General features: G+C 29.1%; 12 protein-coding genes across 16 annotated transcripts in view; 6 read left to right on the top strand and 6 right to left on the bottom strand.

Moving 5' to 3' along the window:
• The window catches only part of LOC113384971, a 75,869-nt gene extending 54,109 nt beyond the window's left edge, over positions 1–21,760 (top strand). Inside the window, exons 7-8 of the transcript XR_003367956.1 lie at positions 21,141–21,225; positions 21,663–21,760. The gene's annotated coding sequence lies outside the window, so the exon portion shown is untranslated. The remainder of the gene's footprint in view (positions 1–21,140; positions 21,226–21,662) is intronic.
• LOC113384973 (neuronal membrane glycoprotein M6-b-like) lies at positions 21,021–24,035 on the bottom strand. Of its 3 annotated transcripts, XM_026622754.1 has the most exons (7): positions 23,169–23,463; positions 22,847–23,006; positions 22,569–22,728; positions 22,187–22,334; positions 21,969–22,117; positions 21,655–21,851; positions 21,021–21,223 (listed from the first exon to the last, which is right to left on the bottom strand). In XM_026622754.1, the coding sequence occupies exons 1-6, from the start codon at positions 23,359–23,361 to the stop codon at positions 21,717–21,719; spliced, it is 945 nt and encodes a 314-aa protein (XP_026478539.1). In that variant the 5' UTR covers positions 23,362–23,463; the 3' UTR covers positions 21,021–21,223; positions 21,655–21,716. The 3 variants fall into 3 exon arrangements, with proteins under 3 accessions (XP_026478539.1, XP_026478542.1, XP_026478540.1); XM_026622757.1 differs by lacking the exons at positions 21,021–21,223; positions 23,169–23,463 and adding an exon at positions 23,877–24,035 and having other exon boundaries at positions 21,711–21,851; XM_026622755.1 differs by lacking the exon at positions 21,021–21,223 and having other exon boundaries at positions 21,711–21,851; positions 23,196–23,361.
• An 877-nt stretch (positions 24,036–24,912) lies between these two features.
• LOC113385620 lies at positions 24,913–26,125 on the top strand. Its single transcript, XM_026623468.1, has 3 exons — positions 24,913–25,095; positions 25,161–26,049; positions 26,108–26,125. The coding sequence occupies exons 1-3, from the start codon at positions 24,920–24,922 to the stop codon at positions 26,123–26,125; spliced, it is 1,083 nt and encodes a 360-aa protein (XP_026479253.1). The 5' UTR covers positions 24,913–24,919.
• On the top strand, positions 26,118–42,510 carry LOC113385418. 2 transcript variants are annotated; one of them, XM_026623266.1, is made up of 13 exons: positions 26,118–26,245; positions 27,193–27,588; positions 27,833–28,251; positions 28,380–28,583; positions 30,126–30,287; positions 30,383–30,568; positions 30,898–31,159; positions 31,674–31,846; positions 34,005–34,436; positions 34,718–34,951; positions 37,517–37,714; positions 37,883–39,482; positions 42,417–42,510. In XM_026623266.1, exons 1-13 carry the CDS (start codon positions 26,164–26,166, stop codon positions 42,419–42,421), a joined length of 4,353 nt encoding a protein of 1,450 aa, XP_026479051.1. In that variant the 5' UTR covers positions 26,118–26,163; the 3' UTR covers positions 42,422–42,510. The 2 variants fall into 2 exon arrangements, with proteins under 2 accessions (XP_026479051.1, XP_026479049.1); XM_026623264.1 differs by lacking the exon at positions 42,417–42,510 and having other exon boundaries at positions 37,883–39,553.
• Positions 42,511–58,728: 16,218 nt separating this feature from the next.
• Positions 58,729–64,251, top strand: LOC113384433 (general transcription factor IIH subunit 1). The gene is made up of 10 exons (XM_026622149.1): positions 58,729–58,884; positions 60,030–60,253; positions 60,497–60,698; positions 60,771–60,907; positions 61,149–61,350; positions 61,444–61,745; positions 62,232–62,431; positions 62,501–62,756; positions 63,205–63,380; positions 63,747–64,251. Exons 2-10 carry the CDS (start codon positions 60,100–60,102, stop codon positions 63,873–63,875), a joined length of 1,758 nt encoding a protein of 585 aa, XP_026477934.1. The 5' UTR covers positions 58,729–58,884; positions 60,030–60,099; the 3' UTR covers positions 63,876–64,251.
• LOC113384434 (signal peptidase complex subunit 1) lies at positions 64,228–64,900 on the bottom strand. The gene is made up of 3 exons (XM_026622150.1): positions 64,741–64,900; positions 64,520–64,666; positions 64,228–64,460 (listed from the first exon to the last, which is right to left on the bottom strand). Exons 1-3 carry the CDS (start codon positions 64,771–64,773, stop codon positions 64,359–64,361), a joined length of 282 nt encoding a protein of 93 aa, XP_026477935.1. The 5' UTR covers positions 64,774–64,900; the 3' UTR covers positions 64,228–64,358.
• A 251-nt stretch (positions 64,901–65,151) lies between these two features.
• LOC113384491 (histone-lysine N-methyltransferase eggless) lies at positions 65,152–94,986 on the top strand. The gene is made up of 24 exons (XM_026622206.1): positions 65,152–65,741; positions 65,818–65,932; positions 71,878–72,021; positions 72,087–72,225; positions 74,849–74,888; positions 75,325–75,477; positions 79,049–79,219; positions 80,477–80,609; positions 80,907–81,006; positions 81,632–81,831; positions 81,988–82,095; positions 82,168–82,244; positions 82,640–82,873; positions 84,275–84,411; positions 86,978–87,176; positions 87,428–87,595; positions 88,983–89,125; positions 89,799–89,976; positions 90,066–90,206; positions 91,743–91,855; positions 92,000–92,235; positions 93,715–93,787; positions 93,866–93,950; positions 94,490–94,986. The coding sequence occupies exons 1-24, from the start codon at positions 65,376–65,378 to the stop codon at positions 94,694–94,696; spliced, it is 3,660 nt and encodes a 1,219-aa protein (XP_026477991.1). The 5' UTR covers positions 65,152–65,375; the 3' UTR covers positions 94,697–94,986.
• A 789-nt stretch (positions 94,987–95,775) lies between these two features.
• LOC113384906 (60S ribosomal protein L31) lies at positions 95,776–96,926 on the bottom strand. Of its 2 annotated transcripts, none has more exons than XM_026622681.1 (3): positions 96,837–96,926; positions 96,385–96,617; positions 95,776–95,965 (listed from the first exon to the last, which is right to left on the bottom strand). In XM_026622681.1, the coding sequence occupies exons 2-3, from the start codon at positions 96,606–96,608 to the stop codon at positions 95,815–95,817; spliced, it is 375 nt and encodes a 124-aa protein (XP_026478466.1). In that variant the 5' UTR covers positions 96,609–96,617; positions 96,837–96,926; the 3' UTR covers positions 95,776–95,814. The 2 variants fall into 2 exon arrangements, with proteins under 2 accessions (XP_026478466.1, XP_026478465.1); XM_026622680.1 differs by having other exon boundaries at positions 96,781–96,863.
• Positions 96,927–99,263: 2,337 nt separating this feature from the next.
• LOC113384596 (uroporphyrinogen decarboxylase) lies at positions 99,264–102,769 on the bottom strand. The gene is made up of 7 exons (XM_026622337.1): positions 102,626–102,769; positions 102,469–102,559; positions 102,215–102,408; positions 101,788–101,946; positions 100,454–100,753; positions 99,647–99,814; positions 99,264–99,501 (listed from the first exon to the last, which is right to left on the bottom strand). Exons 1-7 carry the CDS (start codon positions 102,704–102,706, stop codon positions 99,358–99,360), a joined length of 1,137 nt encoding a protein of 378 aa, XP_026478122.1. The 5' UTR covers positions 102,707–102,769; the 3' UTR covers positions 99,264–99,357.
• A 304-nt stretch (positions 102,770–103,073) lies between these two features.
• On the top strand, positions 103,074–104,388 carry LOC113385621 (coiled-coil domain-containing protein 130 homolog). The gene has a single exon (XM_026623469.1). It carries the CDS (start codon positions 103,411–103,413, stop codon positions 104,386–104,388), a length of 978 nt encoding a protein of 325 aa, XP_026479254.1. The 5' UTR covers positions 103,074–103,410.
• A 911-nt stretch (positions 104,389–105,299) lies between these two features.
• Positions 105,300–108,341, bottom strand: LOC113385622 (putative uncharacterized protein DDB_G0282133). The gene is made up of 2 exons (XM_026623470.1): positions 107,640–108,341; positions 105,300–107,531 (listed from the first exon to the last, which is right to left on the bottom strand). Exons 1-2 carry the CDS (start codon positions 108,339–108,341, stop codon positions 105,300–105,302), a joined length of 2,934 nt encoding a protein of 977 aa, XP_026479255.1.
• Positions 108,342–119,000: 10,659 nt separating this feature from the next.
• Positions 119,001–119,471, bottom strand: LOC113385623. Its single transcript, XM_026623471.1, has one exon. The coding sequence runs from the start codon at positions 119,469–119,471 to the stop codon at positions 119,001–119,003; it is 471 nt and encodes a 156-aa protein (XP_026479256.1).
• Positions 119,472–132,642: the final 13,171 nt, after the last annotated feature.

Raw genomic sequence — 132,642 nt, forward strand, 5'->3', positions numbered from 1 at the left:
TGTCGACAATTACGGCTACACGGATCAACTAATTTTTCGATTCACATTAATGGGGAGGCATCCTGATTAATTTTTAGTTAAGGCAGGTTCAGTCGTTTCGAAGATACGGGGCAAAAAGTGCCAAAAATCGTAATTCAGTTGTTTGAATTACGAAGAACTAATTATATTTTGGAAAAAAAGGTCTAGCGGTTTCGCAGTTCCAATAAAAAAGATAAAAAAAGGTCATTTCGCGGTAAAAAATGATTATTAGATATATGCACATCAAATCATTTTATAGAGATTTTAATAATAAATACAGAATTTGTTAATATTTTTATGAGTTCCGTACCAATATTTAACCGTCCGACAGCGACGCGGCGCTTTCGCGCTTCGATAATTCGTCTCTAAAACAGCTACACTGCGCGATTGCTTAAAAAAAATGTCTAAATATTTCAAATAATTTCAAATTATATAAGAATCTAGATTTTTAAGTTTTCGCATAATGTTAAAGCTTTTTTTTATAGAAAAATTATAGTGCGGGAAGTTCCAGCAATTTATCTTAATTTCTCCTATAACACTTTTATTAACATGTCAGGCTCCACTTTGATGAAATATAACACCAGCGTTAAGCGGAGTACTATATTGCGTATATGAAAAACAAATTTTTCTAATCGCAGAAGTATTTCTCATGAAAATCCAATTGTCTAATTTTATGTATACTTGACTTTTACATTGTTCTGATTTTTTCATGACACAAAAATCAAAAACGTAACCTGTAATCAAGCTCTATTGATATCCACATTCACTTGAAATTAAAGATCTTAATGCATTTCTTAAATATTAATTAATCACTATTAGAAAATGGGAAAATAATGGTTGTTTTCTGATTAAAAAAAATTATCAAATAATAAATAGGGTATTTTTTTTTAATTTTGGCTGCTAAGAAAAGGACAGATTGAAGATGAGAAGTTAGCACAAAAAAAATCTATTGTTTTTCGATGCAGATAAATCAATATTGTTAATAATTGTATTCACAATGCAGTAATTTGACAAAAACAATTTTGTTGAATAGCACATACAGTAAGTAATAATGTTGCTTCAGCAACAATTAAAAATGTGAAATCTAGTAATATTTTTAAGTTACCCTTTCTTGAACAATGAATTTTTAACAAAATTATCTAAAAAACCACAAGAAGTAATAACATTATATATATATATATAAAATTCACAACGATGACGTGATATATTGCGTATCATTTTCAAATGAAAGAAGGGCAAACGTATCAAATCTCTTAATCGCAACAATCGGTCCTGGTGCTGTGGCTGGACGTCGTGCAGCAATTGTCCTCATACATGTCCAAGACGCAGGAGTCGACATACATGTATTGGAAGTTGAACACGCGCAGCATGGTAAACAGTCCCTGAAAAGATAAATATTTTCAAATATTTGAATTTAAGGGAACCTTCAAGTATAAAAAAGATCAAGTACTGAATAATATTATTTAGTATTAATAAATATTCATAGAACCATATCGATTGATTGAAAATGGCACTCACAAGTAGAACTATGATCAAGATGTTGGCTGCTATGGCAATCTCAAACAGCATTTTAGCACTTGCGACTAGCTCAGGAGTATACTCTTCATGGTAAACTACACAGAGAATAGTTTATATATATATATATATATATATATATATATGTCGAATTTCGAACAAAGTGTCCAAAAGTAATAAGAGAAAAGTTTTTTAAAAACTATTTTTTTTTATTTACTGTAGACGTTTCGAAACTAGGTACGTTCTATCTTTAGGAAATCTATCAAGAAACATGATCTTGATTACATTTACACAAACAATATACTTAAGAAAAAAAAATCGTAGATTTTTATCTTTTAGAGATTACAAAACATAAATATTTTTTTACTACCATATAAATTACAATATGTCCCCAAAAGACAGTAGGTGAATAAATGAAAAACATAAAAGGTTACCCAGTAGCAAAACCTTTTAGGTATGAACAGTAACTAATTATGAGCAAAATATTTATTAGTATAGCACTAACCAGTGGGATGAATGGCATCATGCCTTAAGGCAAATTGCTGGTACTTCCCGTACCAAAAATTATTGTTTTTTTAAAAACGATTCACATTTTTGAAAAAAATTTACTTCGAAAAAATTAGATTTTTGAGAAACCAAGACAAAAAATTATTCTTTTTTGAAAAAAAAAAATTATTGAAAAAAAAATTGTTTTCTTTATTTTGAGATATTTTGGAAATTCTGAACTTTTTTTCAAAGCAATCGTACTGCTTTAGCTGCATAGAGACGAAATGTCAAAGCGCGTAAGCGCCGCGTCGCTGTCTAACGGATGAACATTGGTACGGAACCCATAGGAATGTAAACATAATTTATACTTATTGTTAAAATCTCTATAAAATATCTGAAAATTTGATGTGCATATGTCTAATGATAATTTTTGACCGCCAAATGGCATTTTTTTTGCCTTTTTAATTAGATCTCCGAAACCGCTAGACCTGCCTATATGAAAATTTGATCAATTCTTCATCTTGTTAACACAAGTAAAACGTTTTTTGAATAATTAAAATGGGACGCTCCGTTCTCTGAATGTGAATCGAATGTTTTTTGAATAATGTAAATCCGTTGATCGGTGTTCCCGAAATCGTCGACGAAAATTTGTATCCGCACATACACACGCACACACACATACATCCATTTTTTCTAAGGTATGCCAAAATGTTCAGAAACCTTTGAAACGTAAAGATATATAAAAATTTTCATTTGAATTATTGTTTCATCAAATCATTCGAATCGAAAGCTCTGTTTTTGCAAAAACTGTAATTTTTAGCTCTTTTGTACTATATTTTTTACAAAGGTACACCTTATTTTTACCAATCTTTTATCAATAGGAATCGAATGTTTTTTGAATCTTCCAAATCGGTTGAGCGATGCTCCCGTAAACGTCGACGAAAAAATGTATCCACACGTGCATACATACTACATACTCACACATCCATTTTGTTTAAGGTATTCTATAACGTTCAGAAACTTCTGAAATCTCAAGATATGCAACAAATTTTATTTTTGGATTTTGGACGATTATCCTAAGTGACATTAAAAACCTAGCGATAAATTAGCTGGTTTTTCCACTAAACATAGTTAGATAGTTGTTTATTTGTTATTTGTTATTTGTTTGATATAGCTTGTTTGGTTTTCACAGTATAATTACTAAAACTCTTATCGAGTCTTTGTGCCTCGCCTTATACTACTAAAAAAAATATTCAAAATAGCGTTCATATTTTTATGAACCAAATTCATAATAACAATTCTTGTTATTCTATAATCATAATTGTGCAATAAATAATTATTTATGATGTTGATTCTCGTAAAAAATAAATTTCTTCACAGTCTTTTGTTTTTCATTTACTACGCAACCTAGCAAAACTTAAGATTTTAATTTGGCAAACTCCGTATTAAAATTGAGTTTTTATAATAGCAACTTGACAATATCGAAGGAATTATAGTTTGCATTTAGGTAGTTAAATATTTCTAAATGGCACTCACATTCTTCAGCAGGTTCTGGCGTAGTTTCTCCACCTTCTCCGTTTTCGCCCTCAGGTTCAGGTTCGCCTTCAGGATCCTGTCGTATAACACGTCTTCCTTCTCCAAGTGATTTCACAAGAGTTGCAAAATCCTCGGTTGTTTCTGCTACAAGAAAACATAATGCATTGATCAAATATTTAACCAGAACGTATTGCTATTGGAAAATAACTGAAACCGTCGAATTTTTCAGCTAAATCGTAAAGAAAAAATCATAAATAACAGAATAATAATAAACGTTCATATAATCAACCTAATCAATAAGAATCGAGATTCAGCTAGAGTAAAAAGTTCAACTGTTATTTCGAAAATAAAATTTTCGCTAACACTAATAAATTAATACCTTTTTCAATTGATGTCTTTCAAATATATTTCTAACATATGTAATCGTATAAAATAATTTGACACGATTCGATTCTAAAAATTATTTAAGTGTGGACGTAAACTCTAACTAGTTAGTATGTATTGGTATTTTACCTTGAGGCAAGTTACATGAACTTCCCGATATGTGTAAACAATCGACTTAATCAATAAAAAATAAATTATTTTATGAGTGATTAAAAGTATTCCGAGTGGATTTATTACACATAATTGAAAACGAACGAACGCGTTAATTCGGAGTATTTTCTAAAACCAAATTTTCAAAAATCAAAATTGAACCAATTTCCATAGGACTTTAATAGTTTAGTATGTTCATTAAGACCAAGTACTCCATCGTTGTGCCAAGTAAATCATCTAATTTTAACAAACGCAAAAAATCTACTCATTTTCTCAAACTTCGATGAATTTTAAAAATTAAACTACTTGTCGTAAGGCCGTAATATTTCAGTAAGTTCTATAAGACCATGATATATATATCGCCAAAAAAAGTTCCATAAAAATTGGCTTAATTTTTTTTTTCAACAGTTAATTACAAAAAAACGGCTCTGTAGATTTTCACCTAAAACTAATCAGTTTAATTCTCAACTTATGTCTTTCGAACAGTTTTTGAGTTTTTAAAATCGATTCGGTAGTATGAGCTTAAATGTGGACAAAAGGTTTAATACTTATACCCAACTTACAAAAATGTTGACGTAAAATTTTACCCTTTTCTGCAAATCATAAAGAAGCGGCTTGGCTGATTGTCGCGCAAAACTGACCAACGATAGTCCAGATAAATCGAATGGCTTTTAAATTTTGGAAATAGTTTTTAGAAACATCGACGAAACTTAAAAACTCACAAAGAAGTATAATATTAGAGCAAGAATTATAGCATTCTAGTTTCTCCACCCATGAAGTAATGCCTAACGGCGGTTTCCTAATAAAGTTTAGTCGGTATTACGCTCAGGCATAAACGCATTTTCTTCGCTATACAAAAAAAACATAGGTACACAAAATTTTCTAAACTTTGGGACCAATGTTATGGCAAGACCATGTTACGCTTCAACTTGCATAGTACTGCAACATAAACTGCATCGTCACTTGTATGTTATGAAGCAGGGTCAGAAAGACCCCGTTATCTAAGATCGTTTTTTTGTCTGACAACCTGATAAAAACGCCTGACCGCACAGCAACCACATGGCTTTTGCAATATTTAGAACGATTTTGTATGTAAAGTTCTACATAACACAGTCTTGCCAAAACATTGGTCTAATATGCTGCTGAATCGGTCCCTTAGTCTCATTCGATTCAGAATGACTTGGATCAAATTAGCAAATCGAACAAACTTTTCTTTCGGAAAGTTAATTACAGACGTTGATTGAATCCAGCATTTTAAAGAAATATTAATTTAGAATATACTCATTCTTTTTGCATAGTATACAATTCTATCAAACAAAATTTTAATTTTCAAATTTTTTTTTAATGTTGGTGAGTCGGATGCTTTGTTATCAAGTACAATGTGATAAGTATTAGTTATACACTTCTCAAATAAAACTAAGAACTAATAGCAATTCTTTTACCATTAACATCATTAGTGTTCACTTCGTCATTGATGTTCTGAAGATTAACTGATGATGAATCATATTCTCGAGGCGAATTAGCTAAAAGTACAGAAAACCTAGTGAATAAAAATTTTGATTGTATATATATATATATATATATGTATTTATGTATAAGGAACTGTGCAGGTCCGACATTTTTGGCATTTAATATAAAATTGTACAATCAAAATTTCGGTATGCGTTTATTATCACTATCCACTAATTTTCAATTTTATATATCTTAATTTGCATCAATATTATTGGTTCTTAATACTATTTAACAATTGTTGTGATTTCTCATTAGTTCAAATAGATATCATGATTAATGTAAATTTTTTTTTTTAAAACCTGGGGTTGATTGCCCCGGTAGATTCTACAACTAGTTCCAAACACAGTTAAGTGCTCTGCTACAGAGGTTTTTTAATTAACTTACACTTCTCATAGTTTTCAGACCTTAATATAATATTTAAGTATACTTTATTTAATAGTTTTTTACGTTGTATTGTTTTAGGATATAATATATAATATAAAAAATTAGTCGTTTCTAATAGAATTTTTTTTTTACATTTTTGTGCCTTTGTAATTGCTATTACGGATTACTTATTTAGTTACTTACTGACAATTAGGATACCCCTTTCCGTATTAATGCACTCGTCGGAAGGTATATCTGCAGACCGATCATCTATAATGATAATATATATATATATATATATATATATATATATATAGTAAAGTAAAGAAAACCCATTATTTTTGCAATAGTGGGTTTTGATTATCTGTATTTAGCATTGTATAAGCTCGAAAGAGTTCTACTAGGCGGCATTAGTAAGATGAAAGCAAAAATTATTTTATACTGAAAAAAAAAAACCGTAACGAACAGTTTTGCTGGTAAAAAATTTGCTTTAAGAGAAGCTTGTGAATGTCGACTGTTTAAATTTTTATCTCGAGGGACGAGGGTTTCTATGATAGAAGCATAATGATATTACCTTTAAAATGGCAACAAGTTCTCGAATAAAAGGGCGTATAATTGACATAAATCGGATCATTCTAACTATGGTAATTAAACCCCTTCAATTTTTGCAAAAATAATGGATTTCTTTTTATTTTATCTAATATATTGGGGTTTCTAACATAACAATTCCAACGACAAATATGCATAATACTAAAACATACTTTAAATCAAAAATATAATATTTCATTTATAAAATATAATAATAATAGTACACCACTCACCTAAACAAAATGCAGCTTCATTTTTTTTGAAAATGTCTATATCCGGTACAAAATGCAAAAAATGAGAAATATTTTTATTTAATTGGCCACCTAGAAATATTTGATACATGAATAAACATATAGAAATATTTTACATGTTATTTCAAATACGAAACTAAAAAAGCATTTTTAATAAAAACGCGAGTAAAAAATTGATGTAGATATTTACAGTATTTATTATTTTTATTTATTTTATTTATTTATTAAAAACACAGATAAAGTTTCTGAAATACTCATAATAACAGTAATAGAAAACAGTCTCAAGCTATATATTATATCTGCAGCAGGATGAAACTTTTTTATACTAACAAAGAGGTTTTTCATAGTTTTTCACAATTATATTTTATTTTTGAGTCATATAATATAATTTTATACCATTTATCAGCCATCCAATCAAATAACAAAACAGAAAAAAAAACTAAAATAATTTTGAAAATAAATTCGTTTCGAGTGTCAATGTGACTTGTGCTCAGTGGAACATAACTAGAACTAAAAAAACAACAAGAAAAATCACACATAAACAAAGCTAACATAAAAGTATTTAGTGTGAAAATGAAATAAAATATAGAAACTTACCACACAAGTTAAATAAAAACATAATCAGTGAAAATATTACTTCAGAACAATTGTTGTGAGTTCTTCCACCGAGGAAGAGTCTAATTTGGATTCGAAAAGTAGGGATCTATACAATTATTTTAGGAAACATATTTTAGTTTTCTTTTTATTTTATTATTTGAATGAATGCCCATCAGAAAGTATTATCAGTATGTAATAAACATATTATCTCTACTAATATATTTTTAATGAGAATTTTAATTGTTTGTTTTTTCAATCTTAATTTATTTAAAAATAATTTTTTCTCCTTATTTAGATAAATATATAAATAATATATACAATCTTTTATAATATCCGTTTCAATTTTTATAGAGGTAAAAATGTTAATATTTAATTTTTTTTTTCTTTAATTGCGCTTTGTGGCACATATAGGTGAAAGTCTCGTAACGCCGGACTGCACCAAGCATCGGACACTCTATTTAACGCGTATTATTTAAGCGAGTATAAATCTTTTCATTTCAAAATACAAGTGAAAAAGGCACACATGTACAGGATCACGCGCCAACTTCGCCTCTGACTCACACTGCCATGGCGGGAGCAATCGTTTGCTGTTTTAAGCAAAAAATCACGGCGTCACCTAAATATCAATGAAAGCAATTCTATCATATTTATGCATTTACATTTAAGTGATATGCAAAAATAAAAGTTGCACTTGATTGTTATCCGTAAAATGGTAGAATATCATTAGATCTTTTAATCAATTTTAGTAGGTGCCACCAAATGAACGAAAATGTCTGTCCCTTAGAACCGGACACTAAGTCGTCCCTTAGTGCCGGACAGTAAACATATTAATATTTCTTGTGTGAATTTACGTAATTTATTCCAATTATTTAATTTTGTTCTGTATTAGTGCTAACAGTTACTACATACCCCCATTTTTCGTATTTCCTAGTCAAAGAATGAAAAGTTTATGGTTAATGCATTAGCTGAGAGCATCGGTGTGGCCCAGCCAAAAGGGTGGTTGAAAAGTTACTTTTTTTGCAATAGAGTGTGGAGATGGCTACACACGTGATCAATTCAGGTTATTTTGAAATGTCCGGTACTAGGTGCCACTGTTCAAAATCATATTTTTTTATACCAAAGTTTGATTGATAGTATTAATTATTTTTTAGCAAAAATTGCGGTTTTATTAATTTAGTTTGATTTCTTACTTTGTTATCTACCATAAATCATAATTTAATAAACATTTCGTAAAATATTTTTTGATTTATTTATAAATAACCTTAGGTGTTCGCCACTAAGAGACTTCCCCTTAAATCATTTATATGTAGCACAGAATAATTCTATATGTTGCTATATGTTATATGATATAATATATAGCAACATATATAATTCTTGGCAGCAATATGATCTATTTAAAAGTATATCTAGGTAAAATAATTATGCATATAATGACTTTTATCGAAGTGGTCCATATTATTTTATTTTTAATTGTGGGCGTGTGTACGAGGTAATATCTGTCGGGTCAGCAAGTATATATGTACATATATCAATATATCATTTTCTCAATACTCACTTTGATATGTGTAATTTGCATCTGTGCGATTTTTCTCAAACTTCGGCCGGTAATACTGCAAAACATAATCCCGAATTTCTCTAGTGATGCGATTTGCAGTGCGGACATTTTCCGGATATTTACTGTCTAAAAAAATGTATTTCAATTTAATTAAAAATTAACTATTGGTGTATCACTTTTTATTGAAACAAGGACAATTCATCAGAACTATTTTACTTGAAATTAAAAAAAAAATAGTAGAAGGAAAGAAAATATTTTTTGCTAAATATACTATATAAATATTTTTTACTAAATAATTTTAGCAATATTCAAATAATTCCAATATATAATTTGAATTTATGGAAATATGTTTAGCAATATTTATCGATATGTTATATATATATATATATATATATATATATACCATTTTTAATTGATATTACGCCCGATCATTAGATGCAGTTAAATACGTATCAATTACCAATTCAAATTTATTTACTATATATCTAAATATATATATATATATATATATATATATACATATATATATACATATATATAATATTTAAGAGCTCAAAAAAAAAATAAAAACTACTGAAATTTAAAATGTTTTAATAATTTTTCAACAATTTTATCATTCCAACTTTTCTTACTCCTTTTTTTCAGACATTAAAAGAACATCATTACTGAAGTCACTGTTTTTTTATTTTCTACCCTTCATTTCGTGTTAACGATTTCGAATTTTGTAAATTTGACCACAAATTCGTAATCTAATCAGCGCATTTGAAAACCCTCAGGGTAAAAATTTGTAGCATATAGCAGCATTTTTTCAGATAAAGATTTGGGTGGCCCAATTCTCACTACATTTTCGGGAAGCACGGTAAATACATTTTTTATGCCATTCAAAAAGAGAAATACCTCCAAACATAATTGCGAGGATTTGCTGTGAAAAAAGTTGCATTTTAGAATTCCCTTGCAACTGATAAAAAAATTTAAAAAAACTTTTATTTTTAAACATTTTACAACCAAAAAACGTGGCCCACTCCTGTCCACCGCACCCTCATGCTACTTTTCTAAAATTTACCTGCTATGTATCTGAATTGAATAAACTAAATAATATAGTTTCGAATATAAATAATCTAAATTATATTTTTAGAAGAATTTTTTTATCCGAAATTACCTTGTTCATGGTACTGATACGGGCCATTGTTTCCGCCTTTATATGAAATGTCCATCGGAAATCTTGCACCGTATTCATTACTCATATGGAAAGGATCTAAAAAATACTATTGGTTAATTTTTCACATACATACTAACACTACTAATAAACCTTTCAAATAAATATATTATTTACTGTAATTGTTAGATTACTGAATTATACCACACATTAAGTGTCGAAATGTTTAATAGAATAAAGAATTTTTCTATTTTAACCTTTTTTAATTCAACGATTGGGCTGCAAAATATTTAAAATATGCACCTGATATTAGATTTATTTTAAATACTTATTTTATCTACTATTAACAATTTTAAGATTATGAAAACATTTGAATAGGGAAGATATGATTTAAAAAAAATTACTTAATAACAAAAAAAAAATATAATTATATAATTTATCGTATGATTAATATAAAAACTACTCACCAAATGCTCTTCTTTTTGCTGAAAAAGAGTAAAGTCAATTAAACAATCAGTTTTACACATTTTACACATATACACATTAGTTTTTAAATTTCTTATGAACGCATCTAATCATATAGTGGAAGTATGGACAAAATGGTACATATCAGTGGTTGGGGAACCGGGGTAATTTACCCCAATTGGGATAAATTTTGTAAGTAAAAAGTATATATTTTAAATTAATATTTACTGTATTTACTACGTAGTTGTTCGTATGGAAGTAATATTGATTCGCCATGGGGTAATATCAACTTAGAGAAAAAAAAGGGGTAGTGATTAAAAAGTTTCCCAACCGGTATATTTGGACAAAATGATACAGTGACCCTATTTAAAAATTGGCTAGTTTTGATAACGTTTTTACGACTGTATAACATCACAATCACAACACCTGACAGTTGTACGTCATTGTCAATGTCTTGAAGCAGTTATCAGTTCAAATATATGTCGCGCCTTCAAAAGTTTATTTTGAGGGTCGTTTTCTTATGTTTTTGGGGCCTTATTTATTGTTATCTGTAAATATTTCAAGTCGATAAACAGATGCCAGTACTATCGATTTTCATCAATTAATTATAATTACCAAGTATTTGATGAAATTTTGATTAATTTGTCTTTTAGACTGCAGGGTAGCTTATTCGAGGCCAATAGAAAAGAAAATTGAAACCTGTCAAAGATCGGCTTCTAACTTGGCTTCTAACATTAATCACGTGATCAATTTTTTAAGGATTTTTGGACCCTCCCTCCCCCTTGGTAATACGTCGTGATATTCAAAATTACCACATCCCCTCCTCCTTGGTGATACATTGTGATATTCAAAATTACCACCCCCTCTCCCATCAAACATTACATGTATTTTTAGTTACGAGAAAAAATGATAAATTGGTTGGATTTTTTTTAAATTAGGTAAGAAATAAATACACGTGATATCTTACTGGACCCTTACCTCTCCCACTGATATTTCGTGATTTTTGTTAAACATATCTTGAAATCATTCGAATAATAAGTGTATATATATATATATATATATATATATATATATACTAGCAAACCCGACAAACTCCGTTTCGCCACCAGATGGTTTCGTGAGAAATATGAAGAAATTTTTTGTTTGTTTTATATTTGAAAAGGAAAAATTTGGTTATATTACACAACAGTAATGAATTTACTTCAATTAAATGAAGTGTTTTTTAGCTAAACTTCTCTAAGTAAATCAAAGTGAATCCGTAAATTATCCGTTTCATTGAAGTGCTCTTTGGTAAACCACATTTTTTGTTTTTTGGTTTGACGTTAACACAAACAAAGCGAATGGTTTCCAAACTCGTGAACAGGCAACGTATAACTGCCCATGTGAAAAACAATGATTTTCTAAATAATCTATTTGAAATTTATCCCGCAAACACTAAGCGATTGGCTTTGCGACTTGTCATTGCGAACGCAAGGCGAACTGGAAATTGCAATCGTTTGAAGTCAAACGGAAGACAAGTCGGAACCATTGGTATGTCACCAAATTGCCAGCAATTTTTATTGAATGGTGAAATTCAGTGCGTGTACATCATTATTCTTTGCGGCAAGAATTGCTCGTTGACTTAACCAAGCATAATTCTGATAATTCTCACTAATGTCATTACTCGAATTTTTAATTACAGTGCGTGAAGTTCCAGCAATTTGCATTAAGGCACGATGCCATGCACCACTAATTTTCTTAGCTATAAACCTGCGGAACCCGAGACCTTTCCAGCGAATGCAAAATTGTCGAAATCGGTTCGTGCGTTCTGGAGTTATATCGTCCGGAAGGAAGATCCGACTTATTTTTATATATATGTAGATATAATATATATATATATATATATATATATATATATATATCTCGCACTTTCTGATCTCAATGTAAGTTACCCCCACTTCTGATTTGCTAACTTGGTTCGTCTTTAATCACTCGATTATTATCTCTAAATACACTCTACAATATTCATCTCTGTATATCACTATTTCTTCCACAATATATAATCTACTCACACATATTACATTATTCTTTTGTTATTCTATACGTATGTCGTACTATTTATGTCAACAATTATGTTTTAATGAGCAATTTTACATGAGAAAAATTAATTAGTTATTCCAAATCTGCTGATGAATATTTCTGACAAAATACTAGATCAAGGTTGTGTACAGTGTTATTCCGTAAAAAATGCACCCATTAAATTTATATTTTGCATTGGTTGAATAATGTATTTATTTTTTTTGTAAAATTCCTTTAAAATTAAAGTAAGACATTGGACCTGTTTGCCTTCTGGCCGTTCCAATTTACCCCGCCAATGGGGTAAAAAGGATCAGGTTACAATTTTTGAAAAACAGCAAAAAAAACTAATTTTTACGTTGATGTACTCCCTTGGAGTTTTACTGAACATAGTCATATGGTTGTTTGTTTGATATGTATTATTTGTTGTGATATAATTGGTTTGATTTTCACAATATAATTGCTCAAAGTCAAATTGGGCCTTTGTGCCCCGCCCTATCCTCTATAATTCCCGCAAATGCAATGGCCAAAATAAATAGCTCTCGCGTATGACCTAAATAATTAATATTTAAACTTGGAAAGTTTGAACGTAACAAAAAGATGAACAATTTTGATGCGTTGACAAGATAAAATGCAGTTGATAAATAAACAAGTGTTTAAAACTGACACTGGTATAAGAAAATAGAACAAAGAGCTTTGGTTGTGCATAATATATATTAAAGTCCTCACCGTCACCAGCGGGTTCGCCGCCGTCAGTCGGCGCGCCATCGTCGTCGCCCCCTTCTTCGAGGGCGGCGTCCTCTTTAGCGAGCTGAAGATAGGTTATGAGCCAACCGGCAGCCAAGCCGCACAATACCAACAAGAACAGTATTTGTGTAAGCACGTTCAAAACAATCAGCTAGAAATTAGAATAATGTTAAACAATTGTTATGCCGTTTTCTTGAGTTAATACATAATATTAGGTATCAATGTGTGCATTGTGCATTGTGCCATGTGTGCGTATGTATGTGCGTATACAATTTTTAACCCGGAACACGGGCAGTTTTTGGCAAAGTCGGCAGATCCAGCCGTTTAGAAGATACAGGGCAAAAAGTGCCAAAAATGGTGATCAGTTTTTGAGAGAACGAAGCGTCTGATTTGAATAATTCAGAAAACATTTCACCACTTGTATTGATAAAATAAAAAACTGATTAAATATTTTGTCTCTAAACCAACTTTGCAGCGCGATTGCTTTAAAAACAAATACCTAAATTTTCAAAGAAAAAAATTCAGAAAGTCAATTTTTTTTCAAAAATTACAAAATTCGCAAAAATCTAATTTTTTCGTTTTCAGGAAATTCTAAAGTATTTAAGAATTTTAAATTACGGTACGGGAAGTTCCAGCAATTGACCTTAAGTCATGATGCCATGCACCACCACTAGTTCAAATAGATATTACAAATTCTATAACTTTCATTATTGGTATTTTATAGACAAAATATAAAAGCTATAAAAGACAAAATAAATTAGACGATATGTTTTGTATGTTTAAATTTAATATACATATACATAAACAAAATTTCAGATCTCATCTGGCAATATAGGACCTGAACTTATATATATATATTGAAGAATTATATAAATGCAATGAAATTTTGTATTTTCAACATTTTTAAAAAATAACCTTGTTTGAAACTTTGCAATTTAAAAAAAATCTGTAAATTTTGGAATTGTTTGACCTTCTTAATCGAAATCTGATCACTTTTTCTCGTTGGCAACACAAGCAAAATGTTTTGTCATTCTAGTCGACTGCTCTGTACTCTCAAAAACCGCTTTTTTTGCACTTTTTGCACTATGTCAAAAACTAATCAGAACATCAGGCCATCAATACGAATGAAATTTTTGAATAATTCAAATCGGAAGATCCGTGCTCTCGCAATCGTGGACGAAAAGTTGTATCCAAGGATGCATACACACACACATATATGTACAACGTTCATTTTTGTAAGATATGCTAAAAGTTTCAAGTGGCCTTGAAAAGTAAATTTTCATTTTATTACTATTTCTATAACTTTCCCTGCAGAAAGTTAATAACAAGAAAACTGTAAAGTTGTTTGCTTTAGTTAATATATAACATTATTAAGAAACAGTTTTTGTTGTGTCTTTTACTCCTTATATATAGCGAGACATTTCGTTAACTTGAAAGTCAATTTGTAAGAAAAATAACTTGAAGTTGTGAATATTATGGCTTCATCGTGTTCTCTATGATTTTAGTGAAAATATTTTTTTTTTCATAAAACGACCCGCAAGTTTTTATTTGTAACAATATTAGCATACTTTCAACTGCCATTAAATACTAACAAGAAAAAAAAAAAGGGGGTCTGATGCTTCTTGGGAAACAAATAAGTACACAAAACCCATGTGTCGATTATGTGCACACAGATGCATTCTTATCTTCTAGATTTGAGAAATAAGTTTAATTAAATAATAACAATAAAAATATACGAATAATAAAATTATTATACATGTAATATTGCGGACATTTTTCGATTGATTTTGCAAAATTTCTTGTATTGAATAGTAAAGTTAATAACGTAGAAATTTTCTCCCATCTCAATATAATTTCTGAATCCTAATGTTATTTGACTTTACAATTCATTGGCATACAATGCTTTTCTTTCAATTAAAAAAAAATTATAGATAAAATAATTCACAAGGGAAAGAAACCGTGATGACAGAGTCTTGGAAAAATATTAGAAACACACGGTGGAGACGCCGATCGAAAGTTTAGAACTGCATTTTCAATTGTAGACATATTGTTCCTATTGAAGTTTTAGTTTATTATTACTTTTAATTAGCAAAATCTTGAAAAATTTTGTGATTATATTTAAAAACTTGTAAAAGGCGCTTCATATCTTACCAGAAAAGAAGGACCAGCTCTAACTAAATAGGAATTGCATTCCGAGTCACCAAACACACTGTAGCATAGATTATAAATTGTCAAAGCCAATAAACAGAAGCACAGAAGCACTACAAATATTTTAAATACCCCAACTCTGAAAAAAATTCAAATATAGCTGCTGGTAATTTTTAAACAAAATTCTAATACAGGTGTAGTTTAATCCTTCAGCTTAGGTGCAAAAATATATCTATGCACATTATTGAAATCTTACAAAAAATCTTATTTAATTATCATAAATCTTGTTATTATGTGGTGTAGTTTGCAAACTTTGAAACTAAGCTGTGGAGAAGTTTATCACATATAAATGTCATTTTTATAAACTAAGTATTATAAATGTAATTTTTTATTAAAATATGAATAGAATGACTCACTTGGGGTATTCAACACCTAGGTACTCTTGAATTACTTCCACAATTTCAAGAGCTCTATACATAGTGAAAAAAAATACAATTCCACAGCAGAGAAGTAGAAAAGCTATCAAAAAAGATAGAACGGGAAAAACACCACATATCTTCTTATCTGAAAAGTATACAATCAAAATATATCACTATTTGTTTGTTAAAAATTATTTTAAATTTGGAATTTTAAATACTACTCTTCACGTTTATACATATTAAACTATTTTAGTTTTTTCTATAAGAACCAGTTTCATTTATAAATTGTTGTTCTTTAATTCTTATTCATTTTGAAATTTTTTCTTAATTTTTTAGATCTTTTGAAAACTAATCATCATGAATCCTTGTCTAATTTTATTACAAGGCGTTTTTGAGAAATTGTCTGAAGTTTAAATTTTGGCTCACTTATTCAGAATGACTTCAAACGTCGAGAAAACACAATATTAGTAAATCGGATTTACTACAAACAATGAATAATATATATATGTGTATTCATATATATTGTAGCTTCATGCTGGTAATTTTATAATACTTGAAAAGGATTAACTTCACGAAACGTGTAAATAATCTACTTTATCGACAAGAATTAGAATCAGCTATTTAGATAAAATATTCAAATTTTTACGTTCATTAAAAACGAAGTAAAATAGATTTTTTTGAAACATACTTATAGATAAATAAATAAAATTATAAATTTGTAATTGTATAAGTTAAATTAATTTCTTCAATATATTTTTCACCCATTTTAGGGTTATTCAACAAAAAAATAATTAGAAATATAATATTAAATTATAATATAAATATATAATACTTATAAATACATAATAAATTAATTGTAAAGAAATGACGCGGCCAATCTTGACCAAATCAAATCAACGCAATTCTCAACTATTTTTCGAGCTTTCGACATATTTTAAAATTTAAATTTGAAAATTGATTCAAGATTGTGAGCTAAACCCGAATGAAAAATTTTACACTTTTCTGCCAATTACAAAGAAACGGCTTGGCCGATCGCGCAAGTAGATCAATAAGTCTATCGAATTTTTGATCAAATCAAATGCATTGAATGGCTTTTAAATTTTGGAAATCTTTTTAGTCATTTTGGAGAAAACGTCGAAAAAAGAAAAAAAAAATCGACTTCCATATACACACATCTACTTTTAACGAATTTTGTCTCATTCGATTCAGAATGACTCGAATCGTCGAGAAAACATAAAATTGGCAAATAGATTTTTTCGCGAAAACAAACTTCCTTGGGAAAATTAATAAAATATTTGTTAATATACTTTGTTGTTACGTATTCATAAACAAAATATTACATTGAACCCGATTGACTTTTATTGTTTTTTTATTATTAGTCGACAAACTTAAATATAAATGTCAAATAGAGTTACTGTAAAACGCGTTCATCCTTACATGTTTTTATAATTAAGAAAATAAATTAAAAACTCACCTATCATGATTATTTATGTATAACAATACGAATAAAAGTCAATATACTTTTGCTAATTGCAATATCTTTACTTTCAACTTTATTCATGAGCGAATAATATACTTTGTTTATTCATTTCATGAGCATTTACATACTATCAATTGTTTTATATTGATTACTTGATCGGTCGATATTATTTTTTGTCTTGTGACATGCTTTTTTTAAATATGTTTCATTGGTTATTTACTTCTATGAAAGTTTTTATGGAGCTGTTACCAATCTTAGACAACATTTTCAATATGAAATATTCATATTTCCAATATAATATCAGATGGATAAAATTAACCAGTTGTCAGTAGCATTTTGCCTTAGGGCAAGTTGCATGAATATTTGCATTTGCATTTTACTTTGAATTTTTCCGAGTTTTCTATTCAAATCTTATAGGTTTATTGGTATAAACATATGGATTCAACCATTTAGGTAAAATATTCAACTTTTTATTTCCAAAATAATATTTTTGATTTTACTAAAAATTAAAATTAATCAATGCGTATACTTATAGTATCCGTAATTGTATAAAATAAATTAATTTGTTTAATAAATTTCGTTTCTTATATTTTTGTTCTAAAAATGTTTTATTCGAGTGTGGGCATCAACTGCAATCAGTAGATATCTACGAAAGACAAAACGTGCGTGTTTACTCGGCATAGGTTCTAATCAGAATCGTGTAAGCGCACGGCGAAATTCAGAATTTTGATGATTTTTTATAATTTAACGGCTTATTGTAGAGTCATAATCTTTTAGTATGTTCTTTCAGACTACAAAATCTATAGTTATCTGAAGTTTTATCAAAATTGTCAAAAAAATCAACATTAAATTACAAAAAACTCTACCAAAAGCTAATCAGCGCGACTCTCAAGTAATATCTATCGAAAAGTTTTTGGTATTTTTATAATCGATTCAAGATTGTGATCTAAAACGTGTACAAAAAATTTTACACTTTTCTGACAATTACAAAGAAATGGCATGACCGATCGTCGCACTGACAAACTTCTAGCTTGATAAGAATCGAGCTACATCGAATGGCTTTTGAATTTTTGAAATCGGTCCAGCCGTTTGAGAAAACGTTGACGAAATATCAAAAGCTCATATCACATACACTTACATGCTTTTTCCAAATTTGGTCTCATTCGATTCACAATGACTTTTATTTACTAAATTTTATACCTAGAAATCAATAAGATTCAAATATTTAATTAACTTCGGAAGAACTCAAAGTAAATATTTATTAGAAAACTTTTTCATTTATAGTAGGATTTAAAAAAAACATTGATATTTCATTTAATTGATGCACTAATATGCAATTAAATGCTCTTGTACAATCTTAAAAATTACAAAAAAAAACTATTAAAATATGCATTTTTTATATATTTTATTTTTGTAAATTCGTAATTCAATTAGTTCGTAATTAATTTAATTTATTTCGTAAGAACACCATCTACACATTTTTTTAATTTAAACAAAGTAAAACTATATTGCAAAAAAAACTTGTCGCGAATTAGGATCGAAATAATGGAATCGAATAAAAGGAATGCATTATTTTAAAAAAGAAAAGAAGTATAAAGTAGAAAAAACAACTCTAGATAATGACACGTCAAATACATACAATTTTAATGTACTTATAAATTGCATCAATATTCAAGTACTTTAAATTGCATCAATATGCATCGAATTTCGGCCAATTGGCAAAGATGATACTAATTCAACAAGTCTTAAAATAAACGTACTATTATAAATAAAACGAATTATTTATAAAATTCGTTTGATATTTTTCAATAGAAACATAATAAATGAGCTATTATAATAATACAAAAAGTGCATTAAATACTATCTTAAAGCTATTAATAACCAAATCAGTTTTCATATATAATCATACTATTTTCTTATAATTAACAAGTCATTGAATGTTAAATAACTTAATACTTTTTATTGTCTTCATTCTTTAAATTAAAATTCAATACTAAGTTGTCTTGTGCTCTTCATAATGAAGTATGTTTCTTATACTTATCTTAACTCTTCAAAAAAATTTTGCTAATGAATTTTTTAAGACAATGCTTGGCAATATGAAATTAATGATGAAATATCATCATCTTCATCATTCTTTAAACAAATCAATTATGAATAAAAATTTTGTTTAACATAAATGAAGCATTTATATCAAAGGATCACTTTTCACTCACACTTATTATAAATATTTATAACTTGGAAGAAACCGCTTACAATTTCAGTTTTCAAAATTGTGCACACTCATTTAATATAATACATCTATAATTATATTATTTATCCATATTACCATTTTATATAAAATTCAGTACAAACATATAAAGCCTGTACATGATTGAGCATTAGTTACAAAATAGCGCTAAATATAATAATTGTATTATGAAGTAATATTTCTATATCAATATATTAAATAAATGTGGAGGGTTCTAACAGTCTATAAAAATGTATTGCACAAAATAAAATAAATATAATATATAATAATGTATAATTTTAAGTAACTTGCTAAAGTATTTCATAGCAAACCAGAATATTATCTTGCATGTTTGGATATGATTTTTATTTTATCAAAATTTAATAATTATTAAAATTTAACGTAATTTTGATTACAAATATGTAAATGAATTATAAAATCTTATTTTTATAATTTCATGTGAAAAAAAATCCCACAATTTTTTGGCATAGATAAATTTCTAAAAATGTATAAGAAAGTTGTTCTATTTGTTGAATATCTCATCATATTTATGTGCAATATAAATATAGGACCTATAAATATAAGCCATATATATATATATATATATATATATATATATATATATATATATATATATATATATATGAGCCTTCAAATAAATAGTTGCCAGAACTAAGACTTTAATGATAATTTTTATGGTGTTTAAAACTAAAACATGGGTATAATTTGTTCCCAATTTTGAACATACATTTGTATTAGCTCTCTTCAATAAAAAAGCATATATGAAAAATATTCATACATATATATTTACAAAGCAACAAGTTAGTAGCTAGATATTATTTTACTAGATGCAAGGGAGATCTCGTCGATTGTTAATGCTAGGAGGAATGACATGATATGATAAATATGTATATGTTTACAAATTTGTATATACACAATTTTAGTTTGTTTTAAATGTTTTCGAAAATTAAATATAATTGTGTTAAAACAACATAAATATCAAAATAGGAATTATTTCAGTACTCATGGAAGAGTATAAGCTGCACTTCTCAAAAATATATTACTACTATTTATTTTCACTAATAAATATAATATTAAATTACATTTCAAAACAAACTACAATTTTTTTCATTATGTATCTGAAAATAATAAAAATGACAATTCATACTACTTGGACGGCATTTCAGGTGAATTTATCATCTCTAATGATACTGATAAATGGAATGTTTGTTTGATTTGTATTAGTTGCGTATTATTAATAAAATCATCTTATATAATAAAGATTCACCTAATTCATAACTAATATAAAGAACTTCTCAATAGTCAAAAATAATAAGTTAATAAAAAATGATCTTTGATTTAGCAATTCTCTAATTTATGTCTTCAATAAAGTCATAAACATATAAAAATAAAAAAATATACTCCAGGTATTGTTATGTCTTACTAATAATTAGAATACTTCTTATCATAACGTACTTCTATTGACAGTGCTGAGAGTTGCAGTCTTTTCATATGTAGCAAAAATGATAAAATTCATGCAGTATTATCAACTCCAGCTATTTGATGGACATCTGTGAGTAAATAATATGGAAACTTATTTTAATTATAATCATCAATTATTGCTTCAAAACTATAAGACAAATCCTTCGATAAAATTTGTAAAAAATTATATAAATTAATTTGATTGGAATATCATTGGAAAGTCAAGAAAGAATTTCTGTTTTGAATCCAATTAGATTAATAAATTTTGAAAATATATTGTTTAATTAAACTTAAGAGCACCTCCGTAATTAATTTTAATTGTACATAAAAACTGAGAAAAAAAATAAGAAAAAAACTTTCTCTTCCAATTATGAATTTTTTGTAAAGAATTCAGAGTTAAAGTAAAAAACATGTTTTAGCATTATATTATTTATGTAAGAGTTAGCAATATTTTGATTAATATTGTCTTTGTTGTAATTGTCCATAAATTGTAAAATTAAAAACCTAAAAATATTATTACCAAATTAGGTTGATAACATCAAGTCAAAACAAGCGACTGGTAAAGATCTCCCTTGACGTATCCTAGAATCTGTCTTTGGAGGCAGCTGTGCTCAAGTAATCTGGGTCATTTAAACAATGCAATTCCTGGAGTTCTTGAAACTTTTCATGATCTCGAATATGTGCATAGTTAGCAGACAAGCACATTAAATAATGTATCTATTAGAAAAGTAAGAAAATTATAGTTATTTGATATTTTACGATTAATTAACTTATGTATATTTTTTTATATATATTATAATAATTTCATGTTATTAACATTGTTTCTCAACTTACCAGGCTTAAAATAACAAGCATACAAGCTGCTGTCGCTAATATAAACATCATTTCTGCCTTCTCTACAGAATCTTTGCAAAATAATTTAATTTCAGTTGGACCACATACTTTCATATCCTCTACCCTAGTTCCATTCGGGAACATAAAATCTAAACAGGTAATTATAGTTAATAAAATATTCATTTCTTATTAGTGGAACCAAATTTGATATGACTTACCAAACTGTGTTAAATCAATGCATTCTCTTATTTGTGTTGAATAATTATAACACATATGCCAGAACATAGTGAAGATAAAGGTGACTATAACTAGGAAACCAAACATAAGTATCCAAGCTAATTGTAATATATAGGTTACTCCCATAAACTGCAATCAAATTTAAATTACTAAAGTGCATAGAAAAAGAAAATCGATCAATTTTAATTACAATAAAATATTTGAATCTCTCACAATAAAGTAATTTGATAAATCTGGTATGTACGTTACAAGACTTAATCATTTAATGGCATTTTTTTAAATAGTATTTTGAATATTTTTTATGATGTTAAACTATAATTATTAATATATAATGTAATATATGAAATCATTAAATAATCTTACCACAGCACAAGATATCCTGCCACCAACTCTTGAGCCCCATGCTCTGTAAACTTTGTGCCTTGTAGCACCCGTTGCCAAAAATCCAACAAATAATATAATAAAACCTAAAGCTGCCATAGAAGCACCTAATACTACGAATACCATCTGTACTGCTTCCAGCCTAAAAAATGTAAGTAAACTTATTTAAAATTTAGAAAGGAAATACCACATTTGTAATATAGAGACATATTTTCAGATACTAATGGCAATTCAGCTATTAATAGTGACATTTTACAAACCACATAAGTCTTTGATGAAATACTTGATCAGCCATTAATACTGCTAAAGTCGCCCCACGATACATTGTGCCACAAAAGACTCCCACACCTAAAAGGCACATTACTGTGGCTATCAGAGTAGCATATGGGATTCTGGTAAGACATGCTTGGCAACAGGAACCTGTAAAATTTGCAAAAATAAGCAAAAAGTTTTTTCAAGCAATAACACGATATAAATATATTAAGTTTAAGAGGAATCATTTGTTACTATGAGCATTTAAGTCGATAAGTTCTGTGCAGTGTATAACGAACTATTTTTTACATATATATCTAGTTAACATACCAGGATTTTTCCTGCCTCCTAACTGACCTCTCCTTAGAGAGCCGTCTGAATATCTATCCAAGGAAAGATCACTATTTCTTAATCTATACACTTTATTTTCACGAGTCCGGGGTGAGCCTGACTCATCATCAAAATTTGTTTCTAATAAAATTTCTTCTTGTACAGTCAATGGACTACGTCGTCTAGATTCCATATTAATTAATGAAAAAACTTATAGAGCAATAATTTTTAATAGAAAAAATATTTTGAAACATTTGTCTATGCAATATCCAAGGTAGTAATTAGACAAATCCAAATTAGACTTTCATTTAGCTTTTATTGGTGACTCATTTTAGTTGATTGCACTTAATTGAACTAATTGTGATTGTCAACACAATTGGTATAAACTGGTATAAACTTTCTAAATGAAAATAAGGAACATTCTATATAAAAAATTTCTCTGAATACTTAAAATAATAATCATCTTTTATTTATATAACCGATTCAAATTTCTTGACATTTCTAATAAATTAAAATTATCATTCACAAATTTCACACGAAAACAAACATGGGAACACTATAACGGAATCTAATGTGAATATCGACGTCTCTCTCTTGCTTCAAAATCTCAGTGACGTTAGAAAGAGAAGGCGTAAATCACCACACCTGTTTTTCAATCCAGGTAGATATTTATAATGATTTATAATCGAATCTTATCTTATCACTTACCCATTATGAATAAAGAGCGCTAAAGTTTGAATATTTATACTCGAATTAAACGTCAAAAATACTTTTTAACACAAATTTGACACATAAGCAAAACATCAAATGAGACGCATAAAAAACACATTAAATTTTCATTTTTACAATTCACAATATAAATATTGTATATTTGATTGATATTTTATATAATTTTAATTTGAAACTCGCTTTTTTCGTTTTGTTTACTATACTTTTGCTTTCACTAGGGCGCAACTATTGGAAAGGTCAGCAAGTTTCATTTACCTACGTTAGGAGTTGCACGATGTGATCTTTTGAAACTTGTCTTTTCATAAATATAAGTTTACAAGTATTACTGTCCATTTACTGTCTTTTCTGTTAAAAGTGCAAAAAACATTACATGTCCATATATTTTAAAAGACAAAGTACACATACTTTTCATGTACTTTAATATATAAACTTTTACATTCGGAGTTAACTATAAAATTATCCTTTCTTTTTATCAAATATACATCAAGTATACATTATTTTTGATATACTACAATTTTGATTGATAAGAATTTGCTTAACTATAAATATTTAAATTAGGACTCTTAGGAGCATTTAATTCTGTAATTTATTGTTATTTGTGTCTTTTATGTAACATATAAATATAAATTTTAGTGTTCCATATGGAACTACATGCACTACATGCATAGATAAAAGAAGAGTATGAGTGTGTAATGATTTTGATAAATTATTATACGAATGAAATTCAGCTATTCTATAATAATTAATTTTATAAATTCATGAGAAACTATATTCAAGAAAACTTCCATGTTTTCCAATGCTACTGAAATTACACGTTAAATACAATTTTGCGACTTTCTGTCGCGTGGTCGGTGAATCGTTTATATACGTCACATCTGGCAATACAATCGTTTATATACATCACATCTGGCAATACTATATCATATGACAATGTTGTTTATGAGCTGCTTTGACAGAAAGCAATTTACACATTATAATTTATATATGTATATATAATTTTAATATGTTGAAGCAATGGAGTTATGGCAATTAACTTGATGACAAATGATACTTATTCTCTTCCTCCACAAGTAATAGGAAATGTGAGAGGTGTATTAATTTTTAAAATAAGTGAAATCGTTTTGTTCAGGGCACCGACTGCTGTTTTGGTGCAATTGCAATGGTGGGGTGAAAGTAATAAAAATATTCAAAATTTAGGGTACAAATCGTTTTGAAGATAAAATTTATTGTAAAGACATTTAATAATTTTTCTTTTTGTTTCAGACCTATTAAAGTACATAAACAAGAAAGTAAAAAACCTATATGCCCTATAAATTTCGTATACAATATATGCACAAGCTTAAATTTGTTTTATTCGTACCTAGCCCAATGTGAATTGGTAAAGGTTGAACTCGTCACAGCTATATCAAATTTGAAATTAGGAAGTGCCCAAGTACAAATACCTCATGATTTATGTCAAACCAAACTAGCACAAAATCAAGCCGCAAGTGTTTGCAATATAACAAATGATGATGGAATCATAGTTGGAGAGTTACACATTAATTTTCAAATTAATTTCAAAGATGACATTACACCCCCAAATTCCAGTAGAATAACTGAATATGAACCCATAACCTCTAGAAGATCTAAATTACAAGAATTTCCTACAATCAATAATGATACAAGGCATATAGAAAAATGTTCAGGTTTGCCCAAAAAATACAGCAAAAGATCTAATGATGATGACATAGCTTCAAATAATTCAATAGACATAGCAATCTCTAGTCGAGAAAATGTATTAAAGTTTTTGCATGGAGAAGATATGAGTGTTGATTTACAAAAACAAGCATTGAAAGATATAAGAAATTTATCACCAGCAAGTAGCTTGATTGCATTGGCTGATGCTGAGCATTGTTTAACTAAGAATAGTTCATGGACTCAATGCCCAACAAATATTAGTTCTAAACTTGACAGTATTTCATATAACACACAAAAGGACAGCAGTATTTCAAAATATATTGAAGAAATTTCTAAAATAACTAAACTTCGAAAACAAAATGCAATGGAGTCAAACACAATTCCTAAATTGGATAAAATTATTCCTGAGGCTAATATTATGAAACCTAAAATTGCAGTTGTTGATAGATTAATTAATCATGTTGATAGTGTGCGAGTAACAGTTCAAACTTTGACTTTAACGAGAGCAGGCTTACGCATTGTTCTTGGTTTAGAAAATTTGCCGCTGGTAACTATATCTTCTCAAGTAACATTTTTTGTGGAATATGCTATGCCTTCTCTGGGAAAGCAGCAGGATAATGCATCAAATATTAGTCGCATAAGAATCTGTGCAAAAAGTAAAGATGGTCAAGGTAATGAAATTCAAGTGATAATACTTAATATATTGATTGAAAAATTGTAAATGTTCATATTTATTGTTTAAACAAAAAATCATGCTTTAATATCAATTACTACATTAAGTAAGGTGGCCATATTTTCCGGATTGGCCGGGACAGTCCTGATTGTCTCGGTTTTAGGTGTTTTGTGACCCGGATTGTCCTGGATTTTAATAAATAGTTTGATTGCTTTTATTTTTTAAATATATTTTAACTAGAAAATTTGAACCGAAAATATGTCCATATGAGTTATTAGCTCACCAAACAACCCCCCCCCCCCCCCCGCGCTCTCACACACATTCTAGTCCGGCCTGGATTTCATGCAAAAAAAATGGTACATTAAGCTTTATCTGGCGGTGCTTACCACCACCACCGAAAACTTACATCAGTTATAGTTTTGTCATATGAGAAAAAGACTTTGTAGTTCAAAATTATTTTTTTATAATTATTCTTTACTTGTTAATTGGTTTTATTTGAAGCTCAGAAAAATTATAAAACATATCATTTTTCTCAACTCTTATTTTTAAACATTTGGTTTAAACTTTTTGTTGTAAATAAGTAAATACTAATTTTTATTCACAATTTTAACAGTTATTTCCTATATTCAAATAAGCACAAAAATTGACATCTTTGACTAATAAGTTTTTGTGAATAACATTTTATGTGAGGCGCCGCCAGATCAATTGCTAAAACTGCTCTTTAAATGTTTTAATGATTAGACAACCTTTAGCTGTCTAACTTCCAACAGTAATGAAGAGTTTAAACTTCATTTAATAAATCATTATTTATTAAATTATTATTCATTTAAATCATCATTTATTAAATGATGAACAATATTTAAATTATTTTATTTAACATAACATTCATAAAATAAATAAATATAATCATCAATAATATTTACATTATTGACATTTTTATTTTAGATGTTCCATTCAATCGGCAATCTGTCCATAAAGTACCTCTGTCTGCAATAATGTCTAATGTCCCTAATCCAGCAATAGTGTTTAATGTTTATTATCGTAAAGTATCACAAAGACAGGCCAAACATCTTGGACAATGCCGAATTACTCTCAACGAAATTGTATCCTCGCCTAAATTACACAGCACTAGAAAGTGTCCAATAATTACAAGTCAAAATGAAAAACTTGATAAGGATGTGAATATGAAAAGCAGTGGTAGCAGCCATAAGTTGCCAGAGAAAACTGATAGTGAAAATGTCTTTTCTGATGTAATTGGATTTGGAGGTATTTTGGCTGGACATTTAACTGTTAAAGTTGAACTGGGGTCTGGATTATTACATTTTGGAAAACACTTTTTAGGTACTTATACTGCATTTACCATTGCCCTTAATTATTACGTATTCATGTGATTCACAAATCTTGTCATCTCTGTTGCTAGAACTATGTTCAAAGTTGTTTATTAAAACTTATAGTTACTTATGTTTAATGATTGTTATTTATAAAAAGTATAACCTACATGTACCATATCATTGTTACCTAATGACTCTTTTAACCAAGATTGAAGATTTTTTCACATATGCATTGCAATATTATATTATTATAGAATCATTTGCTGCAAATCAAGAAAACATAAGCATTCCGAGTACATTAACAAACAGTGAATGTAATGAAGAAGAGATAGCATCAACAACATTCAATGGTCAATTTCTAGACAATCAAAACCGTACTTTGGACTGTATTAACCATCGTAATTGTGCAATGTTCAAGCAACAACAAGCCCTGCCTCAAGAACGTTGCACAGTTTGTCGAGATTTTTATACTAATAAACCTTTCCTGCAAAAAACGCAACAGCAAGTATATGATGCACATATTATGAAGCCCATTAGAAAATATAATGAAAATAAAGTTACTTACCAAGAACTGAAAAGGCCAACTATTAAGAAAACTATTGTTAAACAATCACAAAATACTAAAGTTGCAGGATGTTATTTAGATCAAACAATATTGAAGGAGCAACAGAAGGTATTTATTTATATTTAATTTTTTTAGGTTTATCTATGAGGTTAACTTTTATAATTATATTTTTTGCTAATAAATAGTTCTTTAAAATTATGCTTTGATTATTATTTTAATATTTGTAATTTTTTCAGGGAAATGAGATTTTAACAGATTCTGATGATGGAAAATTTGTAAATACAGACTTAAGAGGCGGGAAGGACATTGTTTGTGAAAAAGATCAAAATGAGAAGAAGAATATTTTAACTAGAAAGTCTTTTATTAAAAGATCTTCTTATTTTAGAAAAGATCGAGGAAAAGTTGCCGATGCTGATGTGGAATCAAGGAATGAAGAAGATGTGAGATTTAATATCCTTATTGTAATCAATGTGGATTTATCCTATTCAATTTGATTTATGTATTTATATATATATATATATATATATATATATATATATATATATTAGGGTGGTCCTTAAAATGGTCATTTTCGAATTTCCTTGCTCCCAGGGGCTCAAATGGTTCCAAATTGATGAACAATTCTCTGAAAGTTTTAGCTCTTAATAACGTTTAGATAGAGCACAATTCAATCAAAGTTTTGTATGGAAATAGCATGGAAAAATTTTCAAAAATTTTAAAAATGTTTTTTAGATGTAATTTAGCACACAAATGAATGAATAAAACTCATTCATTTGTCGCTAAGTTATACCTAAAACATTTTTTTTAATTTTCAAAATTTTTTTCATGCTCTTTCCATACGAAGTTTGATTGAATTGCGCTCTATCTAAACGTTATTAAGAGCTAAAACTTTCAGAGAATTGTTCATCAATTTGGAACCATTTGAGCCCCTGGGAGCAAGGAAATTCAAAAATGACCATATTAAGGATCACCCTAATATATATATATATATATATATATATATATATATATATATATATATATATACTAGGGTGGTCCTTAAAATGGTCATTTTCGAATTTCCTTGCTCCCAGGGGCTCAAATGGTTCCAAATTGATAAAAAACAATTCTCTGAAAGTTTTAGCTCTTAATATTAACGTTTAGATAGAGCGCAATTCAATCAAAGTTCGTATGGAAAGAGCATGAAAAAATTTTCGAAAATTAAAAAAAAATGTTTTAGGTATAACTTAGCGACAAATGAATGAGTTTTATTTATTCATTTGTTCGCTAAGTTACATCTAAAAAACATTTTTAAAATTTTTGAAAAATTTTTCATGCTATTTCCACACAAAACTTAGATTGAATTGCGCTCTATCTAAAAGTTAATATTAAGAGCTAAAACTTTCAGAGAATTGTTTTTTATCTATTTGGAACCATTTGAGCCCCTGGGAGCAGGGAAATTCGGAAATGACCATTTTAAGGACCACCCTAATATATACAGTAAAAACACATTTATCTGGCACTCAGTTATACGAATTTGCGATTTTCTGGACTATCAATCTCGATTGATATATATGTACATACCAGCAAGTCGATTTTATTTTATATAAACCATTAAACTTATTACCTACTTATTTCATGATTACCAAATGCAAATTACCTAATGCATTTTGTAAACAAATTATTCATACATACGTACCAATACAACTATTTTATTTCATGATTAATGCTTAGTTTAATTGGAAGAAAATATGTATGTACGTACGTAAGTGTTGATTTCTTAATAAACATTGATTTTTGTTAATATCTATCTATGTATTTGTTATTTTTAGTAAACACATAACAAAATTCTTCATACATTTGGTTATCCTGATTTTTTATTACCTGAATGCCTATTGAATTAGTCCGGTTAATCTATTTTCTACTGTATATATAGATATGTTTCTATTAGAGCAATATAAAAAGGTTAAATTAAATAATGCATCTATTTTGTTTTTTTTTAGTCTACATTACTACATGGTTTGCTGTTTGTCAATGAAGCACGAGGTTTAGAACCTCAATTATTACCACAATCTTATTGTCTTGTAAATCGTGGCCTGTGTCCTGGAACTGGTGGTTCAAGTAAAAACATAATGTGTGATGGAAAATATTTTCAATATTTAGAGGTAAAACTGCGTTTATAGCTTCATTTATATTGCTTTTTATGTTTCTTTTTTTCTCAATTTTTTCTTATAATATTTTGGAATACTTTTTTTTGTAGACTTTTCCATTACTTTGTAATAAAGCATTAATGGAAAGATGTCACAGTGGACATCTGATTATAGAAATTTGGTTGAAAGGACCAGGCCCCGCACAAAAATTGGTGGGAGTAGCTAGCCTGCCTTTACATGCATTCTTTGTGGCGTACCATGATGCTAATATGGTACGATATTTGGAGAAAGTCAAGGTACTATTTTAGATGCTTTTTATTATTAATTGTTATTACATAGACTTTGTTATTTATGAAAGAAAAGTTATTTTTTAACCCAAAAGAGCAGATGTTTTTAATTGAAGGAGTATTTTTGTGATTATGATATTTGCCTCTTTTATTTTACGAGTGCTTGCATAACCTTAAAAATGCAAAAGATCTTTTAAAGATAGTTATTATTCATTCTGTTTTCAATAGATTGCGTTGATCAGTTGGGCTGTAGTTGCATAGTTGACAAATAAAAATTTAATTTTTCGATTTGGAAAAAGATTATAGACTCAGTGTAACTTTATATTATTGTTTTTCAGTTACCTGTTATTTCTGTGGATGGATGGATACCCCTACTATCACCAATATCTGGTACGGTTTCTGGAGAAATTCAAGCTTTATTAGCCATTGGTACAGAAAAGCAACTAGAAGAATTAAGAACGTCTAGAAATTTAAAACCAGATATTGTTCAAATGTTAGATGATCCTCTAAATTCGCCTCATCAAAAGCATCATTCGAAATCTAACAAAAAATCTTCTAAGCATGAGAAGAAACATTCTAAAGTTTTAAGTTGCACTATAGGTAATTGATTCTACAGATTCTTCAATGCTTATTCTTTTTTTAATAAAATGCATTTTTTTACTGTATAAAATTTCAGTTAAATTTATTAAGAAAACAGAATTACTCTCAATTGAAATCAAATATATGAATTTTTTAATGTATATTATTAGTGGAAATAAGTTTGGTACAATATCTTTTGGTTTAGGAAAATGAATATTTATATAGCCCATACATATTATAAGATTCACACATTTAAATTTGTTTTTGCTATCTTAATTTTCATTTTTCAATTATCAAATAAATCTACAAATTAAATTTATATGTAAAATTCATAATATATAATAGTTATTTACATTACTGTCAAAATCAACTAAATGATTTAGATCATACTTTTAGTTTTCTTAGACTTTTGTCAATAATAGTTAGTGGTATTCGAGCCTTCAATTTTTATAGTACATAGCATCAAAGCTTTAATTTAATTGTTATATAATTTTATACTATCATTATTTAATATATTTGACTTTCATCTTCGCAGGTGTAAACACGTCACCTATAGTAGTTAGGCAGTTTGCTACTAGTATATCTGACATTAACTCCGAGTTTCCTCAATCATCATCTACAAATGAGGAAGTAAATCAAAAAAATTATAATACAGTATATACCCAAACAACAACTGATGCTAATATGCCAACTGTTCTAGAGGAATCAGTGAGTAAATTTCTTTTTTGTTACTAAAAATAAAATTGAATAACAGATATTTTTATGATACCCATTAAAAATAAAATAATTGAATGGCTTTATTGACTGCTTAAAGTTTGTTACCATTTCTCAAAATGAGCAGAGAAGGATCTGTAATAATTACTTATTTTGCATTTTATCAAAATATTTGTTTTTGAAACAACTATTTTTGTTTAGCCGTTTTGCAACTTCATGTAAGTCAAAATTGTGATCGTTTTTTAACTTCCCGAAGGATAAGTTTATGTTTTCATCAAAAAATCCGATTCGCTAATTTTATTTTTTGTTGTTTCAAGCCATTCTAAATCAAATGAGATTAAATTTGGGAAAAGTATGTGTGTGTGTATGTGAACAGATTTTTTGCCGTAAATGGACGATTTCTCAAAAACGGCTGGATCGATTTCAAAATTTTAAAAGCCATTTGATGTATCTCGATGAGGACAAGGTTTTATTAATTTTGTCGCGAGGATCAGCCAAGCTGTTCCTTTGTAAATAGCAGAAAAGTGAAAAAAATTTCGTCCACGTTTTAGCCCGCAATTTTGAATCGATTTGAAAATTCAAAAACCGTTCGGAAGATATTGGTTGGGATGTTGGAAATCGTCATGATTAGTTTTTCGTAAAGATCGGCCGTGCCGTTTTCTTGTAATAAAGAATTAAAAAAAATTGTCGACGATTTTTATGATTTTTTTGTTTTTGACGATAATACCATTGTCTTATAGAATTTTAAAAATTCGTCAAAGTTTGCAAAAAATAGTATCGTTTTTTTGGCGTTTGTCAAAATTAGAACTTTCATCGACGTTTGCTTAAAAACGCCTGAACCAAAAATTTAAAAGTTATTCGATGTATTTCGATGTGGATTATATTTTATCAGTTTTGTGCGACGATCGGCTGAGCCGTTTCTTTGTAAATAGCAGAAACGTGAAAAAAATTTCGTTCCCGTTTTAGCTCTCAATTCTGAATCGATTTTAAAAAATCAACAACTGTTCGAAAGATATTGATTGGGAATGATACTGATTAGTTTTAGCTAAAAATCTACCGGGATATTTTCTTGAAATTTACTGTTGAAAAAAAAATTGCCGATTTTTATGAAATCTTTTTTGGCAATAAATATTTGACAATAGATATCATGGTCTTATAAAATATACTAAAATGTTACGGCCCTACGACAAATAGTTTTTGAAATTTCATCAAAGTTTGAGAAATATTATAGTATTAAAGTTACTTTCGTGATGCGATGAGTCAAACATTATCAATTCATTAAAATTTAAAATACCTTTAAGATACAATTTTAGAGCGTACAATGTATCGTGTCTGTGCAATATAATTAATATTTTAATTACATTATTAATATTACACACTAATTACAAATATTAATATTTACAGTTAATTTTAATGTGTTTGAAAATTCTATTCGAAATCGCAATGTTTAGATTTAATTGAAAGCGATAACTTTTGCTTAATATATGCACACAGTATTTTCTAAATGCGCGGTCGATTATTCAATATTTTAATTCATTTTCATATTTAACCCTTTCCACTCGCGAATTCCGAGATTTATATGAATTTTGCCGCCGGAGTGACGGCATCCGAGTCGAAAGGGTTAAATCACTTTTTGTAGGACTATAATATTTTAGTAAGTTAGTTTCATCAAAATCGTCGAAAAAAAAATTTAACGGCCATATTAAAAAAGGCTTGACCTGATTTTCAAGTGATATCTTTCGAATAATTCTTGAATTTTCAAAATTGATTCGGGTTTTCCGTAAACTCTAGAGAACTAAAACAAGTACATAGCAAACGGCTTTTCAACTTTTGAGTTTGATTTAACCGTTTCTGAGAATCATCAAAAAAGTTTAATAAAAATCGTTAAAAAACATCGGCTCACATGCACACACATTTTTGTAAATAAGACATTAAAGTCTTGATTAACAAAAATAAATTGTAACAAAAAAAAAAAAAAACATGCACTCACATACACTTACTTTTTCTAAATTTGAGCTCATTTGATTCAGAATGACATGAAACGTTTCCTTCGGGAAATTAAAAATTTTGCTAACAATAAAATTTTTATTGAGTTCATTATATTATTAATGTTGCTAATGATGATTTGTACTTATCAGTTACATTTTTTTAGGAATCTATAACTGACACCAAAAGTTCTAATGCTATACCATTGAGGAAGCCTAATTCCTTTGGCAATCTATCAACTTTTGTTTCACAACTAATGCAAAATATACCGCAAAACTCTTCATTTTTGACTAATTTTGAAATGGGCCTATGTTCTGAAAAATCTTCTGCTGAAAGTGCTCCAAGGTTGAAACAGACTTCAGATCTTTTAGCAGAATTGCAAAGAGCTTTAGAGCATGTACCTCAGGCTTTTGCTGCTGGTTCAGATGACGGAATGAATCAAAGATCAAGTGATAATAATGTAACTGAAAATCATGCTGATGGTCTTGTTGAAAATGAATTAAATGAAGTATATGAAGTTGATGAAACAAGAAGTAGTGAATCTATTGAGTGTTTTAAGGCATCGATAGAAGTGGAACAAGCTTTGCGTTTGGCTGTGGTTAGTTCATTTTCACATAATTCTAAAAAAATTTTGGTATGATAAATTTGAAAACAAAATTAGATAATATGGAATCTTTGAAAATGCTTTATTCCATTACATTTTCAATCAAACGATTTAATATTTTTCAATTCTGTCATAATTTTTACTCTAAATATATTCATAATTTTATTCATAGTTCATAGTTTAGAGTCATCAAAACTTTTATTACTCTAAATATATTCATTTCTATATTTAAAAAAGTAATAATCTTTATCCGAATTCAACTATGCTTACTCCAGATTACTTCAACCACCAAAAAGTGTCATAAGCGAAGCAAGTGCAAAACTAAAGTGAAAACTACTGAAATTGCACCCAGTACGTATGTAACGTTTCCTGCCATAGTTTGTAGAAGTTGCTCTATGGTGCAAGCACCAGAAGGACCAGTGGTAGCAACTAATGTAGTTCCCAATACATGTAATCCAACTTGGAAGCAGAAGTTTGATGTTGCCTTACCTGTGGATCTACTTAAAACGGTATGTGTTTAGTAATAGTCTTTTAACTTTCCATAGGGTAGTTATAGCAATGAGCCCAAAATCGAAAATAAAAATTTTTGCATTTCTCGACGTTTTGAAGGTTTCTGAACATTTGGGCATACCTCAGAAAAAATGGATGTGTGTGTTTCGTGTGTCCGCATTTTTTCGTTCACGTTTTTGGGCGCCTGGATCAACCGATTTGAGTAGTTCAAAAATTCCTATTGACAGGGAGATGTGCTGATTAGTTTTTGGCAAAAGCAGGTCCAGCAGTTACGGAGATAAAGAACAGAGTGTAGAAAATAGAAATAGTTTTTGAGAGAACGGAGTATCCGATTTGAATGATCTAAAAAACATTCAATTTGTAATGATTGGGAGAAGAGGTGATTAGTTTTTAGCAAAGGCGGGTCCAGCCATTTCGAAGATACAGCGCTAAATGTGCAAAAAGTGGCAGTTTTTGAGAGAACTAAGCGTCCGATTTGAATTATTCAAAGAAGTTTCTGGTTGTTTCAACAAAATAATTGCTTTTGAAAAAAAAATTGTTTGTATTTTTTTTTTCATAAAAAAATTTTTTTTCATGATTTTTTTTTTGTATATTGAAAATAATTCAGATTTTAATTTCAATTCTGTTTTAATATACTTCAAACGAATAATTTTAACTTTGCAATTCATTTTATATAATTCTTATAAATATTAGACTATGTTACAATATTTATAAAAATCTATTGGAAAACATTTAATATTCTTCGATCATTTCGTTACGGTACGGGAAGTTCCTGCAATTTGCCTTAAAGCATGATGCCATACACCACTAGTTAGTAATAGTTTTAGTGTAATATATATATTAAATATTTCTAGGCTAGGAATGTAGGCAAGAAAAATATGCTAAATAAAAGCACTTTATTGGTAACGGTTATGTCGCGGTTCTTCTGTAACATCTAATTGTTTTGTTTTGCTTAAAATTTTATGGTTTCTTATTATATGTATATGTATATATATATATATATATATATATATATATACAGGGCCGGTCCTGGGGTCCTCAGCGCCCGCATGCAAGATTAGTTCTAGCGTCCCCCCCCCCTCAATAATTTCAACTGTTTTATCAATTTTTCATTAAAATTATATAAATTTTAAATTTTAATTAATTTAAAAAAAAAATTTAAATTAATTTTCAATCATTCTGGATTTTTGTACACATACTTTAGTACACAAAATTTTAGATATAATCTAAAAGTATATAAAACACATTGATTTTAAGTTTATTGTGTAATATTAATATTTGGGTTTTGAAACTTATTTATTATGCGATTTATTTTATAAAGCAAATCACGCCAAAAGAGCAAAAAGAGAATAGTCTTTAATTTTTAAACATAACATTCGTATTTTATGTTTTGAATTAAATTTTATTTTAATTTATTTTTTCATTATTTACAATATCCAGAATTGCATCGTTAACTTCTCCTTATTGGTATCCTTAGGGCCGAATTGTATTCAGCTTTACTTTCCCATCAGATTCAAAGTATCAGATTGTTGTTTTAAAGTTGAACTTTTAACGTATTTTTAAAGTATTGTCCAAAGATTAGTAAAAGATGCACTGTACTGCAACAAATAAATTATATTTGTAGCTGTATTATTTCTGCATAGTTAATAATGAAATTGTGTATAAAAAAAGCTTAAAGATTTTTGTTCCTAAGTACAATTTGCTTCCATTTTTCATATTTGCTCCATAAACCTAACCACGCATGTCTTCAACGTTCAAAGTTCATCAGATGTGAAACATTTACAACAAAAACAAAAGTTAGTATATATTTCTTTAATAAGTTCAAGTTCCATTTCAACTAAATCAGATCGCCATTTTTCACCAATAACGCTCAATAATTAATTTAACACTAAATATTTGATTGAACACTAAATATTTTCTTTTTCGATTCAACGTTAACTTCAAACGAAGAAAAAAGTTTAACAGTACATTGACAATAAGCAGAACAATAATTTACAAATTTGCAGAGTTATTTGGTTAATTGTTTCTATTGATATCACATTGCAAACTGAATATGCTTTTTCTGACCTCTAGTTAAGTTTATTATTATATTAATATTTAAAAAAAATATAAATAATATATTATAAATTTTATTTCTGAATCTCGTTTTGGCGCCCCCTAAGGCGTGCGCCCGCATTTTTTGCATGCATTGCATTCAAGGCAGGACCGGCCCTGTATATATATATATATATATATATATATATATATATATATATATACAATGCTGAATTCTCTTTTATTCTCTCTTATCATATTATGTAAACTAAAGACTTCCAATTGAAGGTCTATCGTTGCCTTTATCTCATAAAACACAAGCAATACTATTGCTGAGCGACACGGCGCGTTCTATTTAAACTATTCGGTATTTGGCCGAATAACTAAAAAGGTGCCGAACTTCATATCCAATATTTCTTAAGCAAATATTTTTTTCCAAAATGAAAATATTCTAATAGTTAATTAAACTCAAGCATTTATCCAGCCTTTTATAATAAAATTTTGGATCTAAGTTTAGATGTTTGTTCCAGGATCCAAAGCAGTTGGTGTTCAAAGTTTGGCGTAAAAGAGGATCAAACACAAATATCGATTTAAATGCAGTGCCAGTATCAGATGTAGTTATTGGTTTTGCAGTTGTTGATTTGTCCACTTTGCTTTCTGGTCTTCCATCTATTTGTGGCTGGTTCAATATCACCGACGTCGGAAACCGATGCAATGGCCAAATAAAGGTATTTGATTATATAATTTTTCTGGAATATTCTAACTGGAGTAACCTCTAACTGAAAATTTTATTATATTGAAATTTATAATTTGAGTTTTAAATTGCATTAAGTATTTTAGTAATAAGTTGAAACAACCATTGTTCTATAAATTACATAAATATTTTTATTTTACAGATAAGCATCACCCCATTAGAAAATCTTGATAAATTCATCAATGATTCATCATTTTGTTGTAGTGATAATGATACTATTCATAGTTTCAATTCCTCTAATGATGACAAGGTAACATTAGTTAGACTAACAAAATCCAAAGAGAAAATGATGGAAATGCTAGAAACAGCAAAATCTAAATTATATGGATTTGATCAATCTGAGTGCATGGATATAAATGAAACAAGCGCACATGAGGTTGAAGTAGATCATAATATTAATATTGGACAAGTGGCTACTAACAACGCAGATGTGAATTCGAATATGGGAAGTGGATCGCCCAGTTTTAGATTATCAAGTAATCCTTGTGACAACGAATATCAGCAAAATCAACAAAATGTAACGCCCAATATATATTCTAATTTTTATCATAATACTATAAATGAGCATTATTCATACCAAACTGTTCCAAGGCCAGAAGACGCTGTTTCGTCTATGAACCAATCAATAATAACAGATATACTAAATCATAATCCTAACCAAGGGGAAATAGATGATGATACTTTAAATACTACTTCTTTAAGCCGAGTTTTAAAGAGAAAGTTTACAGAATTACATGAGATTACTCAAAGACTTCGGTCCCGATTGTTAGATGTAACAAAAGATGATGATGATGAATTTGAAAGGGATCTTAATACCGTTAGCGATGAAAAAGAATATGGTATTAGGCCTGAAGATTTCGAATCCTTAGCTAAAGTAGTACCAGATACACCTCATGAAAATGAAATGCCGGAGGATGAAAACAAATTTGAGAATTTAGCGAACAACTACCAAAATTTATTAGCAGTAAAACAAAGTTATGTTCAGAAAAGTGTAGATGAGGTAGATGTGGATGCTATCCAGAAAGAATTAGCTGCAAATAGAGACATATTGTCACAAAGAAAGTGCAACATAAATTCTTTGTTGCAAAAATTGACTTTACTTACAAATCCTCTTGATAATCCACCACCTGAGAAGCATGTGAAATTTAATAGTGATGTTGAAGTACTTCATAATGAATCCAGCAATATATTTGAACTTATACCTGGATCAGAATTTAATGCCGAATCTCAATCTATGCAACATAGTCCTGAAGATGATAGTTCTATAGAATCTGAAAGCACAAGCAAATCTGGGTCCTATCAGTGTAAATCTCCAGACGAATTGGAAACTGTTGATCAATTTGAAGAAAATTTAAATCATTCAGGAAAATTTCACAGCAGTTCCCAATATAAATATTCATCTGAACAATATGCTGATTCTAGATTTAATGGTTCCAGTTTTCCACGAGTAGCAAGTGCAGGAATACTTAAACATCCTTCTTTTGAAAGAAGAAATGAAGTCATTATGGATCGAGTTTCTGCTCCTGAAACGAATTCAGTACAAAATTCTTCTGATGAGGCCGAAGAAGAACAATCAACATCCAGGACTGTTGATTTAGATGTACGGGATGTTATTACAAATATTCTCAAGATTACAGAAATGTGTCCTAATATCAGTAAAGATACAGGTTTAGAAGATGTTTCATCAAGAAAATCAAACTCTAGTACAGATGAAGGTGAGAAAAAAGATCAGGATACCACAGGTATTTATAGTGATTTTTGTGATTCGTGAGTCAACATTATCATTTCGTTCTAAGTTATTATATTTACGTTGGTGGAGATAGGAAGTTGAAATAATTATCATTATTGTATGATTTTTAACAGTGTGACATTAACTTTTCTTTCATTTTTCTATACTATACTATACTTTTTTAATATCATGAAATGCTTTATCTCATTGGATTTTTGGATTTTGATTTATACAATGTTCATGAAAAATGAAGAAATGGTATAAATTATAACGCATTTTTTAAATATTAGCTATATTCGAGAAAAACTATATTGCTATAAAAGCAAATTATTATGAGATTATAGTTTTTTATATAAGGAACTGGAAAATTATGAATTCTAAACTTCGCACAACTTAAGAATATGAGTATTTTGATTTAATTAGTTTTTTTTAGCATTTAATAACAAGCAAGTTTTTGTCGCTTTTTTATTTTCAAAAATCATCAGAATTATCTCAATTATAGCATAATATTATGTGCCACAGATATGTGTACCAGATCTCAACGTCATGGTGATTGATTATAACTATCATGTAAAAAACTAGAAAAAACTTTATCTTACGTAGTTTGAAAATTATGAGCTTTTAATTGCAACCTAGAGCTTTGGTGAAAATTTGACCAATTTTCAGTTATTGTGGTTAATTTTTATTCATTTTGTTTATTTAAGCTTTGAATCCGTATTTGTAAATAACATTTCTAGGTGGAATTGCTAATTGCCCTAAGTTTTCAAGAATCAAGAATTTTATTGATCTATGAATTTAAAGTTTTCAAAACTGTCGACTTTAAGAGGCACACATTTTAAAAAAAATGCAATATAGGGTATTGACAAGTTTTAACAAAAGATGGGGCATTTAATTAATATTGTGAAATGGTAAAATACTTTTTAGTTTCTTAATGAAAAAAATCAAGTAAAAAATGAAAGGTTAACATGGTAAGACCAGTACTTTTTTTCTAATTTTTTTGCATGATCGTTATGAAATACTTCCACACCGTTTCGGCTTTACCCCTATATATATATAGTGCCCGTAATCGAAAGTTTCGATTATTTTATTATTTTTTCATATCTTTGATCGTTTTTTCTGCGGAAATTCATATTTTGTCTTTTTTGATATATTAAGCATTTTATTTTGAATTGATCGTTTTAGTAATGGTAAGGTATTGAATGCAATATTTTGAATATTTTGTTTTGCGCCAAAACGGCATTTCAAAATCCAGAAAAAATTCTCAAAAAAACTTTTATATAATGACTTTGAAATTTTAATTAATTTATAAATTGCACTGTATTGCAGTGACGTTGCGCAAATAATTGTTTTTATTATTTACATGATTTAATATAAAATAGTTGCACTTTGTTGAATGTCTTTGCGTTTTTAATTCATGTGAGATGCAAAAACTGTTCTTTGTAATTAATTTCTCTCTTTATGATATCTTGCAACTTAAATATACCATTCCAATTCATGAACAACATTTTTGATAAAATGTAATATATGTTTGGCAGCTGTGCTGATTCTCGTAAAATAGGTGACCCATGAAGAAACTTGATTTTGATATTTTAAATATGCTATCTTAAATACGATGTCTTATTCTCTTGCTACGGTTGTAAATAAGGGCTTTGCTCTAAAAGGGATTACCAAGTGTCCATTCATTTTCAATTTCTAAATAGTTTGATGTAAATATTCGTTATGTTAATTTTCAATGTATTATTTCTGGCGTAGTGCTTTTATTTTATTTCAAATATTAGATAATTACTGCAAGCAACTGCAGTTTGCAAGAATATAATGGTAACATAATATTTTATTTTTTCCTTCAATTTATTTAGAAGACTACTCGAGAAGTTAATAACTGAAAAAATATGCAAAATATTTTTTGCAAGAATATAGCAATAACAAATATTTTAATTTTTCCACTATTTCGAAGGATCCTTTGATTTATCTCAAATTTCAAGAAGTGTGATCAAACACCGATTGCTTGAAAAGTTAATAATTTACATAATTATCCTTTTCAAAACGGTTTCCCGGTGTTACCACCTCAATTGGCCTCCCAGAGTGTTCAGCATCGTCAGTGTCTGTGTGGACTAGATTATAATCAGCAAACGACTTCTTCACCATCATCTACCTTGATTTGGAACAGTCCAGATAACACTTATCAAGTATTTTACCCATCAAAAATCAATGATAAATCAACCCACGAAATTGCTTTGAATTCATGGTTTCAAAAACTCAAAAGTAGCGTCACTTGAACCTCTGTAATTTGTAAACTCATCGTTCGATTGTCATGAAATTCTGACATATATCTTTTTAAAGTTGTTTCCTACAAATCATATGGATGATTACATAGCTACATCATTCATATGTTATTCTACGAACTTATTAAGTGGTGTTATAATCTTTCACCCTTTGGACCATATCTCAAAATCAGTATAGTTTAACTGTTTGTAGACTGCCACTACCGTACCCTGGCACAACCGTACCCAGTTTCTCTTATAACTGAAATTCTTCAATATTGATTATCATTTTTCAAAAGCTTATGCAAATAACATAAATTTCAGGATTTATATGTATATAAAATTAATAAGTAATTAACATTCTTGCCATTGTGGAAAATTAATCTTATGCCTATATATATGCATTCTTTTTTTTCTTGATAAATGTAGTCTCAAATCATTCGATTAGTGATCACAGGTTTTTTGGCCATATTTACTGTGTTTAACATGTTATTAAATTTCTATAACCTCGAAATCTAAATATTTTCCGTTATGATCAAGGTTGTGTTTTGTGATAAACAAATCGAATACAATAGAAACAATAAATTTCTCGCTTACTAGAACCATATCGAATTATTTTAGTATTTATATTTTAGCGATAAATTTAATAATTGATGAAATATTGATATTTTTCTTGATGTTTTTAGAGTGAATGAGAGAGAACTAATACGAATGCGAGAGAGAGGAAAGCCATGTTTTGTATATATATTTTATTTTTGCATTGCATTTTGTACATAATATTCGAGCACAGTTTTATACGGTTATATATTTGTGATTTTTACTGATGAAATAAAAATCGCCCAATAATTTATTTTTTAATTCTAGTATGTATGAGTATTAGTTGTATAAATATACTAACTTAAGTAATACCTAAAGAATATCATTATTTTTATATGCGTATTTTTTGTGTTCCTATTGGAAAGTATTTGCAAATACGTCTGAATGAATGAATTTGTTAATTAGTAATAAATGTAATGTATTTTGCTCAATTGATACACGAATAATAAAGTTCATGTTAATATATTATTAAGTAGCTTTGTTTATAAAATTACTTCAATATTAACATACCTAATATTTTTACGAGCCAAAAGAATAACGGACACATTCAATAAATATTTTTATAAAATTAACTATAGTATTCGAGAAATACTGTCTATATACATTATCAATTATTTTAGTTAATGTTATATAAATATTTAATAAATGATTTTATAAACAATATAATTGAGCATAGATGTTTACTTGCATGTTAGTAATTTTACCTAAAAAAAATTCGCGTTTCACTTGATGTTTAAAATCCTATGTATACTGAAATTATGTACCTTATAGTCTACTATAATAACTGTCCAAAATTTATAAAAAGAACACTTTTAACTATTTAAATCATTTTTTAATCTATAAAATTAAATCCGAGATATTTGTATTGTCTATTAATGGAAACTTTTAAAATTTGAATTTATAGATACAAATATATCACTTTTAAAATGAAGAATAAAATGAATTTATGAATATGTTTCACTACATTAACACATTCACTACATTTTGCCGCCGTAGTGGTGGCATCCGAATGGAAAGGGGGGTTAATATAAAATTTGTTTAATATAAAATAAAACCATTCTTCACACTTTAGATAAAAAAATTAAAAAAAGTATCCAAATAGGATAAACAGGACTATTTCTGTTTGAAATAACTACATTACTTAATTTCAATTCAAGCAATTTATTTTACTTGGCGATAACAGTCTCACGCAACAAATGCGTGCGCAGCAGTGAATGTGTTAAAACATATACATTATACTATCATGATATAAAAGTCTTTGGGTTATTCCCGTTATTTTTGTTTCTAAAGAAATCTATTTATTTTATAACCGCACACAGTCTTTCCAGAAAACAGGTTTTAAATTAATATTTTTGGTTAATTATCATAATATTTGAACTAATTTTATCTTTTTCTTCATTATCGATTTAGTTTCAAGTATATTATATTTGTTGATGGTCTTTTGAAAATTTTTCTATTGGCCTATACTGAATTTTGATTGGGTTGATCTCATAATTATTTTCTTTTAAGGGGGGCGATACATGTAATCGCCTTAATTTTTACCATTTTTTGAGGACTTTTTAAACTGGGAAGGAATAACTGAATCTTTTTGAATTTTTTTATGGTTATTTATTATATATTAAAATACACAAAAACATTTTTTTTTTATTTTTTTTTTTTAAATGGCTGCCGTAAAAATAGATCTGCCAAGACCCTCTCGGAAAACGCCATCAATCTGCGGGCGTTCTCACTTTTCGTACGGTGATCTGAATTCAAAAAAATTAGTTTGTACGTATTCATAAAACATATATCTTCTAGTTAAACCAAAAAAAAATTAAAAAAGTCACAAAATCGTAAATTGGCAGACCTCAGAAAAAAAAAGTTCGATTTTTCACCATTTTTTCACTGTTTTTTTTGGTAAAAAGGTTAATTTTTGAAATTTTTTTTGGAATGTTTGAGGTTTAACTAGAAGCTATTACTGTAAAGTAGATGTGTGCAAAATTTCATTGGAATCGGTTGAGAACTTTTTGAGTTATCACGCCCGCAGTATTCAAAAATGTCGTTTTGAGAAAAACGCGTTTAAAGTTTTGACACAGAAACAGATAAGAGTACAATTGCACTCGAGCGTCGAGTTGAGGCGTGGCACTTAAATGAGTTTTTAAGGTATAAATAATGATAATTTTGTTTTGAATTTTTGCAGGCATATTTTTGAGATGTTATTGTAACGATTTATGAAAAAAAAAAAAATCGTTTTTTTTTTTCTTGTTACATGTATCGCCCCCCTTAATGATAAAATATGATCAATGAATATTCTTTTGCAAGCAAAAGCAATCATATGTTTTTGAACGTAAAATTAAAAACATAAAGATCCTATTAAATATTACGTGTAAAAATGGATTTAAAAATATAGAATACATTAGTTTATCAAATAGTTAGATCCCGAAATATTATCATCATACGCTTAAACTGTAGATATAATATAGCTGATGATTTCTAATTTATCCTATAAAAATAATGCTTTCGAATATCCACAGTCAGTGTACAATTTTCGGAGTATATGATTTTTATTGTTACAACCTAAACTAGGACTTCAAGCTTATAATCTCATAATTGTTATTAATTCTTTAAACAACAATATTCAAGAAGAGTGAAGAGTCAATTATTAAAATTAATTTAAAATGCATTTTGATGACGTAACTATACTTTATGTTTATATAGCATTAACTATACGTAATGCTATACTTTTTTTAAATATTTTTGACCAATGAATGAAACTAGAACTACATGCCTAACAATATTTTAAAAATGCATAAAAAGTTTAGAAACCATATGAAAACCTCGTTTTAAGGAATAATTGAGGAAACCTGATAAAAAAGTATTTATCATCGAATAACCAACCAGTCTGTTGTCTGGTTTTCCTATTACCTATTATAATAATGTTAAAGCTATCAGGAACTGTCTGTTAAAAGTGCATAAAAATATTGAACACTTTACTATTTTTACATTTAAAGGTTTTAATTATATTTTATACATACTGTGAAGGAACTTGAAATTATTTAACAAAATTTTTATGTTCCAATTTTCTACGTTAAATAAATATGTAAACTTTTCACCTTTTTTTTATGTATGTCTGTAACGTTTAATTTCAAATATTGAACTTCATTACCGTACCAATATTTGTTTTTTTGCAAAAAATATGCCTTCACTCATCTTGTATGTTTATGTTATTAGTAATATATTTAATTTGATTGAATTCAAATTATATATTTTAATGAAATCTTAGAAGTGTAAATGTTTATTGTGAGTGTTATATAAGTTACTGGAGAAATTGCTGTATATTTGGCATGTAGTTCATTTTTAAATATCAAGTTATAATTGTAATATTTTATTGTATATTTAAAACATCAAGCAACCGATTACTTCGAATATAACTAATTTTTAATGCCTTTGAATGATCTAATAATGAAACAATAAAAAATGTATACGGTTAGATGTAAGCACTAAAGTTGATACGACTTAAACTTAATTAGTAAAAATAAGTATGTTGTTGTTGTAAATTTATGCGAAATAAACTGCAAATGTATATCATCAGTATATTTAATTAATTATCTTTTAATAAATATTCCAAATCAGCAACAAGTAATTACATTAGCAAGGAAAGTATCGACTGAGATACGATTCTAAAGTATATTTTTTTCTGATTTCCTTTTTTGTCATCAGTCTGATGGCTGCAGTGGTGCCATTATGTTGATGCATGAAGGAACAGTCTCGTAATCTCTGGAAAACGATATTGTAATATTATTATTCTTAAGAAAGTAATATGGTTCACTATGGTCAGATTTTTAGAAGGCGGAAATACGGACAAAAAAGTAAATATAAACAAAATAACACATTGGCTAGTCTTAGAAACGTTTCAGCGGCTGTATAACATTAAGAAAGCCATAATGTAATCTTCTTGTCAGATGTTGATCGTCATTGTCACAGTATTGTCATTGTCGTATTAATCAGTTCAAATGTATATCGCGTCTTCAAAAGTTTATTTGGAGGATTTTCATGTTTTTTGCCAACTTATTTTTTGTAATTTGTAATTATTAACTTCCCGGAGGAGAAGTTTATAATTTATGTGTTCATCAAAAAATCCGATTCGCTAATTTTATGTCTTCTCGACGTTTCAAGCCATTTTGAATCGAATGAAACCAAGTTTGGAAAAAGTATGTGTGTCTGTGTATGTGAACAGAGTTTTTACTGTAAATCGACGTTTGTTCAAAAACGGCTGGACCGATTTTAAAAATTTAAAAGCCAATTTTGTGCGATAATCAGCCAAGCTAATTTCTTTGTAAATCGCAGAAAAGTGAAAATATTTTAGCCCACGTTTCTGAATCGATTTTGGGAATTCAAAAACTGTTCGAAAGATATTAGTTAGGAATGATACTGATTAGTTTTAGATGAAAATCTACCGAGCCGTTTCCTTGTAACTAACTGTTGAAAAAAAATTAAGCCGATAGGTCTTATAGAACTTACTGAAATATTACAGCCTTACGACAAGTAGTTAAATTTAAAAAATTCATCAAAGTTGAGTAGTTTTTTTACGCTTGTTAAAATTAAAATTAGACGATTTACTTGATATAACGATAGAGTACTTGGTCTTTATGAACATACTAAACCATGTCCTACGGAAACTGGTTAATTATAAAAGTTGGTGATTTTTGAAAATTTACTTTCAGAAAATACTCCGAGTTTTAACGTGTTTGTTCGTTTTCAATTATGTGTAATAAATCCACTAGGAATACTTTTAATCACTCATAAATTAATTTATTTTTTATTGATTAAGTGGATTATTTACACATATCGAGAAGTTCATGTAACTTGCCTCTAGGAAAAATACCAGTACCAACTAGTTTCTTATTAAAATCAATGATTTTGTATATACCAGTGATTTCGATTAATTTCATTACAATTATCAGTTGGTGTAATATTGATTGTATTTTGCATTTTTGTTCACTTTCAATTTGACAAAATGTCATACATATACAATGGACTAAATAATATAGTACTATTTTGGAAGAACTATATACAGAGTAGTTCACTAAAAAGGCCAAGAAAAAAGAAAATAGGAACCTGTAAAAGTTCATTGGTTTCTAGATTTTTCTCCAACTACTTCTTAAAACCGACCAAGGAATCCACCGGTAATAAGAAAAGACTTGCAAATATAGTAAAAACCTTTTTTATCCCCTAAGCCCACGTAAGTTGTATTTTCCTTAATAAATATGTTATAGTCCCTGCCTAATTAAAAAGACTATGTTATTGGTAGTCAGTGAATTTAAGTTGAGTAAAAACTATCGAGACTGGTTATAATATCAATAAATGGATAATTATCATTAACAAAACAAAACACCATGTTATTTTGTCCGCTTCCCCTTAGTTGGGCCCGTTGGGTCCAAGTAACTTTGTGACTTGATAAAACTATACTGGACCTCACTATGCGTTATCTATAAATTCATATAAAAATAATTTTTAAACTTAAAAAAATACTTTGAACTGTTTCAATTCCTCATCGCTGAAGACAAGGTGTTCTTCTGGCTCACTTCTAATGCATTTCATGCATATGAACGTATTCGGGAGAGTCAGATGCTTAAAGTAGTCTCCAACTGGTGTTGCACCACATACCTTTTAAAGTGAAATCATATTTGAAATTCTCTCAAACACGAATAATAATTTACTCAAAATGTGTATGATTATGATTAGTATGAATGTAGGTGCTTATATTGTTCATTTTAGAATACCTTGCACAAATCTAAATTTTCTGGAACGCATTTGCATTCAACGGCTATTATTGGGCACCTTTTGCCTCCAAATGATTCCTGCATCACCACACCATAAGGAGCACTTTTATCTGGTATATTATACGTATTTGCGCTACATTAGAGAAACAAAGATTCAAGAAGACATTCATTGAAATAAAACAGTAAAAATTTAAAAGTAGAAAATCGCCTAAGATTATCAAAAGATTCATATAAAAATTAATTGATAAAGCTGATAAATTTAGTTTAGAGATTCTTCCTCGATCTAATAACTTGTTTTATTTACTTACGCTGGATTTTCATTTGATGTTTCTTGAAATCTGCAACTGCTCGTATTGAACGGATGTTTCAATTGTGAAAATTTCATTGTAGACTTTCTTACATTATAGTGTGCAGGGCCTGGACGTTTCTCTACCCGTTCGCTTCCTTCTCTATTGGCAGTGTAAATAAAAGCGCTGCAGCCTCTTTTATTGCCGGGCTTAAAACAAGTTTATAAAAGTGTAAAATTATCACTATTTTTTGTTCATAATTAAAATAATATTCGTGGTGAGGTAATCATCATCATTATAACGTTTATTATAAATAAATAAGTATGTATTTAACTAGTTTTCATTATTAGGTAATATATATAAATAAAATATGCTATTAATTTTTATTTAATTACCTTAGACTGTAAATTATAAAGGGCACCAGAACGTTCTTGTTTATAGGTGTAAGGGCCAATATTTGTATAGTTGTCTTTTACATATCTTCTCATAAAACTATTCATGAATTTTGGTTCCATTGGCAACGTGACCCTTTCCGATGACATCCCAAAACATATTTTAGCTTTTTCGGCTTGTTTTACGACGTATTCAAAATCTAAATTGAATGAAGATTTTAAAATTGATACAATCAATAATTAACTTAACAATTATACAATTGTAATTTAAATTAACTTATATTTTTATTAACCTGTCCTCAGCAGTTATTATTATATTTATATTAATTGAATACTGTAAACCCATTGTTTATGTTAGATCAACTTCCCTTAGGGTAAGTTATAGTATTCGCAAAAAATTCGAAAACGAAATTTTTTATATATCTTTACGTTTAAAGGGTTTCTGAACATTTTGGCATACTTTAGAAACATCGTGTGTGAGTGTGCGAAAACAAATTTTCGTCGACGATTTCGGGAACACTGATCAACAGATTTGAATAATTCAAAAAACATTCGATTCCAATTGATGGGAGGACGTGCTGGTTAGTTTTTGGCAAAGGCACGTACGGGGCAATAAGTTCAAAAATCGCAATTCAGGTTTTGAGAGAACGGAGTGTCCAATTTGAATGATTTAAAAAGGAAAAAAAAATTGCTTTTTGTATTGACGAAATGAAGAACTGATTAAATTTTTGGAAAAGCAGTGCCAGCGGTTTCGGCAATCCAATAAAAATTTTGAAAAAATTATCACTAGATATGTGCACATCAAATCATCATATATACTATAAAGAATGTAATAATAAGTACAAATTTTGTTTATATTTCGTTTATTAAGGGTTCTGTATCAATGTTTATCCGTAATAATGTGACGCGGCGCTCACGCGCTTTTATATTTCGTCTAGAGAACAGCTACGTAGTGCGATTGTTTTGAAAAATTGCTCGAAATTTAAAAAAATCAAATTTTCAAAAAAGTTTTTTTCAATTTTTTTCAAAATTTTCAATATTTAATTTTTTCATGATTTTCAAAAAAAAATTAAAGCTTTTTCTAAAAATCCAATTTTCTATATTGGAAGTTCCAGCAATTTGCTTTAAGGCCCAATGCCATGCACCACCAGTCTAAAATTATAATTTCACTTAACCGTCATTTTTCAATGTGTTCATTCACCTGTATCATAATCATCGTCCAAATTGTGATTTTTATTAGAAGTAGCGCTTTTTACCATTATACAATGTTACTATATTATAAAATCTTCTGATTATAAATTCAAAAGTATTTATATATTTTTCATCAAGATTTCATCACAACTTATTATTATGAACATTCTTTGTAAAATTATAATCAATTTTAGCGGAGACGTGGTTCGATTGACATTTCTTTACAAACTAAATTATTCTTCGTGAACACGACTTATAATAATGAAGAACATACAGGGTGGTATATATATACATATATAATAAAATTCCTCGGCTAGTATCTCTAGCTAGTATTGTTCTTTTTTCAGTTTATTTTTAAATTATGAAACGATTTCTGCTAGAAGTACAATCTGAAGAAAATCGACGTTTTTGTTCGTCTTTTGAACTATATTGACCAGATGATAGTTATAGTAACTCAATTAAATCAATTCAAGAAAAAAAGGAGAATTTTATGCTTTTGCCAGAAAATCCAGTTTTCCAGTATCATGTTTTCTGGACGTTTCTAGTCATAAATAGTTTGAGACTAAAATTAAAAATGTATGTGAATAGAAGTTTAAAATTTCGTCGATATTTCCGATCGGCTGAACTTATTTCAAAAATTAGAAGCCACCCATGTAATTTGATACATGGACCCGCGTTGATTAGTTCTGTGATCGGCAGAGCCGTTTCCTTAGAATTTGCAAAAAACAAAGTCCACGTTTTCCAAAAAAATCTGAATTGTATTTGAAAATTTAAAAAAAGGTCGAAATATATCAGTTTTGTGAATTGTCCGATTAAATTTCTGCAAAGATGGGCATACCTGTTTTTTTTTTTTTGTTATTGTTGAAACAATTTTTTTTGACGATTTTACTTTACGTGGTAACAAATCGCATGGTATAATCGAACAACATGAAATATTATAGGCCTACGACAAGTGCAATTATAAAAATATGGTATATTTTAGAATAATTCTTATAATTCGTAACAATTTTAAAATTTGCTAAATATGTATTTGAAGTTTTAGCAATTTGTCTTAAGACAAAAAGCTACTTACATCTAGTTCATGTTCAAGAAGAGAGATAATGTATTATGTGTTTATCAAAACAAGGTATCGGATTTTTTTTACAATTATTATAATTCCAAACTCAAGAGTTTCTAAACCTATAATTAAATGAAGCTGATGTTTTTCTATAAATTGGTTATTGAATGGATATAATAATTAACTAGCGGGGTGTATGGCATCGTGCCTTAAGGCAAATTGCTGGAACTTCCCGTACCGTAACGAAATGTTCGAGGAATACTGAATGTTTTGAAATAGATTATTATAAATTATAAATAAAACATTGTCTAATATTTATAAAAAGTATATAAACTGAATTGCAAATTTAAAATTATTTGTTCAAGTTATATTAAAACTTTAGTCAGAATAAAAATAAAATCTGAATTATTTTCGATATACAAAAAAAACTAAAAAAAAAAAAAATATATACATTTTTTTTCCAAAATCAATTATTTTGTTAAAACAAGCAGAAAGTTCTTTGAATCATTTAAATCGGACGCTTAGTTCTCTCAAAAACTGCCATTTTTTACATATTTAGCTCCGTATCTTCGAAATGGCTGGGCCTGCCTTTGCCAAAAACTAATAACAACTTTTTGCAATCATTACTAATTGAATGATTTTAGATCATTCAAATCGGATACTCCGTTCTCTCAAAAAGTCGATTTCTATTTTCTGCACTGTTTGCTCCGTATCTCCGAAACGGCTGGACCTGCCTTTGCCAAAAACTTATCAGCTCTTTTCCCTATCAATAGGAATCGAATGTTTTTTGAACCATTCAAATCGGTTGATCCGTGCGCCCGAAAACGTGACTGGAAATTTGTATTCATACATACATACACGCACACACACACACACATCTATTTTTTCTGAGGTATGCCAAAATGTTCAGAAACCTTCAAAACGTCGAGAAATGTAAAAATTTTCAATTTTGATTTTTGGCCCCTACGGGAAGTTAAAAAGAAATGAATATTTCAAATTGGAAAACCCAAGAATTGGATCCCCACTATAGAAGCCTCGTATTGTACGGAAAGTCCCATATTCGTTTTTTCATCCTTATAAAAATACACTTATTAAGGTAATATTTATTTATGAATAACTTTCCAAAGGAGAATTTCATGTTTTTGCCAGAAAATCCGATGTATATGTTTCCTCGACATTTTCTCCAAAGTATACGTAGGGTAGTTATAGTAATGGGTCGAAAATCGAAAATGTTTTTTTTTTATTTCTCCACGTTTTGCAGGTTTCTGAACATTTTGGCATACCTCAGAAAAAATGGATGTTGTGTGTGTAAGTGTGTATGTGTGTGTTTTGTGTGTCCGCATTTTTTCGTCCACGTTTTCAAGCGCACGGATCAACCGATTCGAATGGTTTAAAAAACATTCGATTCCTATTGATAATTTTTTGGCAAAGGCAGGCCCAGCCGTTACGGAGATAAAGAGCAAAGAGTGCAGAAAATATAAATCGAATTTTTGAGAGAACGGAGCATCTGATTTGAATGATCTATAAAACATTCAATTTGTAATGATTGGGAGAAGTGATAATTAGTTTTTGGCAAAGACAGGTCCAGCCATTTAGAAGATACAGAGCTAAATGTACAAAAAATGGCGGTTTTTGAGAGAAATAAGCATCCAATTTGAATAATTCAAAAATCTTTCTGCTTGTGTGGCGAAATAATTGCTTTTGGAAAAAAAAATATTTCAATTTTTTTTTTCAAATTTTTTGTTTTGAATATCGAAAATAATTCAGATTTCAATTTTAATTCTGGTTAACGTTCTAAAGCTCACTTATATACTTTAAGTGAATAATTTTAACTTTGTAATTTATTTTATATAATTCTTATAAATATTAGACGGATATTACAGAATATATAATAATCTGTTTGAAAACATTTAATATTTCTCAAACATTTTGTTCCAGCAATTTGCCTTAAGGCACGATGCCATACACCACTAGTTTATGAGTTTTACTCTCAAAATGTTATAACCACTATTTATAATCAATTTTGGAAACTTTAGTGATTTTTTTAAAAATGATATGAAAAATAATATTACATGTATAAAACATAGAAAACAGTAAAAAGATTTAGACTAATTATTAATAACTGGTTCAGATGTACAATACTTAATTTTGGATCAGATTTTTTTAACTGTACTCCCTCTGATGGGGTGCTTATACAGAATTTTCATTGAAGACATTTTACTTGCATTTTGCTGTATATTTCCACTTTTTTAATTGTTCAAAAAATGCATGTATGTTAACATGTTATCACATAAAAATATGACGCGCAAACTGAAACCTAGCCATAAAAGTTCTAGAAAAGTGTTCGCTTATAAAAATGATTATCATGTTCATTCATTCATAGTATTTAATTTTTTAACTAAATTTTTAATAAATATATTATTGTAACATGACAATATTATTAATGTCGAAAAATGTACTCATAACTTTCAGGTCAGGGACAGTTGTTATTTGTGTTTCTTAATACCGAAACTTTTTCTAACATTTATACATCTGATTATGATACGTCACGCAATCTGTAGGTCACGCAGTTCTGTTTAAGAGAATTTAAACATGCATCTATCTTTCTGATCATAAAAAATATTCGCCTAAAAAAATTAAGACAACTAGTGGGGTTCATGGCATCGTGCCTTAAGGCAAATTGCTGGAACTTGTCGTACCGTAATTAAAAATCTTGGTACGGAACCAAAAAAAATTTACACAAAATGTGTACACATTATTAAAATCTCTATAAAATATCTGATAATTTGATGTACCTATATATGTCCAATAAACATTTTTGACCGCCAAATGACATTTTTTTAACTTATTTTTATCGAGAGTCCATAACCGCAGGACCTGCCTTCCCAAAAATTTAACCAGTTCTTCATCTTGTCAATACAAGTAAAATGTTTTTTGAATTATTACTGAGTTACCGTTTTTGGCACTTTTTGCCCCGTATCTTCGGAATGGCTAGACCTGCCTTCGCCAAAAACTAATCAGCACGTCTTCTTATCAATACGAATCGAAAGTTTTTTTGAATTATTCAAATCGGTTGATTGGTGTTCCGGAAATCGTCGACGAAAATTTGTATCCGCACACATACACATACAGTTATTTTTTCTAAGGTATGCCAAAATGTCCAGAAACCGTTGAAACGTAAAGATATATAAAAAATTTCATTTTCGATTTTTTTGCGATTACTATAACTTACCCTACGGGAGGGAAGTTAATAATAGTAAAATGCAAGAAACTTGTTCAATGTGGATTCCGAATTTTTCTATAGCAGAGAATGTTCAACATATTTAAAACCAAAATTTAAGAATCTTGCTACACAAATTACAAAGAAAAATGCAATATCCATTCACAAAATAGTCGATTAAATTTTGTTCTTTCACATGCTCTTGCACTTGAACTGGGACAGTTTTGAGGAAGACTAGACAGATTTCATGATATTTTCAATATTTTTTTAATTTATGAAAATTAAAACAATTTAATTCGTAAATAAAAGATGTCGTGATCTTTTCATTATTTTTTACCATAAATCCTGCACATTTTTGTGTCTATTATGTTTATAAATTATTTGTCGAGCAACAAAAAATCGTTATTTTAATATATTAATTCCCTGAAGTATGATTAGTAAAATTAGTTATAAATAAATAATGGATACGTACTTTCAGTAATTGTAATAGACATCTTGCAATTATTTAAATTTTCCAAGCAAATTATTGAACGAATTTTAAAATTTTACTTGTGTTATAATTATTAGCAACTCAGATAAAATAAATAAAAAAAATATTTGACATATTTTTGACAGATTCTGAATATAATGGTTTCAAATATATTTATATAAAACATATTATATGTTTTGGCTGAAAATCATTATTCAAGATATGTCTCGACGTCGAACAAAAAATCTATATTATCTTCTATATATATAAAAATAAGTCGGGTTTTCCTTCCTGACGAAATAACTCCAGAACGCATGAACCGATTTCGACAATTTTGCATTCGTTGGAAAGGTCTCGGGCTCCGCAAGGTTTATAGCTAAGAAAATTAGTTGTGCATGGCATCGTACCTTAATGCAAGCTGCTGGAACTTCACGCACCGTAATTAAAAATACGAGTAATAAAAATCATCAATAATTGTTTTAAATAATTTCAAATAGATTATCTTCTATATATATATATAAAAATAAGTCGGGTTTTCCTTCCTGACGAAATAACTCCAGAACGCATGAACCGATTACGACAATTTTGCATTCGTTGGAAAGATCTCGGGCTCCGCAAGATTTATAGCTAAGAAAATTAGTTGTGCATAGCATCGTGCCTTATTGCAAGCTGCTAAAACTTCACGCACCGTAATTAAAAATTCGAGTAATGACATTAGTGAGAATTATCAGAATTATGCTTGGTTAAGTCAACGAGCAATTCTTGCCGAGCAACGAGCAAAGAATAATGATGTACACGCACTGAATTTCACTATTCAATCTAAAATTGCTAGCGATTTGGTGACATACCAATGATTCCGACTGGTTGACTTCAAACGATTGCAATTTCCAGTTCGCCTTGCGTTCGCAATAACAAGTCGCAAGGCCAATCGCTTAGTGTTGGCGGGATAAATTTCAAATTGATTATTTAGAAAATCATTGTTTTTCACATGGGCAGTTATACGTTGCCTGTTTACGAGTTGGAAAACCATCCGCTTTGTTTGTGTTAACGTCAGACCAAAAAACAAAAAATGTGGTTTACCAAAGAGCACTTCAATGAAACGGATAATTTGCGGATTCACTTTTATTTACTTAGAGAAGTTCAACTAAAAAACACTTCATTTTTGTAATCGAAATAAATTCATTACTGTTGTATAATAAAATAAAATGTTTCCTTTTCAAATATAAAACAAACAAAAAATTTCTTCATCTTTCTCAGGAAAGCATCTGGTGGCGAAACGGAGTTCGTCGGGTTTGCTAGTATATATATATATATATATATATATATATATATATATATATATATATATAAAATCTATATTATATATATATACATATATAGGAAGGAACAGTGAGATATATATATATATATATATATATATATATAGATTTTTTGTTCGACGTTGAGACATATCTTGAATAATGATTTTCAGCCAGTCGTCTAAATAAAAGAAACAAATAAATAAAAAAAACGTATTTATTTGTTTCTTTTATTTTGACGACTGCAATTTTATATTTATCTAACATTTACTTTCCGGATTTATTCGTTTTGTGAGGTCTTCAGCCAATTGGTACCTTAGTTCTATTTCCGGAATTACTCTAAAAAATTGGAGACATTTATACATAATATAAGTTATTTAGAGATATTTGATACTGAAATATCTTATAATACAGATAATTGAATTGATACTAAAATTACTATCTGATACTAGTGATTCAAATTTAAATGTTTCTTAGTTTTGAATTCAAGTACATTTCAATATAGCTTATAGAATAATAAGATTCTGATTGAAATTTGTAAATAAAAAAATTGTTTCCTCTTTCAATTGTCTATAAGCTATTTGACACAATGCTACATGTGTTTATAATTCGTGTACTACCTAAACATTTATTGTTATTTATTTTGGCTTATTCCACGAATAAGCAAAACAAAACGAACGCCAAATAACATTGATGTCCACGCTGTTATAACCATAGATAAATAAACATAGCATACTACGATATAACATCCTAGACAATAATAACATGTTTCAACGTTGTCGAATTTTGTAGAGAAGTAAGTTGCTCGTTACCCGAGATGATAATCAGATGCCCTGTAATTAATGTAAGGTTCGCCAGACATTGCAGACTTTAGCCATCCTGGTATACACCTACATTTGAATATAATTTTTCTGTTGATGTTTCGTAAAAAGCTAATTGAAAATAATACATGGTATTGTTAGATAGTGTCTTATTGAGCAGTGTATTGATGTCGCTAGAACTTCAAGTACTTTTTTGATGTTAACTATAATAATTGCTCCGCCCGATATAGAAAAAGGACACCAATGTTTTCATTTATTCACCTATACGTATCTTGTTTAGATTTTTTAAAATCGTATCAATTTTAATTCATTTGGCTTACTGCTATTCTTTTCTCTGTGGTGAAATAATACATGTGGTTTTCTTTAAAGTTCTTCAATTCTGTGTTTCCTGTTTTATTAAAGTTTATGAAGCAGCTACTCCAAGCGACTTCCAAAAGGAGCTCAATTGACTGAGCGTGATACTCGATCTCTTGCACATTTTCGTGATATTATTGCTATGTAACGTAGTGAACTTATTACTTTAATATATTATAAACATTGATTATTACTTAATAACAGTGGTTACTTTGGTGCTGATATATAGTTGACGCTGTCAAGACTCGTGTCTTGAGCTTAAGTGCCCTAAGAGTAGCTTTGTCTTCCGTACAATATCAGAGGAAACAGTTGTGCGTCGTTTGCAGAACTTTGCTTTTTATTGTTTTAAATAGTGAGTAGATGGACATTTTATCAACGCATAAGATTGTAATACTGAGAATGGAAGAAAAAAAGAATAGCTTAGAGCGATGGAAGGAACAGTGGGATCCTATACAATATTAGTATATAATATACTTATGATTGGTAGGTCTAAGTGAAGGGTAGATAGCCGCATCGTCTTATATCAAAAATCAAGGGTTAGCTGAATCGACCCACATCTTTCAAGCACGATAGCTAACCGGAATGACTGCCTGGTTCAAGAGATATTGAAGATGCAGCGAACGTTTTCTTTGTTTTTTTCGAAGGACTCCACATTTGCAGAAAAGAAGTCTTCATAGATTTGTTTTCAATGAAAAGGAGAGCAAAAGACGCTAATTTGAGGAATCGAAAATATAACACATTATTTCATAGATTCTCCCCACTTGAAGTTATGCTTAACAAATGTTTTCGTGAGATCAAAAGTCACGGAAATAGCGTTGGCTTTGGTAGGTATTCTTATTATTTGCTATAAAAAATATGCATGATAAACATAGGTAAAGGAAAAGTATAAGTGATCATAAATACAAATATTTTTAATGTCGAGGCACCACAAGCAATTTCACTGGTTCAAGCATAGGGTTCAAGAGGTTTACGAGAAGAAAATACAACGTTTTTCGAAGTTGCATTGCAAGTATGACTTCAATTCAAGTTGGTGGCGTCTATTAATCACGTGAGCGAGTTTGTGAGGATTTTCGGAGCCCCTCCCCCTTGGTGATACATGGTCATATTCAAAATTACCACTTCTCCCTCACCAAACATCACGTGTATTTTTAGTTACATAAAAAAACTGTAAACTTTTTTTGAAAATACTTGAATTTTTTTAAAAAAATTAGTTTAAAAATAAATACACGTGATATCTTGCTACACCCCTCCCTCCCTCACGTGATATTTTGTCTAACCCCCCTCCTCCCCCTAAAAACCTCACATGATTAATGGATGCCCCCTATGAATGCATCATATTCTAATATTGTCTAGGGTAAATCACTTCAAAAGTGATTTGTTCACACTTGCAAACAAGAATTGTACATATAAATTAATGTTTAGACTTAGACGACAAAAATCTACCATGCGCGTCTATCCTAACAACGCCTCCCACTAGCTCGCATCCCGAACAAGCAGACGTTCGATTTGTAGTGTTGGCAGCATTTGGTCGTGAAGTATTTGTGATTTTGTCATATTTCTAGACGTCGTAGTTGCCCAGTGTTCTTGATACTGCGTACAGGGACCGCTGCCGCTGCTTACGACCATGTACAACAGATCAGAATTAAATGGCCGACGTGCCAGTCGGTTGAGCGAACGGCACCGCCGAATATTTAATTATAAAGCAGGTAAATGTTTACCTAGAATTAATTTATTTGCGTTCAGGCGAACTATGATGTGATTGTGGTTTAGAAATGTTGAAAATTGGATCAAATAATGAACATTTAGTTAAATTATTTCACTTCTGATATGTGGAAGATCATCTTTCACAGCCATTGCAAATTGATTCCTCAGCATGTAAAGCTTTATTATCTACAATAATAAATGTTTTCGATTCGTGTTTATTTCTCAGTTATTTAATTATTATTAGTTACTAAAATTTGTTTTTCTTCTCCGTTTACAACGCTTTCAAAATTAAACTAAAATGCTTCTTTCTAAGTTATTTAAATAGTTTTTTTTTTTTAAATTTTACGTTAATATTTTATATTCCATTTTTAGGTATGTTTTTTTGTCTTTGAAATTAGTCAATATAATTTCAGAAACACTGCTCTATTATAAGTTAATATGTACAAGAATGGCGTATTTAAATGTTCTGATAATTAATTTCTCATGTCTTCATGTATATTTAAATCAAAATATAATATACAATTTAAAAAAATGCATCATAATTTCACTGTTTTATTTTAATTTTTAATATTATTTGTATTAAGTATAGTACCATATAAGGATTTAGATTATGAACTCTTCTTAAATTATTTGATTTATTGATTCTTGAGTTTGGAATCTTGTGTCCTATATTCTTATTAAATGTCAAAATTAATCCTTGAAAGTTATTGTTACTAATATATCTTTGAATAAAAATTTAAGATTATTAAATTATTAAATATGCAATATAGCTAAATAAAAATAATTATTAAGAAAAGTGTAAAAGAAATACTTGATTATTCATTGGTAAAACATTTTCTTTATTTTTTGTATTTTTAATTTTATCTTATCAATGAGGTACTGCTGATATTTTTTTATATTTATTTTTTATTTGATTCATTATTGTATGTCTCCATCAGGCCCGAATAAAATATCATACAAACTATCTATACACAGTTTGTATGATCTATATATTTGATATTTTTATAGTGTACAATTTACCTAAAAAGATTTTGTATTTTATACATATATATCATACCTTTAAATGTAGCTTTTGCATAGCTTTTTTACCTGCAACTGTTTCAATTGCTTAATTAAAACATTTAATTCAATCGGGAATCTATTTCAGGGGAAAACCGGCCACCTTAATCTCTTGAACATATTCTATAGATGTTGCGTCAAATAATATACATATCATCATGACAACTAGCAGTGAAGATGTTTTACTCCAGATTGGATCTGTAAAATACAAGAAAGGAGATGGTACCTTATATATAATGAATGAACGCATAGCATGGATGGCAGAGAACAGAGATACTGTCACTGTTTCTCACAGATATGCAGATATTAAAAGTAAATGCTTTTTTCAATATAATTTAATATCATTTAGCACTTGCTTAGGCCTTTAAATATTTTAACTTATGCAGTATTACCAAAATTATTGAAAATAAGATAATCTTCATATTTTAATTCATGTTCATTTGTAATTGTCTCTAATATTGCTTTTGATATTCTTTAAAATGTTAGCTTGACGCTTTTTTGAAGATTAGATGCATTATTCAGGCATTCTTGTTATAACCATTTTTATTTTTGTAGTGCAAAAAATATCACCCGAGGGAAAACCCAAAATACAATTACAATTAGTATTAAATGATGGATCTAGCTCTACCTTCCATTTTGTGAATCGAGAAGGTACACAAGCACAACTGAATGATAGGGAACGTGTTAAAGATCGTCTTTTTCAACTTTTACCTAATTTTAGAAAAAAAGTTAATAAAGAACTGGAGGAAAAGAATAGGTCAGTAAATTTTATATTGCATATCATGAAAATTTGTTGTAATTATATCGATGTATATTTTATTTGGCATAGGCTACTATCTGAGCATCCAGTTTTATTACAACTATATAAGGATTTAGTGATACCTCAAGTGCTTTCTAGTGAAGAATTTTGGACTATGCATGCAGCACAATATACCAAAGATCGTGATACGGTGAAACAAGATATAGGTAAGACTCAATATTCTTTCTATATGAGTGTCACTGCTCATTATCTTATGATAAATTTAATTTTCTTGTTGAATAAATTTTAACTTTTTATGTATGTATTTCTATTACAAGCATCAATAATTTTTATATTATTAGCAGTAAGATCGGCCACTGATAAAATCAATAATAGTTTTTTTTCTTTCAAAGAGTAACTTGAGATCCTTTTCATATACAAATATCTTCATAATCATTTTTTTTGCAGGTGTTTCTGGTGCTTTCTTAGCAGATATAAAGCCCCAAACAGATGGCTGCAACGGATTAAAGTATAATTTAACATCTGATGTGATAGCATGTGTATTTAAAACATTTCCTGCTGTCAAGAAAAAACATATGGAAAATGTGCCTTCAAAGATGTCTGAGAGTGAATTTTGGACCAAGTTTTTTCAAAGTCATTATTTTCATCGGTAATTTAATTTTGTGCTTATGTTTAATTTCATAATTCACAATATTTTTTATGATTCAATAATTTAAATTTGATTTGCATATTTGTTGTACAGAGATCGATTGATGTCCGGGACCAAAGATATTTTTACAGAATGTGGGAAAATTGATGATAATGCTCAAAAGCAGGCAATTAGTGCATGCAGGGATCCCTTGTTGCAATTATCTCAATTTGAAGACAAAACCCTTGAAGAAGGATTTGGTGGCATTACCACAGGTGCTGAACTCGAAGGAAGCAAAAGAGAAACAGGAAATATTGTTCATCAGAATATGATACATAGGTTTAATCTTCATTCTACCATGGTGTTAAATTCAAGCAAGGAACAAGATGAATCTGTTAATAATAATCAAGTCAATGGTAATAATCAGTTATTGTTTTTTTTTTTTTTTTCTTCTTAATCTTATGGAATATCAATCTATGAATTTTTCTAAACCACTTCAAATAGATCATAAATTAATGATGGAATCTTCATTCTGCCTTTCTTTGTTCAATTTTTTACTTTATTTATATCCTTTTTTATATTTAATAGCAACAAATATTATTGTTGTTAATTTTTTAAATCTTATCAAATTGCATTTACAATAGTAATTGTTTTGTATAATATGAATTGCGTAATTTGATCAATCACTGATCTTATTCAATGATCTTTGATCTTAAAGTTTATGCTAAAGAAAAGTGATAACACAGAAGTCCTTTTGATATTATATCTTAATGGAAGAAAATTATTCACAACAATTATTTTTAAAGTGTATCTCAAATTTTATTCTATAGTCCTAATTTCTAATTCTAATTCTAATTTCTAATTGATTTAATAAGAAAATTATCTTGTTTTTTTTTTTCAAGGTACAGCAAAAACGTCTTTACCTATGACCAATGGTAACGGTCCTCTTGGAAATAATACAGGCCTAAAACATTCAAATACAAATTGTGATAATAGTGAACCAAGTAATAAGAAAGCTCGAATTATAGAAAAAATTACATATGATGATCTCTCTAAAGATCCTGATGAAAATAAAAGGACTGCCACACTGAATCTCACAAAAGTTAGTAATTAACTTCAACATTAAATTCAAATTAAAAATCAATCTAATTTTTTTTATTTAAAATTTTAGGTTGACCGATATTTACATGGACCAGTACCTTTAAATCCGTCTGACACAGCAGGCTGTGCATCAACTTCCTCAGGTGCATCACTGGACGTTGAAAGTTCATCTGATGTTACACAACAATTGCAACAGCAGTGTAGTACCTGGAGCTCTAGATTGCCTCAAAGAATGCTGGTTAATCCAACAGCAGCAGTCAGTGCTCTAGGGGAATTAAGTCCGGGTGGAGCTCTCATGAGAGGGTTTCAGGAGCAAAGTCTTGCTCGTAAGTTGAATAATTGGAATTACATGATTCCATATATTATAATTCATGATTGCATGAAGATATATTATTTCTTCAGAAACAATTATTTACTTATTAAGTTTAATTAAAGAAGATAATACAAAAGTTTTAGTTAGAGGCTAATCTTGGCATGAAAGGTGTCTGAGAACTCATAATTTATATAAGTTCCTTAAAAGTGAATTTATTTATTGAATTAATTCTTATTTAATTATTTATTTATTAAATGAACTGATGTAGGTAAAGGTGAAAAATCCCAAAATTTAATTCCATAAATTACAAAAAAAAATGAACAATAAATTGTAAAAGGACTCTCACTTTCTTAGCTTGCTTTCTATAGTATAGTACAGGTTTTTGTTGTGTGCATAATATATATATAAAAAAAATTTTATATCAAATTGTATTTTAAACTTAAATTTTATTTTTTGTCCAGAATTAGTGCCTCCAGATTTAGAAAAAGAAATTCGTCAATTATATTTATCTGCCAGTGAATTACTAAAACATTTTTGGAAGTCATTTCCACCTACCACACCACAATTAGAAGCTAAGGCTCTTCGAATGCATGAAGCATTAGACAGATTTAGAATGGCTAGACTGAAACCATTTGAGGTAACTGATTTTTATCATACTGTCTTCAAAAATAATTAAAAAGTAAATGATTAAATTAATTCAGTTTCAAAATCAAATAATTTTGCTAAAAAAAAGAAAAATTTAAAGACTTTATCATTACTCTTTTTTTTATAGAGTTATATATGTACAAAAACTTGAATTGAAATATTTGAAGTTGAATTTACTGTATTTAGCAATGATATGTATGATCATTAAAATTTATTTTATTTTCAATTATTTTCCTTGTAAGTTTAACATACAAAATTTACTTTAAATATTCAATAAACACCATTTTGGTAATTTCATGGATATGATACAAAAATTTGTATAAAAGAAGTATTACATATTTAATTGTTTCTTTTTTAGGATAAAGTGCACAGAGAACTTTCACCCTTAGGCAAAGTGTTAACAAGACACTTAAATACAATGCTAATGGCTGCCTCAAGAAAACTTATGGCATGGCAAGAAAGAAAACATCGGCAGATGCAGCGGTAGTCTTAATTACTTAAATCCAATATGTAATGGAACCAATTTTTGTAATTTGCCTAGTAATTTTGCTGTTTAGAAATTTGAAATAATTGTTGAGAATATTTTTTGTTGTCGAATATAGTTCCTATTGTTCATGTTCATTATTTAGTTGTTTTCAACTGTTAAGTATTTTTTACTTTCAATTTCATATGAAATTGTGGCCTTATGTTATGCAAGTTGCATTTCCAGAAATATAAATTATGTGATCTTTTTTTTACATCAACTAGTGTTAAAGATACATATAATTGTGAGTCGTATTTATTTTTCACTATTGTGAATTAAAATGTGATAGTCGTCTGCAGTCATCATCATATTAAAAAATAAAAACATGAATGTCTTAATTATTGATGAAATATTGTACATTATGTTCATAAAATGAATAAAGATATTTAATTATGTATTTTGAATTTTGAACGATTTATAAAATATTTTATTTATACTATTCCCAATTCACTTTTTCTTTGGTTTATCTGTGCTCTGCTGGTTTTGTGGACGAGGTTTCTGCCAATTGAGAGGTTTCAGTCTATAGAAAGGCCAAGCAGGTACAGTGATCTACAATAAAAATATTGTTAACAAAAATTTAAACACATAATTATTACATATACACTAACCAATAATGCAACTACAAATCCTGCTCCAAGAATGTAAACAGTCATTGAAAACTGTTGAACAACATATCCATAAATCAAACCGATAACACCAAACAAAGTAACTATTAACCTAGATAACTTTTCTGCCCTTGCTTGGCCCTCATAATCCTACAATAAATATTGCAAATACATTGAGAAATTAGAGCATAAATGAGTATAAATAACATGTAATCAAAATATACCATATGCGTAGGAATAGATGTAATAAAATCCATGACTTTGTGACACGTCAGATAATGTTTTCGGTAATATAAAATAACAATTATTTTATATTTAACTGATTGGTTATTTAATGTAACTGTTTTAAAGTAACTGTTACACCAAAATGAAACTAGCTTATTTGTATTTTTCTATAATTTCGTAGTTTTCGGTAAATTGTGTGAAATTGTTGACGTTATGACAGTTTATCGTTTATCAATTCAACGTGTTGCCTTAGAAGGTAACAATGCTTTTTGGTTTTATTAATGACATTTCTCTTATTTCACATCGTGCATCACTATCGATTTTCACTATCGATGTTGGTGTGCTTGTCATTCTTAAAAATTTTCAGATAAATAACAATGGCTATTTCTTATTTGTGCGAAAATCAAATTTCCATCATGTACTTTTTGTTACGATAGTACTGTAATAAAATAGTACATGAACTAACATAAATTAACTGAAACATGATTTTAGAAGAAATATTTTTTAATAAATCATTTTGTGTTTGTACTAGCTAAGTAGAAAAAAATTAATGTTAATTGTATTTCTAACCTCAGATATAAATATTACAAACAATACAGTAGGTATGCTAAGAACATATAAAATTTATATTTAAATGATGTCTGTGGATAAAAGCAGGGCAATGCCAGCCAATAGTCAAATTGCATTGAATTCCGACGATATAATTATTTTGGATGATGATGCTGAAGATGATAATTCAATCAACAAAACTACTAGTAAACAAATTGAGCCAGTGCAGAAAAAAGCTAAAAAGATAAATACAACAAAATCATTAAACGGTGAACAGACTTCAAACAAAAAACGAGGCTTTTGTGCAAACACTCGCTGTAAAAGCAACAATAAAGGCGTTTTAAAATATTGTCCTTCAGATATTTTGAGGTTTTATAAAATAAATGTAGATAAAAGTGCAGATCAGCTTCTTTGTGATGGCTGTTTCGAAAAAGCTACAAAAGAAATTGGGGTAAATATACTATGTTTCATTTATCAACATAATTATTTTCATGATTTATTTACTTTAACCTTATATTTGGTTGTAGGCTCGAGTAGACATGTTATTTGAAGGTGAATGTTTGCACGCTCAGAAAAAGATAATTGATCATGAACTCTTAGCCATCTCTGATAGTGATGAAGATGAGGAAGGCATGGAGATAGGTACGATGGTCGGTTTTTGAAGAAAAAAATATACATGTATTTTGATGATTATATTTAACACGTTCACGCCGGCTTGTGCCACCTTTCGGTGACCCGCGCGAGACTGTTCTACAGGGTGAATCGCATTTCGAACGCAATAACCACGCGGCGGCTCACCGAGAAAGATAACAAAATCGGCTCCGGCGTAAACGTGTTAATAAACAACGTAATAAGAAACCTAGAATGGTTATCAACTTACCATAGGTTAACTTGTAGTTGTCGTCCATTGGTCAATGCTGTTCTGCCGTTCTTCTAATCTCAACTTTTCAGGACTCAGTTGTTGTTTTCTATAGTAAATTCTTCGTCTTTCCTCTGCTAAGACTAAGAGGGGCACAGTTCCTGAAATGACGCACACTGCTTCCTCTGATATTGTTGTCATGGAGACAAAGTAGTTACTATTTTATTCAATAGTCGTGGGCAAGTTGGTGAAGGTATTGGCTGGCTTTTGAGGCGAGACATTACAATCTTATAAGGCCTTCCCCATGGGTTTTCCTCGACTTCATCCAGGAGTTCTTTCCAGCACCTAACTTTACTTTCTTTGATAACTTTATTTAGTTGCCGACGTGCCTGTTTGTATTCCACTACCAGTTGTGCAGAATTTATGAGATTATATCCTCTCTGAGAGATCTTTCTTTTCTTTTGGCACACTTTACGAAGAGAGCTGATTTCTTTAGTCCACCAATGCACAGATTGTCTTTAATTTATGCCATGCTTAGGAGTCATACTGATATCGGTTATTCTCTTCATCAGCTCTCTCTAGTATGCTCATCTGCGTATTCTGAAATTATAGGTTTGCAACTTAAGGCAACTCTCATGGCGCTTTCATCAAAAGATTTTATTTTCCACTCAATGAATAAATGATAGATGTGTGTGTGTATGTATGTGTGGATACTATTTTCCATTCACGTTTTTCGGAGCACCGATCAACCGATTAAAATGATCGGTGCTCGATGATATTTAGGTTCTAATTGATTGATGGAAAGACATGCTGATTAGTTTTTTGCGAAGGCGGAACCGGCCGTTTCGAAAATATGGAGCAAAAAGTGCAAAAAACAGAAGTTATCAAAAGAGCAGTATTTTGTTCTTGGGGACGGCAAGAAAGTTTTTTTTTAGTCCAATATTTAAAAAATCATTTTAAATCATTGTGATTTCAATTTTAATTCAGACTAAAAAAATTTAAAACTTCTCTAATATGTTATTATGGGATGGGAAGTTCCAGCAATTTGCCTTAAGGCCATGCACCACTAGTATTTAATTTTATACTTCTTTTCGAATCATTTTTTGTTAGCAAATGTGGTTATGATTAATTTATTACAATAAATTAATTTTTAACTTTCTGTAGGGTAGTTATAGTAATGGGCCAAAAAGCCAAAATGAAAATTTATGCATATTTTCACATTTTGAAGGTTTCTGAACATTTTGGCATACCTTAGAAAAAATGGATGTGTGTATGTTTTGTATGTCCGCATTTTTTCGTCCACGTTTTCGGGCGCACGGATAAACCGATTTGAATGGTTCAAAAAACATTTGATTCCTATTGATAGGGAGATGTGCTGATTAGTTATTTGCAGAGGCAAGTCCAGCCGTTACGACGATACTGAGTAAATAGTGCAAAAAATACAAATCGAGTTTTTGAGAGGACGGCGTATCCGATTTGAAGGATCTAAAAATCATTCAATTTGTAATGATTGGGAGAAGAGAGGATTAGTTTTTGGCAAAGGCAGGTCCAGCTATTTCAACAACACAGAGCTAAATGCGCAAAGAATGGCAGATTTTTAGAGAACTGAGCATTCGATATGAATGATTTTTTTTATTGAAAAATAATTCAGATTTTAATTTTAATTCTGACTAAAGTTCTAATATACCCCAAACAAATAATTTCTACTTTGCAATGCAGTGTATATCTCAGTCGGTCAAGTAAGATCGTAAGAACTTTATATAGGTGTATCAAATTCTGTACAAATGCCTTCAACTTTCTCATATGTTTAGCAGCAGCTGATTGCGACAATTGGGGACCTTTTGGGTGGATGCAAAAGGGCGCAGCCTCGTAGCGTGACGCGTAACTTAGCACTCATGGCGTTTAACGTGATTTTTCTCAAAAGATTAACGGCAACTAAACCTTTGTTGACAATGCATCAAGGACAAAGCTTCACTTTATCGGCTCACGAAAGAATTAGACCGAAATCTTTCATTAACTGTCGTTAAAGTCGGCGACGCTCTTACTTGACTGACTGTATATATATAAAAGTGTTAGTTACTCCACTTATAACTCAAGAACCGCTGAACCGATTTAGTTGAAAATTGGCAGGGAGGTAGTTTAGAGCCAGGAAAAGGACATAGGATACTTTTTATCCCGTTCGTCACGATTTCCGTGTGACTTGAAATAACAAAATGCAAATGACAGCTATGTAATGATATATGGATGACAATTTGATATTTTTAAGCAATCAATAAGAAAACTATTTCTATTTCATAATGCAATGATAGTTGCATTGCCGTTTCGTATAAAAAGTGAAGTGAACTATAAAACTCGGTACGGTTGAAATTTTAGTTTTTAGTTGAAGTGAAGTTTAATGAATAATGCCGCGACCAAGACGATCGAATCTTTCCCAACAAAGCCGTAATGCAAGAAGAATGCGAAAGATTGCAAATGAAAGGACTGAAGAGGAACGAGAAATTGCACGTGAACAGCGCCGCCAGAGTATGGCTCGACTCCGTGCTTCTCGATCACAAGAGCAAAGGAAAACAGCCCGTGAAACAGCTCGGTTGGCAATGCAGAATTGTCGAGCAAACAACAGAGATAGTTTGCGATGCAGAACAAGATATTTATCAAATGCTGATTTGAATCAAGCAGCGTTTCAATACGATTGCACCAATGATTGCAACTTGCATCCTAGCAGTTGCATTGGGCAAATGGACGTACTTTGCGAGTATTGTGGCGCATTAAAGTTTTTCGGAGAAACGCCTGGATTATGCTGCCTTAATGGTAAAGTGAAATTGCCATTGTTGACTCCGCCACCTGAGCCTATTAATTTTACAAATTAATTCACCTAAGATTTAAACATAAACAATAATGTTTATTAAATTATTAGTGAGAAAAATGTACTTTAGATATTATAATTGCCAGAAAGCAACTAATATATGAGCCGCTCAGTGCACACATCGATTAACTCCATAAAACAAAAAGTTGAGAAACGCGATGATGTAATGTATATTGTTTTTTAAAATTTCGCTGATAATATGAATTCAAATATGAATGTAGAAGCGTCGATGCACGGCCAGAACAGATACAGCGTTACTGAAACGATTTACATTATATAGAATATGGAATTAATCGAAATGGCTTCTGAAATAAATTAATTATTATTCAATGGCCAAAAAAAATTTGCCATTTAACGGTGCTAATCTTTGTTATTCCGGAAAGTTATTATAAATACTAAAAGTTATGATTATACCAAGTTCTTTCCCACTAATATCTCAGTTTTTTCAAAAAGTGGAGTTAGTCGATGTGTGCACTGAGCGGCTCATATATCGTACGAGATTATGAGAATTATAAACTAAATTATTGAAGCAATTATGTTGTGTGGTAAAATCGAGTGTGATATTGTTCTTTTACCGCGGATATTATATTATTTTTAACTTCCCGTTGGGCAAGTTATAGTAATCGCAAAATAATCGAAAATGAAATTTTTTATATATCTTTACGTTTCAAAACCTTCTGAACATTTTGGCGTACCTTAGAAAAAATGGATGCATGTGTGTGTGTGTGTGTGCGTGGGTGTGTGAGCGAAGGAAATGCCTTTATGCATCCCAGACTGGTCTTTTGGGTGGGTATGTCGGACTCAATACGGCTCTGGTATAATACCGACTAAAACCTCCGCTGTGCCTTTGTCTCTGGTCCCCACGGAAACCGCCGTTAGGCATTACTTCGTGAGGGGAGGATCTAGAATGTTATAATTCTTAACTTGTTTTGTACTCATCTTTTAAATGGGCGAAGTCCTATTCGTCCTTTCTCTTTCCATAGAGCGCAGGTCAATTAGTACCTCTCTCGCAAATCTGTCTATTCTATGGCATTCCAAGCAGCTTCACTTCTCAGCATCACTTCAACAACATTACCTGGAGTAATTCTGCGGCTCAATGTCTCTTCCGCATCGTCCCGTGCAGCACCAAATCACGGGCACACAAAAAACACATGCTCAGCATCTTCGATTTCGACCAAACAATATGGGAAATCCGGTGAGCTATCGTGCTTGAACCGGTGTTGGTAGGCTCGAAAACAGCTGTGCCCAGATAGCATTTGCGTAGTATAATAATTTACTTCGCCATGCTTGCGACTTAGCCAGACTTTGATGTTAGGAATGAGACGATGCGTCCATCTGCCCTTCACTGCAACATACCACAGTTGCTGCCATCGGTCCATCTGTTCTGCCGTTCTTCTAATGTCAACTTTTCAGGACCGTGTGTGTGCGTGTATGTATGTGTGGGCGGATACAAATTTTCGTCGATGATTTCGGGAACACGGATCAACCAATTTGAATAATTCAAAAAAACATTCGATTCGTATTGATAAGGAGACTGATTAGATTTTGGCAAAGGCAGGTCTAGCCATTTCGAAGATACAGGGCAAAAAGTTCTAAAAATGGTAATTCGCTTTCTAAGAGAACGCAGCGTCCGATTTTAATAATTCGAAAAACATTTTGCTTGTATTGCCAAGATGAAGAATTGATCAAATTTTTATGAAGGCAGGACTAGCGGTTTCGGAGATCTAGTGAAAAAAGAAAAAAAAATGCCATTTGGCGGTCAAAATTGATCATTGGACATTTGCACCTCAAATTATCAGATATTTTACAAAGATTTTAATAATAAGTATAAATTTTGTTTACATTCCTATGGGTTCCGTACCAGTGTTTATCCGTTAGACAGCGACGCGGCGTTTACGCGCTGTGACAATTCGTCTCTATGCAGTTAAAGCAGTACGATTGCATTGAAAAAAAGTTCAGAATTTCCAAAATATGTCAAATAAAGAAATTTTTTTTTTCAAAAAAAAAAAATAATTTTTTGTCAAATTTATAGTTTTTCAAAAATATAATTTGTTCGAAGTAAATTTTTTTCAACAATGTTAATCTTTTTAAAAAAAATTAAAATTTTTGGTACGGGAAGTTACAGCAATTTGCCTTAAGGCACGATGCCATGCGCCCCACTAGTTTCTGAATTTCTTATACTGCCTATGCTGAGACCATAAATGCATCACAAATGCAGGACATCAAATAGGATATTAACAAATTTGGAACTTTTGAATTGTAGACGTGGGTACAGAAAAACGTTTGTCGGGTCATCTTATAAATATTAGACATTGTTTCAATATTCATAATAATCTATTTGAAAACATTTAATATTCCTCGAATATTTCGTTACGGTACGGAAAGTTCCAGCAATTTGCCTTAAGGCACGTTGTTTTACACCACTAGTTTGTACTCTACATCTATCTCCCATTTTACATGGAAGATAGGTGCTATAAATTAGTGTAACTCGAAGAATTTATTTTTTATGAAAAAACCGGCCGAACAAAAATCACTAACAAAGTCCTTTTTATCTCTAATTGAAAACGAATTTAAAAAAAATGATGCTCTTTGTTTTGGTATTTCAAACAAACTAGTTTATGCACACGCGAAATTTAGGTTTGATCATAAAACGGAGAGTTTCCATCATAAACATTGGCTATGAACAATAAGTATTTGTAACTGTAACATACATTTTACAGTATAAAAATATGTGTATATTAATATTAGTATTATTATTATATATTTTGTATTATTAGCTTTAATTTGAATCCAATATATTTCAAAAATGTTTTTATTGAAAAATAAACAAATTTAGTGTTCAGGTCAAATTGTTTGCTGTTACAGATCGTGGAAAATCAGATGAAGTGGATGCAGACTTTCGAGAAAATATTAAAGATGTTATTGAAGAAATGTTTACAAAGCTTGATGTGGCAAAACAAGTTGATGATTGTGTTCAACTTCTTGATGAGAAGAGAAAAGTATTAGAAGGTATCTTAATATTTTTGCTTAAAAGCATATGCACATTATCTCTATTTAACAACTTACATTTGCAGAGAAAACTGATAAAATTGATAAAGAGGTCCAGAAAATAACACAATATGCAAATAAAGTGGAAGGCATATATTATAGCATCTTTAAAAAGAAAATAGAAAATATAGGTGAAGTTATGATACCAGATGTAATTACAGAAAGGTATGTCTTCTAGATTATTTTTTTTATGAATAATAAATAGGAATGAGTACATTAGGGGTTAAAAATGATTAAGTATTAAGGGGAGAGCCTGCTTTAGAAGCTCAAAAAATCTTTTTTTTTTGAGGATTTTTTAGGGAAGGAAATAAATACTTAATTGAAACGAAAGTTGCTCAATTTTTTTCCTTAAAATTTATGTCATAATATGCCGGGTTACAAGCATTTCGCCGAGACACCTCGACCGTGCATGTGTTTGTTTGGCGGGAAAGATGCAGGTTACAATTTCCACCCGAAATAAAAAAAAACAAAACAAATTTATATTTTCAATAGTATAGATTCTAGTTGAATCTAAAAAATCCAGAAAAATATGAGAAATCTACCAATTTTTTGGAAATTAAAAAAATCATGTTTTTTGATAGAAAGAAAATCAATATAGATTGTTTAAAAAGTGGGTCAATTAATTTTTTCTCGTTTTGATAGAGAACGTTCAGTATTTTTCTATCTTTCCCGCCAGTGAGGTAAAATCGACTAAATGGAAAACCGAGAAATCGTGTGGAAGTTTTCGTTTCGCTCATATACCCGACGCCGACTCCCTATTTCTTCTGCAACTCCGAAAATAATTCGAATTGTTTCTGAAATTTTAGGGATATATTATTGTCTAGTTTTGCAAAACATTTTTGCAGAAAAAATCTATTTTTTAAGCCTCTAAAGCAGGCCTCCTTCTTAAAATATGAAAAGTCAAAAATATGGCAATTACGACATGAAAATATTTGAAATACCAAATGAATATACATACATATAATATTTTTTATGTCTATGGTAGAAAGTTTTTCTGATGACCAAATTAAAATTTAAACTCGAAATAAATAATAAAAATGTTTGCAGCTACAAAATATGGAAAACTAGTTGGTTTGGTATTTAGCCTTGAGGCAAGTTACATGAACTTCTTGATATGTTTAAATAATCGACTTAATCAATAAAAAATAAATTAATTTATGAGTCATTAAAAGTATTCCGAGTGGATTTTCAAAAATCAATAATTTTTATAATTGAACCAGTTTCCAAGACTCTAATGGTTTATTATGTTCAAGACCAAGTACTCTATCATTATACCAAGTAAATAGTCTAATTTTAATTTTAACAAATGTCAAAAGAGCTACTCATTTTCTCAAACTTTGATGAATTTTTAAAATCAAACTATTTGTCGTAAGGCCGTAATATTTTAGTAAGTTTTATAAGACCATGGTATATATCGCTAAAAAAAATCCATAAAAATCGGCTTAATTTTTTTTTTCAACAGTTAATTACAAGAAAACGGCTCGGTAGATTTTCACCTAAAACTAATCAGTACCATTCCCAACTAATATCTTTCGAACAGTTTTTGATTTTTTAAAATCGGTTCGGTAGGATGAGCTTAAATGTGGACGAAAAGTTTAACACTTTTTTTCAAATTACAAAGAAACGGCTTGGCAGATCGAATGGCTTTTAAATTTTTGAAATCGGTTCAGGCGTTTTTGAGAAAACGTCGAACAAAAGTCTAATTTTGACAAATGTCAAAAACGATACCAATTTTTGCAAACTTTGACGAATTTTTAAAGCTAAACGAGTGGTCGTAGGGCCGTAATATTCTAGTATGACCTAGAAAACAATGGTATCTACCGTCAAAAAAAAATTATAAAAATCGTCGAATTTTTTTTTTTTTAAGAACTTTATTACAAGAAAACGGCCCGGCTGATCTTTACCAAAAACTAATCAGCACGATTCCCAACCAATATCTATCGAATGGTTTTTGAATTTTCAGAATCGATTCAGAATTGCGGGCTAAAACGTGGACGAAAAATTTTTCACTTTTCTGCAATTTACAAAAAAACGGCCCGGCCGATCGCGGCACAAACCTCAAAAACGATAGTCCTCATCGAGATACATCGAATGGAGTTTAAATTTTTGAAATTGACGTTTTGGAGAAAACGTCGATTTACGGCAAAAAATCTGTTTACACACACACACACACACATACTTTTTCCAAATTTGGTCTCATTCGATTCAGAATGACTTGAAACGTCGAGAAAACATAAAATTAGCGAATCGGATTTTTTTTATGAAAACATAAACTTCTCCTTCGGGAAGTTAATAATTATTGATTCTTTTTTATTTTTAAATTATTTCATAATTAAATGTAATTAATTCTATCTGCCTGGGCATGGTTTGATCACAAATTACTTAATAATTTTTGATAATATATAATACCTTAGTATTTATTTATTTATTCAAAGCCCAAGGCAATAATACAATATAATTATATTTTAAAGTGTACAAATTATAAACTAAAGAAAATATATGAGAAAATTAAAGTATTAAGAGTTCATAGATACAAATATATAACACTAAATAAAAACTAATAATATTAAACATTTGATAAACTATAAATCACTACTTAAAACAGTCATTTAAGGATAATTTTTCTGGCCTGATTTTTTATATTACTCACAGACCAAAGATATCAATCTCAGAGGCTTAATTTATTATTTAATTTTTATGATTTAAATATTTTTAATTAATATAAGAGATTATGCTTATCATAATTTTTTTTAATTTAATTTAATTATATATATTTTCAAAATTTTAGGACAAGGGTAGTGCCTTCTTCTAAGTCAAGTATAGTGCGGGTAAGAATGCATTATTATTTGTATAGAATGTCTTAAAAATGAAAGCATATTTTAGTAAAATGAGATTAATTTTTTGAACAAACACAACACTCATAGTGAACACTTCTGAAGTAATTTTTAAGATTTGTTTATACTATATTTTAAATTGATTGTGCCAATGTAAAAACATATCTTAAATCAATATGATTATTGAAGATATCTTTGATACATTTTGTCATCTTTATTTTTATTAAAATATGCAAATCTAAATAAAGCTATATTTATCAATTATCTATAACATGTTCTATGTTATGATGGTAATATGACTTTCCATGTTAATATTGTTATTAATATTTCTATTGTATCTATAATACATTCTTCAATTTTAATGTTTAAATAAACTTAGTTTTTATGTTTCTGCTGTTTAATTTTTTTTTATACTTTTATGTATTTTTAGAATAAAACTGCATCTCCATTGAAACAGACTAGCACAATTCCTATCATCAGACAAGTGCCAAGTGGATCACTTCAACAATATTCTCCATCTCGAATTAGGTACCCAGGGCCTCAATCTATACGAGCTGTTAGACCAGTGCATCCTCAAACAACGGTATATATAATAAGTTTTATAATTTTATTACTAATAGATTTGGTTAATATATAAATATCGTACGAATAAGTATAGAAATCGTACGAAATTTTTTTCGAAAATTTTATAAATTCTAACATACAATAAACAACTTTTTACCATATACTGCTTTAACATTATTTACACTCTGAAATAAAATTACATTTACTTTACAATTACAATTACTTTAACATTATTTAGACTCTGAATAGAAACCACAAAAACATTCAGACGTAGAAAATACATCAATGCTTTATAAAATAGATGAGGAGATGTATTCAGTTGCTTGTAATAATTAAATAAGACCTAGAGAAATCGTAAAAATATTTAATCACATGAATCGTGGATAAATCTCTGTATACAAAGCATATATAGTTTGCGAGTCAGTCCAACAACATAAGCTTTTTTGTTCGAAGATTGTTGGAAATAAATGAATAGAGCATCTTGAAACCCAGATACATTTTTGTCAAGTAGACCAAGTAATCCGAGATCGTTGTGTATATGTACCTGTATATGCATATTGATAGAAAACCGCATAGAAATAATTAGCACAAAAAATAGTACAAAAATAAAAACACACAAAAACCAAATTGCATAAAAAAAGACCATACACAAACAGGTTTTACTGTATTTATAAATTTCTGTGTGTATGAAGTCAACTGCCTCTAATTTTGTTTAATAGGGTCTGTTGAATGAAGTAGTTGTAATTATGCAGGATGAATTTGGGAAAAACAACTTATCATTATTTGCCTTTGGAAAAACATTATTATTGACAAATTTTTGACAATTTTTTAGACGGTCTGAATATGTTCTAAGCAGTCTGAATAATTCTAGATGGTATAGACATTTTCTAGATAGTATAAATATATTCTACATTGTCTGAAAATATTCTAGATAGTTTGACAATATTCTAGTTAATCTGATAATGTTCTAGATAGTCTGAATACATTTGTAAGTTGTCAGTCTAAATACGTTATAGATTCTCTGATAACGTTCTAGATAGTCTAGAAATATTTTAGTTAGCCTAATAAGGTTCTAGAAGTATCAAATTATTATCAATTTGTATTCAAATGCTGATCATAATATGTTAAATTGTGCATAAGAAAAATGTAATGTCAGCAAAAGATATATCAAAGATTAAAATATTTAATTTAGAAACATTATCTAATCAATCATATAATCATAATGACTTAATGCAATATTAAAAACAACTTCTAATTGAAAATCAATGCAATTGCATATGCATTATTTTTTTAGGATCATAGTAAAGAAAAGAAACATAATATAAAAGTATAATTGATATTATTTAGATACTTTTATATTATTTATCTTTTCTTTACTATTATATTATTAACTTACCGAAGAAGAAGTTTTCGCGAAAAATTGGATTTGCTAAATTTTATGTTCTCTTGATGTTTTAATCATTTTGAGCCGAATAAGACCAGATTTGGAAAAAGTATGTGTGTGTGCGTGAGCCGATTTTTGAAATTTTGTCGACGATTTTTCATAAAAGTTTTAGGCTACAATTTTGCATCAATTGAAAATTTGAAAACTGTTCGAAAGATATTGGTTGGGCATCGCATTGATTAGTTTTTGGTAAAAATAGTTTGAAAAAAAAAATAATACAATTGGCTTACAAAAAGCTATTAAATATAAAAATTCATCTACGTTTAGAATTTAGCCGCGTGCTTAAGTGATTCTAATCAGAATCGTGTCTATGTCGAAGATTATGAACGTTTTGAATTACGTTTGTATTCACTGATTACAGTTTACGTCCATACTTAAACAAAATACATTTTTAGATCCCGAAATGAATGAAATAAAATGTGTTAAACAAATTGATTCAACTTTTACATCAATTTATAGGTTTGTTTGAAAGGTATCACTTGGACGATTTGTTAGTGAAAGCGAGAATTTTATTTCCGAAATAACAGTTGAAAATTTTTCCCAAGATTGTTTCAAGATATCAACTGAAAATCGTTTTTAATTAAAGCGAAATCTTTACTTTGAATGAAATACATATTTTATCTAAATAGTATTCTTGCAGCGAATAGTATATTCGGCAAGCTCCAGAGACCGAATACCGAATACTCGGCAACTATTCGGCAAGTTTTTGACACCTAATCTTGTTTGTATTATTGTATTTACTATCAGTAATTGTTATATCACTAACGAGTTACATGTTTATTCAAGTTTTATGCTTAGACTTGCAATCACTATTCGGCTACTCTTTGTTATTTGGAATATTTGTCATCATTTATACAATTCGGTCGAAAACCGAAATACCACGATTATTTACATATATTCTAAATACTTCTTTCATAAACATTTAATATTTTTTTTATAAATACAATATGAAAATACTCCTAAGTACTAATTCCTGATTACGTTCATTCGCAGACAAGGATAAATATAATTTCATTATTTTTCCCCATTACTATTAAATAAATGTTGTAGTTTTTCAACGCGAATCTTTCTTTGCAATTGTAAAAAACCACGGGCAAATGTCTGTACATGGCAACAGATCTAGGACGACTTTAGGGAAGTCGGATATGACAAATTCTCGGATACAACTCCGCTTGGATCGACTCCGAGGGAGGATATGACCCACTCCGGAGTTACCAATTGTGGCAATCATAATGGTCTCAGAAATTACCATCGACAGTTGATAAGGCAGACATTTGAAAGATGCGTCGCCGGTACTAGACCGTGCGATCAGCACAAAGTTATTCAGAGTCACCAAGTCAAACGGTGAGCAAGGCAAGCCCGCCACCGATTGGTTTTGATCTAATAAAAGCATTCCTTCCATCTCTGGTCGGAACTCTATTTGCATGTATTAGCTCTAGAATTACCACAGTTATCCAAGTAATGTGGGTACGATCTAAGGAACCATAACTGATGTAATGAGCCATTCGCGGTTTCACCTTAATGTGGCTTGCACTGAGACATGCATGGCTTAATCTTTGAGACAAGCATATACTACTGGCAGGATCAACCAGGGTGCTATATATATATAATAGCATAGTGCGTAAATGTCCCTCGGCGTCACCCGAGAGACCACACTTTGTATAGAAAAGTTCGATGAATATTTCTAAACAACGAATTTTCTTACATATATATATATATATATATATATATATATCTGAGTCGTACGATATTCCCTGAACATAACGAACAGTTTACATCGCGACTAGATATTTTATATATTCTGCGCCTACACAGAGGCTAGACCTTTAACAACCGTCGAAATGGCGGTCCGTACATGAAATTTGCAGTCCGCAGACCCAGTTAATTTCAAGCAGTCTCTTTACCCTTCGTTAGATTGAAAACGTCGGGGCGAATTCATAAGAATTCATCGTTATAACTCACTTTTATTCTCGCTCGGGGAGAGTATTGAGTTGATTGCATTTGTATATTTTATTTTCTGCATAAGAGTTTTTGCGTCAACGACACATGCTTAGATGGTTATAAGCATCTAACATATATGTTATAACCACCAATGTTTTTAACAAGCACATGTTACGATTTATATCAAATAATTTCTCAACTGCAGCAGGTGCCTCGGAATGTATACAGGCCGATCAGACCCATGCCTCCTAAAGCCAGTGATTTGCCAGTTGTCTTTCGACCTCGTGCTGGTGATCTTTGTTATGCGCGAAAATCGGACGCAATGGCGTCTTGGTGTCGTGCACGTATTGTGGAGGTCTTGTCCATTGGTAATCCGGTAAGTTTCTAGTTTTATTGAAAGTTTGATTTTTAATTACTATTAATAATATAATAAAAATACATTTGTGATCCTATACTACTATGGTTCATGTATTTTTAATTTTTTAATCTAGGGATATATATTTATACGAACTTGCATTATCAAAATATCACCAATTTCAAACGAATCGGCAAATATATTAACTTCCCGTAGGTCTAGTTATAGTAATCGCAAAAAACTCGAGAATGAAAATTTTTATATATCTTTACATTTCAGAGATTTCTGAATATTTTGGCATACCTTAGAAAAAATGGATGTATGTGTGTGTATGTGTGTGTGCGCGTATGTATGCGTGTGCGGATACAAATTTTCGTCGACGATTTTGGGAACACGGATGAAGCGATTTAAATAATTCAAAAAACATTCTATTCGTATTGATAAGGAGACGTGCTGATTAGTTTTTGGCGAAGACAGGTCTAGACATTTCAAAGATACGGGCCAAAAATGGTAACTCGGTTTTTAAGAGTACGGAGCGTCAGATTTTAATAATTCAAAAAACATTTTACTTGTATTGACAGCATGAAGAATTTATCAAATTTTTATGAAGGCAGGTTTAGCGGTTTCGGAGATCTAGTGAAAAAAGTGAAAAAGTGACATTTCGCGGTCAAAAATGATCATTAGACATATGCACATCAAATTATCATGTTTATCCGTTAGACGGCGACGCGGCGCTAACGCGCTTTGACATTTCGTCTCTATGCAGTTAAATCAGTACGATTGCTTTGAAAAAAAGTTCAGAATTTCCAAAATATGTCAAAATAAAGAAAACATTTTTTTTTTTTAAAAAATTTGTTTTCAAAAAAAAGTAATTTTTTGTCAAATTTATAGTTTCTCAAAAATCTAGTTTGTTTGAAGTAAATTTTTTTTAACAATGTTTTTCTTTTCAAAAAAATAATAATTTTTGGTACGGAAAGTTCCAGCAATTTGTCTTAAGGCACGAAGCCATGCGCCCCACTAGTTTAGTTTTTAGCTGAAGAGAAATAAACAGTTGAAAAATTTAACATTTTCATAATCAATTATTATTGATTGTCGATTACAGTCATTGCTGTAACATATTTGTATTAATATTAGCATAGCAAGTAATATTTTGCATTATGCATACTAAAATTAACATTCTTTGAACGAGTATTGATATTAACCAATGCAATTCTTTGCTTACTATAATGTCATTTTAATTAAAAAATGTATAGTTACGTTTACATATTATTATTTTAGGCGGAGAATGTATTTAGTGTGGTAAAAGTTACATTTAGAACATCATCTGAAAATGAAAGCAGTTTTCTATACAGACAAGTCAATGGAAAACAAATTGCTTGTCCATCACCAAGTCCTGTACGTTTACCCACAGGTAAACTAATCTTAACTATTTATGCTACTTTGGTATGATATAATAAAGTCTTAATTTTATTCTTAACAACTAAGTATGGTATTAATTATACTTAATATTTTATTGTTCTGATGAGTGTTTTATATCATATAATAATTTGTTGTTGTTTTTGAATTAAATTTGTAGTAATATTATTTTGATTTACTTGCCAACATATAAAATGAATAACAGTAAAACAAATTCTTAGATTTTTGTCATTTTCATTTTCTTGCTATTGATCAAAATTGTTATATTTGTAACATTTAACTTATTTTTTAGGAACCAGAGTGATAGCAATATGCAGGGATTCAAATATGAAAAGGGATTCATTTTTTGCTGGAATTGTTGCGGAACCACCATTAAGCACAAATCGTCATCGGTAATATTTCTAAATATTTTTCAAACAAAATTATTGAATTTTTTGTAGAATATACTGTAATATTAGTTTTTAAGCTTAATTATGATTATTTATGGGATTCAGTTATTGATATATAAAATGAAAGAAATACATTGGTACCCCAACTTACGAGTGATTCAAGATACGAGCGCAAAGGAGTGACTCGTTTTTTCGACACACGAGCTTTGAGCGAGTTTTCTGAGCGAATGCTGATTTAAAATGATAAGATGAAAAATATCATCGGTTGTAACAACAACGATTTTCGTAAAGAAAAATTATACCACTGTAATTCCAAATGCAATGAATAACATTATTTACAACTATTTATATATTCAATATATCCTAATTGTTGTATTCATATTTATCATAAAGAGTTTATATTTATATACGTTTTTGGATTTGTAGTATTTTTTAAATCAATTTTCAACTTGCATCTTTATAAACATTTGTGAATATTATTTATTTGATATTAATTTGTTTACACTATTTGCTGAATAACTACAATATATAGATTTATATAATAATAATATAGATACTAGTAATTTTTTTCTTGTTAAGATGCTTTGTTAAGTTTTGATTTGTAAGATGTATTATTCTTATTTTCTAGATATCTAATATTTTTTGATGATGGTTATGCCCTGTATGTGGAGCATTCGCGAATTCGGCGCATTTTGGAATCTTCTGTTTGTGTTTGGGAGGATGTCAGTAAAAATGCTGCAGCCTTCATACACAAATATTTGAAAAATTATCCCGAAAGACCAATGGTTAGAACAGAAGTTGGCCATGTTATGAGGACTGAATATGCTGGTAAATCATTTATCATTTATAAGAAGTAGTAGCAATACTATTATTATATCTGGTATCTAATATAGTATGAGTATAAGTTTCAAATAAAAACAATTACGGGTAGTATTCGAATTGCTTCATTTATTAAATATAATTAGTTTTATTTAATATTTTCAGGTAACTGGTGTAAAACTCGAGTTATATCTCTGGATTGCAGTTTGGTTCAAATGTTTTTTGTTGATAATAATAGATCTGAATGGATATACAGAGGTTCTACAAGATTAGGTAGCCTGTCTTTCTTTATTTTATTTTTTTTTAACTAAGCAAGAATGTTTTATTTATTTCATAATTTTTTAGCGCCTTTGTATCTGGAAATCCAAAATGCTGATAATAGAAGAGATGGAAAACATAGACCTATGCATATAGTCAGAAAGGTACAGATAAATTTATTTATTTTCTAAAATTATTGCTCTTATATCAAATATATCAGCAAAGACATAATAGGATAAAACATTGCAAATGAGTAATAAATTTATTTTTAAAAATATCATATTTTTTGAGTTATAAATATTATGTCTTTTATGTGTTTTTTTGCGGAATGTTAAGTGATAGAAATTTTTTCTGCAAAAATAATTGTTGTTATTGTAATATTCTTCTAAATAAAACTTACTATAATCAAATGATTTTATAAAAATGTGTAAATGCTTGCTTAATTGAAACCGAATTTGATACATTGGTAAAATGTGATATTATTATATTACATTTTAGCAGAACATTATACTAATTGGAAAAATAATTCATCTATAGATGCAACTTTTTTTATATTTAGAATCAAAACATGCCGTATGTAGAGTATACAAGAATCGATGATGATGAAGTGTGGATTGCTGTACCTAAAAATCAAGAAGAAATAAAACCTAGTACAAATTCACTTGCGTCGAAGCAAGCAAACTCTGCCAATAAAGCTAAAAAGAGCACCACAGCAGTTTCAGTCAAAAATCAGCAACTTATGGAACCGCAAACTGTCAAGCCTCTTTATGAAGGATCTCAAGGAAAAGTTATAGTGAGTTATTACTATTTTGAACATTTGATTTAACTGAATGTGTGAATCTTAATTTGAATTTGTTTTCTTAGTTATAATGAGATGTTAGGTAAAATATTTGTAGGCAAATTCTTTAATCATTCCTCATTTTTTATCAATTTTTAATATATTTTCTAAATTTTAAATTTTTTGGTTTGATACATAAATATATAGCATAAAAAATAATTTAAAATATACTTTGTTTAAAATGTTTTGCCTCAATCAGTTATTTGAAGTATGACAATTGCAGCATTTGTAAGTTTAAATCAACCCACCGAAGGAAAAATTTATTTTCAATGGAAAATTCGATTGTTAATTTTATTTTTTCGATGATATTGTGAATCCATAACTATGTAATGTTTGTAAACAATGTAATTACTAATATTAAAAATTTGAAAGTCATTTTATGAAACTCCAAGTGGAATAGTTATGCGAGACGATTTTTAAAATTAACAAAAGATAAACGCAAAATTAGGTTGTTTTGCCTAAAAATCCTGAACAGATTTTGGAATTTCAAAAACTGTTTGAAAGATATTAAACGGCGCGGATGTTTTTTCGTAATTAATTGTTAGAAAAATAAATGTTGACGATTTTGTTGAAAGTTTGCTTGATGAAAGAGTATATGGTATTAACGATTATTCCAAAATATTGTATGACTACGAAAAATGCTTTAATCATAAGGTTTCATCACACTTTGGAATAATAATGAATTTGTTCAAAATTTCAAATTGTATCGTAACAATTTTAAAAGTAGCAAAATTTTAGTTATTATTTATTAAGTGGATTTATTACTTTCAAAAAACTGTTTTCCAAAATAAGCCAACAACTTTGCATTGATTTTAAAGAATGAATTAATAATAATTATTTTTTATGTATATTTTCACTTATTTAGTTGCCTGATAATTAAATTATAATATCAGTATATATATAAAATTAGATAGTAAGAAAAATTAAGAAGAGCGCAATAATTTTTTAATAAAAACAAGGGGGCGTGGCACTGAAAAGTTGGAAACTACTGGTTTGAGGCAAAATGCTACCTACACCTGGTTAAAATATTATTTTTATAGCAATAATTTAAATTTAATGAATTTTATAATATTTATTTATTTATTTATTTATTTATTTATTCAACGCCCAAGGCAATAATACAGTATAATTACATTTTAAAGTGTACAAATTATAATCTAAAGATAATTTGTGAGAAAATTGGAGTATTGAGTGTTCATAGATAGATAGCTTTGTATAACACTTAATATGAACTACAAATATATAACACTAAATAAAAATTAATAATATTAAACATATTATAGTTATAATTTTTGTAATCATATAAATGTTTTTAATTTCGTTTCACATTTGACATTGCAATTTTTTATTTTTCAGTTTTATAGGGCGAAAACGCCGATGGAAGTACAAAAATTCAAAACACACAATTGTGGAAAAGAATGTCTTCGCGCATTGCCTTACAGTTTGAAAGGATACAGTCCTTTATCTAAGCCCTTGCTCTCAGGATGGCAAAGGTTAGTTAATTTTTTTATTCATTTATCTATGAAATGTATTTATTTTTTTAGAATTGCTATACAAGTTAAAACTTAATGAAGAAAATTGCTTAATCCTTTCACGGTTTAAGTGATATAAATTGAATATTTTTATTATCAAAATATATATTTTAGTAATATATATATATATATATATATATATATATATATATATATATATATATATACAGGGCCGGATTTAGAAATTTGGCGCCCCGGGGCACTGACAAAAATGCCGCCCCATCCCTGAAATTTTACGAACTTTCGAACTTTTTTTAAAGTAATCGCGCTGCTTCAGCTGCGTAGGGACAAAATATAGAAGCGCGGAAGCGCCGCGTCGCAGTCTAACGGATGAAACAATGTTTCAGAACGCATATGAATGTAAACAAAATTTATACTTATTATTATAATATCTTTAAAATATCTGATAATTTAATGTAAATATGTTTTATGATCACTTTTGTCCGTCAAATGTTTCTTTTTTAATTTTTTTTATTGGATCATCGAAACCTTTAAAAATGCCCCCCACAAATTTAAGCAGTTATTTATTCTGTAAATTTTTTTGAATGATATTGGACGCTTTTTTTTCAAAAACTGAATGATCATTTGTGGCATTTTGGAATTTTGGCCCGTATCTACAAAACAGTTGGACCTGTCTTGGCCAATAATCAGCACGTCTCCTTATCTATAGGAATTGAATCATTCAATAGGTTGATCTGTGTTCTCGAAATCGGCTTGAATAATTAAATAATATTAGATTTGTATTGATGGGGAGGCGTGCTGATTAGCTTTTGGTACAGGCAATTACGAAAAATGGTAATTGAGTTTCGATATTTTTTCTCTGAAACAGCTACGCAGCGCGATTTCTCTGGAAAAAGTTCATATTTTCGAAAAATTTCAAAATACAAAAAATGTGTTTTAAAAGTCTTTTTTTCATTTCTCAAAAAATTTAAAGCTCTTTATAAAATGTAATTTTCAGTATGGGATGTTTCAGTAATTTGTCTTAAGGCACAATGCCATGAGTAGATTATTTAAATTAAAATCCTAAATTTGGATTCGATCCAATCCAAAAATTGTCGAATAACCTATTCCTAGATATAACAGACCACTACTTAAATAAGAAGATTCGGTTCATAATATAACTTTTGAACACACACCTGTCCAAATGTCAATGTAATGTTTCAGTATATAAAATGTAATTTTCAGTATGGGATGTTTCAGTAATTTGTCTTAAGGCACAATGCCATGAGTCACTAGTTTAAATTTTCTTTCGTCGCTATAAGCGAAACAAATTCGTCATTTTAAGAGGGCTCGAGAACTGAAGTACATATTTTTCTTAAACTTTCAGCTTGTTTACGGATCTTTATATTAGCCAAATTGCCAAATTTGATAACTTATTAAACAATTTGAAAATTTACGTTCGGAGAGGGAGGCAATGCAAAATAATAAATTTTAGTTATCGGTTATTTCAACTCAAATTTTGCATTGCAATCGTACTATATTTTGTTGATTATATTTTTTGAAATAAAAAATGTTGTTAGAAACAAGTTGATTATATTGTATAGAATTTTTTTCTCACAATCCAAATTTTGCCGCCCTCCGAAATTTGCCGCCCTGGGCAGTAGCCCCGATTGCCCCTACTGTTAATCCAGCGCTAATATATATATATATATATATATATATATATATATATATATATATACGAGGTCTGTTCAAAAAGTACCCGGAATTTTCGTTTTTTCAAAAAAATATTTATTTATTCGTCTACATTAATGTGGTCCCCTTCAAAGTAGTCCCCCCCAGATATAATACACTTATGCCAGCGTTTTTTCCAATTTTCGAAGCACCCTTGATATTCACTTTTTGATATGTCCTTGAGCACTCTCAGCGATTTTCTTCAATCGAGGAAAACCGCCGTCCTTTCATGGGTCTCTTCAACTTTGGGAATAGGAAAAAGTCACACGGAGCCATATCTGGTGAATTTTTGCACTTTGCAACACTTTATTTCATTTTTTACGCAAAATTTAATACAAATTCTTTGACTTTTCAATTCTTCCATTGTAAAAATCGCCGAGCTCAGAAAAACACGTCGAACCTTAGCGACTACCACAGACAAAGTAAACAGTGAATATAGCTGAAAATTTCATCATACTTTAGGGGCATGTATACCAACACAATAAAAAAAAAATTTTGACAATCAGACACTCCAGACCCGCGAAATTTAATTATTAGTAATTCCGGGTACTTTTTGAACAGACCATGTATATATATATATATATATATATATATATATATATATATAATACATATGTGTATAGTAAAATATATATAGTAAAGACACTTCTTTTTCTTTCAATTGGCAAATGAATTTACTTAAATTCATCTAAATTTAAATTGAAAATTTAACTTTTTGTATTTTAATCCTGTATACTTTTATTTTATGCGATTGAGTAAAACAAGGTAACATTTAATTCATAATATATATTATTAGATTCAATTAAATTACCCAATTTATAGAAATTAATAGTTTTTTTTTTATTATATATAGGTTACTGGTTAAAGGAAAATCGAAAAAGGTGGTAGTCATTTACAGAGCCCCTTGTGGAAGAAGACTGAGAAATATGAAAGAACTGCATACTTACTTAAGACTGACAGGTTGTACTTTGGGAGTTGATTGTTTCGATTATGATTCGTGGGTTCACTGCCTTGCTGAATTTGTTTTGGAAAGATACAAATTACTTCGGGATGTAAGATTTATTAATATACTTTTTCTTATTTCTGATAAAGTGTACCACTAATTCAACAGGTATAACACTTGGAATTCAGTTTTTGTTAAATAATAAAGAATAATTATTCTGATAATTTAACATAAAAAATAAAATACGCTATTTGCCCAAATATTTTTATTAATTATAAGTTTAAAATATCTTTTCAGTATAATGAAAGTTTTAGAAAATTTGAGAAAATCAATGCAAAATGATTTATTTATTATTTTTAGGATTTGTCTAATGGAATGGAAAGCATGCCGGTGCCTTGTGTGAATTATTACGATCATGACATGCCTGAATATTCTAGTTATTCTACAGTTCGTATACCTACGGAAGGTGTGAATTTGAATCTCGATGAAGAATTTTTATGTGGTTGTGATTGTGAAGACGATTGCCAGGTACTGCCAGATTATTAATAAGATAAATGTTATTTCAGTAGATAAAAAGAATAGTTAGTAAAGGTCTGCTACAATTGCTGATGATTATTCATTATGATCATGAGTCTAGTCTATTAACTTATTTAACTTGTATAAACTTTATATAAGTATTTTTTTATTTATTAACTTTCCGAACGAGAATTTTGTTTTCGCGGGAAAATTCAATTTGCTAATTTTATGTTTTTCCAAATTATTCTGAATCGAATGAGACCAATTTTGGAAAAGGTATATACGTGTGTGTGTATATGAGCCGACTTTTATACATTTTATCGCAGTTATCTCAAAAACGGCTGAATCTATTCCAAAAGTTTAAAAACCATTTGATGTAACTCAATAAGGACTAGCATTGATTAGTTTTTTGATACGATCGGTTATGCCGTTTCTTTTGAATCATCAGAATCGTGCAAGATTGTTCATCTACGTTTTAGCCAAAATCCTGAATCAATTCTGGAAATTCAAAAACTATTCGATAGATATCACTTTTGTAAACCGTGCTGATTAGTTTTTGACAGAGCTCAGCCAGGCCAGGCTGTTCTTTGAAATTGATTGTTGAAAAAAATCGAAGATTTTTATGAAACCTTTGCATAGTGCCTTTAGTCTTATGAAAAGTGGTTCAATTACCAAAATTAATTAAAATACTATGTGTATGTATTAGGCACTTATTAGTGGTATAATAAAAAAACTGGTTCAAAATAATCTGCAATAGTTTTTCACATTATGATCTCTACACCAACTCTGTATACTTACTCATAAGTTAATATATTGATTTTTCATTGATAACTTATATGTGTTGGGAAGTTCAAGCAACTTGCCTTAAGGCAAAATGTAAGGTGACCATAGTTTTCTGTCAAAACTGGGACGGCAACTTTTAGTTATGATAATCCTGAACGGGGGGTACATAATATCAGTTTTTTTTATATAAATCTTTTTTTTATAAGAATTGCGGATTTTTAGTAAGAACTTCATTATTCGATTATATGCAGACTTTTTATCTATAATATTTTATCTTACATCGATCTCAATGTTTTTCGCGCTTTTGAGCCTTGTATAATATTTCATTCAATTTTATTTATAAATAATTTTAAACAAATAGCTCTTGTTCGTTTGTTTTCAAAATTTTTGTTAATTAATCTGTTAATTTTCGAAAAACCGTGACAATTCGGGACAAAAGATCTAAATCCGGTACAAAATAATGCTTTTAAAAAAAACAGGACACAAGGGCAAATCCGGGACTGTCCCGGACAAACCGGGACGTATGGTCACCTTACAAAATGCCTCTTACAACTGGTTAATTTAATTTGTTCATTGAATTGATTAATCAACTTTGTATAATATGTAATATTAACAGGATAAAACTAAGTGCAGTTGTTGGAAATTAACAATAGAAGGTGCAAAATGTATACAGCCCGAATTATCTGAAGAAGAAATTGGTTACCAATATAGACGATTGTTGGAACCTGTCACCACTGGAATTTATGAATGCAATTCTAGGTTGGTGAAATAATGATATACACCTAAGTCTGTTTTTACACGGAGATTGGTTCCAGAAGAAGTCGTGTAAAAAAAAAACGTGTAAAAAAAGACATTGATCTTATACAAAAATGGGTGATTTGTTCCTAATCTCTAAAACCTATTAAAATTGGTGAAAAGCAAGAATTTTTAAGAACAAGGATTAAATTAGTGCTATTCACATTTGCTTTGACCAGTAAAAATTGTTTGTACGCGCTAAAGGGGAATTCACTTAAATCTTTAAGCTAGTGTTCGCAAACTATCGATACTATCGATACTATCGATGGTTTCAGACTTTTTTCTTTCATAAATACTTTTTTGTGATATGAACATACTTCGCAAAAATTAAATTTGACAAAAAAATTTAAGTACATAAAATTTCAAATCGTGCTAAATGGAATAAAATCGTGTAAAAAAAATTAAAAATATTCAATTTTCAAACCGTGTTATATCAAAACCGTGTACAAAAAGACCGTGTAAAAACAGACTTAGGTGTATTATTGGTTTAATTTGTATTTTACCTTAAATTATAATTTTATAATTGTTCATTAAAATTTATGATGTGGTATAAATGAAGTACAGATATAGGACTAAATAGATCAAAATGAAATAGATTAAACTTACATGTAAGCATTTAAACTTTTTTATTTTGTAGATGTAAATGTTCTGCGACATGTTTGAATCGTGTCGCTCAAAGACCACTGCAAGAGAAATTACAAGTATTCAAAACGAAAGACCGTGGATGGGGAATCAGGTGTATGAACGATCTACCTCAAGGAACTTTTATTTGTATTTATGCTGGCAACCTGCTCACTGAAGCTAAAGCCAATGCGGTAATGAAACTTATATAATACGTAATACCAGTATTTAAATGATACTATTAATCATGTTTTTTAATTTGTATGAAATTCCATATTTTCAGGGAGGAGCGGCATACGGCGATGAATATTTTGCTGAACTGGATTATATAGAAGTTGTAGAAAAATTAAAAGAGGGTTATGAAGAAGATGTTATAAATCCTGATTTAGATCAAGATGCTTCACCTTCCACTCCAGAAGATCCAGTAAGTTTTAATTGACTAAACAAAATATAACTAGTTGGTATTGGTATTTTGTCTTGAGGCAAGTTACATGAACTTACTGATACGTGTAAATAATCGACTTAATCAATAAAAAATAAATTAATTTATGAGTGATTAAAAGTTTTCCGAGTGGATTTATTACACATTATTGAAAAGGAACAAACACGTTATCTCGGAGTATTTTCTAAAAGCAAATTTTCAAAAATCAATAATTTTTATTGAACCAGTTTCCATAGGACTACTCAAAAAAACTACTCATTTTCTCAAACTTTGATGAATTTTTAAAATTAAGCTACTTGTCGTAAGGCAGTAATATTTCAGTAAGTTCATTAAGACCATGATATATATCGCCAAAAAAAGTTCTATAAAAATCGGCTTAAATTTTATTTTCAACAGTTAATTACAAGAAAACGGCTCGGTAGATTTTCACCTAAAACTAATCAATATCATTCCCAATTAATGTCTTTCGAACAGTTTTTTATTTTTTTTAAATCGATTCTGTAGTATGAGCTTAAATGTGATTGAAAAGTTTAACACTTTTCTGCGATTTACAAAGAAACGGCTTGGCTGATCGTCGCGCATAATTGATAAACGCTAGTACTCATCGAGATACATCGACTGGCTTTTAAAATTTTGAAATCGGTCCAGCCGTTTTTGAGAAAGCGTCGATTTACGGCAAAAAATCTGTTCACATACACATACACACACACATACGTTTTCCAAATTTGATCTCATTCGATTCAGAATGGCTTGAAACGTCGAGAAAACATAAAATTAGCGAATCGGATTTTTTTATGTAAACAAACCTTCCTTGGGGAAATTAAATACGGATATGAAAGATCTATTTAGTATCCTAATTCTTAATAAAATAAAATGAACATAAATATATTAGTATTAAAAAGTATAGACTTGACTAATAAGTATATTGTTATAATAATACTCTAAAGAATGTAAGCATGAGTTAGTAAATTTATATAATTGGAGGATTCCAAAACATTGTTATATTTTGAAGGGAACCTCATGCATTTAAACTAAGTCAAAGTGAAGTAAGAAATAAATGGAACACTATATCCAAGTTCGACAAATATAAACATTTTCTCAAAGGTATTTTCATAAATTTAATAGATGATGCTATCTAAAATATAAAATAAGTATCTTATTTCTTCAATGAACGTCACTTTTGAACAATTATAATTTAATATTAACAAACTTCAATTAATAGCCTTTTAGTATATATTATTAAGCAATATCATAAAGGCAGATTGCTGATGATAATTCAGTTTTATTAAATTTCAACTAAAAAAAATCTTATTAAAAAAATTATTTACTATTAATATTCTACATTACATATTCTTATTTTATTCTTGTATAACTGTACAATATAATATGTTATTTACTATTGTTTTCTTCAAAATTAAATTTTCATATTTCTATTTAAAAGCTACAAGTTTCAGCGATTCAGGATGATTTAACATATTCCTAAATTTTTAATAACGGTCTCTTCTAATGTTCTCTTAGGACGATGACGATGAGGAAGAATATGAAGATTATGGCTCTATGACCAGAGACTCTGATGAGGAATTTCTTCCAAGCCTGAATACTCAATCAAATCATACAGGAGCTGCAATTAGGTAACAATCTTAATTGTTACTTATATGTTTCAAATACCTATATCTTATATTTATTTATAGCTATATGTTTCAAATGAATTTGAAATGGTTTAGATACTTTTCTTGTCTTAATCAAATTTTTTATGTTATTTTACTTTTATGCAGTACAAGACTTAGTAAAAGGAAACGTGATTCGGCAGATACTGATAGTAATAGTAATAGTAATATTTTAACTAAACCGAGTTCTGAAGATGGAAAACATAGTTCAGAGAATGAATGCAGTAATGATGCAGAGAAATTGAAAATTAAACCTGATCCTGATAACCAGCATGATTTGGAAAGCAGACTGTCTTCTTGGGATCTGGACACTACAGAATGCATCACTATATCAGATGAAGATGGTATTTTATTGCTGTTTTTCTTTTATTTACATAAGAATTGATTTAGTCTAGATAATTATCTATTTGATTGGTAGATATATAACTGTTACGGTAAAAGTGAATATTTCGGCGAATGTGCACATTCACCGGTGAATGTGCACATTTGCCGGCTCATTTGGCGAATGTGAGTTCAACGCGCGGGTGAAATACTAAATCATATATTTATATTTATATTTATATTATTTATTTTAGTCATATGCATATTAATATCCATTATTCATTATTCACTATTAACTATTAACTATTTATCATTAACAATTTATCTATTAACTATTAACTATAAACTATTAAGTGTTTAATTAATAGTTATTAACAATTTAACCATTAACTATTACCTATTTAACGATTCTTGATTTACTATTTACTATTAACTATTTAGTTATCACTATTTACTATTTTACTATTTAACTATTTACTATTAACTATTCACTATTTACTATTAACTATTCAGTTATCACTATTCACTATTCACTATTTTACAATTCAACTATTTACTATTCACTATTCACTATTTTACTATTCAACTATTTACTATTCACTATTCACTATTTTACTATTCAACTATTAACTATTCACTATTTACTATTCAGTTATCACTATTCACTATTCACTATTTTACAATTCAACTATTTACTATTAACTATTCACTATTTAAGTATCCAAAATTCAACTATTTTTAATTCACTATTTACTAACAACTATTCACTATTTACTATTAACTATTCACTATTTAACTATTCAGTTATTACTATTCACTATTTACTATTAACTGTTCACTATTTACTATTCATTCATTTAACTATTAACTATTAAACTATTTAGTTATCACTATTCACTTTTCATTATTTACTATTTACTATTCACCATTAACTATTTAACTATTTACTTTTTAACTATTAACTATTTACTTATAACTAATTAACTATTAGCTATTCACTATTTAACTATCCACTATTTAACTATTCTAAATTCACTATTTACTAATAGCTATTCACTTATTACGATTCACTATTAACTATTCACTATTCAACTACTAACTATTTAACTATTCAGTTACCACTATTCACAATTTACTATTTAACTAACAATTAACTATTAACTATTTGCTATTTAATATTATTTATTCACTATACACTATATTACCACTTTACTATTCAACTATTCACTATTAACCGAATAACTATTTAGTGCGCATGCGCCAAATACGCGAGATGTTCATGAGACCGATCCAAGTACACGCACGTACACCATTGTTTTAATTTGATTTTTTGAGAACACGCCACATTCACCTAGCGTTTTGGGGAATGTGCACATTCACCGGTGAATGTGCACATTCACCAAGAGTGCACATTTACCGTAACATAACCACTGCAAGAATTTGAAGATTAGTTTATACTTTATTTTTATATATTAATAAAAATGCATTTCAAATATTTTCAGAACCTTTGAGAGAGCCAAGTAGTTTTGCTCCTACAAAGGACTTGGAGCAAAAAGAACCTGAAACAGAATACAAGTATTTAAACTCTTTTAAATAGTTTTCAGAAGATTATTAGGAATATTTATTATACATTTGTTTTTTTTTTCTATCTAGATCTTTTCGGCTTCTTTATGGAGAAGATGAATACTGTTATGTTATGGATGCTAAGACTATAGGAAATATTGGCCGATACCTGAATGTATGTATTCTCTTAATATCAATTCATATATTTTAAGGTAAATTTTAAAAACATAGAAGTATTATCTTGTTTGTATAATCAAAGATGATAAATGTTGAATGTCATCCTGATATCGTTACCGTCTTTGCCACTTTTTGCCCGTGTCTTCGGAACGGCTAGACCTGCCTCTGCCAAAAAGTAATCAGCACGTCTCCTTATCAATAGGAATCGAATGTTTTTTGAATTATTGAAATCGGTTGGTCCTTGTTTCCGAAATCGTTGACTAAAATTTGTATCCGCACATACACACGCACACACATACATACACACACACATACATACACATACATCCATTTTTCCTAAATTATGCCAAAATGTTCAGAAACCTTTGAAACGTAAATATATATAAAAGTTTTCATTTTCAACATATAATATGTGATAAAGAACAGCTAGGACGATGTAAATTTTATTACTTTATAGAGCTATTTATGAATGTAATTTTTCTCACTTGTGAAATATTTAAAACACATTTACTAATAATGTTTATTTTATTATTTCAGCATTCTTGCAATCCAAATGTATTTGTGCAAAATGTATTTGTGGACACTCACGACTTGCGCTTTCCTTGGGTGGCATTCTTTGCTTTAACTTTCATACGTGCTGGTACTGAACTAACATGGAATTACAATTATGATGTCAACTCGGTTCCTGGTAAAGTAATGTACTGCAAATGTGGAGCATCTGTATGTAGAGGAAGACTGTTATAAAATATTCAAAATTAGATAAAGAATAATAAGAGGTGTAGTGTTTATTATCAATCAATCCAAAAGTGGCAAACTAAGTTATGACCAATTGGAAAGGAATTATGATTGTTAAGTTTAGTTATGATCAGTTTAGAAATGAGCATCATTGAAACTGTGATATCAAAAGTCCGGACTAAATTAATCATATATTTCCATTTAATAGTTTTAAGGGGTACCATTTGATATTGCACAATGTCATTTGAATTTTATATTCTTATCTTAGGTGTTCACAATTATGTTGCCAAACAATGAAAGAACAGTTTTTTTTAATCGAATTTTATGTATTTTTTAATTTCATGATATCTAACTTATTGATTCAAATAAATTAATAATTCAACTTGAGTGTAATTATATATTTTAATTTTAGCGCTAATGATTTCCTACAGCAAATAGCAATATTTATATTACACATGTGCATGCGTCATGCGGAAATGCAAAAGATATTGTGCATATGGGAATTACTTCTTTTTGTTCAAAACCCATAAAGTACGCTGAACGTTTATGTAAGGCTAGTATTTTACTCAATTCCGTTTATTACACTAATTTTATGTTTTGAAATTCATTACAAAGGTTATTTAACAGAACTTCAAAAATCATCCAAAACAATTTAATTGCATTTTCTTAGAAGATCCAATTTAATATAAAAAGTTCAGCCTGCTCAAAAAATTCGTGGAGAATGAATGAGGTAACTGATAAGTTGTTTTCATAAATTTCAGTCAAAAAATTAAGAAATTCAATTGGTCAAATTTTTTTCTAACAACTCACAAAACTTATAAATAATTGCATTTACCTAAAAATTCAAAACAATGCCACTGAAGATTAAATGAATCAAATTAAGTTGGTTTTCAGTTATTAAAATTACAACAAAATTTAAGTTTAAATTGTTAAAATAGCATAAATAAGTGTTAATGTTAAAAATTAACATTAATAACTTTCAATTTGCTTTATATATTTTATAGTTTTTGATTTCACACTTTACTCTGAACATTTTAAGATTCAAGTTCAAAAGCAGCTGAAAATTTAAGAATTGAAAAATGAAACAATATTTGCGATTTTAATTTATTTTATGAAATAATTACAATCTACTCTTGGCTTGCATCTACATTTTCTGTTTGTAATCCTTTGAATGTAGCAACTGGTACATATGTAACAAGAGTATATAATTTGTTGGCAGAGTCTTCATCGTCATTACGACGTCTTGCCAAACGCACACGGATGCGGAAGGGAACGTTCCTGAAAAATTTAATAATCATTAGATCATTTCAGCATAAGAAACAATTTGATTTGCCAATAGAATTTAATGGACAAGTGGGAAAACAGATTTTATCATCTCATTTAATTTATGAAGATTCACATATTTGAGAATGAAGACAATGAATGTATTTATAAACATCACCATGGATTAGTGGCACAAGTTAATTACATCTGCCAAGTATGTACTTTCTTCGACATCTTTCCAAAGTACTTCACTGAAAAATAAACCGAAACCGACATCTTTCTGAGACCAAGTTTGTGGCCTCTTCAAAGAATAGTTTAAGATAAAGTGTCGGATTAATTTTTAAGCCAACAATAACATTAATATTTGTCGAGAAAAAAAAATCTTCAAGCTGTCAAATATGTGAAAAACATAAGTCGATTTAATTTAGACCAACCTAATTCCCTTGGACCACAATTGTTTGTTCAATCTAGTATCCACTCTGACATCTGGGGTACCCATTTGCTTTTCGGCAAACTTTCTGATTTCCTTGATAGCCCTGGGGGCCCTTTTTTTGAAACCAATGCCGTGGAGGCGTTTATGAAGGTTAACTGTGTATTCACGGGTTACCACTTCATTGATGGCAGATTTGTTTTTCTTTTCTCCCTTAGCTCTAGCCATTTTTATAGTCTAAAACATAAAATATATCTTATGTGTATACTTAGCAGAACCGACATGTGGATGTGTACAATTTAATATATGGACAAAAAATTTAGCTACACGACGTTAATTTACAAACTAATTAAAAGTCTACATTGTTCCTTTCAAATTATCACTAAAAATAAATAATTACATGCTAGTTTAAACCCGATGATTAAAGATTAAATATCACAGTTTTGGAACACTAACCTTCTCCAAAAACTACTTCAGTAAAAGGAAAATCGGCATAAAACACGCTACCAACCAAAGCTTACGAATTCATTGGTGTTGTCAGATGTGGAATAATATCCAAACTCAAATAGAATTAAAGCTAAAGGTTTAAATGTTTAAAGGTTTAAATCTTTAAATCTTTTTTTGAAAGTATCAAAGTCATTCCACGTATTTGTAATTTTACTATTAACAAATTAAGTATTTAGTATTTTGTGAACTATATGAGTATAATTTGGATATATTTAAATACCATTTTGTCTACCAAAATTAAATTAATTATGAGAGTTGCAGATTTAAATGTTATCAAACCAAGGAATTATAAAACGCAATAAATTTGTATTTTGTTAGTTATAGTAATGGGCCGAAAATCAAAAATGAAAATGTTTGCATATCTTCACGTTTTGAAGGTTTTTAAACATTTGGGCATACCTCAGACAAAATGGATGTGTGTGTGTGTTTTGTATATCCGCGTTTTCGTCCACGTTTTCGGGCGCACGAATTTACCGATTTGAATGATTCAAAACACATGCAATTCCTATTGATAGGGGGATGTGCTGATTAGTTTTTGGCAAAGGCAGGTCCAGCCGTTACGGAGATACGGAGAAAAGAGTGTAGAAAATACAAATCGAGTTTTTGAGAGAACCTAGCATTCGATTTGAATGATCTAAAAAACATTCAATTTGTAATGATTCGGAGAAGAGGTGATTAGTTTTTGGCAAAGGCAGGTCCAGCCATTTCAAAGGTATAGAGCTAAATGGCAAAAATGGCAGTTTTTGAGAGAATTAAGCGCCCGATTTGAATGATTCAAAGAACTTTCGCTTGCTTTAACAAAATAATTGCTTTTGGAAAAAAATGTCATTTTTTGTCAAAAGTTTTTTTTTTCTTTCAAAAAAATTTTTTTTTTGTATATCGAAAATAGTTCAATTTTTTTTTTCAATTCTGGTTCTAATATACTAAAAACAAATCATTTCAACTTTTCAATTCAGTTTATATAATTATTATAAATATTAGACAGTTTTACAATATATATATATATATATAATAATCTTTTGGAATAATCTAATCTATTTGAAAACATTTAACTCGAATCAATTTGCCTATGGCAAGTTGCCATACATACACCACTAGTTATATTATTTAGCTGTTTATGGTGTTACCAGATGTTGCTTTGAAAGGCAATTGAATGTGACAATGTGTCAGTGGTGTCATATGTCAGCATGCTAAGATCGTGAAGTTGGCTGCAAAAGTCTCTGGAAGTTTTGTTACCGAGTTGTTTTGTTTAAAACGTGCTTAAATGAAAGAATAACGTGCTCGATTGAAGTTATCACGAGAGTTTTGATGAATAAAGTTGTTCATTTTTGTAAAACGTGATTTCTATAGTGTCATGTGTAGTGTAATTAAAATTTAAAATCATTTGTTTTGCAGTGTCATGACTTTTATTTAAAATTAAAGCAATAATTGTAAGTTGACATTTTACTGCGATCAATTGTACAATTGTCTGTGACGCTAAGTGATAAATAGAAGAAACATGTCCAAGAAGTCCGCGCTTTCTGAAGCTTTGAAGAAGCTGAAGGATACAATAAATGCACCACCAAAAACCATTCAGAAAGAAGTCGACGAGCTTGCGAAGTCTTTTAAACCTCCTGTGCAAGTAAGTCCTTTATTAAAAGCTATTCGTTATGGTGCTTTGTTATGTGGTATGGTGTATGGGTTCAAAAATCACCTTGTTTATTCGATGGAAGCAAGTCAGTATCGTGAGATTGAAAATGAGAAAAAACGTATACGAGATATTGAGATTGCGAGAGAAAGGGAACGCTTGAACAAAGAGGAAACTCAAGCCTTTGATGATTGGGTGAAAGCTAATTCATAATAAAATTTTTTTAATTTATATATTGTAATCGAGCAATGTGTAATGGTATGCGAATTTGGTTAATGAAAATCTGTGAATGTAATAAAACTAACTTTTTAGCTTTATTTTATTCTAGATTTATTTATCTTACATTATTTCTTTAAATCTGCAAAAGTTGTCTTGAATAATTCAAAATATCATATGCAAATATTATACATTATCTATGAATACTTTCACTTTATATTGGAAGTTGATCATTATGATTAATGCAATTGTTACAACATTTGTTGTATTGCAAGTACCATATTTAAAGTTAAGAGTTGCATATGTTTTCATTCTTCAAATTTTGAATTTCTCGCTTCAATATTGGCGGCATATATTTAAAAAAACACAATAAATTAAAATGGATAAATCATCAACATTTACATTTGACTCATTTGCATTGAATCATCCAATAAAAGATCTATTAAGTTTACAATTCTAATGATTGAAATGTTTTAGCAATAATTCAAATAGAATCACTTCAATTAATGAAAGACCGTGTTCAATTTCAGCCTTCTTTTTTATTCAACAATATATAAAATGTGATATTTATGTTATATTTATTATAAACTAGCACCATATTAGTTTTATTTGTTTTTCAAATCATATTTATATAGCTTTATGAACTGTATCAACAAATGTTTTCATACTTTCAATTGGTGTGGTTGGAAGAATGCCATGCCCAAGATTTGCTATATAACGATGTTTACCAAATTTTTGTACCATTTCAGTAGTTAGTTTTTCCACCTCGGACTAAAATAGAAAAATATATTAATAACAATTCAAATCAAATTAATTCATGTATATATAGCTTAAAATCTTATCATATGTGTTTTAAAATCATTGATAATGATTTGATTTAATTTTTACCAAAGGACCTTGTGAATTTATTTCTTACCGGTTCTTTGAACATATCCTGCGGACTCAAATTTCCCATCAATGTGATGTTGGGTCCTACGGCAGCTCTGGCCATTTCCGGATCAACTGACCAATCTATACCGATTACATCATAGCCAAGAGAGGCTTGTTCGTTTAATGAATGCCCTGCGCCTTTAGCAAATAATATCTGTAATTGAAAATTGATAAAGTATTACAAATATATATATATATATATATATATATATATATATATATATATATATATATATATATATTAAATGTAAATATGAACAATACGATACTCAGATTTTTAACACACACTTTATTAAATAGTTACAGATGTTTTGAGACCATGGCCTCATCTTCAGTGTAATTTCAAAACAGTAAAAATTATATACTAATACATTATTTAATATTTTATTTAAATAATATTTATTTTTTTTTTAAATCAAAAAACACCAAACACAAAAAAAAAATTAAATATAATTAATAAATAATACCCATCTTGTCTCTTCATCTCAATACTTAAAATTTGTCTAAATTTTTTCACATGTTTTAGTACTGTATCAAGCTCTGTAAGTGATAGTTGATGTATTTTGTATTTTCAAAAATTGAATGTAATTTAAATAAAATATTAAAGAATGTGTAGTATATAAGTAACTTTTTTGAACTTACACTGAAGATGAGGCATACCATGGTCTCAAAACATCTGTAGTTACAAAATAAAGTGTGTGTTAAGAATCTGAGTATTGTATTTTTCATATTTAACAATTAACATTCGTTCCACTCATATCACAAAATTCTATAATATATATTCCTTTATTACCATAGGCACAGGTTCCAATTTCATCAATTTTAAGTCTCTGTTTACTCTTTCACATATTGTTCTTAATCTTGGAATACAGAATTTTTTAAATTCTTCCCTTGTTAACTTTTCAGCACTAGATTCAAATACCATTAACATTTGGGCACCGGCCTGAACTTGATGTACTAAATAATCTCCAATTATGTCTGTTAATATATTTAATAAAGTTTCTGAAGCATGTTCATATTCTGTTAGCCAATTTCTGGCTTTGTTCATAGTTTCTGAACCACCACCTTCTATCATATAACCCATTAGAGTCCACTGAAAAAAGAAATAAATGTAATATCTGTTATATTATTAATCCGTAACTCAATATTTGAAAAGTTCTATCAAGAATTTAGGAATTCAGAATATTTCAATTATTAAACAAAAATTAAAGTATTAGCCAGAGAATGGCCAATACTTTAATTTTAAGCATTTGGTATAAATATATACAATTGACATATTTTCATTTAGTCCATTTTAACTAGTGTAGAAATTTTAGTGGCGTTTATATTTTTTGTGCTGTTCATGAGGCTTGCAAAGTATGAGAACATAACTCTTATAAAGTTTCAACAAAAAACAAATTACAGGTAACCCCCATATAACACGGTAGAGACATTCCAAAATACTAGCGTGTTATGCGAGTCTGTCTTATATGGGACAAAAAATTAGTACAAATAAAAGAGCTTTTATCTTCTGAAATTAAAAAAAACATGGTAAATATCATGATTTATTACTAAATATTATTATATTTATTAATTTTTTTAAAGAAGTAATATACATTACATGAATAATGTGATTTAGTCATAATTAACAAGTAAGAGCTATCCAACACGATCATTTTTTTGCAAGATATCTTCATCCTCTGTGCAGATTTCTGTGCTACCTCCAGATTTAAAAAAAAAAATATATTTGCGATTTCTTGCTTTTAGTGAAAAGATATTAATATATAAAAATACTTATATATTTATATATTTATAGATAGAACGTATGAGCATGAATAATAAATATCAAATTAGTTATGTTTTACATTAGTTTCACCACATTTATTGAGCTATTGTAAGGCGATTTACTAATTTCAGATTAAAGAAAATTTGATTTTCATAGGTTTTACTATATTTTTTATCTTGTTAGGGTCTTGCTCAATTCTCGAACTTAAGTACTGTGTTATGAGAGGGATGGTCTCAATTCTTAAACCGTGTTAGATTTTTTTAAAATTATGAATCAGTATCATTGTTTAAGAAATATTAAAGAAAAAATTAAAATTCTATAAATAGTAGAACCAAATTTTACAAGTATTATTATTAACTTACCGGTGCCCCACTAAAACCTATAAGAGGCACTTTCCCATTTATGGTTTTTCTAGTTAATGTTATTGCTTCGAAAACATAATATAACCTATCCACTGCTCTCACAATATCCAATTTATTTAAATCTTCTGGTAGATTTAATGGTTCAGGAAAGACTGGCCCCTGAAAAAAAAAATTTATTTATCTTTGAACTGATTTTTAAAACAACAGTGAAGAAAGTTTGGAATAATTAAATAATGATCATTTTAGAATTTTAAAACTGGGATCTTGCCAAAATTAAACTTTGTGTACTGGTTGAACATATATTAATGTGTATATTTTTTGTCATTAGTCTTAAAGGATATTTCATTATTCTTTAAGAATATATATTTAATGTAGTGGTGAGGAATATATATTGTCGATATAATAAAGAAGTATGGAAGTGACTAACTTTACCAGGCACCATATCAACTCTCATTCCCATTGCCTGCGGTATAACAAGTATATCACTGAAAATAATAGAAGCATCAAGATCGAATCTCCGTAATGGCTGCATGGTCACCTCGCAGGCAAGAGCTGGGGTTCTGCATACTTCAAAGAAATCATGATGTTTCCGTACTTCTTGGAATTCAGGCAAATATCTGCCTAATTTAAAATGCATTAAATATAAAAATGAGGTACTACTATGGCGAATAATTTGCTTACCTGCTTGTCTCATAACCCAAACGGGAACTTTATCTACTTCTTCTCCTTTAGCAGCTTTGAGAATTCGCTCATTTTTTAGCTTAGGAAAGTCCTAGTAATATTAAAATATGCATTTTAAAATATTGTTCATCAAAATGGGAGGAAATTAAATAAAAACCTTAGTTTTATCGGCCATATTTGTATTTATAGTTTTACAACGTATGAAATATTCATAAATGTATTTAAAAATCCTTTTCATTTATGTCTTTCATAAATTAATATTAATTATTAAACAATGACATCGCCAATAAAATAATTAATGTCAATTATTCAAGTATTGCGGTGTTGCCAGATGTAAAACGGGACGATACTCAGGATTGCTGTCAACTGGGGCCACGTATTTTTCGACGCATATTCTATTTTATAAAATTATTATTTGATATAATGTACTAATATTTGAAAGTAATTAATGATAAGCACAATTTAATGACGATTATAGTAATTTAATTGTTTATGCATATGGCTCATTCAATGTTGCCATCTGCAGCCATTGTTATATATGTCAGAATTAGAAACATTTGACATTTAGATAACCTAAAAATAAAGCCTAGACAATAATTAACGTTTTAAAGAAAATGGTATATTTTGACAATTGATAAAATATATAATTTTATTCGCAATAGGTTTGGCATCATACTATTAATGCTTATATTTTGTATAAAATATAATTTTAAATAATCAATTTAAGAAAACATAATTCGACTACCTGGATTTCTCTTTCATGACTTCCGGAGTCACCATTTTCACAATCCACCGTTAAAACAAGGAGTCAAAAACAAAATCATACTTCTATAACATTATCAAACTGCGTCGTGAAGTTTGTAGTCAGTAACCTATGACCTTACAAGCACTTGTGATCAAGTGTTAATTTATTCTATAACCTTTGTATATCCCCTTTACAAAATGGGAGAACGAAAAGGAACAAATCTATACTACCCTCCAGACTATGATCCTAAGGCTGGAGGGTTAAACAAATTCCTGGGCACCCATGCCTTGCGAGAAAGAGCCCGAAAAATTCATCTAGGTATTCTTATCATAAGATTTGAAATGCCATATAACATCTGGTGTGATGGATGCAATAATCACATAGGCATGGGTGTGCGTTATAATGCAGAAAAAACTAAAATAGGAATGTATTACACAACTCCTATTTACCAATTTAAAATGAAATGTCATTTATGCGATAATCATTTTGAAATAAAGACTGATCCCGGTAATTTAGATTATGTTATTGTTTCTGGAGCAAGACGACAAGAAAATCGATGGGATCCACTGCAAAATGAACAAGTTGTACCAGAAACTAAAGAAACTCAGAAAAGATTGTTTGATGACCCTATGTTCAAATTAGAACATGGTGCCAGTGATTTGAAAGCTGGTGAAGATGCTAAACCAGTTTTAGCTAAGTTATATCAAAGAAATGAAAACACATGGAATGATTGTTATGAATCCAATAAAATTCTAAGAGATTCATTTCGTAAAAGAAAAAAGGAACTACAATCAATTGAAGAGAAAGATAATGCTTTGTTGAAAAAAGCAAGTTTAGATATTAAATTAGTAGAAGAAAATAAAGATGATATAAAATTAGCCTCTTTATTAGCTATGAAGCCTAACAAAGTAGATGAGAAAACGAGGCATATGGATATTTTAAATAAACCAGTATTGCAAGGTTCAACTGTGATATCTTTTGGAGGTTTGAGGCGAGAAAAATTATTAAAATCTTCTTTAAGCACAAAATCATTAGGCATTTTACCAAAGAATCATTCATCAGCCAGTTCAACGATAACTTCCACAGAACAAAAATCTGAGAAAGAAATCAGTGCTACAAATATTACATCTTCCAAGTTATTATGCAATTATTCTTCATCTGATTCTGATTCATAAAATTTACTTTAAAACTCAAATAATATGATATATAAAAATGTTATATGCATATGGTATACATACAGTATACAACAGTGTGGTATACTGTATGTATATGATATATACTATGTACATAAAAATGTTATATGCATATGGTATACATACAGTATACAACGGCACGGTATACTGTATGTATATGATATATACTATGCATATAAGTATGTATGTAAAATTTGTATATATGTATAAAATCTTCAAATGCACTAAATTAAATAACAACGAAGAGTATATGCATAGATATTTAGAGTTGCATTATTTATATATACAGGGTGTGCCAGAACTTAATTATAAGCTGAAATGGAAAAGGTATAAAAGTTAAAATGAATAGATGTAAAGAAAACATAAAAAAGAAATAACAGAAATTGAGAAAACAAATTTTCTTATGTATCTTCTAATCAAGTCAACAATAAAAAATATTTTGTTTAACAAATTTCTTTGTTGCTATTTTGGATTCATTGTTTAAAGCTCACAACACAAATACAACAACACTTACATATTAAAAACTCTTCAATATTATACATTTTTTCATTTGTGAATATATTTCTGGTTTATATGGAATAAAAAAGTAAATTGAAAAGCTTGCTTGATATTTTATGCAGTGTCTTTGAATATTTTATACATAAATTCAACATCAGAATTACTATATGAAAAAGAAAAGACTCTATTTAAGAAATTTTAGCTGTGTTTATTTATATAATATAAAAATTTTATATTTATTAATATAAAAATAAATATAATACAATAAATTGATAAAACATATTGTTTAATAAATACTTTATTATTGTATAATTGTCTAATGCAATATATTTTTTTATTCGTTAATTATTTTAAATTAAATTTACAGATGATATCAAACTACCCTACATTTTACTTCAAAATCTTCCACCATGTTCCACAGCAAGATTAATTGGTTCTTGTGTAAAATTTGTTTCTAATTCAAATTCTGGTTGTCCAGTTTTTGGATCATAACTATAAAAACGATTAATTTCGTAAAGCTGATGTTCCGTAATATTTTGGTAATCGTTAAAATTGGTGTTGGCATTTGGTTGATGCATTGTTGAATTGCAGGGATTTGAAATAAAACTTGAGTTCTCGCTATTAAAAGGCTGATTATCAAAGCAGTTGTTTGATACATTTTCCATTGAATATTCTTGGTTAGATATTACAAAATTTCTATTTGTCAATTGATTTTCATAATTAGTTGTCGCATTGTGCAGATTCTGTTCCTGCCGTTGTTGAATATCTTGATACATTTTAGGCTGCCAATAAACACTTTCTGGTGGGTTTACTTGTGGCACAACTTCCGTGTGTTCTTTAAGATGATGTACCGCATTGTTTGAAGATGTCCACCTATAGGGATTATTATTTCCTGGCAAATTTGCCGAAAAGTGCGGCACAAATGGTTTAAAAGTTGACTCAAAATTATCGATTCTGTAGCCGAGATTGTCCCTTTGTTTATAAATGTCAGGTACAACATTGGTCCTACCACATTCAAAGTTCTGATTGTCATTATTTATATTGTTTTGATTGAAGATATCATTAGATATAAACGGATTAGTTTGATTTCGTGTCGCTATATTACAATTACTTTCAACATTTGTTCCAGATTGGGTTGAAGTGTTGTAATTATAGCACCGATTGTAATTATATATTTCATCTGTTGACTGCTGTTCTTGAACTTGTTTGTTAATAATATTTTCTTGAGGGTAATAATTAATAGTGTTTCTATTATTGCAGCGACGGTTTTTACCACGAAAGTCATCCTGATTTACTGCATTGGTTACTAAATCCATTATCAAGCTGTGTAGTGATGTAGTTCTATTTTTGGCAACTGATGTACTGTTCAGATCACCTGAATCCAGCAATGACCTTTGCTTATATTCAGTTCTTCCTTTTTGAACTTGCTTTTTAGTTACATTGTCTTGCTCTTTCTGGTTCATTGCATAACGGATAACAGAAGAAAATCCTGATGTATTTTGAGGTTGTATTGCTTGTTCTTGATCATTTACTGGTGTTTTGTAAACTGAACTTTGGGTTCCACCGTAGCTTGACAGATTTGCCACAGCTTGCCTTGTAATCTTGTCATTTATATTTGATGTTTGGACTTCTTGAATATTTTGATTTTGCAAACAAATTTTGTCGGTTCCCTTAATATCCTTTATCTTCTCATGGTTATTCGAAGTTTTGGATGATGGTAAAAATGTTGTACATATCATTGAGACAGTTTTATTTGCGCTATTTCCACGTGCACGATCACCACTGTACGATGGTGGCTGTTTCTTAAAATAAGCATCAATAGTCGTTCGGTTATTTTGATTTTTTGAAATAGATGATTTGTTTCTTGAAGAGTGGTTGTATTCCAAATTATTTGTGATTGTACCATATTTCGAAATATTTTCACTCGTTCGCTTTTCTGGTTCCCACAACTTCTTGACTGAAGTATTCTGAAAACCATCATTACTAGATCCAAGTCCAAGTTGAATATATTCTTGGGGTGACTTTGACATGTTTATTTTATTGTTATAAAATGGTTTAGATTGATCGCGAATCAATGAAAAATTTTCGATTCGCTCCCGCCCTTCAATATTAGGGTTGGAATATCTTGGGTTTTCCGAAAATCTTTCATGGCTGATATTATTTTCATTTAATTTTATGTTTGTTCCATGACAATCATATTGTGTTGAATTTGATGTTATTCTGGAAGTACCGTTCATTGTAATTCTTGACTGATTTAAACCATAATTATTTTTGGTTTCATTATCCTTTTGTTCGGGATTTTTTGCTGCATCAATTTTTTGAACAGTTGTCGTATTTTCATACATTGAGTAATCGATTGGAGAAAATCTCCACGATTCTTGGTCTCTAACAAGATCTTTATCGGAGGTGGTATGATCTTTGTTATAAAACTGATGATTCAATTTGTCGTTCCTTGTTAATTCGTCATGCAACTGTAGATCTCTGCTGCATCCTTCGTTATTTACGGTAGAATCAATATCAAAAGATTGCAAAATATTGTTTCTTAAAATATCTTTTTTGTCAGTTTCATCATCATCGTCATCGATGATTATGCATGAATCTTCGTTGTCTTGATTTATATGCTGCTCCTGTTTTATTTCTGTTCTAGAAGTTTTTTCAAATTCTTCACTGTTTTGTTTTTCTTCACTAGTGTTTTGAACATTTTTTAAGTTTGACATTGAGCGAGGAAGTTTTACTATCTTTTTCAATGATGGTCCTTCATACACACAGAATCCTGAATCGGTTTCATGTTCATTTTTTATTTTAATTCTTTTTGGGGACTTGCTCCCATAATGTTGCTTGTTGATGGAACTATTGGCGGCAGCGGCACTATTGTTGCAGACATCACTATTAAAAGCGTCATCGAAATCCATAGTCAAATCAATTGTTTCATCTTTATTGGTTTCAACTGCAATTGTGTTCTTATCATACTCACCAAAAATTCGTTTCCACGCATCACCTTGGTTTTGACAAAATACTTCTTCTATTACAGGAGTTTTGAACTGTTTCGTTGAAGATCTAGTTGTCATTCGATTTGAAGACACAGCAATGTTTTTCCAAGGAGTATAATCCGACTCATCAGACATGAAATCTTCCTCTTCCTCAGTGGTTTCGTATTCACTTTTTCGTCTTCGTCTTGATTTTTTAACCTTCTTCTTCTTAGTTTGATTAGAAGATTTTGTATTCTGAGCTGTATTATCTTCATAAAAATTTTGTACAGAACTTTGGTCTGAAGTCACTTTTAAATATTCAGGCTTCACTGATCTATCCAAATGTTTTCGTGTTATTTTCAACCTAAAAACATTTTCTGATGTTGGAACCAACTCGTACATTAAAGATTCACTTTCATCCTCTGAGGTGTTCAACTCTTGATTTTTTTCCCGTGGATTCGCGACCATTACGTCGGTGTCATAAGGCTTTTCAATTGTATTTTTAGTTACTAATGCATTCGGATGTCTTTTTTCTTTATGTAGGTTCAGATTATGTTGCTCAGAAAAAATGCTGTCGCAAATATTACACACGAAGTAGGTTTTCTTGACATGTCTCTTTACATGGTTATGTAGGTTATCGGGTCTGGTAAAGCTTTTTCCGCAAAATTTACATTTGTGAGTTTGTCTTCTTGTATGGATGTTCATGTGACGACTATAATTCGTGACATATTTTTTGCAAATATTGCATTGTTTCTTTTCAGACATATTTATTGAATCTCTGTCACACATAAAATTAAATAGATACTGTTAAATAGTCAAACTATTTCCTTAATTATTATATAATTTAAAATTTAATCTTTTGTTGTTTGGGTTTTTATTATTTGCATAATTTTTATTATACATATTAGATTACAATGAATAAAATCACATATATCAATTATTTTCATAAAGCACGCGATTTTTGGCCAGATACAATATTGCACAAAGGTTCACTACCATCAGTTCAAAAGAAATCTTGTTTAATTATTATAAAACTGCACTTCTGCGTTATTTGACGCATTAACACTTTTGCAAGCCTTCTGGTGTTATCAATTTTCTGTCATTTCACTAACAAAAAATAAACTGCTATGCAAGAATTTGATTCGTGTTTCTGCTTTTTACAGTGCAATTGCCATTGATTTCGATTTTTTTTAGTCAGCGTTTTTTTTGTTCGAATAGGGTTTCTGGGACGTGCGTCAAATCAATCGCAATAATTCGTACGGTGTATTTATTATGCATTTTCACATTTTTTAAATTTTGAATATTCATATTACCACAGTCGCGTGCAGATAGAAAATATTTACTTTGCATGTTTTTAATATACTAAAATTAGTAACATTATTGAACCTATTTCTCAATTTAATTGTAACTCTACATTATTCATTATTGTGAATATCTATAGCAGCCAAATTATAACCAGTGGTGTGTATGGCATCGTGCCTTAAGGCAAATTGCAGAAACTTCCCGTACCGTAACGAAATGTTCGAGGAATATTAAATGTTTTCAAATAGATTATTATAAATAAATACTGTAACATTGTCCAATATTCATATGTATTATATAAACTGAATTGCAAATATGAAATTATTTGTTTAAAGTATATTAGATCTTTAGTCAAAATTAAAATTAAAGTCTTAATTACTTTCAATATACAAAAAACATTTTTTTCTTGCAATTATTTTGTTGAAACAAGTAGAAAGCTCTTTGAATCATTCAAATCGGACGCTTAGTTCTCTAAAAAATTGCCATTTTTTGCACATTTAGCTCTGTATCTCCAAAATGGCCGGACCTGCCTTTGCCAAAAACTAATCACCACTTCTGTCATTACGAATTGAATGTTTTTTGGATCATTCAAATCGAATGTTCCGATCTCTCAATAATTCGATTTCTACTTTCTGCACTCTTTGCTCGGTATCACGGAAACGGCTGGACCTGCCTTTGCCAAAAACTAATCAGCACATCTCCCTATTAATAGAAATTGAGTGTTTTTTGAACCATTCAAATCGGTTGATCCGTGCGCCCGAAAACGTGGACGAAAATATGCGGACAAACAAAACACACACACATCTATTTTTTCCGAGGTATGCCAAAATGTTCAGAAACCTTCAAACGTCGAAAAATTCAACAATTTTCATTTTCGATCTTCGAACCATTACTGTAACTACCCTACGGTAAGTTAATAAATTAAATTATAAAAGCATGTATAATTCTAAACATAGTAAATAGTTTGATGGATGCAGAGAAATTTATTAACAAATGCTTCATAGGATTTAAATATAAAATGTTTCTGTATCTTCATAAATTAATAATTTGGAATTATATTTTTAGAAACACAACATGATATTTTAAAACGGCTTATCTTTTTTGGACGACTAAACTATATTTTGTTTCAATTAGTTCTGTTGTAAATGCATTTGTTTGTTCGATTTGAACGTATTTGGGTTGGTTTTGTAAAACGAAAATAATTCCACAGGCAGAATTATTCAATATATATTTAAATGCTCTAGTTAATATATTTTATTTTGATTGAAGTTAAAATATTATCATATAATAATGATATTATATAAATAAGCTTAACAATAAAACGTTAAGATTATTTTATCAAAATGATTCAAATATTCTAGAATTATTTTTTAATGTAACCCTCTATTAATAAAATAAGTAGAAAATTTGAAATTCGAAATTTTTAAGTTTTGAATATATTTGACAATGCCATGAACGACATTGATTTCATTTTCAAGTATCATATAAAAAAAATTAAGTTACAATTTTATGTTTATTTAAATGTATTTCTATAAATTGCAAATATAAAAATTCCAGCTGTTATCTTTCAAGGAGCACATTTACTTTAATATTGTTATCAGTAAGGAACAGAGGGGTGTGTTCAATTTAGTTAAATAACTTGAATATGATTTTTTTTAGAATTATTTTTTAATAAAAATTATACACAGTAAATGAAACAAATTTTTAATCAGAATTAGAGTCTGTCTTGCCTTTAAGCACTGTGCAACTTTCTGCAATTGTTTTCATAATAAGTTTCAGAAAGTAATATCACATTTAGTATATGCGTGTGTAAATGTATTAAAAATAATTTCAATGGTATATTTAAATATGCATTGAAGAAAAAAACTTCTCAAAAAGTTAAATTGACTACTCTTGTCAAGGGGGCGTCCATTAATCATGGGAGGCTATTTGGGAGAGGACGGGTTTGGCAAAAAATCACGAAATATCACGTGAAGGAGGCAGGGTTTTAGTAAGATATCACGTGTATTTATTTTTTACCTAATCTTTTCTAAAAAAATCCAAATATTTTAAAAAAATTTACGATTTTTTCGTAAATTCGAAAAATTTTACATTACGGAAAGTACACGTAATGTTTGGTGGGGGGAGAATGGTAATTTTAAATATTGCGACGTATCACCAAGGGGGAGGGGGTAAATAATCCTTAAAAAAATCGATCATGGATGCCTTCCAACTCGGGGCATTATCTCTGTGGCTTCCAACCTTTAGGCCGCGTTTTGTCAGGGGTGCGCAAGACGGCTACAAGGATGGATTTTAAAATTATTCGAAGCAGGCACTAGATAAAATTTCTAACAATTCCGTATAAACTGTTCTATACAGTGCGATACATAAATTTGGAGAAAAACGATTTTGAACTCGCACATCTATTATACTTTGCTACATAAAGATTCGGGATATTTTTTTAAATTACTCGAAAAGTTGTTTTGGGCAACCTTTTTTAGTTTAGCAGAAACTAGATGAAATTTACTAAAATTGTGTATAAACAGATTTATACGCTTTGATATGATAATTTTGAATACGATCGGTTTAAATCGCTAATGTGCTAATTTGAGGTATTATGAGGGACATTTTTTGCATTTTTTTAAATAACTTGAAAATTTGTTCTGAACAACTTTTTTTGGTTAACTTAGCAGAAACTAGATATAATTTATTACAATTTCAACTTTCCAAAACACTATTTTCTAAAATAAACTAAAACTTCTGAAATGAAAAAAATATGAAAGAAAAAGAATAATTTTTTTTGTATAAATAAAATGTATCAATGAGTATTGATGAAATGATATTGTAAGAAAAATTGAGGAAGGCGCAACAAGGTTGAAAACGACTGAGTTAACTAATTTAATTGCATATTTGCATATATCGCGATGCAAATTCTAAAATGTGTGGTTTATGGAGTTAGAATTTTCATATGCAATGTTAAGATAATCTGTGAAAAAGTTGTTTTACTCATTATTGGCTTGTGACTTCTTTGTTAGCATGACCTGAGTGTGACACATATTTTTTGTATTAACCACTCTGTCATTTCGTAATAGAATCCCTTTTTACCTTCGTTCAATCTGTACTTTTCCGTAATGATCGCCCAATTGATGTTTCCTATCTTGCTATTTTATTTAAGGCACGTGTTTTTCGAATGCTCCCGCCCTCTCTCGTCTCAGGGTTGTCGCAGTGCCAACCTTCCGGTGTCCAAAAAACTAAACATGTGTCGAGGCTGACTATTTATTTATTCATTGCGGCCTTGTTTACACCGAGGATTCCCCTCAAAATTTACTTCCACACTATCGAATTGAAAAGGACGAGTTAAATTGTGGATTTACAACAAGTTCTGGATTTACACAAAATTTTATGAAATTGTATTTATATTAAATCATTTGCGCAAAAATATTTCTCTTATTGTTAAATTATAACATGTAGACCGGGGTTTAGAAGTCTGCAGGTAAAAAAGTCTATTATTGGTATCTAAAAACAAGCGAAGTATAGATATATAGATTTTTAATGAAACTATTTTAAAGTAGAAGGCAAAAGATGCGTAATCAGCCATTACTTTAATTCATACGACGTCGGTATCAGCAGAGTATTTTTTTCTTTGGTTTTGAGCTCTTGTATTTAGTTTATGATACTTGAATATAATTTTAAAGTATACCTTAATATAATTGTAAGATGTATTGTTATTTTTCAGTTAGATTCAACATATGTTTTTATATAACCTCAAACGCTTGCTGCGGGTGGGGTAAAAAAAGCCATCTAAACCTTGGCTAATATATAAACAATAGGAAATGGTAAATAAAGTCAAATTAATAGTTATTCTATTTCTGCTTATGCATATTTCTTACGAAATACCATTTCAAGCTAATAACAATGAAATATTTGTAAAAAAAAATTCATAGGATCTGTTTGCCCCCTGGCTGTCCCCATATACAGGGTGTCCAAGACCTTAACTTCAAGCCCAAACGGGGAAATTTCAAGGAAAAAAAATTAAAAAAAAATGATACGTTTGGAAATCACGATGAGCTTTCAAGTGCAACCTAGAGCTTTGGTGAAATTAGGACCAATTTTCGGTTATTGTGGTTATTTTTTAATAATTTTGTACATTGAAATTTTGGATAATCGTGACAACTATCGAAAACAATAACACAATTGCCAAAATAATAAAATGTGTTGGCGAGCCTTATCAAATGTGTAATTAAAAGCTGGCATTTTCAGGAAATTGGCGCATTTTTTGTGATTGGGTTTACCGATATTTTAGAAGAAAAACTGCGATTTTACTTCTTATTGCTTAGATCCGGATAAAATAATTAAATTATTACATTTCTAAATCTAATTATCAATTATTATCATACATACATACAAATATACAGATATAAAAACATAACTATAACAAAAATCTTTTCCTAAAATTTTTCTAAAATAAGATTAATTGTACGAGTAGAAAGAGTTAATAAAATCTTCTCAATTACAAGTATACGGAAATTAATAGTAGTAAAAATAAGATTAATTTAGCTTATTTGATTTTTTTACTCAAATTTTGAATTTAGTTAAATCTGTGACTCAAAGTCTGATTAATCCTATTAATAGTGCTACCAGAATGGCTCTGATTTTATGTTTATTATATTTTTTTTAATTTGACCATCTCATTCTAATTTAATATTTATCACAATACCCAAATATTTAACTTCCTGAATGTGATGTTTGTTTTTTCAAAAAAATCCGAATTGATAATTTTCTGATTTTCTCGACATTTTAGTTCGTTCTGAATCGAATCCGATCAAATTTTCAAAAGATATATATGTGTGTGTGTGTATATGTGAGCCGATTTTTAACCTTTTGTAGACGTTTTCTCAAAAACTGCTGGACCGATTTCGAAAATGTAAAAGTTTTTTCAAAAACTGCTCGACCAATTCGAAATAACTTGATAAGAATTATTTTATCATTAATTAAGGATTTTATCATTGTTTTGTGCGACGATTGGCGTAGCCACTTCTAAGCAATTATCAGACATATGTAAAAAAGAATTGTCTATCCTTTAGCCTACAATTTTCAATCGATTTTAAAAATTTCAGAATCAGAAAAATATTGATCGGGAATCGCGTTGATTAGTTTTTCGTAAATATCGCCCTGTCCGTTTCTTTCGTAATTAAATGTTAAACTAACATAATATAGGCCCTACGATAAGAGCTTAAACTATAAAAATTCATCAATGTTTAGAATTTCGTCGTGATTTTGATCTGATTATAATCAGAATCTAAGATAAAGCTAATTACAGTTGACAACAACACTTCAATAAAATTCATGTTTAAAATACGAAATAGATGAAATAAAATGTGTTGAACAAGTTACATTTATTAACAATTACATTTATTATCTATTATAAATTATTTGAAAGATATCAATTGGAAATCGTATTGATTATTTTTTATTGAAAGCAAAAATTTTATTATCGAAATAAACAATTGAACTTATTAACTAAATAGCTAAATCTCAATTATTATTGATCGGGAAGTTCATGCAACTTAATGCAAAATGCCACTTAAATCTAGCTAATTTTTTACTTCTTCTATTTTAATATCAAAGATCAAAATTATTAGTTATGACATTTTCTTGAGTTCTGCCTGTTGAAAATAAATGTATTTAGTTTTTTCTATTATATTTATTGTTTTAGATCAACTATGCTGTATAATTTGTCAAACATTTATTAATTTTACCTGCGACTTTTTTGACTTCTCGTAGGGGAAGTTATGGTAATTGCAAAAAAATCGAAAATGAAAATTTTGATATATTTTTACGTTTCAAAGGTTTCTGAATATTTTGAATTACCTTAAAATCAGAAAAAATGGATGTATGTGTGAGTTAAGTGTGTGTGTGTATGTGTGCGGATGCAAAACGGGACCACCGATTAACCGATTTGAATATTTCAAAAAACGTTCGATTTGTATTGATAAGGAGACGTGCTGACGTCTAGCCGTTCCGAAGGTAGGGGGCAAAAAGTGCCAAAACCGGTAATTCAGTTTTTAAGGGAACGGAGCACGCGATTCGGATGATTCAAAAAACATTTTGTTTCTATTGACAAGATGAAGAACTGATTAAATATTTTGGAAGGTAGGTCCAGCGGTTATGGACTCTCAATAAAAATAAGGTAAAAAATGTCATTTGGCGGTCAAAAATGTTTATTGGGCATATGCACATCAAATTATGAGATATTTTGTAGAGACTTTAATAATGTGTACATGTTTTGTGTAGTTTTTTTTTGGGTTCCGTACCAAGATTTTTAATTACGGTACGGGAAGTTCCTTAAAGCACGATACCATGCACCACTCTAGTTTTGTTTAAATTTGAACCATCACTTTCGTCCATCCAGGTGCGCTTTGCATATTCCATTTTCTAAGCCATATGTCCTGATATGATGAATATAATAGAATGCGCGGCAAAACTATCTGTTATAAATACCATACCTACTTCGTTTGAACTACAAAAATAGCCATTTATTTGCGTGTATAGATGTCGATATTACTATTTTGTGTGTCTACAATTATAACTTCCCAAGTACAACCGGAAAAGTACCGGAAAACTTAAATAATTGCAAGGGGAAAATAATTCTCAGAATTTGGTGTATCGATAACGACAACCAAACTTTTAGTAATGAGCACATCATCTTTAATTAATAGCATAATTATTTTTAGACGGAATGAATAATTTATAAAGCTTGTTGAAACAAAAATATTTTGAACGTATTGTGGATCATCCGTATACTTGTAATTAAGGCGATTTTAATAACCCTTTCCACTCGTACAATTCAAAAGTAGGTATATTACTAATACGTATTATGTCGCCGGAGCGGAGGCATGCGAGTGAAATGTTATTTAAAAAAAAAAATTTACCTACCGAAGGAGAAGTTTATTTTCGCAAAAAAATCTAATTTGCTAATTTTATGTTCTCTCGACGTTTTAAGTATTTCGGAATTGATTGATTGATTGATTTAAAAAAAATAGTGGGGCGCATGGCATCCTGTCTTAAGGCAAATTGCTGGAACTTTCCGTACAATTATCTTTTTTAAAAAGATTAACATTTTAAAAAAAAAATTACTTTGAAAAAAAATGGATTTTTGAGAAACTGTAAATTTCTGAAAAAAAATATTTTTTTTTTTAAGAAGACTTTTTGAAAAAAAAGTTTTTTTTATTTTATAATATTTTGGAAGTCCTGATTTTTTTTTCAAAGCAACAATCGTACTGATTTAACTGCATGAAGACGAAATATCGAAGCGCGTAAGCGCCGCGTCGCCGTCTAACGGATAAACATTGGTACGGAACCCATAGGAATGTAACCAAAATTTATACTTATTATTAAAATCTCTATAAAATATCTGAAAATCGCATTTTTTTTTACTTTTTTACTAGATCTCCGAAACCGGTAGACCTGGCTTCATGAAAATTTAATCAGTTGTTCATCTTGTCAATACAAGTAAAATGTTTTTGAATTATTAAAATCGGACACTTCGATCTCTTAAAAACTGAGTTACCGTTTGTGGTACTTTTTGCCCCGTATCTTCGAAACGGCTAGACTTGCCTATGCCAAAAACTAATCAGCACGTCTCCTTATCAACAGCAATCGATTGTTTTTAAATAATAGAATAATTCAAATCGGTTGAACCGCGTTCCCGAAATCGTCTACGAAAATTTGTATCCGCGCACACACACACACACACATACATCAATTTTTTCTAAGGTATGCCAGAATGTTCAGAAACGTAAAGGTATATAAAAATTTTCATTTTAGATTTTTTTGCCATTATTATAACTTTACTCTACGGGAAGTTAATTAAGTCATTGGATGTAAATTGATAAGAGCTAGGTGTTAGTCAGTTTTCCTTTTAGCAATCAGCCAAGTCGTTCTTTGTAATTAGCGGAAAAATGTAAAAAAATGTCGATGTTTTAGACCACAATTTTAAAAATTTAAAAACTGTTTGAAAGATATATCTTTAATATAAACTGCCTAATGCTAGTCTTTATCGATTGATTGGGAAATGTGCTGATTAGTTTTTGGTAAAATCGACCAGACCGTTTCTTCGTAAGTAAATGTTGAGAAAGAAAATGTTGGTCAATTTTGATGAAATTTTTCATGATACTAAACATAGTGGTTCAATTTTAAAAATGTATCAAAGGAAAATGTGAATAGTCACTTGCCCTAAGGCAATATTCCACTTAAACATAGTTTCGAAGAATTAATCATGATAGAAATCAAATAAATAATAGAAAAGGGTACGATATAAATTGAAAGATATCTAAAGATTCCGCTAAAAATTAAAGAGAAATAATAATAGTAGGAATGAATCCAGCAAATACTTGTCTGATGTGAATTTGTGCAAGATTCGGTGATTTGTGCAAGGTGTATTTAAAAAGTAAGCCATTATTTGGATCAGACAACTAATTTTTACTTTCGAGGCCATTATGCATTTATAATTGTTTTCTGCTGATAATGCTAACGTTTGATTTTGCAACAGTTGAATGTGATAACCATTTTAAGTCTTTTATTCAAAGGCTTAATACGAATTTATATATTTGTTTTTTTTGTATTTCTTAAATCCCAATAATTTGCATATGATTTTCTTCCTTCCTATATCCATTATTATTATTATTATTATTATTTTTATCATTTTTATCATTCTATTGCAAAATATTTACATCAGGCTGTCTAAGACCGAGTATTCTTGGAACCTTCTGGATGGAAGGACATAGCTCTAACTCCATTCTTTAGTATACTAACAAATGAAATACGTAATTTGACTAACAATAATAAATGGATTAGGTTCAGACGGTCTGATGTCAAGCAGTAGTAGTAGCATCGGTTATAGATGGCAATATGCTTCTAAATAAGAGTTGCCATTACTGGCATTGATTTATCAAATTAAATTTCTCTATTAGAAGAATTCTAATGATAAAACACATCCAATAGAGATAGGACAACTGTTGGGTTGTATTTTGTAAAGCCACGTGGTTAAGAAAAATCATCACAGTATCTCAAAGAATTCTTAAATTCTAATCGCTGTTAAAAAAATTTAAAAATGTCAGTCCTAAAAAGTGCTTTTCGAGCAAAATTGGTTTTTGAAAGCAATTTTTATTCATTGTTTGTGCATACTCCTAAGAACCTGCTTTGCTAATTATTATAATATGAGTATGCTAATCATTATTTCTTCCTGGACCATTCCATTTATTAACACTAGAAAGACGGACGAATTGAGTATACCTACATTGCCTGAAAACAGTCAAAATGACTGCGTCGTGAAAAAAATAAATAATGCGTTTAGAAATTTGTTTAAAGTTAATTTTTATCATTTCATGTACTATATTTACATTTATACAAATTATCTATAAGTGCTAAAAATAAAAAAATAGTTCATCTGAAATAGAAGTTCATTATTTTTACAATTTATGCAAATATAATTTAAGATCTTTTTATGAATACATTTTCCGCAAACATGTTTGTTGCAACTTTGACACGTATTATTAGTTTTATTATTATTACAAAGTCTTATTTGGCAAAATTTTCTTTTATTACTATTGGTATTTGCATGATGTCTGTGGGTCATCATTTTCCTTTGATTTTTTTTGTGTTGATGTCGTGTAATTTGCGGAAAGCTGTTCTGCCAATTCAAACACAAACTGTTATCTAAGGATTTGTTTTCTTTGGATTTTTATTCCTGTCGCTTCTTTGTAAAGAATCCAGGCATTTATCGCAGCCAAATCCAAAATATTGAAAAATATTTGCAGGAGTCATCTACTGGATTGGAACTGGATTTTACGGTATATTTTCTTGTCCTTTGATCTGCCATGTCTTCTTTGCTGACCATAAATAAGTCAATTTCAATTTTCTTGCCTCATAGGCCCCACGAGCATATAAAATTCCAATAAATACACGTATTTCCGGTAATGATGTTGTCCAATCGTACTCCAAAATTCGACTGCCCTCTTCTTCTGTGCACTGTTTTATGTGTTTGATAATATAATTATCTATTATCAACGAAAATGCACTGACAAGATCACCTGTAATAATATTCTTTTTTGCATAGCTTGTTAGCCCTTTCACACCCTTGAAAACACAATTAGATGATGACCTTCCTGGAGTACCACCTTCGGCAATTTTTGTCCATACAGTACCATCTACAGTTGTTTCCGTTTCTTGAATTCTTTCATCAGTTTCTGAGCCACTTAGCACCCTTCTGCATACACTGATGGCACTTTCATTTTCATCAATAGTGATCACCTTCATCGCTACCCTCAGAATCAGATGATTCTCGTGGAATATAATCCAATTCATCTTCAGATGATTGTGCCCAATTTTCTGCATTTTATTCTATGTCGGAACACTCTTCACTTATGTGTGTTAGCTTTTTCAACAATTCACTTCTCTTCGACATTTTATCTATAAGTTCTAAAAAATCAACTGAACAACGCGTTATACTGAAAGTTACTACGTGAAAAAGATCGGTCTAATGTCAATACTTACCATAATTCGGTTATTTCTATGTAACAAATGCATTATCGCTCATTCTAAATGAATTAACGCGAGATAACAATTTGCAATACAATAACAAAGCCGTTTGTTTATGTAAAATTTCTATAGCAGTCAAAATGACTGTTTTCCGTCCATGTAGGCATAACATGTAAGAATATTGAAAATAAAAGTGAGATAAGGCAAATAATACGATTTATCTACGCATTTATATGTTGTATAAAAAGTCATAAAATTTCACGAAGCTGCGACTTCAAATACATAGTTATTTTTATGTTTGAAAATGGAAAACAGTCAAAATGACTGCGTCCGTCTTTCTAGTGTTAAAATCATTAAATTTTTAAAATTAAATAATTAAAAATTCGTATTTAAATAAAAAAATATTTTTTGCTTGTTTCTGCCAGCGGAAATATTTAGTATTTCCTTCACTTCCTAAGAAGCTTTTATTTTCATGTAGTTGTTATTTCTTCAAACATTTAATTATATAGGAAAAATACTTTTGCGATAAATAATTAATATCAAAATTGATGAGTGTCGTCTAGTAATTGCAGCCTTGTCGACTGAATGAGCCTAATAAAAACATTAAATCGTACTTCAATCATTAATTCTGTAATAATTCAATTGCGCGTCCTCTGTTTTATGTAACAGCTTTCGGCAGTAATTTTCACACAGTAATTTTCCTATTGTCCTTTTGTCTTTTTCCATCGAAGTCACCATCGGGCAGCTTTTTCTTTAGATTGCGTGTCTCGATACTGATTCTGTTGAATATTTTAGGAGGTCTATTTTGTGAAAAAAGAGAATGAAAAACAAAAACTAATTTCGTCCTTTGCCTAATTTTATTAGAACAGGGTTAGACAAAATAAATTATTTCATGTTATCAATTAATTCTATGTCAATTGTATAACGATTTAACATAGAACTAAATCAAATCAGTTTGCTTGTGGAGGTTTGAACAGAATGTATAAAATATATTTGAAAGTATGCTATGGAATTTCGATGAAATCGTATTAATATATTTTCATCACATATTACATATCAATAATTCAACATCTAATATTATAATTCGAAATATGTTCATACATAATCTTAAAATCTCGAACAGGGGCTCGTTAAGTACTTAGTACTTACTGAGTTGATTAGTTGTTCTGGACTACCAGTCGAGCCGTTTCTTTATCAGTAGCAGATAAGTGCTAAATTTTTGATCCACATTTTTGTCAATAATTCTTTTTCAAAATCAAAAACTGTTGGAAAGTTAACAGTTGGTAGTCGCTCTGATTATTGTTTATTAAAGAGCATCCAAGCCCTTTCTTCGTAATGAATTGAGAATAATATTTTTTTAGCCTTTTTAGATAGGATTCATTGTCTGGACAAATGTCCTAAAAAGTTATTGTCATACAACAATTGGTGATTATTTATAACAATTCATCGAAACAAAAAGTCGGAAGGTCAGGACTGTACGAGTATAGTGAATTTGGCAAAATATACCAACCAAGCTCGAATTTTTTTTTTTTTAATTTAAAGTAATAATCCTCACTTTTACGACATATATATTCAATTGAAATTAGGAAAAAGATTTTGAAAGTAAAAATTAGTAAAAAAATTCATTTAAATATTAGATGAAAATATTAGTAAAAATTTTACTTTAATTATTATAAGTTTTCACTTAAATATGTGCGGCTTTCACTCTTAAATGGTCAAATTGAATTTTTAGGATTGCTGACGTGGTTCAATAGTAAAAAAACCTGTGTTCAGTAGATAGTAGATAATTCACTTGCTAATCAGCAAAAAATAGTATTCTGATCGATTGCAATATTTCGTTCAGCTTTCGTTGAAAGATGGAAAATCAAATTGAAAAATTTTGTCATATTTTTTTTTATTTCTGGAAAAGCAAAAAGGCTTTTCCAGCTACAAATGTATGCGTTATTTATGGTGACAAATTCTTAAAAATGCGGCAGTGTCAAAATTGGCTTGCTAAATTTCGTTCTTGGGATTTTTCATATTAGTTGAAGTTGATAACAGAGGAATTGTCTACTTTAACACTTACCATCCTACCGAACGATCAATTCTGATTTCTACAATAAAAAACAAACGAAATTCAATAATGCAGTTGAAGAAAAGTGGCCTAAGTTGACAAATCGAAAATGTGATGTATTTCATTATTGACTCATACAATTCAGAATTGCGGGCTAAAACGTGGACGAAAAATTTTTCACTTTTCTGCTATTTACAAAGAAACGGCTTGGCTGATCGTTGCGCAAAATTGATAAACGCTGGTCCTCTTCGAGATACATTAAATGGCTTTTGAATTTTTGAAATCGATACAGCCGTTTTTTGAGAAAACGTCGATTTAGGGCAAAAATTCTTTTCACACACTCACCTACTTTTTCCGGTCGATTGTAAACGTGGTCTCATTCGATTCAGAATAACTTGAAACCTCGAGAAAACAAAAAATTAGCGAACCGGATTTTTTTATGAAAACATAAATTTCTCCTTCGGGAAGTTAATAAAAAAATCATTGAATTGAACAATGCATTTCAGAATAAAGTTATTTAGTTACAAAAATCCACACTTACCAACTGATGAAAACGATTATTTATACGTATTCTGGAAGTTTCTGCAACATTTAGACTTACACCTAGTTTTTTTTGTTTTTGCTGTTCTTGAATTTTCAAAAGAAACTAAATGAAGCCAACGTAAAATTAACTTGTAAATTTTCTATGGGAAAGTTAAATAATTGGATGTTTTAACTATAATAAATATGAGTGTGTTACATGTTAAAATTTCTATATTTATATTAAAAAAAATCGTACAAAATGTTGTTATTTTTCATATTATTGGGCAATCATCGTTTTAAAACTTTTATATCAATCCCTATTTATCTGTCCCAGTTTCATAATGCGACGCTTCTTTTCTATTTTGTGCCCGTCCATCAGGAGGGTCATTATTATATCAATTATTGACGTGACTTCGAGAGAGAGCAAGAGGGTGAAAATCGCCCTGGAAATTGCGCACATGGGGTTGAAAGTACCTGGAAAATTTTTGGTCGTGTGTCATTATTAGGGACTGTCGTTATCAGTAGATCGCCTGGATTATTGATGGGAGTTAGATATTAATTATTATCTTTTTGCGTTACCGGTAAATGGAACACCCTGTGGTTTGTATATATATATATATATAATATATATATATATATATATATATATATATATATACTAGATGACCCTACAGACGTTGTCCTGTACTCACGTCTCCAATTCAAAAGTTCCAAATTTTTTAATATCCTATCCTATACTTTTTAATATTCATTGATGTCCTGCCTTAGTGATTCATTTATGGTCTTAGCATAAGCAGTATAAGAAATTCAGAACAATATAATATAGTATCTGCGGTAAAAGAACTATATCACGCTTGATTTTACCACGCAACAATTGCTTAAATAATTTAGTATGATTTTCATAATCTCGTACGATATATTTGTGTGCTTTTTGCCAATTATAATTTCTAAAGTACATTTTCTTACTAATAATTTATTAAAAATTATTGTTTATGTTCAAATCTTAGGTGAATTAATTTGTAAAATCTAGTTCATATGAGCACTCTTCAATCTTAGATAAACTTAATAAATATTCCATATCCAATGCCAAACAAATGAAATTTTGACACATAGAACAAAATTCCAAATCATTTTTTTAATAAGTAGAAATATTTTTTTTGTATTATTAAATAATTTAGTAAAGTAAACCAAAATGCGACATGCATAAGTTTAAAACAAATTATGTATATGCAATTTTGGACTTATAGCGTTATTTATTAAACTGAATTATATAATTTTATCTGCCAAACGTATACTGTTGACTGTAATTTATATTATTTTAATTTCTGGCACATCTCTGCTTTTCGGCAATAATAATGTAGACTTTATATTTTCTTATATATTATCTTTCAAATATTTCTATATATTATCTAGGCTCATAATTTCAGATAAATTCAAATTTCAAGTGAATTGACATTTCTAGTAGATGACAGTGCAAATGTTTTCAATGTCAAATAATAAGTGTTTTTTTGTAATTTTTGCCATTTAATTTCTACAATATTACTATAGTTTTATCGCTCATTAAATCTTAAAAATTTCTTTTGACTAACTCTAAAAAGAATGATCTAAATCCGAATAACCGTTTAGGAGAAGTATCAAATCACACACCTGTTTAGAATTATATATCTATATATATATATATATATATATATATATATATATATATATATATATATATATCTTGAATAATGATTTTCAGCCAGTCGTTGAAATAAAATAAACAAATACAAATATTTATTTATAATATACACCAGCAGAATGTTTTTTGTATTATTCTAACCAGATGATTTATTCTCTCAATAACTATTATTTTTGCACGTTTGCTCAGTATCTCCAAAACAGCTGGAACTGCACTTGAAAGAAGCGAATCTCCCCGTCAATATGAATCGAATATTTTTTAGTCATTCTAATTGGGTTCCCCGCTCTCACAAAATCCGAGTTTCCATTTCCTGCACTTTTTGCCCCGTATCTCCGAAACGGCTAGACCTGTCTTTGCCAAAAACTAATCAGCACAACTCCCTATCAATGGGATGCTTTTTGAATCATTCAAATCGGTTGATATGTGCGCCCGAAATCGTGAAAGAAAAATTGTATTCATACATGCATACACACACATCCATTTTTTTCAAAGGTATGCCGAAACTCCTGCAAAGTGAGAATTTTAAAAATCATCAATTGATAATTATCAAACTAAAATCAAATCAATCAATGCGTAATCAAAAACATATTAAAATTATTGTAAATACACTTATAACTTGTTACTAATATAAAATAAATATATACAGTTATAATTAAAGTATTTTACAATTGGTCCTTCAAAAAGCAATCAATCACAACAACATTGCAAAAAACAGATATGCTTAAAAACTAATCATTTTTTGTTTATTATTTAATATAATTTCACAAATTTTGGGTTATTTCCGAAAATAGTATTCTGGAGACAGATGTACGCGCCCCCCTTAGAAAACCCTGTTTCCCTAGAATTTGGAATTAAATAAATTAATTTAGAATTAACAATTATCAGCTACTTTCTGAAGACTCTTTATAGATACAATGTAAATTTTGAGAAGCTCTGATTTATCGCAATATCGCGATATCTATCAGCGTAATGGCGTCGTATACACACTGACGAGCAAAATTATCCCTAATTCTTTTTTTACCCAAACCAGGCCAGGCCGAGGCGCCCGCGAACATCGTTCGTCCACCCGCGGCAGGACGATCTGATGTACGCACGGCTAGTTGGCAGAAATCAATAAAAAACGTAACAAAAAGCAAAACACACGTGTAATGGAATATATCATCACCCTCGGGAACGCAATTAATTTGGCTCTGGGGCTAGTAGTAATAAATTCTCTGAATAAACGAAACAAAAACCTCTGAACAAAAATGTTACTAAATGGAAGCTAGTAAAAGAATGTTGCTTTGTGGTTTATTGTAACAATTATTTTTATTGATGCAAAAACCATTTATCCATGATTAATATTTGCATACCATCTATGAGCAAAATGAAAATTGACCAAATTAAGCATATTTTTAGGCTTGTTCTGTTGATCATTTATGCTGATAGTTCTAATTATTAATATTTAATTTTTTAGGTCATATACAAGGTCCCTTCATGAATCTTTAAACAATTCAAATTTAATTCAGTTAAAATGAACATAAATCTAATGATTTAACATGTTACCGCAAAAACAAATATGAACGTCATGCAGTTTTTTCGACTCATAGAATTTTACAATAGTCCACAGTCCACGCAACTACCTCTAGATGGAAGTAATTGTATATTTTGTATAAAATATTTTACTTTAAAATTTTATTTACCGAAATTTACTTATCAAGAAATTTAATTTTAGTTTATAATATATTTAATTAAAAAATTCGACATTTATTTATAATTTTCAGTCATAATTAAAAAATTATTATTATAATGAACCGAATCATTTTTTAATGCCACCACATGATAAACATGATTTATTCTGTTATTCATATATAATTAATGTTAAAATAATAAAATATTCAATAAGAAAATAAAATAAATGGATGGAAAAGAGTATTACATCTTGAAAAAAATTGGTAAAAATTCATCAGTCAACCGTGAACGGTATACAGTTTATTCATATTTTTTGTTATTAAATTGAATAGTATAAACTTAATAAAATGCTAATGTTTTTCTGAATACTGCCTTTTGCAAAATGTATGGTAGGGCGTGCCAAAAAAGTCCAATTTGACTTTCAGTAATTTTACCGTCTAAACCAAATGTGCTACATCAACAACAATTTGTCATTTGTTCCTTTTTGCCCCTCAGGAGAAAGGGGAGCAAACAGACCCAATGTTGCTTACTTACTTTTAATTTCAAAGGTATATTTTAAGATAATAGCTAAATTATTTTACCAATGCGTAATAAAATATTTATGGGTACAATTTTTATAAAAATTATATAGTATATAACTTTCTTGGTCTGGCATTTTATCAGAAATATTCATCAGCATTAGTTAGGATCACATTGTTTATCTCTTGTAAAATTACTTTTTTTAACTTACGATAAAGAGATAATTATGGTAGACATTTTTCCTGTGGACCTTTAAACCCCGCTCTACCCTGTACGAATGTGTTCAGAAAACGATTCAATTTAGAACAGAATGAAAAAGTAAATTACATCCATTAACTTGCATGTAATGCAATAAATACTAATATAGATGATGTTTTTAAATCTCAATATTATATTATATATCTTGTATCCTAGTTTAAATGTTTTAGGCACATGGGGCCAATTCTAGGATGAAATAGAAATGTTCTGGGACGGGTCTATGTTTGTATGAGTTGGTAGTGTTTGCTGTGCGATCAGGTGTTTTACACATAAAACCTAACTTCACGTATGTGTTATCAATAAGACATCTATGATAAAATTATTTTATATTTGAGTGTTTTGTAGGTTAGATTTTATGTGTATAACGCCTGTTTGCACAGCAAATACATAGCTGTTTGACAGTCTGTGACTACCAACATAAAAATATAGTATTATGATTAAGGTGACCATATTTTTTTTTATTATGCTCATCCGGGACGGAGGGGGAGGTCTTTAAATTAACAAATGCTATTTAAGGATACAATGAAAAAAAGTTTTTTATATGAATCATTTTTTATTAATCAAAATTGCGGACTTCTGTTATTATATTTTTTTTTTGCTTTCTATCACATTTTCTTTATAATTAATTTGAAAAAATTAGCACTTGTTCGTTTGTTTTCATAATTTTTGTTAATTTTCGAAAAACCAGGACAACCCGAGACAAATATTGCTTTTAGAAAAACCCGGGACACAAGGTGGAAATCCGGGAATGTCCCGGCAAACCGGGTCGTATGGTCACCTAAATTATCATAGCATTTCTATTTTATCCGATAGGTTTAAAGATTGGTTTCATAAAAAACGTGTAACTCTAAAAATTCACTTTCATATGGAAAAACCGTGCTAAAATAAAGTCACTATAAAAAAGCCCTTTTCGTCAGTTTTTAATATGGTGAATAACAAACACATTGAACGAAAATTAAATAATAATACATCTATTTTATTATTCTTATTGTAGATTTGTTCATAAAATAAAAATTAGCAACATCTATTATTTTTTCATTATTACGGAGATGGTTCAAAGTTTCAATTTTGGTTTGTGAAGATATAACTTTTATTTTACTCTATAATTTTTATATTCAGCTTTTTCCATCGTCGAACTGTAATTTTTTTTATATAAATTATGTATTTTGTAAAGTATAATTCTGTTATTTGCCCCCCTTGAGTAAATTTACACTATCAATTATACATTGATAGCATAAACAATAATTAAAAACAATTTTAAAAAAAAATGTAACATACATTTTGTGGTTGTTGCAGTATAAGCGAATTATGTTTAGTGTTTATAATTTCGTGTAAATGCAAAATATTAAAATTTGATAAAAGAAGTGTTTTCAAAAAACCGTGTAAAAGGAGTACAGCCTACAGTGTAGAACCGGGGTATAATAATCGTATTATGCCTAATATATTAAAATGTAGTATTAAAACGAATGAAAACGAATAGAACATACTTGATATCATCATCATAAAATGTTTAATAATTTTAAATAATAATAAATAAAAATTATTGCCATTTGAAACGATCATTATAATCTATTAGCATGCATATTCGAGCGATCGTTGAATGTCGCAATACAAGAGCTCTCGCCGGCCGCCGTTTAGTTTGTGTACGATATGAATTTGCCAAATGATGTCGCAACATCGCAACATCGCGCTTCGTTACTGAAATGTGTCAATAGCAAAACATTATTAAGCAATTCGGTGTTCTAGATTGACTGAGCTAAAAATTTTGTTATTGTTGATAAGAATTCAGTTTATTATTGGGCGAAAGAATTAACTAGTGGGATATAGCATAGTGCTTTAAGGCAAATTGCTGGAAAAAATATTGGTACGGAACCCAAAAAAAAAATCACACAAAATTTGTACACATTATTAAAATCTCTATAAAATATCTGATAATTTGGTGTACATATGTCCATTAAACATTTTTGACCGCCAAATGACATTTTTTTAATTTATTTTTATTGAGAGTCCATAACCGCTGGACTTGCCTTCCCAAAAATTTAATAAGTTCTTCAGCTTGTTTTTAATATATAATAATTTAACTGAGTTACCGTTTTTGGCACTTTTTGCTACGTATCTTCGAAACGGTTAGACCTGCCTTCGCCAAAAACCAATCAGCACGTTTTCTTGTTAATACGAATGAAATGTGTTTTGAATTATACAAATCGGTTGATCGGTGTTCCCGAAATCGTCGACGAAAATTTGTATTCGCACACACACTCACATACATCAATTTTTTCTAAGATATGCCAAAATATTCAGAAAACTTTGAAACATAAAGATATATAAAAATTTTCTTTTTCGATTTTTTTACGATTACTGTTCGCGCCAATCAAAGCATGCGATATATTTGATAGAAAACAAAAAATCATCAATAGATAATTATTATACAAATAAATCAATCAATCAGATCGTAATCAAAAACAGTATTTAAATTATTGTAAATACACTTATAACTTGTTATTAATACAAAATAAATATATACAGTTATCAATTAAGTGTTTTACATATGGTCCTTCGAAAAGTAAATTCAAATTCAATCAAAACAAGATCCTAAAAATCATCGGTCCTTACGAGCTGGATTCAACATCATCCTAAATAAATCAATTACTATATATTACCCTACGGGAAGTTAAAAATTTTATTCTGATTGAACAAATCAACCGAGTTTATCTTTTATATTATTATTTACTTTCTTGGACATTATTGAAAATCTAGTAATTTTCTTTATTTCTTATTATCGTGGTTAGGAATTATGAAAAGATTTTTTAACTTGTGGTTTATGCATTGTGCCGCGATGCAAATCTGCTGGAACTTTCTCTACCTCTAGAATTAAATTTTTAATAGCCCAACTTAGAAAAAAATAGGTTTGTTCATCCTCAATAGGGATCACAAGATTTTGATTCATTCAAATCGGTTAATCCGTGCTCTCGAAAACGTCGGCGAAAAATTGTATCCATACATACTTACATAAACACACACATACATCCATTCTTTACAATGTATGATATAATTTTTACAACCTTTGAAACGCAGATATGCAAAAATTTTCATTTTTGATTTTTTTTACTATAACTTACCCAACGGGAAAGTTAATAAGCTAACTAATAATCTACATAATCTACATAATCTACAATATGTATAATTCGATATTCATTATTCTAAACGCACAAGATTATAAACGATTTTGTTATTAACTAAACAAAACACTTTTGTTGTTAACTAAACACTTTTCCAATCTGTTTTTCCTCTAAAATTTGTTACAAAAGTCGATCAATGTCATTTTGATTCTAAAACTAAATATTGCACTTGAAAGTTAAAGGAGAAAATAGTAGAAATTTTGAACCTGTATTAAAGATTAAAAGTGCAGTTCGAAGCCATTTCGAAGATACATAACTAAATGTCTAAAAATGGAAGTTTTTGAGAGAACTAAGCGTTCGATTTGAATGATTCAAAGATCTTTCTGCGTGTTTTAACAAAATAATTGCTTTTGAAAAAAAAAATGTTCTAATTTTTTTTTTCATTTTTTTTATGGTTATTTTTTGTATATCGAAAATAATTCAGATTTCAGATTTAATTCTGTTCAGATTTTGTTCTTTTCAGTTTAATTCAGATTTAACTAAAGTTCTAATATACTTTAAACAAATAATTTCAACTTTGCAATTTAGTTCAATTCTTATAAATATTAGACAAAATTACAATATTTATATTAATCTGTTTGAAAACATTTAATATTCCTCGAACATTTCGTTACGGTACGGTTTCAGAAATTTGCCTTAAAGCACGATGCCATAAACGACTAGTTGTTAAGGCAATTGTTTCTCTATATGAGTGCTTTGAATATTCTTAAGGGACCAATACACCAATTAAATCAATGAAAACCCGATACAAGCTCAATTATTATATAAGTGTGCAAAAAACGTTATAACTATAAACTTTTACTATCAATTTGAATCGTTCAAAATTGATTTACGATATCCCGAAATGACTTATCATATTTATTATATAATTTTATTATATAGAGAACAGTTTGAATAGCATTCTGTATACGAAATAATAAGCACAAAATGATATAAGGAACTTCGATAGGCAAAAGTGATAGCCATTTGCTATTGACAGGTGCGCCGCGCCAATCGACGAAGAAAAGGGGAATTGTTTGCCCCGCAGAAAAATATCACTAATCATAGGCATAGAACATATGCCATTAGGCCAAAACCGTGGTATAGAATAACGCGCGAATTAGTAATAAAAATTATTAAATAATTTAGACAATCGATTATTATTTAAATTATCGGTGTAAAATGCTATAAGCATATAGGTACATGTGATATTTTAACCTCAAATAAATGATTTTGTCTAAATATATCTAATTTGATTGAATATATCTAAATAATTGAATATTTGATTGATTGAATTTTGAGCACACGAGTTTTCTATAAAACTAGTTTCATTTTATAGTTTTGATCGAACCAGCCCTATTTATCTGAACAGATCAGCGGTTAATAGGAATGAAAATCTAAACTAATTTTGATCAATTTTTTTAACTATATTCAGAGATTGTTTTTCGAATATATTTAAATCTTGTTTCTTTTTATCCTGGCTGATGTATGTGGCAATTAGAATTCTTTCTCTTATTATTGAGAACATTTTGTCAAAGTATTATTTAAAAGAATATTATTTTGAAAAATGCTTGGTAAATTAAATCAAGTAGTTCATAGTGATATCGATAAATTACCTTAAGAGAAATTCAAAATTATTAATAATTAAAATCAATAATGTCATATTACTCTCCTCCAATTTATTACTGAATACATTGTTTTTGTACATGATATTTTTTTTTTATTTTATTTTATTTGGCCTCACTGACTCTGAGCGATTACCCACCTATAGCATTTTATTCATTTACATTCTCTACTATTTTTTATATCATATTCAATCTACATAATCTATATCCTATTCTATATTCTTCTTAATTTTTCTTCTTCAATTTCTTTCAATTATTTTTCTTCAATTCGACTTTTTCATTCTCTTTCTTCCATTTTTGCTCTCATTTTGAGTTTCTAATTCTATTCAACTTTCCTTTTTTCATTCTTCTTCTACTCTTAATACAACTCAGCTATTCGAATTCTGTAATTTCTATTCTTACTTATTTTTTTATTCAAATTCTACTTAAAAAATCCAATTATAATTAGTTTTGAATTAACTACATATATATTTTTTCTTAAATTCTAAGTCAATGACAGGATTCGATCCAAAGATCCCTGTCGTGCGAGTCGAACACGCAACTAAGTGAGCTATGCCCACCACAAAAATTTAATATGAAGGTAATAAAAAAAATAAAAATGTGTATCAAAAAATAGTACTGGTAACTATAAACAAAATAGGACTTTATAAAGATACAATGCAGTGGTTTCCAACCTTTTTCTACCGAGCCATCCTGTTTTTTTTTAAATATTGTTGCGTTTCTCTTAATTTTTCTAATGATATAATTTCATCAATCCTGATTCTATAAGCAACTTATATTAAAATTTATTTATTAGGCTACAAATTAATATACAATATTATGTTTAAAATATTCATGAAAATAATTTATTATTTTTCATATTATTTCAACATTTTTGGTTTATTTATATAGTGTTTTAAATGTTAATTAAATAGTGTAAAATAGTGTTTTGGCTTGTACGCCACTTTTGTAACAGTTTCGCTTCTCTATAGGAGGCGCGCTCCACAGGTTGGAAACCACTGATTTAATAGTTAATTACGATGAAAACGTTCGATAATTTTTTTTTAAACATTTCGTAATTTAAATAACAATGTGTTTCTCATAAGTGATATTAGATTTTTTTTATCTCGAAGAAATAGCACAAGCGATAAATAGATAATATTATAAACAACAAAAATACTAGCATATTTTTTATGTTATTTAAAATCATATTAAAATATAATATGATGATTTTAAAATTTATTTTAATTAAAAAATAATTTTCATTCTTGTAGCAATTAACAAAAATATCGAAAATTCAATGCTTTATTTTTTAAAATTGAATTGCAAATGTATTTAAAAGTTGGAATTCATTTTGCAAACAATAAAGTATATCACAGGAAAATAAAATGTCTAAGAGTGTATTTATGTTGAAGTGAGCAAAAAGTATTTTATATTTGTAACGTATGCAATAAGGATTCAATTTTAATTTTAATATTATATAATA

The sequence above is a fragment of the Ctenocephalides felis genome, unplaced genomic scaffold, assembly GCF_003426905.1.
Source record: "Ctenocephalides felis isolate EL2017-DRISC unplaced genomic scaffold, ASM342690v1 CF-g0.4_SCAFFOLD_03571, whole genome shotgun sequence".
NCBI lineage: Eukaryota > Metazoa > Arthropoda > Insecta > Siphonaptera > Pulicidae > Ctenocephalides > Ctenocephalides felis.

Coding starts and splice junctions, on each gene's coding strand:
- LOC113384596 (XM_026622337.1), bottom strand. CDS start 102,706: ATGAAAAGGATTTTTAAATACATTTATGAATATTTCATACGTTGTAAA. Junction 102,560..102,625: donor ATATGGCCGATAAAACTAAG/GTTTTTATTTAA, acceptor TAATATTACTAG/GACTTTCCTAAGCTAAAAAA. Junction 100,754..101,787: donor TAGGTTTTAGTGGGGCACCG/GTAAGTTAATAA, acceptor TTCTTTTTTCAG/TGGACTCTAATGGGTTATAT.
- LOC113384434 (XM_026622150.1), bottom strand. CDS start 64,773: ATGGATTTTATTACATCTATTCCTACGCATATG. Junction 64,667..64,740: donor CATCTATTCCTACGCATATG/GTATATTTTGAT, acceptor TATTTATTGTAG/GATTATGAGGGCCAAGCAAG. Junction 64,461..64,519: donor GATTTGTAGTTGCATTATTG/GTTAGTGTATAT, acceptor TTTTTATTGTAG/ATCACTGTACCTGCTTGGCC.
- LOC113385623 (XM_026623471.1), bottom strand. CDS start 119,471: ATGAAGGTGATCACTATTGATGAAAATGAAAGTGCCATCAGTGTATGC.
- LOC113385620 (XM_026623468.1), top strand. CDS start 24,920: ATGGCAATTAACTTGATGACAAATGATACTTATTCTCTTCCTCCACAA. Junction 25,096..25,160: donor AAAAATATTCAAAATTTAGG/GTACAAATCGTT, acceptor TTTTTGTTTCAG/ACCTATTAAAGTACATAAAC.
- LOC113385418 (XM_026623264.1), top strand. CDS start 26,164: ATGCCTTCTCTGGGAAAGCAGCAGGATAATGCATCAAATATTAGTCGC. Junction 30,569..30,897: donor GATATTTGGAGAAAGTCAAG/GTACTATTTTAG, acceptor ATTGTTTTTCAG/TTACCTGTTATTTCTGTGGA. Junction 31,847..34,004: donor CAACTGTTCTAGAGGAATCA/GTGAGTAAATTT, acceptor ACATTTTTTTAG/GAATCTATAACTGACACCAA.
- LOC113384433 (XM_026622149.1), top strand. CDS start 60,100: ATGACAACTAGCAGTGAAGATGTTTTACTCCAGATTGGATCTGTAAAA. Junction 60,254..60,496: donor CAGATATGCAGATATTAAAA/GTAAATGCTTTT, acceptor TTATTTTTGTAG/TGCAAAAAATATCACCCGAG. Junction 60,699..60,770: donor GAACTGGAGGAAAAGAATAG/GTCAGTAAATTT, acceptor TATTTGGCATAG/GCTACTATCTGAGCATCCAG.
- LOC113384973 (XM_026622754.1), bottom strand. CDS start 23,361: ATGGAATCTAGACGACGTAGTCCATTGACTGTACAAGAAGAAATTTTA. Junction 22,729..22,846: donor TTTCATCAAAGACTTATGTG/GTTTGTAAAATG, acceptor TACATTTTTTAG/GCTGGAAGCAGTACAGATGG. Junction 21,852..21,968: donor TGCTTGTTATTTTAAGCCTG/GTAAGTTGAGAA, acceptor CTTTTCTAATAG/ATACATTATTTAATGTGCTT.
- LOC113384906 (XM_026622681.1), bottom strand. CDS start 96,608: ATGGCTAGAGCTAAGGGAGAAAAGAAAAACAAATCTGCCATCAATGAA. Junction 95,966..96,384: donor TTGTGGTCCAAGGGAATTAG/GTTGGTCTAAAT, acceptor TAAATTTTTCAG/GAACGTTCCCTTCCGCATCC.
- LOC113385621 (XM_026623469.1), top strand. CDS start 103,411: ATGGGAGAACGAAAAGGAACAAATCTATACTACCCTCCAGACTATGAT.
- LOC113385622 (XM_026623470.1), bottom strand. CDS start 108,341: ATGGTCGCGAATCCACGGGAAAAAAATCAAGAGTTGAACACCTCAGAG. Junction 107,532..107,639: donor GACCATCATTGAAAAAGATA/GTAAAACTTCCT, acceptor GAAATAAAACAG/GAGCAGCATATAAATCAAGA.
- LOC113384491 (XM_026622206.1), top strand. CDS start 65,376: ATGATGTCTGTGGATAAAAGCAGGGCAATGCCAGCCAATAGTCAAATT. Junction 75,478..79,048: donor CAGTGCATCCTCAAACAACG/GTATATATAATA, acceptor TCTCAACTGCAG/CAGGTGCCTCGGAATGTATA. Junction 80,610..80,906: donor TCCTGTACGTTTACCCACAG/GTAAACTAATCT, acceptor CTTATTTTTTAG/GAACCAGAGTGATAGCAATA.